Source organism: Salmo salar, chromosome ssa26 (assembly GCF_905237065.1).
Source record: "Salmo salar chromosome ssa26, Ssal_v3.1, whole genome shotgun sequence".
Classification (NCBI taxonomy): Eukaryota; Metazoa; Chordata; class Actinopteri; order Salmoniformes; family Salmonidae; genus Salmo; species Salmo salar.
In genome coordinates this window covers 9,026,911-9,171,089 of record NC_059467.1, presented here as the reverse complement: position 1 = coordinate 9,171,089, position 144,179 = coordinate 9,026,911, and the positions used below count along the sequence as shown (strand labels likewise).

The following is a 144,179-nucleotide window of genomic DNA, read 5'->3' as shown; positions in this document are numbered from 1 at the left end:
ATACACAAACACACAGAATGATCTACCGAAGGGACACAAAGGGTTTTCCCTAAGATGCAAATTTTATTATGTTAGTGATATAATTGACCAGCTGCTTTGTTGACACAAACCTCGATCCATTTAAAGTTAACTGTATGCAAAGTAACATGGAAGTGTGTTATATATTTTTTTAAACCTAGCCTTGACTATTACTTAACCAAAGTTTAAACCCTGATTTTATTGTACGTGGTGGACACTTCCTCTGGAGATGTTGTGAAAATAGATACACATTGAATAGAACATATGCCGATGTTTATATTTCTGTGTCCAACAATGTGTCGCAAAATCATGACGTTTGAGACAATTCTACTTAGTTTGACTGTTAACAATGTTCATATCTTCAGAAGTCATGTTCCATTTTTATTTACATGAACATTGAACAAGTTGTGGATGCTGCTCTGACAAGATCCATGATTTTGCCCTTCAATTTAGATTTTAGATTTTTCAATTGAGAATTGAGTTTCTTATTGTGCTGTTCTCATATAACTGCTCCTAGAAAATCCGCCCGCTCTCTTTTGGTCTGCTTTCCAAGACACATAGTTGTATGCACTTCCTGCTTGTTGCAGCTTTGTCAGACAAATCAAGTGTTTGCTTTTAAAAAAAACATAAATACCATCTTATGTTTAAGCCCATCCTTCTTACGTTCAGTCAACAGCCAAGAACTTAGTAATTCTCGCTCCTGGGCGTGCTGTCTATTATTGTGATGTCGGCCCATGATGACTGTGCTTCAGTGCATCAACAACACAGAGTTCTTTATTCTTATTCTGTTATTGAAAGGGGTGGAACCTAATATTATGTACAGTATTATTTACATGGACAATGGACTGCGTTTCTATTCTCTTCCATGAAAAGAAAACATACATATTTCCTTGTACTGTCTGAAAAGACATAGAACACTTGAATCTGGAGATGAAAAGTGCTCTCATATCAGTGTCTGTTCTTCATCTGCTTACATAGAAAATCCTAATTGTAACCCCCCCCCCACCACCACCACCACCACCACCACCACCACCACCATCACTCCACATATACGCGTCTATTCTTATTGGTTACGCTATATCCCTCTATTATAAAAAAGTTGAAGGTCTGTAGTCAAGATTTTCCTCAATGTTCAGAAAACCCTATCAAACATACCATGCTAGCCTCTGCTAAAATGTACTTTGTTATCAAATTCTTTTAGCATCACTGGTTACTTACCAATGATTTCAGAAAAAGTATTTATTCCCTGATCCCATAGTCCCATAGTTTTACATTTTGAAGCAAACACAAAGCCCATGCACATTCTGATCATTGATGTCTGTCAAAGTGTAATAGTTTAAAGCAAAATCCCTCAGCAGTTAATGGTATCATTTCGTGTGCCTAGCAAGAAGTTGTTGTGTCTTGCCATAGTTAAGCTAAAATACTCTGGATTCCCAAATTGTAGTTGAATAAGCAGTAACTTAAGGGAAAACAAAGAGAAAGATGTATCTTTCAATATCAAGTTTTTCTAGTATATTACGATGTTACTATACTGTTAGATACTGTTAGCAAAGCTGACCTACTCCCTAGTTATCTACCCAATCCGTAGTATAACTCCGAAGGGATGTCTTCTTTTGAAAATATCAATCAGTGTTATGTCCCGGCCTAAAGCACAACGCATAATGATGAGAATGAAAAAAAAAAAACACAAAAAAAAAACATTCTAAGTCATTGGTATAGCCTGTGTAGCCTCAAGACCACAACAATGATATTTGACTACATTATGGTAACATATTATGGTAATAGTTTAACTGTGATTGGACTGAACTGAAAAGACAAAGTCAAAGAAAAGGCTTTTAACAATACCCTAATATCAAAGATGGGGCTTAGCCCTGCCTACAGTATCTAGACGTAGCCTTAGTATAGATATGAGGCCTGCTTCAAGGTGTGACTAGTTACAGTGAAAAGGTCCAGAAAATTGACAACTATAGCTGGTCTGTCTTTGAACACTAACCTGGGACCGTATTTCCACGAAGTGTCTCAGAGTGCTGATCTAGGATCAGTTCCCCTGTCCAGTTTATCTTATTTATTGTGATCTAAAAGGCAAAACTGATCCTTTATCAGCACTCCTACTCTGACACGCTTGATACATACGGCCCCAAATATAACAAACATATACAAATCAAATGAAGTTCATAACTTGAAAATCATTATAATGACATGTTTAACTATTGTATACATTTTAAAGTCGTGCCTTCTTAGGTATAGATTGGGTAGCTACTAAGGGTCCATTGTATATATACATTTAACGAACATATACAAATCAAATCAAGTTTTATTTGTCACACGCTTCGTATACAACAGGTGTCGACTAACAGTGAAATGCTTACTTACGGGTTCATTTCCAACAATGCAGTTAAAGATTTAAAAAAATGTAATACAACATTTAAATAGTGACACAAGGAATAAATACACAGTGAATAACAAATAAAAATAACATGGCTATATACAGGGAGTACCTGTACCGAGTCGATGTGCAGAGGTACAAGGTAATTGAGGTAGCTATGTGCTGTACATATAGGTAGGGGTCAAGTGATTAGGCAACAGGATAGATAATACACAGTAGCAGCAGCGTATGTGGTGAGTGTGAAAGTGTGTGTGTGTGTTGTGTCAAAATACATGTGTGTGCATGTTATGTGTTTGTGGGCGTATGTAGGGAGTGTGTGTGTATGTTTTGGTTACAGTAATGTGTTTCAGCCATGGAATCATTGTACCATCACTAAGTACGTTTACCGTGAACATTCACATGGAAATTACATGGGTTCTTTTTCTGTTCAAATGTAACTAAATGTTAATGCTGTCCGAGTACGTGTCTGTATTTGAACCATTCATTTTCATGAACACTGGAGGGTCATTGAGGGAGCAAAATCAAATTACAACTGTCTCTTAAAGTTGATATTAAAACAACTCCGTAGAAGTGTATTTCAGGATGTTGTAATATTTCTACAGTCCAAATGTGATGAAGTACCGATGTTTTGGTCAGCCTTGCTTTTTTTCTGCATGATTCTTTGTTTTTGAAAAGTGCATCCTAATCTGAGATGTTTGTATTCTTTTCTTGCGGTTACTTCTTCTCTCTGTACTATCTTTGGAGCTTGTTCATTTCCTACCCTTATTTTTTTTTATTTAATTTTTAATTTTTATTTAGGTAAATCTTCAGACTTTTGGATTTTCTACATCAATATCATTTTTGTAGGCAGCAATATGAGATGTCATCGAACGGAGTATGTGCAATGTTGAATAAAGAAAAATATAATATATGAAATAAAAACAAATGCGAGAGTGATTTGAAGGGATTGCAACAACATGATCTATGAGTGGTATTCATATGTCACCTCATCATTTACTGGTTATGTCCTTATGCATACCTGTTAGGAATGTTTTGCCTTATTTTCTCCCCCATAGCTATTGATATATAGTGATATATAGTGTTTGGCAGGGTTCAAGATTTAGAATTTTACAGTAATAGGACCCATGTTGGCACCAAAAGTTGTAAAACAATGACATAGGATTCCAATGTTTACAACATTGAGGAACACTTGAATCATCAAGAGCATTGCTTGACCAGTACAGCAATATTCAAAATCCAAAGACGCATATGGCAGTTACAATAAATAAGAACTTTGTGAATTTAATTCGGAATAAGATGTTCCCATAATTTTTTTTTATTGTTGCCGTAGGCATTCTGTGACTCATCCCAGTTTTTCCAAATTTGGAAACAGAGTGTCACCCAGGGTATTTTAGAATGTTCCAAACTTACATCTGTCACCTAGTTGCCTCGAAGGCTTCCCAATAACCAGACATATTCTGTATAAACTTCTCTTGACAATTTTCTTTAACTCTTAACTCATCATTTGAAAGACCTTGTACACCATTGCTAAAATGTGTTAGTCCACAACAAATGTCCTCAAAGAAATCTTACAGCTGCATGGATTTCTCGAGACTATAACCAGCGTAGCCTCGTCGCGAAACAGGCTTCCCGGAGAAGTTCCATGGCAGAAATGAGCTAAAGATGTCTACTAAACAAGCAATGGTGACAAAACACTTTAGAATGTTTGCAGCACGCTGGTTTTCACGGCATTTGTCTTTTATTTTAAGATGAGCTAAAGCTGCAGCAAGAGGGGAGAAATGATCTACAATGCTGGCCATATCAATATATATCAATATACATAAATTATGTTTCTGGAGTTATATTTGGCTGTGCAGGCTAGCATGAGGGACAGGAAGTAGATAGCCACAATGAGGTTCATTTTGAGAAAAGTCAGCTAACCTTGTAAGCTACCTAGGTATAACTAGCTACTGTTAGCTACTAGCTAGTTCAATTTCTCTCACGTGTAGAAAGCCATTACATTTTTTTTAAAACAGCATGTTACTGACCTAAAAGGTTATCTGTGAACCCAGTATCTAGCTTATCCAGGGTCAGTGATAGGCCTACATAGAGCAACCATGTACTGTCTATCTCCCTCAAAACTCAACTCTGCAGCCTGGAAGCCAGTTCCACTGCTTTTTTTCTTTGTTCCCCTGTAATCAGGGACTGATTTAGACCTGGGACACCAGGTGGATGCAATTAATTATCAGGTGGAACAGTAAACCAGGAGACTCTGGACCTTGTAGGGTAAGAGTTGAATACCCCTGGTCTATCTACTATGGGAACAACTGCAACCTTTTTGCAACCAACATTGTTAAAATGAATAAAATTAAATTAAACCTCATAATATGTTACCTGTAATGATAATCTGCTGTAGCCAAATTGTCATCTCCTTATTTTCATACGGTACCTGTACAAGGGTTGGATTTGTACTAAACAAATTTATATGTCAGCACTTACAAGGCATGTGCAAAATCTGGTATATGGTTTACCTCATATACAGTGTCTGCTGGTATCATTTTAAATTGAGAACGTATAGCTCAACATGTAAAGTTGAGCTATTCTCTGTTTCAGATGACATGTCCCCATGAGGCCAGTAATGCCACCATACTGTAGGCCTATGGCTGCATTGGTGATGCATGCCATATGATAAGCTGTTAAATGGAATCACATCAAAATCAAATTTTATTTGTCACATGCACCGAATACAACAAGTGTAGACCTGACAGTGAAAGCGCTTACTTTTAAGAAAAATAAGTGTTAAGTAAAAAATAGATAAGTAATAAAATATAAAAAATAAATAAAAGTAACAAATAATTAAACAGCAGCAGTAAAACAACAATAGCGAGGGGGTACCGGTACAGAGTCAATGTGCGGGGACAACGGTTAGTCAAGATAATTGAGGTAATATGTACATGTAGGTAGAGTTAAAGTGACTATGCATAGATAATAAACGGAGAGTAGCAGCAGCGTAAAAGAGGGGTCTGGGTAGCTCTTTGATTAACTGTTCAGGAGTCTTATGGCTTGGGGGTAGAAGCTCTTAAGAAGCCTTTTGGACCTAGAATTGGTGCTCCGGTACCGCTTGCCGTGCGGTAGCAGAGAGAACAGTCTATGACTACGGTGGCTGGAGTCTTTGACAATTTTTAGGGCCTTCCTCTGACACCGCCTGGTATAGAGGTCCTGGATGGCAGGAAGCTTGGCCTCAGTGATGTTCTGTGATGTGATGCTACCGCACGGCAAGTGTTACCGGAGGGCCAAGTCTAGGTCCAAGAGGCTCCTAAAATAGCTTCTGCCCCCAAGCCATAACCCTCCTGAACATCTAATCAAATGGCTACCCAGACTATATGCATTGCCCCCCCCCCTCTTCTACACTGCTGCTACTCTCTGTTATTATCTCTACATAGTCACTTTAATAAATCTACCTACATGTTCATATTACCTCGACACCGGTGCCCCAGCACATTGACTCTGTCACGGTACCCCCTGTATATAGCCCTGCTGTTGTTATTTACTGCTGCTCTTTAATTGTTTGTTCTTATTTCTTACTTTTTTGGGGGTATTTTCTTAAAACTGCATTGTTGGTTAAGGGCTTGTAAGTAAGCATTTCACTTTAAGGTCTACACCTGTTGTATGTGACAAATACAATTTTCTTTTCTTTTATTTGAAACCTACAAAATTCTCTCCACCAACAAGAGGGGTGTGAACAGTTTATGTCATGAACAGTGCTTGTGCCCATTGAAACAGACGTGGCGTGGGATGTTCCCCAACGCTGGAAGGGGGTGCCCCGAGATAAAAAGTTTTGGAACCCCTGGTATAAACAACAATAGATCATTGAGTAGTAACAAGTAGGCTAATATTACTAAAGCATCATTTCAGGTGAACAAAAAAACCTCCTTACCAACCTTGCTCCACTGATCCCTGATCTACTGGGTGTTCTGACCCAGCAATAGCACACTTGATTATCAACTCATTAGGTTTGATAAGTTTAATCAGGTGTGTTATTGCTGGGCTGAAACATAATCCTGCACGCCCAGCAGACCTCCAGCAGGATTGGCCTGCTCCAATTGTAATAGGTTTATACCTTGTGTATGATGTTTAACTGTATTTTTTTTATACAACATGTGCTTACATAGGTAGGCATACACACATATAACCCATGGCATATACACGCAGTGGCCAGTTTATTAGTTACACCCATCTAGTTCCGGGTCGGACCTCCCTTCCCCTCCAGAACAGCCTGAATTCTTCAGGGCATGGAAACGTTGATCAATTGGTATCAAAGGACCTTACGTGTGCCAGGAAAACATTCCCCACACCTTTACACCACCACCACCAGCTTGTACTGTCGACACCAGGCAGGATGGGGCCATGGACTCATGCTGCTTACGCCAAATCCTGACTCTGCCATAGACATGACGCAACAGTAAACGGGATTTGTGATGTTCTCAATTGTCCAGTGTTGGTGATTGTGTACCCACTGGAGCCACTTCTTATTTTTAGCTGATTGGAGTGGAACCCGTTGTGGTCGTCTGCTGCAATAGTCCATCCGTGACAAGGACCGACGAGTTGTGCCTTCCGAGATGCAGTTCTGCACACCAATGTTGTACTGCACCGTTATTTTCCTGTTTGTGGCCCGCCTGTTAGCTTTCACGATTCTTGCCATTCTTCTTCGACCTCTCTCATCAACGAGCAGTTTTCGCCGTCAGGACTGCCACTGACTGGATGTTTCTTGTTTGTCACACTATTCTCGGTAAACCCTAGACACTGTCGTGCTTGAAAATACCAGGAGGCTGGCCATTTCTGAGATACTGCGACTGGTGCGCCTTACACCTGTCACGTCCTGACCAGTGAAAGAGGTCATTTGCCATGGTAGAATGGTCAGGGCGTGGCAGGGGGGGTTGTTTTGTATGTATTTTGGGTTTTCTGTTTCTATGCGGGTTTGTTCTAGTTATCTATTTCTATGTGTTGGTTTTCATGTTCGGCCGGGTATGGTTTCCAATCAGAGGCAGGTGTCTTTCGTTGTCTCTGATTAGAAGCCATACTTAGGCAGCCTGTTTTTCCTTTGGGGTTGTGGGTAGTTGTTTTCCGTTTAGTCTTAGTACCTGATGGGACTGTTGTTGGTTGTTTTCTTGTTTTGCTGTTGTAGTGTTTTCATTAAAGAATTAAGAATGAGCACTATCCACGCTGCGTCTTGGTCTCCATTCCATGACCCCTGTGACAGCACCGACGATCATATCACGCTCAAAGTTGCTTAGGTCACTCATTTTGCCCATTATAACATTCAATCAAACAGTAACTGAATGCCTCAATGCCTGTCTGCCTGCTCTATATAGCAAATAAACTGGCCTCAGTGTAGGTAGGCCTACCTATGTTAGCGAATGTTGTATACAGAAATACCGCTGCTATGCACAGTTTCTTTGTGAGAAGGTGTTAAAGTTCACAGTTAGCCATTGTTATGTACTTAATTCCATTATCTACATTTACATTTACATTTAAGTCATTTAGCAGACGCTCTTATTCAGAGCGACTTACAAATTGGTGCATTCACCTTATAATATCCAGTGGAACAACCACTTTACAATAGTGCATCTAAATATTTTAAGGGGGGGTTAGAAGGATTACTTTATCCTATCCCAGGTATTCCTTAAAGAGGTGGGGTTTCAGGTGTCTCCGGAAGGTGGTGATTGACTCCGCTGTCCTGGCGTCGTGAGGGAGCTTGTTCCACCATTGGGGTGCCAGAGCAGCGAACAGTTTTGACTGGGCTGAGCGGGAACTGTGCTTCCTCAGAGGTAGGGAGGCGAGCAGGCCAGAGGTGGATGAACGCAGTGCCCTTGTTTGGGTGTAGGGCCTGATCAGAGCCTGAAGGTACGGAGGTGCCGTTCCCCTCACAGCTCCATAGGCAAGCACCATGGTCTTGTAGCGGATGCGAGCTTCGACTGGAAGCCAGTGGAGAGAGCGGAGGAGCGGGGTGACGTGAGAGAACTTGGGAAGGTTGAACACCAGACGGGCTGCGGCGTTCTGGATGAGTTGTAGGGGTTTAATGGCACAAGCAGGGAGCCCAGCCAACAACGAGTTGCAGTAATCCAGACGGGAGATGACAAGTGCCTGGATTAGGACCTGCGCCGCTTCCTGTGTGAGGCAGGGTCGTACTCTGCGAATGTTGTAGAGCATGAACCTACAGGATCGGGTCACCGCCTTGATGTTAGTGGAGAACGACAGGGTGTTGTCCAGGGTCACGCCGAGGCTCTTAGCACTCTGGGAGGAGGACACAAGGGAGTTGTCAACCGTGATGGCGAGATCATGGAACGGGCAGTCCTTCCCCGGGAGGAAGAGCAGCTCTGTCTTGCCGAGGTTCAGCTTGAGGTGGTGATCCGTCATCCACACTGATATGTCTGCCAGACATGCAGAGATGCGATTCGCCACCTGGTTGTCAGAAGGGGGAAAGGAGAAGATTAATTGTGTGTCATCTGCATAGCAATGATATGAGAGACCATGTGAGGATATGACAGAGCCAAGTGACTTGGTGTATAGCGAGAATAGGAGAGGGCCTAGAACAGAGCCCTGGGGGACACCAGTGGTGAGAGCACGTGGTGCGGAGACAGATTCTCGCCACGCCACCTGGTAGGAGCGACCTGTCAGGTAGGACGCAATCCAAGCGTGGGCCGTGCCGGAGATGCCCAGGTCGGAGAGGGTGGAGAGGAGGATCTAAACATTGTGTAAGGTTAGTTAGCTAGCTAGCAGCTCAGTTGAGTTAGCCTACAAAGTGGCCTACTACTGGTATTGTAATACATCATTTTTCAACGTTTTCAAAATGAATTTACTTACTTGAATAGGTTCTCCCACTGACTTTTGGATCCTTACAAAAACGAAATAATAATCTTCAAGATTTTTCCAGTGAAGCGAAGCGCAACCATGTGAAGCAAAGCGCAACCATGTGGACAAATGGAATTGTCACCAGAGCGGTTTAGAACGTGTTGTGACGTTTGACTTTACCAGCATGATCCACTTTCAGTTTTAAGAAATATAAATTGCAGACTGTCGGCCACACGTGATAACTTGAAAACGAGCACTTGAAACTAGCAACAACTTTCTACAAAATGTGTCCTACCCGGATGGAAAACAGTGATACACATAACACGCAGCACCCCTTCTATTGGCATGTGGGTGGAGGGTTCTTGAAATGTAACATCCAATCAAAATCTTGTTGATGGGAGCCAGCGGACAATTCAAGCCGTTTTTGTGATACAAAATTCTCCAGACCTCCAAGGGAGGCGTGACAACGATGTGCTTTTGGAAGTACGGCAACACGAGACTATAACCAGTGTAATCTCTGAAACTCACATCTAAATATGAATCATGTTTTTCAAAATCGTCAACTACTTCAGCAAGTAAGCTATCAACTGTTGCTGGTTGGAATGAATGTGAACTGTGCCTTTGGTTACATCATTATTTATTTATTATAAAAGCAGAATGTTAATGTCATGGAACATTTGACGCCAACATGGAGGCAGTAGTTCGCTGGCTCTGAGTCTCTCCCTCAGTTACTGTTCAGTTAGATAAAATGATCCAGCATGTTTTTTTTTTGACTGGCACCTTATGTCTCTCACTCAGTGTCAGCTCACCTCCGTCACTAGAGACTGAGGATCACGATAACGTTTTCTTCCAAAGGCGTCTCTAGGTTGTTGTTTTTGAAACCTGATGCTCGAGTCCTTCATGTTTGGCGCTGTTTAAATATTTTAAATGGGTCCGTAGTGCTGCAATTACTTGACTCTTGGACAAGCGCCAGCCGCATCAGTCAAGCCCTCGACAAAGGCATTGCGCTGTACCTGCTCTCTGTGCTTGTCACAATTAGCTCCACAGGGACACGTCCACAGCAGCAGCCACTGTTCGCAGCAGCCAAACCACAAGCTTGACCACAGGGACATTTTACCCAGCTGTTTTTAGACAAATACCACTGAAGCCATAAATCTTACAAATAGCAAGTATTGGAAAATGTTGAAGGAAACATGAAATAAGTGATAAGTGCATATTGCTTCGTAACGTTTTTTAAAGGGGACACAACATTTGAAATACACCTAAAGCAAGGGTAACAAAACAATTGTCTCCTTGATGATTCTGGATTCTTATCATAATGATCATCAAGGAGACACAATTATTTTGTTACCCTTGCTTCAGGTGTATTTGAAATGTCCTCTCCCCTTTAAGAAAAGGAATGAGGTAATAATGCACTTGTCATTGTGTGTGATAGTGTTCTCTCTCAAAGGTCAATGTGTGACACTGGGGCCAGACCACGGGGGTGTAAATTAGACCTGTGTGGAGTTATATATAGCCGGGCGCCCATCACAGCTGTCCTCTGAAACTGGGTGAACCTGCAGCGGGCGATACAAAAGGTTCTGGCTACATACACTTGCTGCGCACACAAACACATGTCGGGACACACAATTACTTACACACACACACACGCACACAATTACTTACACACACACACACACACACACACACACACACACACACACACACACACACACACACACACACACACACACACACACACACACACACACACACACACACACAGAAACACCCCAAGACCGCATATAGAGTAATGTTTGTTGTTGGTTCCATAGCTTTTGTTCGCGCCTGCCACCGTCTTCCAGGAATAGGCTCCATCACTCAAAGGCGTAACACAAGACTTGACAGGGAACAATATCCCTGCACATGGTAGGCCCAGCACTACGTTCCCATGCCAGCAAATGTGGTGTTCATCTTTTCTGCCGCCTTCCACTCGGAGCACTGGAAACATAATGCCTCTGTACAGTACCGGCCCCTGAAATGGGACACCCCAAATCCCCAATGGTACCTATCTACTACTCTACACACCACTGTTCCTTCCTTTCCCTCCCTCCTACGAGCTATCTTACCATTTGCAATAGTGGTGTTTACAATAGGACTGCAGGTTGTCAAATATGTGGAGATAACTTCCGTATATGTCCTACAAAATCACCACTAATGTCAACAGGTGACAAAAAACATGTAATGTTGATGGATAAGGCTGATGGATAAGATGTTCTTGTACTTTTTGAAAACGATAATAGTCAAAGACAACCGTGCTATGACTCAAGCACCAACCTTCCCTAAGGGTGTGTTTACAAAGCATTGCAGACAGTGTGACCGGCCCTGACCTTGGATGTGGAGCAATAACATTTTTCTTGCTCACTCAACGCATCAAATATTGCTCTCATAGTAAATGTAAAACTGCTAAGGTGAGGACATTAAAGGCCTTCATCGGAATAATGTAAACAAGAGGTTTTGAGATACAGTAGTGTTTGCTGAGGTGTTTTTTTCTGAAAAGACTAAATAGACGTTTGTTTACCTAACCTAAGGGTGAATTTAATCACACCTGCTTTAGCAATGTTCGTGCACTATCTTCGTTGACACGACTGCTAACCCTGCACGTGTCTAATTCTGAGAACGGGAAGCATTTCCCCATGTTTACATACTGTACTGTGAATACTGAAATGCAAACTTGAGTGTGATCAAAATATTTCACAAAATGTAATAGAAGACTTGAATCTGAGAGGGAAAAAAATCTATGAAAATACAAATAGGCTCTTTCAGTGCCTACACTCATTGTTCAGTTGTCAACTGGCCGTCATCTCACAAAACAAATAAAATCTAAATGTAAGCAGGAATTGCTATATGCTGGGACTGCCTAACTTGGAAGAGGTGGTACCCAAGGTAACAGAAAATAATGTGCTCCCACCTTGAGGCACTAAAATCATGCATTTACAGGGAAGTTAAATAAACAAGTACATTGTAATTACATTGTACGTATACATTGTTAACTGCTTACAAATTGTGATCATTCATATAAAGTTGGAACAATCTGGTACTATGTGATGAACAGGCAGACAGTTAAGCCCATTAATGTACAATATATAATTGTCTGTGGTTGAACCCCTGACACTGAATTCATAACATCTGTAATCAACTCACAACAGTACATTCATCATGGCACTTCTGTGTGATTGGGATTAGGTGGTAACAGGTCAACTGCCAAAGGTAGGTCAAGGCCCAGTGAGGAGGTCTTGGACTATTGCATTGATATGCCAGCCAGAGCTTTGGAGCATGTTGTTATGTCTTTACTGTTCTATAATCCCACCAGATCCAAGATAACCACAAGGTTGGGGAGAAGTCTATTCTTGGATGGATTAAAAACATGTTTTGTAAGGTCATGTGAGGAGTGCTTATGATGAGGTGGCTTTACTCCTTTAACTCCCTGTCTACCGTGGCAAAAGAAAAGAGGGAGAGAAAAAAAACGATGATGGGCAAAATCATTTTCTTCAAAAATTGCGGCTTGAATAAGGCAACTAAATTTACATTTTAGTAATTTAGCAGACGCTCTTATCCAGAGCGACTTACAGTAGTGAATGCATACATTTCAATTAATTTCATACATTATTTATTTTTTTCCGTACTGGCCCCCGTGGGAATCGAACCCACAACCCTGGCGTTGCAAACACCATTGCAAACACCATGCTCTACCAACTGAGCCACAGGGAGGCTATGAACTTTGCTTAACTATATACCAGTCTTTTTTAAAAAAGCGAATCGTTAAAGATCTATGTTAAAGACAATAACATTCAATACACACATCATGATACATTACACTGCAATGGCAATTCAACTAGGTCATCTGTGGTCACCTTGTCGTTCTAACGTGCTGAGCTAGAAATATGTTTAGCAGTTACCTACAGAATGAGTCTGTGTATGATCAAGTGCAGTCGATCCAAATGTTTAGCCGTTCATGTGTGCACTTTCAGATGACTATGTAATATTCTGGGCTCATCACAGCCTATCAATGAAATGGCTGCAAATAAGACATCAGTTTGATAGTAGGCGTTATGTAACACGTGATGTTTTGCTCCAATTGTCTGCAGGAGCTCTGTCTGAGCTTATTCCCTTGTCTCTAGAGGACGCTGCCAAGAGTGAAACGGTTTGTACGTAGAGAGAGGGCGCTGTGTTGCTCTGGCAGCGAAATGCATTTGGGTGACGTGTGAAGGGAAAATTATGTTTGTTGTCATGGTAACTGCCAGTATGGTTTGTCTGGAGCAAAAAACATACACTGGCAAGGGGCTAGTCTGATTCCAGGACTGATTCAGAGGAGAGCTCTCCTCCATATCTCCTCCATTTTGAAAGAGACATTTATCTTATTGAAAAGGCTAAACTTCAATCAAAACCTGCCACTGGATTTCCAGGTAAAGTGCATACCCAGCAAACAGGGGATGTCCTGAGGACATGCGGTGACGTTCCCATTAGGTCCCTTAAAGGTTTCGGCTTGACGTTATCCCACTAACGTTCTAAGAACGTTGCGTGATGGTCCCATGGGACTGTTTTCTGGGGGACCTTTGTCTAGTTCCCTGTAAGTTCCCAGGACATCACTAAGGACCATGTCAGGACCTTTTTAGTTCATTTTTAATAGTCCTTTAATAGTCCTTAGGACATCGCGTGATGCTCCTAAGGGAACGTTGTCTGGAGGACCTTGTCTAGTTCACTGTACGATCCGTCATCCTAAGGACTAGCAAAATGAACGTCCTGAGAACGTCCTGATTCCAGCACTCTGGGGGATGTTCTCTGGGGGACTTTTGTCTAGTTCCCTGTAAGTTCCCTGGACGTTACTGAGGACAATGTCAGGCCCTTTTTAGGACGTTCGTTTTACTAGTCCTTAGGACGTCGCGTGATGGTCCCAAGGGAACCTTCGCTGGGGGACCTTTGTCGAGCTCTCTGTAAGTTCCTGGGGATGTCACTGAGGACCATGTCAGGACCTTCTTAGAATGTTCTCAGGAGGTTAATTTGACTAGTCCTTAGGGCATTGTGTGATGGTCATAAAGGAACGTTCTCTGGGGGACTTTTTTCTTGTTCCCGGTTTGTTCTCAGGACGTCCCCCCGGGACAAACCGGGAACTAGACAAAACCTCCAGGGGACGATGACACGATGTCCCTAGAACTCCGTAAAAACATCCTCGGGGACGTCCCCGAGACCAACCGGGAACTAGACAAAACCAACCGGGAACTAGACAAAACCAACCGGGAACTAGACAAAACCAACCGGGAACTAGACAAAACCAACCGGGAACTAGACAAAACCAACCGGGAACTAGACAAAACCGGGAACTAACTACTCATTATTGTTAGCAGGGCAAGAATAAAAATCCTTCTGTGTAGGAAGTTGTCACTCTCTATGGCAGGGTTCCCCAACTGACGGCCCACATGTGATTTTGTTTGGCCCCCCAAGTTTTCTGACATAAAAGACTATAAAAACACCAGCAAATCAGCACCAAGTGATTTTCATTTTGGAAATTTGCTCCAAAGTATTTCCATGCGTAATAGAGAGATGCTGTATATGTGATTGTATTCAAATGTAACCAAGGTTTGAAATGATTAGGTTTTAGTCAAATGTTATCTGTTTGGGCTTCTTGCGATCAATTTGTAGTCTACAAATTATTTGTAATTATGTTCTGGCCCCGTGACCATCCGCCCAAGAAAAAAAATCAGCCTGCGGCTGAATCTAGTTGGGGATCCCTGGTCTACGGTGACAAATTATGCTTTTAAACTGCCATAAATGGTAAAGAACTACATGTTTTGAATGATGGGAATACAGTATGTGCCCTTGCATTTATGTCAGAGCATATCAACTCACCATGTCAACACACCATTTTAGTGGTATGCTCTTTGGTTTGCACAATGTACTAAGCCTTTTGAAGGTGTCTCTCAGTCCATGGCACGAGCCCGACAAAAGAGAAGGTTCTGGATATTGATCACCTGCTAATGCCCTTTACAGGGGAACAGGACAGTAAAAATAATCACCAGGTAAGTCATTCTAAATAGATACAGTATCTGTGGAAAATGAACAAGAAAAGCAACATATGGTACAACATTATTCACAAAAATATATCAATAAATATATGTCCTTATTGTGGATAACTTGGGAATTGTAATTGGCAATCTGTCAAAAAGAGAGAGTTGAATGGCCGTTGAGTGGCACACTGACTGAACACCTGAAAGAGTGATAGCAGCCTTCGCTAGTCTTGGCTAAGCTGAGGTAGTTGTGTGCTGTCACTGCTTGTTTGAGATACATGACCTTAACACATTTCAGTCTGACATCTGCCAGACTTCACTGGCGAGGAGAAGAGGAGAGGAGGAAAGAAAGAGAGGAGAGGGATGCTAACAGCTTCCTGCAGAAACAGAGCACTTCTCCAGCCACACAAACTAGAGAAATATAAATGCATGCAACAATGACCTCACACACACACACACACACACACACACACACACACACACACACACACACACACACACACACACACACACACACACACAGAGGCATGCAGCATGTGCAGATGTAACGTTCACCTCATTCACTCATACTCGACTGTAATCCGCTGCACAGCTGTAACATGATTGAGGTCTGCTTTGATTGTTTGCACGAGTGTGAACCGAAAGCCATACATATTCCTCCTCCAAGAACCCGCACTAAAATTAGCATGACCTTTTTAAATCTTGTTTTTCCTCACAGACCAAAATAGAAACGAAATGGCTCGAAGGGAAACAAAAGGCATCCTCCGGTTCTGAGCAAGTATCACACATACAGGCTGCGCCGGGAGCTCAGGCTTTACATAAAATGAGCGTTGATAAATTTAGTTTGGGCTTACGTAACCACGCTCAGATTGAAACATACTGAGGAAGCAGAAAAACACTTGAAACGTATTTAATTTCTCAGAGTTGCTCGGCTAATGAATTTGCAGTAAAGCTGCAGACGTGACACACGGCGATGACAGCGACGCGCTTGACAGGGATCTGGCATTTGGGAGCAGCTAAGCTGATAGACTCATGCAGTTATGGTAATGTTGCCTTCAACGTTGTTGGCCTCCTCAGCGTCTGTTCTGAAAGCTCCCAAATCTGGGGAGAAGGTGCCTAGCTAAACAGGTACGTACGCACGTAGCACTGTGATAGGATCTGCGTTTGCGCACCTGGGCCTAACTTTTACCACAGTAAGTTACTAGACAAAAATCTGATCCAGCGCCAGTTTCAGAGGACAGATTTTTTTTCTCCATCTTTACATCCAGAGGCTATATAGGCTCCAAATCACTGGTGCATGATGGGAAAAAGACATGCATCCAAGACAAAATTAACCCGGGGGTCCCAGAAACTGTCTTCAGCAACTCGGTCAGTTATTCATCCCAAATACGATGTCCAAACTTTGTTTTAACCTTTAACAGAGGTTTGATGATTAATACAGACATAGACATTCTATTTGTGTAGACCCGTCTTTCAGGGCAGGTAGGGCAGAGCCACCTGATTAAAATAAATAAAAGTTAGCCTGCTTTGCATGTAATTCTGGCATTAATTCGTGTCACATTTTAGCAAACAATGTATTGAAAGAAATCTTTGAGTTAACAAAGCAGCGTACAAACTTGGTCTCTTTAGCCCCCTGCACCTCTCTGATTCAGAGAGGTTGGGTTAAATGCGGAAGACACATTTTAGTTGAATGTATTAAGTTGTGCAACTGACTAGTTATGACCTTTTCCTTTCCCTTTCTTTCTTGAGTAAGGCAGCTCCAAAATGCAGCTGTTTCAAACTATCTCAGTGCTTTCTGTGGTGGAGGGGCAGCCACCGAAAGCACAGAGGGTAGGCGTTGTTAATCATCTCTGGTTGCGCTGTGATTGGCTCATGGTTCTGTCACTCATGTGGACACTACTGTACATCACAGCAGAATCTACAGGAGAGCTAGGCACTTCAAGATCCCCTATGGTGCTGCCATAGATTTACAGTAGAAGTGCCCGTCCAAGAAAGGTCAAGGTCATTGGCCACAGATAAAATGACGTCAAATCACGTTAGATCTCCTTGTAGCTTTGATTGGACTGATCATGTCAACATCATACTTCTAAATTTTAGCGAGCAAACTAGCTAGCTAGATAAGCAGTCATCATCATGAATTATGTCAACAATCTACTAGAAAATCCTTTTCAATCCCTGTAATATGAAGAGAAATTAAAGATAAAATGTCTCGATGCCCATCGACCATTGGACATAAACATTACACAACAAGTTGTACATTTCAAATTCAACAATGAGTGGTTTGGAAGGAAGCAAAGCAATCACAATTTTGCTTCCACTGCCTGCTATTCGGTGGAGAGGTTGAGTGGTCCAAGTGGGTTTAAGGATTTAAAACGTGTCAGAAAGGGTCTCAAAACATGAGAATTGTGCATCACATGTAGACAACGCTGTTAAACTGGGATTACTGGGGAAATCAAACGTTGTAGCTCAGCTAGACATATAGACGAGCCATGACTTTCACAACCAAACGAATGGATGAGAATAGGTACGTGCTTGCCAGAATTATAGTATGCATTAAATTGTGTGCCAATTGTGAGACAGCACTGCGGGGCAATGACGAGTCAGCAGACTCCTGCCCAGGCATTTTCAGGTGTATTTTTTAGACCATGCGTGAAGGTGATTACAGGCTACAAAGGCATTATGACGACCAACCCCCTTTTAAGGGTACATCAAACACGATCCAAAACAAACACCCTTAAAAGGACGCAACACAATAGGCCAGAAAAGGTTGAAAGTATTGGCCATGCTGTCAAACCAGCATGACTTCACCCAGAGAATGCCAGACTTTGATGACAAAGTAATTGAGAAGTTTGCCCAGAAGAAGGACTGCCGCGCCACCTTCCTGTTCAAGTGGGCACAGCACAACAACGGTGAGTCCAGAAATATGTCTTGTATGTTGCTGCAGAAGTGATGTAATATGCCAGGGAGATACATATGTATAGTGTAGCTAAGAAAGTAACACTAAGTGTACAGTAAATTAAGAAAGTATTCAGACCGCTTGACTTTTTCCACATTTTGTTATGTTACAGCCTTACTTTAAAATGGATGAAATAGTTTTTTTCCCTCATAAATCCACACACAATACCCCATAATGACAAAGTAAAAGCAGTTTTTATGTTATTGTTGCAAATTAATAAAAAAAAAATGAAATATAACATTTACATAAGTATTCAGACCCTTTACACGGTACTTTGTTGAAGCACCTTTGGCAGCGATTACAGCCTCTGTAATCATTGGAACACAGGAGTGATGGTTGCTGATAATGGGCCTCTGTACGCCTACGTAGATATTCCATTAAATAAAATCAGCCGTTTCCAGCTACAATAGTCATTTACAACATTAACAATGTCTACACTGTATTTCTGATCAATTTGATGTTATTTTAATGGACCAAAAATTTGCTTTTATTTCAAAAACAAGGACAGTTCTAAGTGACCCCAAACTTTTGAACAGTAGTGTAAATGTTAAATATATAAGAACAAACATTATGAATTTACTGAACATAAATGTAATAATGTTTGTGTATGGTTAAGCAAGTCAGCCATTTCAGCTATGATTTTAAAAAAGGCAGTAAATCAGGCTGAACGAACTTCTTCGCTGCCAGACGAGTCTCCGCTGATTGCCAGGTGTAGCTGTGGTAAGGATTCACTCCACGGTGCTGAAAGGAAAGCACCGCTGTCGGGACAGCTTTATGTAGGCCCTAACAGTTTGTGGACACCGTTTGTCACCGTTATAGTGCATTTAATATATTGTTCGTGTTGTGTTGTGTAGTGGCTTCGCTGGCATGCATCTACAAAACAATTGGTTGAGTTTGCCCCTCCACTACATACATGCTAAAATCGCCACTGCATATTTTATCAAAGGAAGAATGGAGACAATGTCAATAGAAGACAGGACAGTTGCTTTGTGTCTGGGTTTGCTGGAAAAAGACCAGAAGGGGAAAAACAGGATGGCCACCAAGTAAATGTCAGCCTTCCTCATTATCACACAGGATCCAATAAACATATTCAAATGACCGCTGGCTCCCATGTCACCTTGCTGTTCTACTAATCCTCCCTACCATCACCAACTTGAGTAAGAAACATGCTGTAAGTTCTTCCAATGTTCCCCTGGCAAAATGAACCACCCATCCTTATCAAATCTGGACCGAGGAAGGGGGAGGAGGAACGCGTACAGCAGAAGTCAAATGAGTTGTGGATTTTACAGAGCTACACATGAAGCAGGAACTTAACGGAAATAGAAACAAAGATTGCTTGCATTCGTATAAGTCTCTTGATAGATATTTCTATTACAAATGGAAAGTGATCTGAGTGTCTGTGTGTGTGTGTGGATATTAGGTTGTGAACCCCACTATATTGAGTACTGAGTGGTGATACCGAGAGGCTGTGGCTTGAAGTCTTGGCAAGACTTAACGAGACTCATGTGAGGTTTGGCGTTATGCAGCAGATGGCGAGTCGTCTCATACCCAGTGGCCCAGCCCCGGGCCTCTGCCAGGAAACGGGGGAGCAGAGGCTTCCTTAACGATTCTCTCAGAGATGCCAACTGTTCCACTGTGGCCGCAGCAACTTGGGATTCATCAGACACTTAAAGCTACGAACCAATGTCTGACCAGTCAGCCAGCGTTAAAGAATGGGAGTTGTAACTGGGGCAATGCATAGGCATTTGAACATATGGGACTTCCGTAGCCAAGGCCCTTATCACAGCCTATGGTTCAGTAATTCTATAGCCCTGTAAGAAAACAGTAGAGAATGGAGATAAGATTCAAGCGAGGGTGAATCAACCAAGCATGATGTCTTATTTTGCAGTCACTGGTACGTGGGTCGACATATGCCATATGTTATCATACCTTCCTGCACATTTGAATTACTTCATTTCTTAGAATTTCCCCAAGTTTGAAGCTTGTAGAATGCTACTGTGAGCCATTGAAGCGCATCTAAAACACTTCTCTTTGCATGTCATATCTCAAAACAAAAACAGCTTGAAGTGGTATTCCAGGCTTTCCCACATGCAAGAACATGCTAAAATGTTGGGTTAAAGTAAGCAAAAAAAAAGATATAAACCCGAAACATTCAAAAGATTCCACTGATCATTCACATTCCTGTCATTAAAATCACTTCCATCCTGTCGGCCAAGACAAGTTTAATAGTAGGAGGATGGAGGATGAAAGAAAACCTTTTGGCAACAACAAAGTCAAAATGGTGTCAAAAAACAATGTCGCTTTAGAATGTCCACTGCTTCAATGAATGTCCGCCAAATCAAATGACACTCAGACCAAAAATGATGACACCACTACGAGATGAACTCGACTCAAACATTAGTACAGTACAGCACTGAAGCCCGTGTCTTTGCCACCTCAAGTGGTCTGATGCCTTTTCAAGGACACGGTATGTCAAATTTATTCAGACAGATGGAAAGTTTTCCCAAAAGCCACACTTTCATAATGAGTTTCTAATGACATGTGATGGGAAAATGTTTTTCCTTGGGAAAATGTCTTTCCTTTCTGTTTGTCACCACGTTTGGTACATAAGCCTCATCACCTCTGGCTTCAGCAGATGCTGCTTCTAAATGCCATTAAATGGGCCTGTCGCATACTGTTTATGATTCATGTTGAAATAGTCAAATGCAAGGTAACACTTTATATTAACTGCCATGTGTGTAATGCAATATTAATTCACTATGTAAGGTATAATCAACAAGGGGCTATGCATTCTATCAAAAATTATGAACGACGTGAAAAGTGTGTTCCACAAGGCGCTAGCGGAGTGGAACCCTACCTTCCACGAAGTTGTATTATTTTCCAGAGATCGTATAGAGCCCCAAGTTGATTGTCCCTTTTATACCATGGCTATAATTTAACACATTTGTCACCATTTTTTAAAATTCATTTCCATGTAGAAATGTGTTCAACATCCACTGAAGTAGGTAGCAAGTTTACTATATAGCGACAGTACTTGCCTTGGTAACCAAACAAACAGACTTGTTAATTTAGCTAACCATCAGTCCTAACTTGCTTTTATGAAAAAGAAATTCAACAATTCATTTTGACTTCTGCTTTCAAAAGCAGCTTAAGTAAGAATGAACTATAGTATTGAATTCCACCGTGCTGCTATACTTTGAGTTATAGGGAATTATGCAACAGGTGGGTCTAATCCTGGATGTTGATGGGTTAAAACCGCCTTCCAGCCAGTTTCTATTCCACATGTTCCCACCAGCTAAAGCTATGACGTTGAAATGCCTATTTACTTCCATTTTACTGCGCAATCCACCGTCTCATCAACCCAGCCCGACAATTTAAAAACTTGATCTCCCCTGTAAAAAGCATCTAGACATTATCTCCCATTTCTTTCAGACTAGCAATTGGTTTTCAATAGCGGAGATTTGCATAAACCTTGCCATCTGTCTCTCTGATATAAAATATTTTTTTTGTGATTTGCGACATAAGCCTAGTTTCCTGAATCTGGTCACATTTGCAACATTGTTTCAGCATTGAAATTCGATCTACAGCTGTCCCGTAGTAATGAACGTGTAGGGGTTGGGATGAGACAGACAAGGTAGGCAGCTTTTCAGCATTATTTTTATGGATATATACAAATAAATGTTAATTGAAAAAAGGTCAAACGAAACGAAGTGCAGCTAGTTTGTAGTCTTTCCAGCTTCAGTTCGAAGTGATTGTGTTAGCTGTGTCGTTGACTAGCTCCTCTGAACAACAGTGTCCTGACGAGAGAACACATTTTCGATGACAGGTGAAATCGCGCATCATTAGCTTATTGTTATGGGTGTATCCAAATAAATGTCACTAGAAAACAGCTTAAGCAAATTAAGATAGCTTGTTGTTATTCTGGCTGCACTGGTTGACGTGACTGTAAATTAGCCATAGTTGGTTAGCTAGCAAGCAAGGGATAAGAACGTTCCCAACCAGAATGGCAATAGGACGTTTAGACGAACGACTGGGTCTTGTTTATGTGATAATGCCCGAGAAGTCGGTGTTTGGAGGATATATTGGCACAGGTGTTGTTAGGCCCGAGACTAAGTCGAAGGCTGTCAAACCGTGCCAATATATCCTCCAAACACCGACTTCAAGGGCATTATCACTTTTATACAACTGGTTACCAACTTCTTCAAATAATGATTGACATATTTTCATTAAAAACATTTTTGATTAATTTATTCATACTAACACAAGAGAGTCCCGACACAAATCTAGGGTTGCTACCCAAGCCGGCTGGTAGTTCGTTCTGGTCTGTTCGGTTGCCAGAGACACGACCCAGTCGTTCTTTCTAAATGTTCCATTGCCATACTGGCAGGCAGCGTTCTTATTCCTTGCTTGCTAACTAGCCAACTAAGGCTAACTTACAGTACGTCAGAAAGTGCAGCCAGAATAACAGCAAAGTATTTGCATTTGTTTAAGCTGTTTTCTAGTGATATTTATTTGGATACATCCATAACAATGAGCTAGCGATGAACGATTTTGCCTGGCATAGAAAATGTGCTCACTCGGAGGAGCTAGCCAACAACACAGCTAACACAATTATTTCAAATTGAAGCTGGAAAGACTGCAAACCAACTGCACTTCGTTTCGTTTTACCTTTTCACAATTGACATTTTTGTATATACCATAAAAATGATACCAGCTGAGAAACACTGCCTGCCTGCCTGCCTGTCTGTCTGTCTGTCTTGTCCTGACTCCAGACACGTTCATTACTGTGGAACAGCTGGAGATCGAATTTGAATATTGAAACAATGTTGCAAATGTCAGAGACAGACAGCAACGTTTATACACATCCCCGCTGTTGAAAACTAAATGGCCGTCTAAAAGAAATGTGAGATAATGTCTAGATGATTTTTATAGCGGAGATTAAGTTTATAAATTGCTTGGCTACGCTGATGAGACAGTGGATTGCGCAATCAGATGGAACAGAGTAAATAGGCATTTTAACTTCATAGATTTAGCCGGTGGTAACTTGTGGAATAGACACCAACTGGAATGTGGTTTTAACCAAATCAGCATACAGGATTAGACCCACCCGTAGTATAAGCACAGATAGAACAATGAGACAGATATTACACCGGATGTATAATGTGAAGCATCCGCTTGGCGTTTTTACTCGCAACTTAATATGGTGGTGAGAGGAAGCCCAGTGGCCGGAAGTGGAAGAAGATGGAACGAGACGATTTTGGCCAACATTCTGCAAATGTTCTAATCGCTGAAACATTTGATCTCAATAAAGTTTTCAGTTCCCCAAACTACAATCTGTTACGAACAGAGTGGACTAAGTTTTGTATAATTTACCCTTGCCAAAGTTTCCCAAAATTACATTGTTTAGGAGTACAAGGGCAAAGTGTGTTACTGCACACTCGCACTTCACAGAGTAGGTGTTCCCTAATGGAAAAATGCAAATACATGCTAGAATGCGCCAATTGGATCTTACTAGCTCGTGCTTGGCTCTGCCCCTATCCTTTCTTGTTCTGCCCACTATGACTAATTTGTTCCTATTGGAAACGACAGGGTGTGGTCTATCTTGGGTTAGTTAGAAACATCTTTGGTACAAGTAAAGAATAAACAACATTCTTTGGAAAATAATGAACAACGTGGAAGCTGTGTGTTCTTTTGTATGGAAGTGTTAGGCCTATGTAAAAACAAAGCAAGGAGAAGCTTTTAGTGCTCTCATTTCTTTTTTATGTGAAGTCAGTCATACTCTTTCTTGTCAAGATATTGAAAGCCAAAGCCATTTGTGCTTTTATGCACCCCTACAGTTATTCCATATTTCTTTCAACATATGCTACCTTCTCTCAATGCAAATGCATGTAAATATTCATGAAGTCATACAGGCAATGAGGAAGCCGAAGTTCTGAGAGTTTCATGTTTATAAATGATCTGCGGCAAACTGAATAACTAATTCAAAAGGAATAGAAGAGACTTGGTAGACAATGTGATGTGATGTGGAGAATAATGTACGCCTAAGTGTGAACATAACACTCATCAAATGACAAGTAACCTTACCTAAAAACCTGGGCTCAATAGCCAGTCAGTCACACATATAAAACACACTTGAAACCTCCATGGGGATTAAAAAATGTGATCTGTGAGACTTCTGATGAACTCTCAGTCACTAGATGTGATCTAAAAATGTTATCTGGGGGGGGGGGTCCAAGAAAGTTATCTGGTCATTCCCCCTAGTGGTCCAAAAAAACATATGCTGAGTTCAGGTAAGGGATCTGGGTACTCTGTTCCCTCAACAAATAATTGCTATTGGACACTGTAACATACTACATTAACTTCTGTGTTGATTCTATCACCAAAATGAAGGATGTTAGAATTTTCCACAACGACAAAACATGGGTTAACAAAAAACTTAAACACTGTCCTAATATCAAGAGAATAGCCTTTGCCCAGGGAGGCACAGGGAAAGTGAAATAAATTAACAAGGACATCCGATGCAAGATAAGATCTGCTTAAATTTACTTCAAAAACAAGGTTGAGGAGAAATTCAGTGCTGGCAATTATATATATATATAATTATATATATATTTTTATCCTTTATTTAACTATGCAAGTCAGTTAAGAACAAATTCTTATGCAAGATAGGCTTGGAGAGGACTGAATTTGATGATGGGCAGGCCACAGAAAACAAGCATTCATTGTAAAGACCACCTTAATTTAGCAAATGAACAGAACATTTTATTTCAGATTTGACAAGCATGATTACAGTGAGGAGTGCCACAGTATCTTTGAAGGAATGGTCCCAGGCAATGTGACAATAGAGTAGAGACATTTTACCTCTGCATTCCGACGGGTCAACCCACTCAAAGCTCCAGGACCAGACGACCTAAAGGGGAAGCTCCTGAAGGAATGTGATTCACAAGTGGGACATTGTTTTACCCAAATGTTCCAGATTCAACCACAAAGACCAGGGAGGTTTTCCAATGCCTCGAAAATAAGGGCACCTATTGGTATATGGGTAAAAAAAAGTAGACATTGAATATCTCTTCGAGCATGGTGAAGTTATTCATTAATACACCCAGTCATTCCAAAGATACAGGCGTCCTTCCTAACTCTGTTGCCGGAGAGGAAGGAAACCGCACAGGGATTTCACCATGGGGCGAATGGTGACATTTAAACAGTTTCAAAATCCTTAAGGAAACCTGGTTCAGTCTGCTTTCCAATTGACAATGGTAGACAAATTCACCTTTCAGCAGGACAATAGTCTAAAACACAAGGCCAAATTTACAATGGAGTTGCTTACCAAGACAACATAGAATGTTCCTGAGTGGCCTAGTTACAGTTTTGACTTAAATCGGCTTGAAAATCTAGGGCAAGACTTGAAAATGGCTGTCTTGTGATGATCAACAACCAACTTGACAGAGCTTGAAGAATAAATAAAAAAATTATGCAAATATTGTACAATCCAGGTATGCAAAGCTTTAAGAGACCAGAAAGACCAGAAAGACTCACAGTTTTACCACAATGAAATAGGGTGCAGGCCAGGCACCAGGCTGTTAGCCAGCCTGCCAGCTTAGTGGAGTCTGCCACTAGCACAGTCAGTGTAGTCAGCTCAGCTATCCCCATTGAGACCGTGTCTGTGCCTCGACCTAGGTTGGGCAAAATTAAAGATGGCGGTGTTCGCCTTAGCAATCTCACTAGTATAAAGACCTCCTCCATCCCTGCCATTATTGAAAGAGATTGTGATCCCTCACATCTCAAAATAGGACTACTTAATGTTAGATCCCTCACTTCAAAGGCAGTTATAGTCAATGAACTAATCATTGATCATAATCTTGATGTGATTGGCCTGACTGAAACATGGCTTAAGCCTGATGTTGCTAACATTTACGATAGCAAATTGAAATTTACCAAAAAAAAAAAAAAAACGACGTTTTCGTCTTTTGAGCTTCTAGTCATGAAATCTATGCAGCCTACTCAATCACTTTTTATAGCTACTGTTTACAGGCCTCCTGGGCCATATGCAGCGTTCCTCACTGAGTTCCCTGAATTCCTATCGGACCTTGTAGTCATCGCAGATAATATTCAAATTTTTGGTGACTTTAATATTCACATGGAAAAGTCCACAGACCCACTCCAAAAGGCTTTCGGAGCCATCATCGACTCAGTGGGTTTGTCCAACATGTCTCTGGACCTACTCACTGCCACAGTCATACTCTGGACCTAGTTTTGTCCCATGGAATAAATGTTGTGGATCTTAATGTTTTTCCTCATAATCCTGGACTATCGGACCACCATTTTATTACGTTCGCAATCGCAACAACTAAAAAACAGCATTCCCCAAGAGAGGATGGCTCTCACTTCAGCAGTAATAAATTCATGAACTTCTTTGAGGAAAAGATCATGATCATTAGAAAGCAAATTACGGACTCCTCTTTAAATCTGCGTATTCCTCCAAAGCTCCGTTGTCCTGAGTCTGCACAACCCTGCCAGGACCTAGGATCAAGGGAGACACTAAAGTGTTTTAGTACTATATCTCTTGACACAATGATGAAAATAATCATGGCCTCTAAACCTTCAAGCTGCATACTGGACCCTATTCCAACTAAACTACTGAAAGAGCTGCTTTCTGTGCTTGGCCCTCCTATGTTGAACATAATAAACGGCTCTCTATCCACCGGACGTGTACCAAACTCACTAAAAGTGGCAGTAATAAAGCCTCTCTTGAAAAAGCCAAATCTTGACCCAGAAATTATAAAAAACTATCGGCCTATATCGAATCTTCCATTCCTCTCAAAAATTTTAGAAGAAGTTGTTGTGCAGCAACTCACTGCCTTCCAGAAGACAAACAATGTATACGAAACGCTTCAGTCTGGTTTTAGACCCCATCATAGCACTGAGACTGCACTTGTGAAGGTGGTAAATGACCTTTTAATGACGTCAGACTGAGGCTCTGCGTCTGTCCTCGTGCTCCTAGATCTTAGTGCTGCTTTTGATACCATCGATCACCACATTCTTTTGGAGAGATTGGAAACCCAAATTGGTCTACATGGACAAGTTCTGGCCTGGTGTAGGTCTTATCTGTCAGAAAGATATCAGTTTGTCTCTGTGAATGGTTTGTCCTCTGACAAATCAACTGTAAATTTTGGTGTTCCTCAAGGTTCCGTTTTAGGACCACTATTGTTTTCACTATATATTTTACCTCTTGGGGATGTCATTCGAAAACATAATGTTAAATTTCACTGCTATGCGGATGACACACAGCTGTACATTTCAATGAAACATGGTGAAGCCCCAAAATTGCCCTCGCTAGAAGCCTGTGTCTTAGACATAAGGAAGTGGATGGCTGCAAACTTTCTACTCTTAAACTCGGACAAAACAGAGATGCTTGTTCTAGGTCCCAAGAAACAAAGAGATCTTCTGTTGAATCTGACAATTAATCTGGATGGTTGTACAGTTGTCTCAAATAAAACTGTGAAGGACCTCGGCGTTACTCTGGACCTGATCTTTCTTTTGAAGAACATATCAAGACTGTTTCAAGGACAGCTTTTTTCCATCTACGTAACATTGCAAAAATCAGAAACTTTCTGTCCAAAAATGACGGAAAGGCAGGGCTTTCTCCTATAGAGCTAAATTTTTATGGAATAGTCTGCCTACCCATGTGAGAGACACAGACTCAGTCTCAACCTTTAAGTCTTTACTGAAGACATATCTCTTCAGTAGGTCCTATGATTGAGTGTAGTCTGGCCCAGGGGTGTGAAGGTGAACGGAAAGGCTGGAGCAACGAACCGCCCTTGCTGTCTCTGCCTGGCCGGTTTCCCCTCTTTCCACTGGGATTCTCTGCCTCTAACCCTATTACGGGGGCTGAGTCACTGGCTTGCTGGTGTTCTTCCATGCCATCCCTGGGAGGGGTGCATCACTTGAGTGGGTTGAGTCACTGACGTGGTCTTCCTGTCTGGGTTGGCGCCCCCCCTTGGGCTGTGCCGTGGCGGAGATATTTGTGGGCTATACTCGGCCTTGTCCCGGGATGGTATGTTGGTAGTTGGAGATATCCCTCCAGTGGTGTGGAGGCTGTGCTTTGGCAAAGTGGGTGGGGTTATATCCTACCTGTTTGGCCCTGTCCGGGGCTTTCATCGGATGGGGCCACAGTGTCTCCTGACCCCTCCTGTCTCAGCCTCCAGTATTTATGCTGCAGTAGTTTATGTGTCGGGGGGCTAGGGTCAGTCTGTCACATCTGGAGTATTTATCTTGTCTTTCCCGGTGTCCTGTGTGAATTTAGATATGCTCTCTCTAATTCTCTCTTTCTCTCTTTCTTTCTTTCTCTCTCTCGGAGGAACTGAGCCCTAGGACCATGCCTCAGGACTACCTGGCTTGATGACTCCTTGCTGTCCCCAGATCACCTGGCCGTGCTGCTGCTCCAGTTCCAACTGTTCTGACTGCAGCTATGGAACCCTGACCTGTTCACCGGACGTGCTACCTGTCCCAGACCTGCTGTCCCAGACCTGCTGGAACCCTGACCTATTCACCGGACGTGCGACCTGTCCCAGACCTGCTGTTTTCAACTCTCTAGAGACCGCAGGAGCGGTAGAGATACTCTCAAAGATCGGCTATGAAAAAGCCAACTGACACTTACTCTTGTGTTACTGACTTGTTGCACCCTCGACAACTACTATGATTATTATTATTTGACCATGCTGGTCATTTATGAACATTTGAACATCTTGGCCATGTGCTGTTATAATCTCCACCCCGCACAGCCAGAAGAGGACTGGCCACCCCTCATAGCCTGGTTCCTCTCTAGGTTTCTTCCTAGGTTTTGGCCTTTCTAGGGAGTTTTTCCTAGCCACCGTGCTTCCACACCGGCATTGCTTGCTGTTTGGTGTTTTAGGCTGGGTTTCTGTACAGCACTTTGAGATATCAGCTGATGTAAGAAGGGCTATATAAATACATTTGATTTGATTTGTAATCGCTGACATAGGTGATTTGAACATGTATTGACTCAGGGGTGTAAATTAGATATTTCTGTATTTTTCTATAAATTTGCACAAATAAATGCCATCCATTTTGAAATCAGGCTGTAACACAACAAAATGTGGAATAAGTCAAAGGATACGAATACTTTAAATGTCAACTCGGGCCTGGTGCTGTGGATCTGGGAGCTCCTGATGGAGCAACCCCAGAAATTCTATGTTAAAGGCACAGTATCTGACCACCTTATCCTAAACACAGGATATACTGTATACACAAATGAAATTGCATACAACAGTGACCTCACCCTCATCAAATATGTGGATGACATGGCTCATGTCACATCTCCTGCTCTCCATATACACAAATGAAATAGCAAGCAACAAAAGTGACCTCACCCTTATCAAATATGCAAACAACATGGCTCTGGTTGCTTGCCTGGTGGTAAATCCAGCTTAAGCTAGTCCCAGTTCATTGACAGCCTCATAACATGGTTTGACAATAGCTTCCTTGACCTCAATGTCACCCAGACTAAAGAACTATGCCTTGTTGGTGTTAGGGTTGCGTCAATTCGAATCTGGTATCAGAACAAAATAGTCAGCACGGAGTAACTTCTGATTTCTTTGTAGTTTAATTAATGCAAACACTTGAATGGTAAATATGATGTTCGTATATACGGGCTCACTGAAACACCACGCAGGGCAGACAGAGAACTGAGTGTCACATCCTTTGTTCTTCCTTAAATACTCTGAGAGATAGTTCCCGCTCACTGCGGGCCTGTCAGAGGGAGGATGAGCATGGTTTAAACTTACTCATCCTATCGTTGGCTGGTCCCAGCCTCGTGACGCACTTCCTGTACACTCTGAGCCCGTTATTGTATTTCAGTATCAAGTGGTTTCTTATGTGACTCTAGTTTGAGAAACAGCCTTCTGCATGCCTCAACAGTTTTACCCCCTATTTAGCCACACAAGCATGTAGCTTAACAAAACAATAGAACATATTGATACATGTGCTGATGTAAAAAGATAATTATTCCTCACATTGGTAAGCAGGGAAATAACGGAAGGAAGTCTCAGTCTCTCAACACGTAACAATGTACATATTGCCAAAGCTTCCTTTGGATATTTACAATATGAAAATAAAAAGAATCAAAATTGTCAACGGGACAACAGTAACAACAATAACCAAGGGTCAAAATAACCATACATTGAACAATAACAATAAGCATACAGTAGAGGACATGTGCAGGTTGATTGGTCTGTCAGACACTGTCCCTCAATTTACGGCAGGCAGCAATGTAGTGCGCTGCCAACCCACAGCTCTCTGCGTCCTCCCCCAACAGGACGGGTAACCTACTCTCATCAGAGAGGTCTTTGAAACCTTGAATAAGGGTTTCAAATTTGGGGAAATGACACTCTAATTGTTTTATATTTTTTACATTTTGTCAGGAAATGCAGCTCTGTCTCAGGTTCTGCTGTTGTGCAGTGGTTGCACAGCCTTTCCTCTACAGGGAGCCAGGTTTTCCTGTGTCTACCCTTCTCAATGGCACAGCTGTGCTCACTGAGCCTGTACTTTGTCAAGGTTTTGATCAGTAACCATGGTAAAATAGTTAGCCACGGTGTACTGTCGATTTAGGGCCAGATAGCACTGCATTTTGCTTTGTGCTTCCCAATAAGCAATGTAGTTTTGTTTTGACTGTGTTGTAATTTGGTTTATTCTGACTGATTGGATGTTCTGGTCCTGAGGCTTCAGTGTGTTAGTTGAACAAGTTTGTGAACTCAGCCCCAGGACCAGCTGGATGAGGGGACTCTTTTCTTTGCTCAGGTATTGGCATTGCAGGGCTTGGTAACTGTATTTTAGATGTTACCAAAACTTAATAGCTCTTCTTTGAGTTTTTATTATTAGTGGATATTGGCCTAATTTTGCCCTGCATGCATTGTTTGTAGTTTTCCTCTGGAAATGTATGAGAATCTTACAGAACTTTGCATGCAGGGTTTCAATGGGGTGTTTGTCCCATTTTATGAAATTTTGTTTTGCAAGTGGACCCCACACCTCGCTGCCATAAAGTGCAATTGGTTCATTGACACATTCAATTAGTTTTAGCCAAATTTAAATAGGTATTCCAATTTGAATTTGTTTTTTTAATGGCGTAGAATGCCCTGCGTGCTTTCTCTCTGTGCATTCACTGCCTCATTGAGGTGTCCAGTTGAGCTTATTTTTAAACCTAAGTAATTGTATTTTTGCAGTACAATATACACTGCTCAAAAAAATAAAGGGAACACTTAAACAACACAATGTAACTCCAAGTCAATCACACTTCTGTGAAATAAAACTGTCCACTTAGGAAGCAACACTGATTGACAATACATTTCACATGCTGTTGTGCAAATGGAATAGACAACAGGTGGAAATTATAGGCAATTAGCAAGACACCCCCAATAAAGGAGTGGTTCTGCAGGTGGGGACCACAGACCACTTCTCAGTTCCTATGCTTCCTGGCTGATGTTTTGGTCACTTTTGAATGCTGGCGGTGCTTTCACTCTAGTGGTAGCATGAGACGGAGTCTACAACCCACACAAGTGGCTCAGGTAGTGCAACTCATCCAGGATGGCACATCAATGCGAGTTGTGGCAAGAAGGTTTGTTGTGTCTATCAGCGTACTGTCCAGAGCATGGAGGCGCTACCAGGAGACAGGCCAGAACACCAGGAGACATGGAGGAGGCCGTAGGAGGGCAACAACCCAGCAGCAGGACCGCTACCTCCGCCTTTGTGCAAGGAGGAGCAGGAGAAGCACTGCCAGAGCCCTGCAAAATGACCTCCAGCAGGCCACAAATGTGCATGTGTCTGCTCAAATGGTCAGAAACAGACTCCATGAGGGTGGTATGAGGGCCCGACGTCCACAGGTGGGGGTTGTGCTTACAGCCCAACACTGTGCAGGACATTTGGCATTTGCCAGAGAACACCAAGATTGGCAAATTCGCCACTGGCGCCCTGTGCTCTTCACAGATGAAAGCAGGTTCACACTGAGCACGTGACAAACGTGACAGTCTGGAGACGCCGTGGAGAACGTTCTGCTGCCTGCAACATCCTCCAGCATGACCGGTTTGGCGGTGGGTCAGTCATGGTGTGGGGTGGCATTTCTTTGGGGGGCCGCACAGCCCTCCATGTGCTCGCCAGAGGTAGCCTGACTGCCATTAGGTACCGAGATGAGATCCTCAGACCCCTTGTGAGACCATATGCTGGTGCGGTTGGCCCTGGGTTCCTCCTAATGCAAGACAATGCTAGACCTCATGTGGCTGGAGTGTGTCAGCAGTTCCTGCAAGAGGAAGGCATTGATGCTATGGACTGGCCCGCCCGTTCCCCAGACCTGAATCCAATTGAGCACATCTGGGACATCATGTCTCGCTCCATCCACCAACGCCACGTTGCACCACAGACTGTCCAGGAGTTGGCGGATGCTTTAGTCCAGGTCTGGGAGGAGATCCCTCAGGAGACCATCCGCCACCTCATCAGGAGCATGCCCAGGCATTGTAGGGAGGTCATACAGGCACGTGGAGGCCACATACACTACTGAGCCTCATTTTGACTTGTTTTAAGGACATTACATCAAAGTTGGATCAGCCTGTAGTGTGGTTTTCCACTTTAATTTTGAGTGTGACTCCAAATCCAGACCTCCATGGGTTGATAAATTGGATTTCCATTGATTATTTTTGTGTGATTTTGTTGTCAGCACATTCAACTATGTAAAGAAAAAGTATTTAATAAGATGATTTCTTTCATTCAGATCTAGGATGTGTTGTTTAAGTGTTCCCTTTATTTTTTTGAGCAGTATATATTCTGTACCAATTGAGAACTTTGGTCTAATTCCCTGAGATCTTCTCTGAAAAATCATCTCTCTCTCTCTCATATGAAAGGGCAATTTTAGACCACAAGCCTAACTTCTAGGAAAACACTGACCGCTTCGAAGTTTTAATGCAAGCAAACACACACTGACCATGGTGTACAGATCCCTATCGAGAGTGTTCTCACTTTCAACATCTCCTCCTGGTATGGGAACCTCTCGATCAGGAACAGGAGTAAACTGGCACAAGTTGTCAATCAGGCCAGCAAAATAGTTGTCAATAAACAGCATTACCTCCAGGAACTGTGCACACAGAACATAACAAGGATAGCACTCCAGGTCTTCAACGACAACACCCACCCACTGTACACATCCTTCCAAATACTGCCGTCCATTCCTCGCACGGAGGAACGAAAGAAATACTTCATCCCCAGCTCAGTGAAAATCCTAAATAAGACTCTGATGAACTAACATGTAAATGCTCAATGTGTGTAATTAGTATGTTTTTATGTCTGTTTGTGCCAGATAGCAAAATAAAATGTTCCATTCTGTGTATAAAGTGATCCAGTTCAATTTCTATTTCAAGACCTAAAATTAAGTTGCTTATGGGAATTTTCCAAATTATTCCAAACCAATTAGGTGGTCAATTGGAATTGGAAAATCCCCAAATCTGACCACAACATTTAACAACAGAACTCTCCCTCTCTTGGAACACACTGTTGCAGAGTTTGGATCGATTGCACTTGAACCAAAGTCAGTTTACAAAATGAATTAAAATTAAATTGACAAATTGGAAAGCTGTCCATTTTCAGCCCTGCTGCCAATAAAGGGGAATGTATTCACATAGGACGACAAGTGTTAGTTTGTAGTGACAATTCCATTTCGCATCCTTTTAATCAATCAACTCTTCAAAGCTGGGCCAGGACATCCATCCATCCTGCAGTTGGATTTGTGTCTCTTCCCACAAAGTGGCTATCGAACGAGAACACAAAACAAAGCTAAAAGCCAAAACAAATAATACAAAAAATGTGTCTTGTCTTTTGTTGTTCAGCCCTGCAATCCGAGTATAAATGTTGCTTGTTTTCATTGCTGATGAATAGTGTTAACGCAAAGGGCCAGGCAGATAAGCCAGCAATAAAAAAAATACCCAACGAAATGAGTTGGCACCCTATCAAAGTGGGTGAGTGCACACATCTTGCCATATGCTCACAGCTATTTATTACAAGGCAGGACAGGTTACTGGCAGCAGCGCCTCGCCGTGTCCAAGTCCAGCTCAATTCCCTCCTGGCTGGTCTTGCATGAGGATTAATACGCCTGCTGTTTATGTGCTTAGCCTGGTTAAACCAGACTGAATGCTGTGCTCACAGTGGTAAGTTTAGTCGAGTTTAACCAGGATTAATATGCATAGCCCATCTAACTAAATCTGCTCATATGTTCTTCTTCAGGTTTATTATGCTTTCTTGGCTGAGTGCTTCTCTTCTGACGTTTCTCAACCTGGTATGCACACTGTGTTCTCACAAGGGGCACTTTCTGTGGTAATAATTTCTGTGAATCAAGCCATCAGTGTAATCATGTATTATGAATGCATTAATAACATCTTCTGACACACCGCCATGCATTATTAGGCTTGCTATAAGCAGTCGTAATTGCTTGTGGCTGTTTAAACTGCATTTATAAACACATGGCAATATGTGCACTCAGTGCCTGGCCCCTAGGTGGTGAAGACCATTATAAGCCTTGCTATAAGCATTCATAAATGTGTTGATAATGCAACAATGTTGTGTTATGTGATTAAGAGTGACTTGAACTACATTTGTATTTTATTTAATTTATATTTAACTAGGAACAAATTCTTATTTACAATGACAGCCTACCCCGGCCAAACCGGGACGACGCTGGGCCAATTGTGCTGCCCAATGGGACTCCCAATCACGTCCGGATGTGATACAGCCTGGATTCGAACCAGGGACTGTAGTGACGCCTCTTGCACAGAGATGCAGTGCCTTAGACCGCTGCACCACTCGGGAGCCCCTAGATGTAACATGGAAAAAAATCTTCATTATGCAACATTGTTGGACGAAAGAGAGAGGGCTGCATGGACGGACGTTTGCTAGGCGCCGTTAGCTGCAAATGTGTCCTCCTACGAAGCACTCTCATCCAGCGCTCTCCACTCCTACTCCGTGGACCCTGGCAGTACTTGAGCAGGCTGGTAAAGCAGGAGAGAGGTAAACACCACTTGTCAATGACTACTGTGTGTGGAGGAGACTAGAGACAAAGTCAGGTACTGACTCTCAAATTAACGTCAACGGTAGAAACTACCTACAGTATGTGATGCGCTAAACACTAAACATTACTAGGGAAAACAAGCATATTCCTTTGAATAGATCAAATTGAATAGGTGTTTTCCTAAATGTAATGTGAGACATGCTAGACTAGATTGATGGGTTGGTGCTTTGGCCTAAAGACATTTAAAGTCCTGCAAAGTCACGGTGGGAGGAGGAGAGGAAGTAGATTTACCTGCTGAGGGAGTCCTTTCTAGACCATAGCTTTGACCCATGACAAACTTTGCCCATTGTAAAATGTACAACAACTTAGAGCAATGTGAAATATGTTAGGATAATGGTTTTAAGTCCACATACAAAGATAATGAGTGATGTCGAATAGGAGGGGTGGAGGTGAGCTATTGTCTGCTGGGCTGTAAAATTCCTGCCAAAGTCCGCCCATATGTTCTTAGGGTTTTCACATAACAAATGTTTTTTAACCGTCTGTTAGGAAACAGGTTCAGTGAATCCTCAAGCATCCATTAATAAAACACCACATGCCACAGATTGACGTGCATTATATCTCAAATAAATGTTTGTTATGTTTGTTTACAGATGTTGGGTTTAGGATTAATAGAACACATATTGTTCGTTGATTTCAAAAGGGGTGTTGGCTCAAGGGCGATTAGACCAGCATGATGTTCTCCCTGGTTACATCTACTTAGTCTAAGCCTTAGACCTTACCTGTCCTCGAGTTGTATTTCTACAAGTACACACATACATTCAAGTGGCATGAATCAGAATCGGTCTAAAAAGAAAATCTGTGTGTTTCTCCACAGTGTACTTTGTCCGGTATTTGGGGGGGGATTTGTGTCTTTGTTTTCGTCAATAGTTTTGGAAAGAGTCAGTAGTCGTGCTGTTGAAATGAGGGATAATCTGTGGGCTTTGTTTAGTGCCTTTATGTACTTAGTGTCTTGTTACCCCAGACACAAAAGACGTACTAGTTTCATTTCACAAAAGCCGTACTTCATTTCACAAAAGCCGTACTGGGGAAAACGTCACAAACTTACTAATAGGCTTTTAAACACGGGGGTTTGGCTAGTTTTGCAGCTGCTTGGCTTTCCCACAATTCCCAGGCATGTTTACCATCATTTAATAGGACAGGCCTGAAATATTCAAATGAAACTTTACAATGAGGTTAATGTTAAAAAATGTCTATTTCATTTTATTATGGCCTCAATTAACACGTCCAACTACATTCCCTATCGACTGTCCATTGAGGCACACTCCCAAAATCTGCCTTCTGTCAAGGGATGTAGTGCATGAGCTAACCCTATGTACACAATGTGCTACTTGGAAGTTACAGATAGGCAAGCTGTAACGTCGACGCAGGGAGTCAGGACGCATGTGCAGTTAGTGAGTTTAATAATAATGAACGTAGCACGACACAAAACAAGAGAAACGCCTGACAAGGAAACATAATCAATACTGCCTGAAGAGTGATGCTAGGGAGAGCTAGATAAAGGGGGAGTAACCAGGGAAGTGATGGAGTCCAGGTGTGCCTCATGATGGGGCGCAGGTGTACGTAATGAGGGTTGTCAGGTCTGCGTAACGATGGGTTGCCAGGACCGACGCCGGAGAGGGGGAATCGGGAGTAGACGTTCCTCCGTTCCTCTGCTCCCGTGGATTCCGGGTTGGGACGTACCGGACACTGTTGAAGCTGGTGCCCCTCCTGGCCACAATAGGGACAGAGCCCCAACTGACTCCGACGGTGTCGCTCAGCCGCGGGGAGGCGTGTGGCGCCTACCTCCATGGGTTCAGGCTCTGACTCGGAATGATCAACGATCTTCTGAATAGGGCACAGAGCACCGGCTCATTCCATCCGCTGGATGCTGCTGCTGTCCGAAGGTGGAGTAGGCACTCACCCACCTCTCTGCCCTCTGGGGGATGGTTGAAGACCCCCCTGAACAGGGCCATGAACCCCTCATAGGAACCCAGCTCCTCCTCTTCTCTCTCTCGCAGACGGCCGTAGCCCACTCCAACGCCCGTCCGGTCAGCAGGGACCTCTCGGTGGTGGGGGCTCCCATCTGAATGAAATGGAGTAGGAAGCCACTGCATTTGGATGGAGACCAGTCATATTTGTCTCCGGGAGGTACAAACGGGCATCGCTGACCTTGGCGGACTGTTGGATGGGCTGGGGTGCTGGCTCTCTGGGTCGACTTGTGGTGGAGAATCCTCTACTTGTTGGAGGTGACGCCCCTCTGGGAATGTTGAGACATTGAAGAATGCAGAGGACCTAATCCACAGCCGTCCTCAGTTGTGCCAGCTGGTCGTGGGGTTGGCGAAATAGGTGTCCTGTTCACTGACCATCTGGGAGATGTCCTGATTAACTGCCGTTTCCATTGTAGTAGACCGGCGACGTTAAGCGCCGGAGGAAGGGAGCGTGGGTAGACATGACAAGCATTATTCCTCAATGCAGACTGTGTATTGCCATGTGTGGTTCGCTCTTACTCAGCTCTGAGTGTAGGGCTCGGTATCATGCTCTTAAATTAGGAATAAACTTGGTCACTTTACTGTGTACTTTTTAATTTGTAATTATTGTTGTACAATACAGTGTAAAAAGTATTGTAATCACTTGTTACACTGTACTTGCCTTACACTAGGTAGGGTAAGGGTTAGAGCTCAGGTTATGGTTACGGCTGTATGTGAAAATTACAGTAGTTGTTACACAGTACTTACGAGAGTAATTACACAGTAATAAAAACACTGAATTGTTACCCTAAATGTGTTATTGTAATTAAGTGTGGCCACGGTGTACATTATGACAGTACGACCAATACGAACGTTTTTTACCACACGAGAACAGGTAAAGAATACAAAATCCAAAGCTTCATTAAGTGTAGCACCACAATTGTCATATCTTGTACATGCTCAAATGCCTCTGTGGGGCTGCTTATATTGGTAAAACTAAACGGACATTGAAACTTCGTAGACTCATCAACAGAGATGTTAGCATGTTCCAGAGATTTCTATAAGTCTTTAGCTAACACTCTAGGATTCTTCTTAACCTCATTGAGCATTCTGCGCTGTGCTCTTTCAGTCATCTTTGCAAGACGGCCACTCCTAGGAAGAGTAGCAACAGTGCTGAACTTTCTTCCTTTATAGACAATTTGTCTTACCGTGGACTGATGAACATCAAGGCTTTTAGAGATAATTTTGTAACCCTTTCCAGCTTTATGCAAGTCAACAATTTGGTCTTCTGAGATCTCTTTTGTTCGAGGCATGGTTCACATCAGGCAATGCCTCTTGTGAATAGCAAGCTCAAATTTTATGAGTGTTTTTTATAGGGCAAGGCAGCTCTAACCAACATCTCCAATTTCGTCTCATTGATTGGACTCCAGGTTAGCTGACTCCTGACTCCAATTAGCTTTTGGAGAAGTCATTAGCCTAGGGGTTCACATACTTTTTCCAACCTACACTGTGAATGTTTAAATGATGTATTCAATATACACAATAAAAATTCTACAATTTGTGTCTTTAGTTTAAGCACACTATGTTGGTCTATTGTTGTGACTTAGATGAAGATCAGATCAAATTTGATGACCAGTTTATGCAGAAATCAGGTAAAGGGTTCACATACTTTTTCTTGCCACTGTACCAGTTACTGTCTGAGCTAACAGCAGCAGAAGGTGATGGCCCTACTATCCTTCCTCCCCATTCTTACAGATTCCAGCCCTTCTTTAGCCAAAGTGCCTGACAGGTGTTTTTTAATAACACAAGACGTCTTTTAAGGTATACAATATGTTGACTGTAGCATGTACTGGCAGAGATAGGACTGTGTTACATAGGCTTTTTCGATGTGACAGATTTTTACAGCTGTCATTAGGCTCAGTGGTCTCTCTCACAAAGTATAGAGTATAAACTAAATAAAACATTTCTTAAGATTACTTTTCAAAGCATGTTCAGAGACATTTATACAGTAAGCCAGTTATAAAGTAAGCTCATCAACTTTGACTGCCTTCTCATCCTCATCATCTCTTAAGTCTCTGGGCTGCTTGTTGGATGAGATCAGTTTTATTCTCTGTAAGCAGCTTTGTACGGTGTGACCAAAATCCGTTTGTGTCATCCACAGCACCACAATAACAGCATTAGGAGACGACTTAGTGTTGTGTTTCGTGAGGCCAAAGGACACAGAGACACACACGCACACATGACAACGTTGCTATTTGGTTACAGTGGGATGATCCCGGGATCACCTGGAGGGGAGCAAGGCTTGTGTAACAGTTTTTGGCTCGGGGCCCTCACGGTGAGTGACATGACAGGGCCAAACCCTTAAAATAACAAATGTCACAAAGCATGTCCTTCAAACATCCCAGTACACAAAGGGACAGGGGTCACTCTGGATAGGAGAGCGATAGGTGTTAGACATCACAGGCTGAGAGGGATATGGAGTAGCGCAGGTCAGCTCAGTGTCAGAGGGGATGCTTAAAATGGACCAGGTTAAGGGTCACAGAGATGCGTATACAGTACGTGTGTGCGTGTCTGAAAAGTAAGTAAAGCCCCCCTACTCCTTTACTTTAAAAAACTAGGCCCTTCACCTAGATTTACAATGTTCAAAATAGGTTCGATTAGCACTGAATGAGTCGCATCCATTCCAAATAACCATATTTTACATGATATGCCCTAGAATGACTGACAAATACACCACATGCCCTAGAATCAACATGACCAGCTATTAATCACAGCCCGTCATTTTTCTGGGATACTTCACCTTAGTTTCAGGAAAAAATGTGCACTCCCACAACACATTCAAAGTCAAAAATATACTAACCTCTACCTCTGGCTGTCTATTCCCTAAAAGCAAATGTACAAACATCAGGTTATCCACAAAGCAAAGGCGTTCAGAGTCATCCCTTGTACTTTGCATGACGATGATGTAATTTCTGTATTTTGGGGACTAAACAATGCCTACAAGTAAAACCTGTAGGTTTTACTGACCCTGACAGGGGTGTTCATGGAATAGTCTGCTGCCCTGCTTAAAAGTTAAACTGCCAACTGGGCAAGGGCCCCTAAAAACGGAAATGACGCATAAAAAAACGCAGCCAATTCAATGTTTTTCAGTGAGAGGAATGCATTGGTTGAACCACACCCCCTTGAAAAACTCTGCGGACAACCATGCATGAGCACATGGGATACATGTGGTTTCCGGGGCCAATAAATAAAAAACGTACCGAGCTAAGTGGGCTAACACAGTATTGTGACAAGCAGGAGACCCAAGTTCGAATCCCGATCAGTCACATGAACAACAACATTGCAGTATTGCACCGGCATAGCACAATGCTAATGCATCTAAATATCTCCCACTGAATTAGCCATAAAACCGTTATGACGTGAGTCATGTGTCCGGCTAGGCAGTTATACTGTCAGTGCAGATAGGATGCACAACACTAAGCGATGGATGGAGATAGAGTTCACTGAGCTGAGGACGGACGAAAGGAGGGCAGTCAGGCTGCTCCATCAGAGTCAGCCCTCACATGTCTGGCGTTTCCATATTATCGGCCAGAGAGATTTTGTTTTGCAAGGCTGACTCCTGTATGAAATCAGCCTGACCTACATTTGAAAGCCCAGGCTAGGAAAAAAATAACAGCTGAATAGATATCATTAGTGCCTGCTCTCTTCCAATTCTTCAAAATTACAGCCATCTAATTTGGCTTCTCCAGGGAGACGCCAGGGGCTGATTCCATGAGACTGTTCTGGAACAAACCAACACAGCAGGCCAACAGATCCTTCATCACCAGGGTAGTATTCATTGTAAAAGCACATGCAATGGAAACGTGCTTTGACACGTAATTCCTCTCTGTTTCAGTCCGTTCACTTCCGTTTGGTACCAAATTAATATTACCAATGCTTGTTAAAAATCACATTTATTGTCTGAATATGAAGAAAAAAAATACAAAAGACTAATAAACTCAAAATGTCAGATTGCCTCTATTAATATCAAAGCCTTCTCACAGGCTGTCTCAACAATATCATTGGGGGTCAAAATCAAACTTGAGATCAGCTCATTCCCTCCCAACTTGAATATGGTAATACATCAAATGTCAACTGGTGCATATTTCAAGTAAGGATTTGATTCCTCTATGAAATACTGTACCTTAAATGCCCAAGAGTTAGAAAATATCCTAATCATCTAAAAAAAATAATAAGATCATTCCCCTTCTGCATATGCACAGCAATTGACACAATGTTACATTTAATTTATCAATTACATAGACGCAAATTAACAGAGAGGGTGTGCCCCTCAGGACCCTGAAGGGCACACTCAAAGAATGCCTGATGAATTCTCATAATGAGCCAGACGTGTGGATCGATGTATGCCAAGGACAAACATGTTGTATGCTGCCCCCGGGCACAGCCAGTGTATGCTGTGTGTCTTTCTTTGCGTTCTTTTCTTTGAGTGTGTTTCATCATTGATTGATTGATATCACAGTACTCTCACTACTAGAGTAATTGTCTTATTCAAGAATAAAAATAGGCATTCACAACAGGCATTCCCTCCCTCCCCCCATTTTGAAATAGGTCTCCAAAACTACAGAAGGGTATGACTGTTTTGGAAACAGAGCGGTTGTTTAAAAGAGTGATGGAGGCCACATGACCGAGTGAAATGAAATCTGGGGGAACTGTGGTCGTGTTTCCATAGTGCATCTGGTCTAAAAATCACATTACAAACGTGGAACACTAAACTAACTCAGACCCCCTCATACACCACATGCACGCCCACCTGCCCGGGCGCACACACACTCCTCCTCTCCGTCTATGCTGATAGCAGTCAGAGCAGTGGCAGCTTCCAGCCCCCCAGCTAGGAAAGCGACAGAGGGAGCAAACAACAACACATCTGCACAAGTCAACATGGGCCTTGCATTCACTGCAGACAGACTCCCTACCACAGCAACCAAGCTGGGGACATAAGCACGCGATAAATGGTTTGTGGTCTATAACATATCTCGTCATCACTATTGAGTTGATGTTATCCAATGAATATCATATATTGCAAAAGTATTCATCACCCTTGGTGTTTTTCCTATTTTGTGGCATTACAACCTGTAATTTAAATAGATTTTTATTTGGATTTCAAGTAATGGACATACACAAAATAGTCCAAATTGGTGAAGTGAAATGAAAAAAATAACTTGTTTAAAAAAGTTCAAAACTGAAAAGTGGTGCGTGCATATGTATTCACCCTCTTTGCTATGAAGCCCCTAAATAAGATCTGGTGCAACCAATTACCTTCAGAAGTCACATAAGTCCCATAATTAGTTAGATTGCACACAGGTGGACTTTATTTAAGTGTCACATGATCTCAGTATATATACACCTGTTCTGAAAGGCCCCAGAGTCTGCAACACCACTAAGCAAGGGGCACCACCAAGCAAGCGGCACCATGAAGACCAAGGAGCTCTCCAAACAGGTCAGGGACAAAGTTGTGGAGAAGAACAGATCAGGGTTGAGTTATAAAAAAAATATCAGAAACTTTGTACATCCCACGGAGCACCATTAGATCCATTATTAAAAAATGGAAAGAATATGGCACCACAACAAACCTGCCAAGAGAGGGCCGCCCACCAAAACTCACTGACCAGGCAAAGGAGAGCATTAATCAGAGAAGCAACAAAGAGACCAAAGATGACCCTGAAGGAGCTGCAAAGCTCTACAGCGGAGATTGGAGTATCTGTCCATAGGACCACTTTAAGCCGAAGACTCCACAGAGCTGGGCTTTACAGAAGAGTGGCCAGAAAAAAGCCATAGCTTAAAGAAAAAAATAAGCAAACACGTTTGGTGTTCACAAAAAGGCATGTGGGAGACTCCCAAAACATATGGAAGAAGGTACTCTGGTCAGATGAGACTAAAATGTAGCTTTTTGGCCATCAAGGAAAATGCTGTCTGACGCAAACCCACACCTCTCATCACCCCGAGAATACCATTCCCACAGTGAAGCATGGTGGTGGCAGCATCATGCTGTGGGGATGTTTTTCCATCGGCAGGGACTGGGAAACTGGTCAGAATTGAAGGAATGATGGATGGCGCTAAATACAGGGAAATTCTTGAGGGAAACCTGTTTCAGTCTTCCAGAGATTTGAGACTGAGACAGAGGTTCACCTTCCAGCAGGACAATGACCCTAAGCATACTGCTAAAGCAACACTCGAGTGGTTTAAGAGGAAACATTTAAATGTCTTGGAATGGCCTAGTCAAAGCCCAGACCTCAATCCAATTGAGAATCTGTGGTATGACTTAAAGATTGCTCTACACCAGTGGAACCCATCCAACTTGAAGGAGCTGGAGCAGTTTTGCCTTGCAGAGCGGGCAAAAATCCCAGTGGCTAGATGTGCCAAGCTTGTAGAGACGTACCCCAAGAGACTTGCAGCTGTAATTGCTGCAAAAGGTGGCTCTACAAAGTATTGACTTTTGGTGGGGTGTTAGTTAATAGTTATGCACGCTCAAGTTTGTTTCACAATAAAGAAATATTCAAAGTGGTAGGCATGTTGTGTAAATCAAATGATACAAACCGCCCCCAAAAAATCTATTTTAATTCCAGGTTGTAAGGCAACAAAATAGGAAAAATGGCAAGGGGGGTGAACACTTTCAAAAGCCACTGTATTTATATGAAATTGACACTAACTGTACTGCTCCGTTGTGTAATCTGTTGTTTGGAGTATGTCTAGATGGACACAAAATACCAGCATTTCTCTAGTTTGCCATTCCTTCCAGTTACACTAGGATGAAATCAGACCATGGAACAGTTTAGGGGTTTAATTGTAGCGAAATCCTTTTAAATCTAATGAGTTTCCAATGTTTCTTTTTTTTTACAGAAAATTGCCCTCTCATCTTTCTAATGCAGTCTGCGGCGCCACTCAAATGATGATCTGTTTACATTAAATAATATCACACATTTAATATACACACTACTATCTTGAAAAAAATCAAACTTCAAAAAATGACTTCTTGAATGAAACAATTAAATTATCAACACTAATATCCCATTTAAGTTGCTTCCTGCCTCCTCCGAGCTTGTTCTTTGAAACCCTCCAACGGGCATGCCAATATCGGGGCGTATCCATAAACCAAGAGAAATCGAGCTAGTCTATATGCCTACCCTACGCCTCCTACACACAGCCCGGTCGCCCTCTATCTCCCACTGCCTCAATTATATAACCTTAATGTAAGAGACAGCTTGACTAAGACATCACAGGCCCATCTTGTGATTGCAGTTTAATTCAGCATGCTTTGGAATTCATTCATTACAATGTTGAAGGAGCCAATGACCTGTGTGTTGGGGAGTGACTCATGTGGAAGGGGAGGAACTGGCCTAAGGGGGAGGGAGGCAGGCAGGCGGGCTCCCCCTCCCTCCCGCCAGCCGGCCATCCCTCCTTTGCCAGCCTGCCCTGCTTGACTACATTAACTTCCAACCCCCTCCTTTCCTCATTTACCCTCACCACCCTCTTTGTGCCCATGTACCATGCCCATGTGGGTTGTGGGCATATATGTGTGAAAAGGGGGGAGGGGGTTAGGGTTGGGGGTTCATGGTGCCGATTGCTGAGCCTTACCCTCCCAGGGTGGCGAATGGGCAACAGGCGGCCCGACCCGTGTTCTGTGTGGCAGATGCACAATGGTGGAGGTTCGGGTTCCCAGAAGCCCTTGGTATTGTGTCCGTTCGGGCAGAGCAGCGGGCAGAGCGGGCGGACGCAAGGCGTCTGTGACAGCCGGCTATGGGTGTCGGCTGTGACAAATAGAAGCGGACATGTTCTGCCCCAGCAGCTTTCCCGCTCTCCCCTCCACTTTCTCCCTCAATGACACAGGGAAGGGAGGCACTGTCGTCAGCTCTCAGCTACCCAGGGCAAAAAAACACATCTGAAATATTACACAGTGACAGATGAAGTTCTTAAAATAAATGGTCTGTAAATTCGAATAAAGTGAGTCGCATCTTTAAGTACATCTTATGAAGGCTTCATTAAAAATACTATACAGAACTATTATTGCCTCTGAGGGTGCTCTTGCAAAACTCTGAAATGGACACAAATATTGTCCAGAAATTACCTCATTGGACAGAAAGGACCACACCACACTCATGAGCAAAATATAAAATCATAAAATGTTACAATATAATTAAATATCATATACATAGGTGAAATATGGGTTATGCCACATTCAGCAAGGGCACAGCAGACAAAAATACCTCTTATGTCATCTTATCCTCTTTGTAGCAGTTTTTTGGCATTAATCTGCAGGGAGCTTGAGCCCTGCCATCATGGCTCAAACTCTCCAATTGGTAACATGTAAATGAGTTACATAATCAGCGGAAAAATGTGAAGTCAGCACTTCACAACACCCTTAATAACAGTGCAAAAATAGCCAAAATATAATAAGTAGGCCTAATGTTGAGGCAGTCAATTGAAGTTGGGCCAAACGGAGTGGAAGGAAACTGATAATTGATTTATCTTCTTTAAGGGATAATGAAGCTTATCCTATCCACGGTCTCATGTTCATCATCCACTTGGTGCAGTGGACCCCTTAATGGCATTGTTTTAGTGTTTATGTGTTAGTGATTTAAGTTCGTTTACAAATGTGTGTGAATGCATTTGGTATGTTTTTAAGTATCGGACATTGAGAGTATGTTAGTGTGTGTCTGTGTTTACGTGTTAGTGATTTCAGTTAGTGAGTGTGAATGCATTTGGTATGTTTTTAAGTATAGGACATTGAGTGTATGTGAGTGTGTGTTCTGAATAACATGTATAGTCATTTCTACTTTTTTATGATAATAGTGTGTCTCTGTATAATAAACACATTTGTATGTAGGCCTGTGTGTGTCTATTAATAGCAATGGCAATGTCTCTTTGGGTGAATGTATGTGTACAATGCTAATGTAGTTTATGAGGCTAGACAGGCTGAGCCTTGCAGATATGTAGATTTATTTCACGACTAAGGTTGAAATTGATTTTCTTCACGCTAGATATTTCAATTAATTTCAATTTCAAGTATGTAGCTTTTGACAGCCAAAGCAAAATCATCCTTTTCCCCCCCCCATTTTATACACTGAAGGCTGCCATCTACAGGGCATAAGATTACCATATACAAGTACTCACTGAATTATGCAAACATACTGTATCTTAAACAGTAGGCTTTAACTCCATGAATCCTAAACAAATTAACACATGGCCAGATTTTTCATAATGGACTTTTCGTGTTGATATATATTTTTTTAAATACAAAAATGCAACGCTTTCAGTAATTTGGAATAAGATGGAAGATGTGCTTAGGTGACACACACTTCTGAGTCGACCCTCTTGCACACCAGAACCCAAGAACCCCCACCACCTTCCTGGTGACTGATCCTGAGGGGGAATGCCTGTGGGGACACAGAGTCTCCGCCCCCCTGTTACCAACCCCCAGGACAAATTATACGAGCATGTTATCGACCACTGTTTGTTTCACTCGCCTGTCGCCACAGAAACAAAAACACCTTCCTCAAAGGTGAGGAGTATAGAAAGGGAGCCCCACCAAAAATGACTTCCAAGCACAATGGACCTATAGGCCAAGATACGCTGTATGGTGTGGTGGGTGCAAATTACTGGACAACTGCTCAGTGAGGTACTGTATTCTTCTGTGTAGAGGAAATATTTGCGAATTGTCATGCATGGCGTTGCTAGCATGCGGATGGTGCTTGATTTAGGGTTTCAAAGTATTGGACAAGAAACCAGCATTCTACTGGCAGTGGGGCTTAGTAGGCCTAAGCCAGAAAAAGGGAGATATTTTATTAGTATGGCTTTCATCCAGAGAAAATGCAGTATGGCAATATAATCATAGATAGAATCGAATGGACAATTGTCTTCTTCCTTTCCCCCCAACACCCCCAGACAGACAGACAACCAGAGACACAGTGAGAGACACAGGATCAGTTGCAGTGCAGCTCCCCTGGATGGAGAGCATTTTGGGTTTAAGTGCCTTGCTCATAGGCATAACAAAAGTGGTTCATACCTGGGATCAGGGACCAGCATCTCTCCAAATGGCAGTTTAGTTTCCATACTGTAGAATTGTGTTTGTCACCAATTTATGCATTTAGTCATAATGTCTAAACCAAACATTGTGCTATCAGGCAAGAGGAGGAAAGAAAGCAGATGACTCACAGTCTCAGGGCAATTGGTACGATTTGGTGTGTTAATCTGTTCCCTCCATTATTTTCTTAACTCTTCTTGAACTGCACTGTTGGTTAAGGGCTTGTAAGTAAGCATTTCATGGTAAAGTCTACACTTGTTGTATTCGGCACATGTGACGAATAGTTTGATTTGAAGTACAGTGTAATACAAACTTTTTTAGCAGGGACCAAATTTCTTCCACCAGAATTTATGGGGAACCCATTTTTTCCTAAAGAATTACTTGCGACCTCACCCCAAATCTAATGACAGAACCTTAAAATGTGTAAATATTGATTTTTACATCAACAAATAACCAGATTTGAATCTCTTATCAAAATTAAAATAAACCAATAAATACATTTACTCAATAAATGTATTTCTTCAAATTATCTTTCTTAATAAAAACGTTTGTATCTTGTCCCATACAGTAATCTGTACTGTTCATTTTTTGTTCCAAAAAACAATTTACAGATTTGTTTACTTTGTGGGGGAGGTGACCCCACTGCAATTCCCGCCCTGACCCAACTAGGGGTCGCAACTCCACCTTTGAATACCACTGATTTAGTATGACTATTTGCATTGCCTACCCCCTCTTCTATGCTGCTGCTACTCTCTGTTATTATCTATGCATAGTCACTTTAATAACTCTACGTACATAATTACCTCAACACCGGTGCCCCCGCACATTGACTCTTCTACCGGCACCCCCTGTATATAGCCCCACTATTGTTATTTACCACTGCTCTTTAATTATTTGTTATTCTTATCTCTTACTTTTTTATTTTAGGTATTTTCTTAAAACTGCATTGTTGGTTAAGGGCTTGTAAGTAAGCATTTCACTGTTGTATTCGGCGCATGTGACAAATACAATTTGATAGGTCACACTATGAATTGAAGAGGGGTCTTACAATATCATACGTATTAGAGGAGGTATAGTATCATACATCTTAGCTGGCTGTGAATTGAATTGGTGACGTATAGTATTATTTATGTAGCAGGTTAGGTGAATTGGGTTAAGGTTAGAATAAGGCTTAGGGGAAGGGTTAGCTAAAATGTTACAGTCGTCCCCGATGCGAATCGAAATACACAACCTTTGGATTGCTAGTCGTTTGCTGTACTGGATGGATGTTGTTCTTTTTCTGGATATTAGCGCAGGAGATGTAATTTGACCTTTAAGGCTTTGTCATATTACCCAGGTGGTAGGTTATTTGGCATGTTACGCAGGGGGTAGGTTCAACAGGGGAACTCCTTGTTCACCTACAGGATTCTTATTTAAGATTTAGAGGCCTCTTTCCAGTTGTTTTCATCAGATTTTGCGTCACAAGGGACAAAGCAAGAGAATAAAACTGTGAGTACCAGGATAATTATCTGGCAAGTGCTGCCTCCTGGTGTTTGGAAAGAGTGAATGCTTTTTGGGCTGCTGCTGAGTTCATTACAGAGACCCACAGGCTGTGTTTAAAAGTCAACAACTTGTAATACAGCCGTCATCTCAACGTACGTTTTCATGTCAGTTCTCCTCTTGTCAGAGGTGACAAGAGGGACATGGCCTAATTGCCAAATAATACACAAACACAATGCAGTTACAGTACATGAGCTTATTGATATTAGGGCAGGTGGTTCAACTAAAAGAAGGCTGCTATGCCTAAGGGGATCTGGGGGTATGCTCCCCCAATATTGTTTTTATAAAAAAAGACTAATAAATATATTTTCAGTCAACTTATCATTGTAACATCGCATACTAGGCTTAGGCGGTATACCGTATACAGGGGTATTTGGAAATCGCCACAGGATGGTTATTCAATACCGTCCAAACATTTAAAAAAATATATATAATAATTATACATGTAATATTTGTAGCTACTTTTTAAGTAAATACATGCAGTCAACTTGTGCAATACGTTAGAAGATAAAGCAGATTGCGTCCTTCAATTCAGTGGTCACATTATGAAGTTTACCATAGTTCCCCGGACCAGTTGAGTCAGTCACGACTGTTTGTAAGTATCACAACTGGAGAAAGCGGGAGCAGGTGAGTCCAGCTGTGTATTGACAGGGGTCCCGTTTTATATTTACAGTCTAGTGTTTTTTTGCTTCAATAAAGTGATCAGGGACGTGCAACTATAGCTTTCCTTAACAGAAAATACATTAGTGCAACACATTTGGCAGAAAATAGCTTAATTTTCATCAGATTACAACAGAAGTGCAACGCTATTTGGCTGGCAGCCACACAAGTAGGCTAAATGAGCTTACAATAAAAAAGCAAGGTATTTTTTGCATATTTTTGTTTATCATATAAATAATGTAGCCAGCTACTTTCCCTAATGTTTTTCTTAAAGTTAATCTTGCATTTTAACAGAGAAAAGTAGGCTGGCTAGACTGAGAGCGCAGCCGAAGCGCTGTCTGCTGATAGAATGCCCCTTCGTCAATTCTCATCCAAGTGTAGAACTGCAACTGAAGCACAAAATTAGTCTGATGCTGAGCAGAAATTACAAGGAGTATTTTAGATCTGCGTTTACAAAATGAAGCAAGATAATTCTTATGAGTTGTATCTTTTTTCTGCATAAAAAAAATGAAGAATTCTGCCACTTAGAAAACGTGACCCCTAAGTTTAACTGAATTAATAAGGTGATGGGGCATCATAGTGTTGGCTTTCTGCTGTGTTTGAGAAGTCAAAGCCCTTTGGATGGGTTATCTGTACAGCTGCCATTGCTCCAGAGTCAGTACTGTTTATTTGCACAATGTCTCTCGTTCACATTTGCTTGTCAATGTCCAAACTCACCTAAAATGACATTCGGTAGCTCATATATATATATATAAATAACTTTATGACTTTTTGACAGTTCATATGACATACCATAGCTACCTACACCTTGTGAATTTACCAGAAAACATAGTAAAACAGGTTTAATTGTGTTTATTTCAGCTAAATACCTCCATGTATAGTAGAACACTGATACAGCAATACAGCAGTTTGAGTAGTTTTTTTGCGGCACGTTTTACATATAATCAAGTCATCCTACTGGTCTGTTAAATACACAATAAAATAACATTTATCGTTTGAATAAAAGCAAAACCTTTTTTTTTATATAGAAAAAAGGCACACAATCAGAATATATACTAAACAAAAATATAAACGCAACATGTAAAGTGTTGGTCCCGTGTTTCATGAACTGAAAAAAAAAATCCCAGAAATTTTCCATATGCACAAAAAGTTTATTTTTCTCAAATGTTGTGCACAAATTTGTTTACATCCCTGTTTGTGAGCATTTCTCCTTTGCCAAGATAATCCTTCCACCTGACAGGTGTGGCATATCAAGAAGCTGATTAAACAGCATGATCATTACACAGGTGCACCTTGTGCTGGGGACAATAAAAAGCTAAAGTGTGCCGTTTTGTCACACAACACAATGCCACAGTTGTCTCAAGTTTTGAGGGAGCGTGCAATTGGCATGCTGACTGCAGGAATGTCCACAAGAGCTGTTGCCAGATAATTTAATGTTAATTTCTCTACCATAAGCCACCTCCAACATTGTTTTAGAGAATTTGGCAGTACGTCATACAGGCATCACAACCACAGACCACGTGTAACCACAACAGCTGAGGACCTCCGCATCTGGCTTCTTCACCTGTGGGATTGTCCGAGGGGGAGGGGTGTTGAGGAATATTTATGTCTATAATAAAGCCTTTTGTGGGGAAAAACTCATTCTGATTGGCTGGGTCTGGCTCCCCAGTGCGTGGGCCTGGCTCACAAGTTGGTGGGCCTATGCCTTCCCAGGGCCACCCATGGCTGCACACCTGCCCAGTCATGTGAAATCCATAGAATAGGGCCTGATGAATGTATTTAAATTCACTGATTTCCTTTTATGAACTGTAACTCAGAAAAATCTTTGAAATGATTGCATTTATATTTTTGTTCAGTATACATGAAAAAGGCTTGCAGGAGTAGTCAGTTTGATACGATTTCACACAAAGTCAGTGTTGACGACAACTTTGGCATAAGTGGAGAAATCCCTTGTATTAAAAGATAAATATATATTTTTTAAATAAACTAACAATTAAAAAGTTGAGAGAAACAGTGTAAAAGACGTGTGTAAATATATAAACAGCTACTTGATGTATAAAGAAAATGTGTTGCCGTGGTAATTGGCCCCAGAGGTCAGATCTCGCTCATTAAGCCACAGTCATGATTATTGCAATGTTAAGACAAGCTGTTCTCATGCACGGGCCATTTTGGTCCACTGATCTTTACATCACACTAGTATATACCAACTGCTCTGTTGTTGCAGATTATCAAAATATAGAGCATTGTAGATCAGATAGCATGTAATATCTTGAAAATGATCTGATTATCCATTCCAAGTTGGGACCCACTAGGAATTCTAGCCCAATACAACCCCTGTTGAATCAGGGTAGTTAGTGCTAGGCTAGAACCAAAATGGTCCCCCCAGGGAATGGATTGAGAAACACTATCATAAGTGCATCCTAGACCTTTACACATATCGTCCTCTTCTGTTTGAATGGCACAGTGGTAGACCCCATGACTAAACGGGGTCAATGGGATATGATGACACTGGGTGGCAGAGACTAGACCCCTCCCCTTTCCTTCGTGTTCTACTCTCAGTACGGCTCTGCCTTCAAACTCCGATATAGACAGCAAGTAAACACCATCCCCACAATCTGAGAGAGAGAGAGGGAGAGAGAGAGAAAGAGACTTCTACCATTACACTTCTACCATTACCCCTGAATTTCGAGAGACCAGGGCAAGGATGTTTATGGTGGCCATCTTGGGTTATCTCTGTGCTGTAAACAGTGAAATGGCTTATTTTTGCTCACCTGTACACAGGCGATGCCCACGCCCACCGCTCCAATGATCTTCAGGTGGTCCAAAATGAAGTTCTCCAGTTTAGTGATACAACCCCCCTGGAAAGAGAGGAAAGGTAGGACCACATTGTGTGTGTGTGTGTGTGAGAGAGAGACTTTCAAGATGACTTTCAATCTTGATCATAGCTGTGGGAAGTAGGGGAGCTGAGGGGGATGGAGCACCCCCTGAAAAATCTGAATTAAAAAAAATATATTCATAATACAAAAAAAAAATATATATATATATTTTATTTTTTACTAAAGTACTGTACTGGGCCTTTATTAGTATTAGTGGACCGATATTAACATCTGAATCGTGGGCAAAAACATATTTTCAGCATCTCCGCTTTGTCAAAAAAGGTAGTTGTATAATTAAGAACAGTATCTTGCAGGATTCAATAGTTGGAATTGTAATAATTGTTGCCCTGTCCCTTTCCATGCTATTGTTATTCTAATGGAATCCAGAAAGAACAAAACCCTGTCCTCAAACATTTACATCAAAAGGTGCAAAGTTATGGCCAAAGACATCAAACAAAATATTTTTCTTTCTTGATCAAATAACATGGAAAACAACCAGGTTTTGTGCAGCATTAATTTACCATCCATACAAACCACTTAATGTAAATGTCCATTACTGTATTGTACATAGTCAGGTCATCTAGGTTTGTACCTGTAGACTTTCCATCATCATGAAGAAAAACAATGAACAATACAGTAAATGAGCACATTGTGACATCAAGTGGTTTATGATGATGTGGCTCAGTTGGTAGAGCATTGCGCTTGCAACACTAGGATTGTGGGTTCGATTCCCACGGGTGACCAGTACGAAAAAGTATGAAAATGTATGCACTCACTCTGGATGAGAGCATCTACTAAAATGTAAAAGGAATGAATAGACCATTTCAGTTTACAAATACAAATAAGTTGCATTTGCAAAGTATTTCAAGAAACTGGAAAACATATCAGGCAAGTATTTTTATATTCCACATGTATTATCAGATTACAGTGCTGTAAAGTACTTAAGTAAAAATACTTTAAAGTACTACTTAAGTAGTTTTTTGGGGTATCTGTACTTTACTATTTATATTTTGACAACTAAAGAAAATAATGTACTTTTTAGCCATACATTTCCCCTGACACCCAAAAGTACTCGTTACATTTCGAATGCTTAGCGAGACAGGAAAATGGTCCAATTCCCGCACTTATCAAGAGAACATCCCTGGTCATGTGTACTGCCTCTGATCTGGCGGACTCACTAAACACAAATGCTTGATTAGTAAATGATTGTCTAAGTGTTGAAGTGTGCCCATGTCTATCCGTAAATAATTTTAAAAAACTAGGAAATCGTGCTGTCTGGTTTGCTTAATATAAGGAATAAGAAAAAAATTGCAGCACACCCACCCCCAAACTACTTCCCACAGCTATGATCTTGATTCACAAACCTGAACTCAAGCAGAATTTGCACTAAGCATTGCAAGCACACTAACACTCAACAACACTGGCTGCTCTCTGTATCTGACACTCACCTCCACCTTGTAGATGTTTGATGGGTGGTCCCTGCGGCCGCAGTTCAGAGTCTGGGTCTTACAGCAGCTATCCGGCACCAGCCTGCCACCTGCCTCACTGGTGCGGATCCACACGCTCTCGCCCCAGTCCGATGAGCTGTTGCTGCCACAGCACTTAAACTGGCGGAAAAGAGAGAGGAGGAGATGGCATTTCACAACAGGGTGGTGGATGTTTTTCCAATTGCCTTGCAGTTGTTTCAGAAGACGAGCTGAATGATATTCAGTTCATGAACCAAATCCTTATACAAAACAATGGGCCATCTTTCAAATAACAACTTGCATAATGACGAGTTACATGTATGGCTATAACATACTGTAACCATGCATAATGAAAACACATAACTGTGCCAGTGTAAATAACAGTAGATACAATGAACGTAAACATAAACAAGTTGATTATTAATTCACATTGGAGAAAAATCAACAAATTCCCACATTAATATTTCCAAAAACGCCTAACCAAACTCCTCAAGTCTGCTTATGTTGTCTTGTCTTACCTCGTGCTGCAGCTTGTCCACTGCTTTGGTGATGTGCTCCTGCTCCGGCTGCCTGTACTTCTGCACCATGGTCTCCTGCAGGTTCTGTTTCAGCTCCTCATTGAGCTGCAGAGGAAGACACGACACAGGGGTTATGAGAGAACGGACACAGTAAACATGACGTTGGTTAGACTACAACACAGCTACCCATCAGACTATAGAAAAAGAAGACAATCTTCTGGTCAGTAGAATAACACTTGAAGGAATGTAATGCATCCCATTGTTGATTTAATAGAAAGATACACTGTATCAAAGGTCTAGAATAGCTAAAACTGTAATTACAGAAAGAACTCCTCTTGAGGAAAGAGGAAATGATATACATAAAGGTAAGAGGAAGTACATTTTCATTGATTTATAACCATAGCACAAAACTTAGGCACTCGGGTAAGAGCATAGGCCTACATCTAGCTGGTTAACAGTTTCTATGACAACCACAGATTGTAGAGCCAAGTCAGAACGTTAAGGAGAGATAAAGGGAATAAATGGACGGGAGAGGGAGGGGGGAGAGAAATAGAATAGGTTTTTATTTGACCTGTTGACAGTGTGGGAAACACTGCAGCAGTGAGATGAAAACAGGGTGAAAGGCCAAAGGAATATGAGCAGACAATTACACAGAGAGAGTTCAAATGACACACACCAAGCTGGTATGATAACATTCCTGCAGGTCGTACATCTACACAGCAGGGGTATATAGTAATAACAAGGATAGTAGTGGGAATCACATCTTAGTGATATCATCACACTACAGAAATGCTACAACAAGAGGTGGCATGCATGGGAAATCAGAGCGAGAGAGAGATAGAGAGAAAAGCAACAGATGGAGAAAGAGAGAGACTGGGACATTATCAGTGAACCTTCCCTTGTTGTGGTTTCAGTTTTTACAAACATACACTCTCCTGTTTCTGGGCAGGCTCTGGGTATAGATAGTGTTACTGGCGATGGAATCAGGTGGTGAATCAAGTCATTCATTACCTGCTGGTAATAGATGTAAGCCAGGACACCGGCGAGGATCTCCAGCAGGAAGATACACAGCAGCAAGACAAAGTACTGTGGGGAGACAATGAAAGGTAGGGGATTAGGTTGAAATGGATATCCCCTGGCCCTCTGTCTTTGGACTTCACAGTTAAAACAGGCAAATCCAATTTAGATGAGCTGGAGTTAAATGTATCAGAGCAGTCGATTGGTGGTTGTGGGGTCACTGTTGTTGTTTTGTTATTTTGAGAAAAATGGACTAAGAATGTTTGCCAATCATAGTTTTAATTTGTGGCGTATTGATTATGTGGTGAGATGTTCATAGTTTTAATTTGTGGCATATTGATTATGTGGTGAGATGTCAATGGAGCTGTACAAACAGTATGCTGCCCTTTAAGGGATCCTTCAGGATTTTGGCAATGAAGAGCCAAAGCCAATTTTTATGTCTCTGTGTGCAGTTTGAAGTTACTAACTAGCATTAGCGTAACTGCTAACTAGCGTTAGCACAATGACTGGAAGTCAATGGTAACATTTATAGCGCAATAACTGGAAATCAATGGTTAGCATTGGCTCCCGAAACTAACTAGCTTCCTTCATACTGGATGCAAAGACATACTGTAAAAATTGTATCCAGGAGTTCATCTTCACTGCCAAAATCCCAAAGTATCCCTTTAACAACTGGCCCAGAAAAAGTTCCCTCTTTGATGATAAGGGTTAGCTAAGTTTAAGAAGTTGGTAAGGAGAATATCCAAAATCAGTTATGAAAAGGCATAAAGTTATTACAACCCCTCTGGGTCCAAGCTATGGTTAGAATCATAGGAAACATCTGTTATTGGGTTGGAAGTGCACAGAGTTACTACGTAAAGGAGTGTGTGAGTGTGTGTGTGAACAGTCCTTTGCCTGTATGGGCGTGTATTTGTTCCCAAGACATCCCCTTTAAAAAAGGTACAATATTTAAGTATTGTTCATTCAAATAGCTCTAAATGACCATAATAAAGTGGCAAGGATTAGAGAATAAAATGCTTTCAAGATTACATGATATCTTTAGACCCCAGGTCAAGGCCAACAAGCATGGACAACATTAGCTACGGAGTGGATGGAAAAAAAGTTTAACCAAGGACAGAAGATTTAAGTGCCTCTGAACAGGGTATGGTAGTAGGTGCCAGGCGCACCAGTTTGTGTCAAGAACTGCAACGCTGCTGAGTTTTTCACAATCAACAATTTCCTGTGTGTATCAAAAATCTAAATCAACAATTTCCTGTGTGTATCAAAAATGTGTGTGCGTGCGTGCGGGGGGGGGCTGCAACTCAATATTAGGAAGGTGTTCCTAATGATATAGATATTGAGCTAGTCATCTAACATTAATTGTACTATGTTCCAACAAAGTGTTTGAGTATATATCTTTTACACGTTGAGTGCTAGGTTATAGATTTTTGACACGTTTTGACACATTGTAGAAAGCTAGCCGAGCTAGCTAGCCTACTGTGCTAGCCTACTTTTGCCACATGAATTCGCAATGCAGTCTGTGGTGTAATTATTTTGACAAATTATATCTTCATAGATCAATTTCGGCCCATGCAATGTATTTAGCTAGCTTCTGCATTTATATTTAGCCTCAGCCATAGTGGTGCCTGAAAGTCAAGTGGGGCTAATTACACTAGTTAGCTATAGTGGCCTGAAAATATGATGACATTGCTAAAGTAGGTAAATAATTAATAGGAAACAACTTTGCCATCATTATGATATGGTCAAATGTTCTTTAGAGAGATGGCAAAGTTTGTCAAAAATAGCTAGCAATGGTAACGTTAGCTAGTTAAAGTTATACTACTTAAAGTCCCCAGGACATTCACAGTATTATGCAAGACTGCCTTCTCTTCTTGTGCACCAGACGCATGGAATAATCTACAATCCATGCTTCAACTAGATATGTTATGAATGAATTTAAAATATTGATGGGCGACTCTGTTACGGAGGAGTGTAAATGCTTTTTTTAGGCTGGATCATGTTGTTGTATGTTTTAATTCTGTAATATATTGATTGTTGCTGCCTTCTTGGCCAGGTCTCCCTTGAAAAAGAGACTGGGTCTCAACGGTCTTTTCTTGGTCAAATAAAGGTTAAATAAAATAAAAAACTGCATATACAGACAATCTGGTGACATCACAATGATGACAAAGGGTTCTCATACTAAATTATTTTCCTCTTTTTTGAAATATCTGCATTGAATAGAACGTTCAGTCGGGCATGAATTTTTAACAGAACGTTTATTCAGACAAAACATGAATAGCAAGTGTTGATGTGTATAGAGGTGATCTCTGTAGTACTGTAGAGGGAATTCAATTTTGAATCTGTTTTTTATTTATTCCAGAATCACATTTCCATGTTGGCTATGCAACTGCTAAATGTTTGGCCTTCTATCCTCATTGCTGGCAGCGTGGAATTATAACCACCACAGATCAGCCACGCAGAACTCAAAATGTCTCCCTAACCTGGAGTTCTGAATGGAGTTCTGAATGCAACCAGAACTCTAAACAACAAAACTATTTCTCACTCAAGGCAAAAATTCCAAATGGAAACTTATTGTAAGGAAGGTATTGAGGTTCCTTGATTCAATTAATATTTCACCAAATATGTTCTCTTTCGGTCCAGAAGTCAAAGGGCATATGCATTTAAGACAAAATAACTACATCTACACCGCAGACCTCCAAAGAGCCGGCTAATATCAGACCAGGGGATGCCAAGAAGAAGCCTAGGCCTGATAACCAAACCTATGCCAAGGACAGCAGGACGACTGCCACATTGCACAACATAAATAGGACGGGAAGACTAAGGTTACTGCTAGCACAGAACATTTCCTAGTCAGAAATACTAGGATGTTGAGTTGTGGGTGGTGGAGGTTTGATGATCTATTGTTGTGCATCTGTATACTTTGAATAAAAACTAAATCATGGATTTGCTCATCTTCTTTATACAATACAGGCCGATACGGCTAATAATGAATTTGCCACTTGTAACTGGCAAAAAAAGTTATCATTGCTAAAGTATGAACATTTTTGGTATTAGCTTGGGTTCATATTAGAGGTCTTCACGGGTCCAACAGACCCAAAATTCCAAGATCCGACCCAGGAGCCGAGCGGGTCCGGGTGCTAAATTCTGACTTTTGTTTCAGACCTGGGTCGGGTCTGATATAATTGCGACGGCTCTCAGGTATGTGCAATTCAAATGTATTTACCGACTGGACCCGGTTGGACCCGTCCTCTGTTCATTTAATGTGTGAGGTGATGAGAACTGTGTGAGCTTGTTATGTCAGCCAATTGCAACTCAATAAAACGTATAGCTTATGTCCAGCTGAAACTGGTTCCGGCTGCTCACCTCACGTGTGCCTGCTGCTGAGTAGAGAGAGAGAGCGCAAGTGAAAGGATCCTTGACCACTATTGATTGTGAAGATGGATGCCTTTTTCACTGAAGTAAAACGAAAGTTAGAGGAGAAAGAGAAAAGCAGCCGACAAGTGGAGTGTCCTCTGTAAGGGACAAGTTTTAATGGAAAAAGATGAGAAGAACGTTGGCGCGGCCAAATAGACTGTGTGCAACTTGCTATTCATCTTATATGCAATTTTCTAACTTTTATTTATTTTCGTATTTATTATCATTTGTTTTATCATTATTATTCGATATCATAATTATTATTATTACTATTATTTGTATTATTATTATAGGCCTATTTGAGAATCTAAAGCAGTTCTTTAAATATGCAGAAAGTGATTTTTATTTCTCATTTCCAATGGCTAAATTAAGTTTGAACTGTCTTTCTAATTTTGTGCTCTGTATTTAGAAAAAGATGCATTAAAAACTAGTCCTGTTGTAAAATAAATATAATTAGCCTATTGTTTTAATTTGTGGGGTAGACCTATAGGCACTCGCCTTTGTTTAATTGCTGCAATATAGGCCAGTTCTTTAAATACGCAACAATTGTTTTATGTCATTCTTGAGCCATTTCCTTTGGCCAAATGAAGTTCCCACTGTAATGAAAAGGAAAAACCAAAGCTGGCGGAATTAAAAACGATTTAATGCTGAAATATAATAACCTGTTCTTATTTTCCCTATAAACAACAATTTGCCTTAATTAGGGTAATATCAAAAGTAAGAAACTTTTGTGAAGGTTTGATGTGGTATGGCTATTATTAGGCTTAACTACTGCAGGCCTATGAAGGCAGTATGAACCGGCGCTCCAACAGTTGAACTTGAGAAAGAATGTTTTATGCCTACCAGAGTTACTCTAATCTAACAATATAATGCTCATCTTTATAAAATATTCTGATAGAAAATTGAAGAAATAGCCACCCTCTGTATGCATATACAGTGGATTCAAAAAGTATTCAGACCCGTTTTTCCCACATTTTGTTATGTTACACTATGAAAGAGCTCCAGGGTTCTTCTGTGGAGATGGGAGAACCTTCCAGGAGAACAACCATCTCTGCAGCACTCCACCAATCAGGCCTTTATAGTAGTGGCCAAATGGAAGCCACTCAGTAAAAAGGCACATAACAGCCCGCTTGGAGTTTGCCAAAAGGCACCTAAAGGACTCTCAGACCATGAGAAACAAGATCTGATGAAACCAAGATTGAAATCTTTGGCCTGAATGCCAAGCGTCACCTCTGGAGGGAACCTTCCACCATCCCTACGGTGAAGCATGTTGGTGGCAGCATGGGATGTTTTTCAGCGGTAGGGACTGGGTGACAGTCAGGATCGACGAGTCAAGATCAAGGGAAAGATGAATGAAGCAAAGTAGAGAGATCCTTGATGAAAACCTGCTCCAGAGCGCTCAGGACCTCAGACTGGGGCGAAGGTTCACCTTCCAACAGGACAATGACCCTAAGCACACGGCCAACACAACGTAGGAGTGGCTTCGGGACAAGTCTCTGAATGTCCTTGAGTGGCCCAGCCAGAGCTCGGACGTGAACCCGATCTAACATCTCTGGAGAGACCTGAAAATAGCTGTGCAGCGACGCTCCCCATCTAACCTGACAGAGCTGGAGAGGATCTGCAGAGAACAATGGGAGAAACTCCCCAAATACAGGTGTGCCAAGCTTGTAGTGTCATACACAAGAAGACTCAAGGGTATAATCTAAGCCAAAGGTGCTTCAACAAAGCACTGATTAAAGGGTTTGAATACTTCTGTAAATGTGATCTTATTTTAGTACATTTGCACACACAAAAAAAGGATCTTGCTTTGTCATTATGTGGTATTGTTAAGGCTGTAATGTAATTTTTTTTGGGAAAAGGTCAAGGGGTCTGAATACTTTCCGAATGCACTGTATATCTGTATAGCAGAAGTAGCTTATTTGACAAGGACAAAAAAAATCCATGTCGTTGTCAGGAACATGACTCCGGCATATCTCCACCTTTCTCTCGGTCTCTAGGGCTATAGGCCTAAAATTCTCTTCCTTTATATTTATATTTGTAATATTAATATCATATAGTGGATGCCTAGACATATAATCTAACAATATAATGCTCATCTTTATAAAAATATTCTGACCGAAAATTCACAAATTAGCCTCCTTCTGTATGCATATACACGGAGTATACCAAACAGCAGCGTAGCCTAGTGGTTAGAGAGTTGGACTAGTAACCAAAAGGTCGCAAGATCGAATCCCCGAGCTGACAAGGTACAAATCTGTCGTTCTTATTGAAAATAAGAATTTGATCTTAACTGACTTGCCTAGTTAAATAAAGGTAAAAGAATTAGGAACACCTCCCCCTCTGCCCTCAGAACGGCTTCAATTCGTTAGTACATGGACTCTACAAGCTGTCGAAAGCTGGCCCATGTTGACTCTAATGCTTCCTACAGTTGTGCCAAGTTGGCTGAACGTCCTTTGGGTGGTGGACCATTCTTGATACACACTAAGAACTGTTAAGCGTGATAAACCCAGCAGCTTTGCAGTTCTTGACACCAACTGGTGCATCTGGCACCTAATACCATACTCCATCCAAAAGGCACTTCAATTTTTCATCTTGCCCATTCACCCTCATACACAATCCATGTCTCAATTGTCTTAAGGCTTAAAAATCTTTCTTTAACCTGCCTCCTCCCCTTTGTCATGACGTGGCCCTCTTCGGATATAGCAAGCACCAACTCTCTCTCTCTCTCACCACCTCTCTCTTCCCACTACACCCAGGCTCTGTTATCTCAGGATGTAAATTCCTGGAGGAGACTCTCTCCCTCATGCAGTATAGAGAGAGAGGGTTCACAGTAGAACAAAGGAACCTATTCTACATCACAGAACTTGAGAACTGAACAATGTCCATGTTTTGGAGAAGGCGTAAACGGTCGGTGGAGAATCCAGCTATGAACGGTCCATTTTGTTTTATGACAATACAGCCACATTACCATAACTCTGTTTATAAAGGAGCCTCCGTTCTGAGGCTTGCATCTAATTATTGTATAAAATGAATGAGTAAAGATGAAACTATTTGTGAAATTGTGTAATGTGATTTTAAACCGTTAATGTGAGAGAATTGTATTTCTGTTTAAAGTTTCACTAAGTCATTGGGCCACCCCCATGAGCACAGACATCAATCTGGCGTCATGGGACAGCCTTTTCTGCTGTTCTGAATAAAAAACCCACCTAGAGAATTCCACTTGAGACCATGCGTACCTTGATTACCGAGAGGGCTAAGGTTTGAGTAGAGACCATGCATACCTTCAGTATAAGCTAAGGTTGTAATGGTTGTTAAACTCAGACTATTGATACCGACAGAATAAGAGCAAATCTTCGATACTAATTATTAGTCTGCAGCAGTATCGCTGTAATTAGCGATACTAATTACTAGTCTGCATTTTTGTCGACTGAATGCGAAGACCGACAACCGCCGAAACATCTATTCTATAAGAACATTTCTGAATGTTACTCTGAAGTATCCATTCTAACCATAGATTCCAGGGACGCAGAGAGAATCTCGGATGAACTTTCCAATAGAAAAGGACGATTCCAACAGAGATCACGACGACACACTGAGCGTAAATATATATATTGATGGCAATTATTCCCGCCATTATTAGCATTTCAATTATTATAATTATCAACTGTGTAGTGTCTTTTGTCTTTCGCGCCCTTCTCAGTCCCTTTGTCTACCAAGCCGCCATACCGGTTTAGCCCACTAGGGCACATCCCCTATCATTTCCTTGTAACCATACCTACTGTTGGTTTGTTTGTTATGCATTTCTGTGATTATTTAGTTAGTTAGTAAATAAATTATTAAGACAATTGATGTATGGATGATTCATAGCAAAGACTGGGTTCGTGCAGATAACCAACAATTGACGTTTGGAATGAGACTAAGGTGAGGTAAAGAATAATTCATTAATTAGAAGACTAATTGATCAGATATTAAAATATCTGAAAAGTTATATTAGGAAAATTATAACTTTGTAATCTGAAGATTTTCCTTGGTTCCCCGACTTCCTAGTTAATTACATTTACATGATTAGTTTAATCACGTAATAATAATTACAGATAATTGATTTGATAGAATAACAGTCTTCACCTTAATGATGACAAAGACACGACACCTTCATCTACACTCATTGAATTGGATTTAAAAAGTGACACCAATAAGGGATCATAGCTTTCATCTGGATTCACCTGGTCAGTCCATGTCATGGAAAAAGCAGGTGTCCTTAATGTTTTGTACACTCAGTGTAACGGCAGGATAAAGAAATCCATGTCGTTGTCAGGAACATGCCGCAGGCATATCTCCATCTTTCTCTTGGCCCCTAGGGCTATAGGCCTAAGCTTCTCTTCCTTTATATTTACTTTTCTAATATAAATATCATACAGTGGACGACTAGGCCAGTGGACACCATGCATACAATGCCCTGATGCATTCAGTGCTCAAATCCCAGCTGAACCGTGAGGTGGATAATTATTGTTTTAGGAAAGTAAAAACCAATAAAACAGGCTATAAAGTTTTGAATATGCTACATATCAAAACACAACAAATAGTTTTGGGGGAATTTGGTACAGGCAGTTTTTAAGGACACGTAACTGTGGATAATTTGCCCAATACCCTATCACTCGTTTCTTGATTCTGCTGGCAGCGCCCAGTTGGAGGTTTCTTTCTTGCTCTCTTTCGGATCTGAACGGGTCTCTCAGATCCAAACCAGCACGGGCCTGTTTGTCCACAGGCTTTATTCGGGAACGGGTCTGAGTGACCGCCTCACTGTCCTCGGGTCTCCGCCTTCTTCACCACACTGTCTGTGTGGGTGGACCATTTTAGTTTGTCCGTGATGTGTACACCTTCTCCACTGCTGTCCCGTCGATGTGGATAGGGGGGTGCTCCCTCTGCTGTTTCCTGAAGTCCACGATCATCTCCTTTGTTTTGTTGACGTTGAGTGAGAGGTTGTTTTCCTGACACCACACTCCGAGGGCCCTCACCTCCACCCTGTAGGCTGTCTCGTCGTTGTTAGTAATCAAGCCAATCACTGTTATGTCGTCTGCAAACTTGATGATTGAGTTGGAGGTGTGCATGGCCACGCAGTCATGGGTGAACAGGGAGTACCGGAGGGGGCTGAGCACAGGAAGCCAGAGTTAGATTAGAGTTAAATCTCCTATCTGATTTGAGCAGACACATCAGAGGTAGGGCAGGTCTGCATTCACCGCCAAGTTCCTTTAGCATTAGACAGACAGGGAGATAAAAATCGGGGAAGCCTTGACCCAATTCTCCTGGCTCACCACTGATCTTTGGTGTTAAGTGGAGTTGGTCTTTGTCTTTTCTCAAAGTGGCTCTGATCTTGAATGCTGAGTAAGGAGACTGATCAATGCTTGTTGATGTGGCCACAATGGTGTTGAAGAAACACACAGGTTGGGCGATATTACGATCGCATAGGCTAATGAATAGGCTGTCAATCATCATTGATGGTGACGACATCGTGATATGACAGATGATGGTTTGGCCTATTTGAACTTGACTGGCGCCCTGCAGTAAATAACGGAGTATCGTAGTGCGCAGCAGGGCAGCACACAAGTGTCATTCCGAGTAATCTGCCTATTCCTACTTGCTATTGCCTATTTCAATAAATATGTGATACAAAAAGCAAGAGGGGAATGTAGGCCAGACAGAGCAAAGAATTCCACCAAAGAAGCGCAAAATGTCCAGTCAGAAAATATTGTTTCTCTCTCCTTCTGTTGGCTGCATGGATTTTAGACTATAGCCTAAACCTATTCATTTTAATTGTTTTAATTATAACAGACACTCCTTAACTATGTTGCATTTAGCTGTTAAAAAAATAAATAAACTTTGGTACCACGTTCATCTGTACAAACAATAGTACACAAGTATAAACGCCATGGGACCACGCAGCCGTCATACTGCTCAGGAAGGAGACGCGTTCTGTTTCCTAGAGATGAACGTACTTTGGTGGGAAAAGTGCAAATCAATCCCAGAACAACAGCAAAGGACCTTGTGAAGATGCTGGAGGAAACAGGTACAAAAGTATCTATATCCACAGTAAAAACAAGTCTTACAATGACATAACCTGAAAAGCCGCTCAGCAAAGAAGAAGCCACTGCTCCAAAACCGCCATAAAAAAAAGCCAGACTACGGTTTGCAACTGCACATGGCGACAAAGATCGTACTTTTTGGAGAAATGTCCTCTGGTCTAATGAAACAAAAATAGATCTGTTAAGTTTGGAAGAAAAAGGGGGAGACTTGCAAGCCGAAGAACACCATCCCAACCGTGAAGCACGGGGGTGGCAGCATCATGTTGTGGGGGTGCTTTGCTGCAGGAGGGACTGGTGCACGTCACAAAATAGATAGCATCATGAGGTAGGAAAATGATGTGGATATATTGAAGCAACATCTCAAAGACATCAGTCAGGAAGTTAACGCTTGGTCGCAAATGGGTCTTCCAAATGGACAATGACCCCAAGCATACTTCCAAAGTTGTGGCAAAATGGCTTAAGGACAACAAAGTCAAGGTATTGGAGTGGCCATCACAAAGCCCTGACCTCAATCCCATAGACAATTTGTGGGCAGAACTGAAAAAGTGTGTGCGAGCAAGGAGGCCTACAAACCTGACTCAGTTACACCAGCTCTGTCAGGAGGAATGGGCCAAAATTCACCCAACTTATTGTGGGAAGCTTGTGGAAGGCTACCCAATACGTTTGACCCAAGTTAAACAATTTAAAGGCAATGCTACGAAATACTAATTGAGTGTATGTAAAACTTCTGACCCACTGGGAATGTGATGAAAGAAATAAAAGCTGAAATAAATAATTCTCTCTACTATTATTCTGACATTTCACATTCTTAAAATAAAGTGGTGATCCTAACTGACCTAAGACAGGGAATTGTTACTAGGATTAAATGTCAGGAATTGGGAAAAATTGAGTTTAAATGTATTTGGCTATGGTGTATGTAAACTTCCCACTTCAACTGTATACTGTAGATATGGCTCTGTGGTAGATTGATTCAATCCAGCCCACATAACTAGGGTAAGATAGTCCATTCCTCATCAGTCAATACTCCATCACAGCCCGCCACACATACACGCGCTCCATGCGGACACTCCTCCATCAGAAAGCAAAATTAGAAAAGATATGCCTGCACTTAACCTATGCCCAGGCTTTCAACAACATTATATTTCATCAAGATTCGTCCAGTTGCATTCGATTTCCTCACTGTAGCCCAACTGAAACTTTAGCCGTTTTTTTTTAACTTAAAAATAGAAATAAATAATTTTGGGGGGGTTGGCCAATAGGGGGCGATAGCATCGTATATCACAATGTTTTATTGGTACATAATCACGATAGGACAAAGATTGACATCTCCCAACCCTAACACGCACACACAGAGAGAGAGAGAGAGAGAGACACACAGACACACACCGCTGTGACATAGCTGCTGAGGCAAGACATTGGAGGTAGTTCACACAGATTTGACAGCAGTTGTCTCGCCCTTATGGACAGGGTTAAGTTACTCACACGCACACAGACTCACACACAGACTCACACACAGACTCACACACAGACTCACACACAGACTCACACACAGACTCACACACAGACTCACACCCCTCTTCTCTCTTTTCCTTCCTAACCACCGCTCCCCTCCCTCCCTCCCAGTTCATTCCTTCAGCATGATTCATCGGCCTAATCTTAACTCCTTGGGATGCACTCTGCATTCCAACACTCAAACACACAAAAGCCACAGCATATGTTTGGGATCAAACGTGGACATTTAGTAGAGGCCCATCTAGAACAGGAGCTGTTAGCAAAATAGTTTGAGAAACCTTACCCAATGTGAATGAATAATACTGGATTAGGCCGTTTCAACTACTCCTCCCTTGTACCTTCACTAAGGAATATAACGCTCAAAAGGTCAGGGTAAGGACTGGATAGAGATCCTATTATTACTAAATAACTAAAGTCATTGAGGTGTTAGTATTGGTTTCCTCAAAATTCCATGTTCAATTTGATATGGAAAACAATTGTCCTACGTGAGTACCTAGATATCATTTGAATTCAAATGTTGGCATTCAGGTCATTGCATGCCAAAACCAGACGGACCACACAGGCTCTGTTGACCTAGTTCTGTTCCTCACCGACCTAAAATTATTTGGCAACATGTTGTCCGCAGGCATTGGTCTAGACATCATTTGCACCATGTCTAAAAGAAGAAAAAAAGTCTACAGGGTATTCTTGTCTTTCTGAGACAAGGGCACCTTACCACCTATTGCTTTAGAGTAATCAATGTGAATGTTTTCTATGGCCACACAGGATAGTAATGAAAGTCTTATTGTAAATGACAGTCATTCATGACCCATTCACATTTCTTCTAAGGTGAGGAAAACAACAAATTATCTCATTTGGGTGCACTACCCCTTTAAGTTTGCCTCTGCTTCCAGCACAGTTCTGCTCTGTCTATGACAGCCTTGTAGGGCTCTGGCCAGTCAGAGTATGAGGTCAGTTTCTCCGTTCATTGCCTCTGGGGTTTTCTGACTCAGCCAGTGGTATAAATTTTGTCTGTTTGGAAGGAAAACAGTTTCCCTCCACTCTCTGTGCCACCTCCCTGTCAATTCTGCCCAAAAGAATGGACTGTGCTCATACCAGACCCCTCCTTATGTGAGCGCTCGCTCTCCTTCTGTGAGCGCTCACTCTCTCCTTCTGTGCTCCGCTTCTGTGAGCCCTCTCTCTCCCCTTCTGTGCTCACCTTCTGTGAGCCCTCTCTCTCCCCTTCTGTGCTCACCTTCTGTGAGCCCTCTCTCTCCCCTTCTGTGCTCACCTTCTGTGAGCCCTCTCTCTCCCCTTCTGTGCTCACCTTCTGTGAGCGCTCTCCCCTTCTGTGATCACCTTCTGTGAGCACTCTCTCTCCCCTTCTGTGCTCACCTTCTGTGAACTCTTTCTCTCCCCTTCTATGCTCTCCTTCTGTGAGCCCTCTCTCTCTCCTGCTGTGCTCTCCTTCTATGAGCTATCTCCTTCTGTGCTCTCCTTCTATGAGCCCTCTCTCCTTCTGTGCTCTCCTTCTATGAGCTCTCTCTCTCCTTCTGTACTCTCCTATGAGCGCTCTCTCTCTCCTTATGTGCTCTCCTATGAGCTCTCTACTGTGCTCTCCTTCTGCGAGCTCGCTTTCCTTCTGTGGCACACATCAACTCCATCATCCCAGATAACCCACTCCAATTTGCATACTGCTCGTCTACAGAAGATGTAGTCTCAATTACACTCCACACTGCCCTTTCCCACCTGGACAAAAGGAATACCTATGTGAGAATGCTGTTTATCGACTACAGCTCAATCAATGTTCAACACCATAGTGCCCTCCAAGCTCGTCACCAAGTTCGGGACCCTGGGACTGAATACCTACCTTCCTGACGAGCCAACCACATGTGGTGAGAGAAGGTAACAACACCTCTGCCATGCTGACCCTCAACATGGGGCTGCCCTGGGCTGTGTGCTTTGCCCCATCCTGCACTCCCTGTTTACCCACGACTGTGTGGCCACACACACAACTCCAACTCCATCATCAAGTTTGCTGACGATACGATGATGGTAGGCCTGATCACCATCGGCGATGAGACAGCCTACAAGGAGATCGGATACCTCTCTCTATCAACGTCAGCAAGACCAAGGGGCTGATCATGGAATACAGAAAACCGTGGGGGTGTACACCTCCCACCCACAGGGCCGCAGCGGAGAGGGTCAAGAGCTTCAAGTTCCTCTGTGTCCACATCACTGAGGACTTAACACGGTCCTCTCACACCAACACAGTCATGGAGATGGCAAGGCAGTGCCAGAGGGTGGTGCGGACAGTCCAGCGCATCGCTGGGGGTGATTACCTTTGATGTTCTTCGTCAGAATGCACTCCCAGGACTTCTACTTCAATAAGAAATGTTGGTTTGGTCCCAAATAATCCATCGTTATATCCAAACAGAGGCGTTTTGTTTGTGCGTTCTAGACACTATCCGAAATGGTAAATCAGGGTTACGAGCATGGCGCATTTCGTGACAAAAAAATTCTAAATATTCCATTACCGTACTTCGAAGCATGTCAACCGCTGTTTAAAATCAATTTTTATGCAATTTATCTCGTAAAAAAGCGATAATATTCCGACCGGGAATCTGCGTTTCGGTAAATAGAGGGAAAAAAAGAAAGACGGGGGCAACCAGTGCACGCGCCTAAGCCCACTGTCCCTTGATCGGCCACTTGACAAAGGCGATAATGTGTTTCAGCCTGGGGCTGGAATGACGACATTCAGCTTTTTCCCGGGCTCTGAGAGCCTATGGGAGCCGTGGGAAGTGTCACGTTACCACAGAGATCCTTTGTTTTGGAAAGAGATGTCAAAGAAAGCCAATAAATGGTCAGACAGGCCACTTCCTGTAAAGGAATCTCTCAGGTTTTTGCCTGCCATATGAGTTCTGTTATACTCACAGACACCATTCAAACAGTTTTAGAAACTTTAGGGTGTTTTCTATCCATATCTAATAAGTATATGCATATTCTAGTTACTGGGTAGGAGTAGTAACCAGATTAAATCGGGTACGTTTTTTATCCGGCGGTGTAAATACTGCCCCCTAGCCCTAAGAGGCTAGCTAGACTGTAAACTCTCCTTCCAGACTCATATTAAACATCTCCAATACAAAATTAAATCTAGAATCGGCTTCCTATTTCGAAACAAAGCCTCCTCCACTCACGTCGCCAAACATACCCTCGTAAAACTGACTATCCTACCAATCCTCGACTTCGGCGATGTCATTTACAAAACAGCCTCCAACACTCTACTCAGCAAATTGGATGCAGTCTATCACAGTGCCATCCGTTTTGTCACCAAATCCCCATACACCACCCACCACTGCAACCTGTATGCTCTCGTCGGCTGGCCCTCGCTAGACATTCGTCACCAGACCTACTGGCTCCAGGTCATCTATACGTCTTCGCTAGGTAAAGCTCCGCCTTATCTCAGCTCACTGGTCACGATAACAACACCCACCTGTAGCACGTGCTCCAGCAGGAATATCTCACTGGTCATCCAGTCATTGGCAAAAATCGCTGAAGTTGGAGACTTCTCCCCCTCACTAACTTTAAACATCAGCTATCTGAGCAGCTAACCAATCGCTGCAGCTGTAAATAGCCCATTCAATCTACCTACCTCATCCCCATATTGTTCTTATTTACTTTTTGCTCTTTTGCACACCAATATTTCTACTTGCACATCTATCACTCCAGTGTTAAATTGCTAAATTGTAATTACTTCGCAACTATGGCCTATTTATTGCCTTACCTCCTCACGCCATTTGCACACACTGTATATAGACTTTTTCCCCCTTGCTATTGTGTTATTGGCTATACGTTTGTTTATTCCATGTGTAACTCTGTGTTGTTGTTTGTGTCGCACTGCTTTGCTTTATCTTGGCCAGGTTGCAGTTGTAAATGAGAACTTGTTCTCAACTGGCCTACCTGGTTAAATAAAGGTGAAATGAAAATAATATGATCTATATTATTATCACTCCATTGTTGGGAAAGAGCGCTCAAGGTAAAAATGAATTTGACTAATATTTTACACCTGTTGTATCCTGTGCACGTGGCGAATAAAGTTTGATGTGTTACGGTGTGGAGGATTGGGAGTTTGTGTCCTGGTTGGGACAGAGTTTCCACTTGTGTCACCCGTGTGTGTGTGCGTGAATGTGTGAACGTCTGTGCATAATTAAGGGTCAACACTTACCACTCTCAGCAGCCTCCTCTGCTCCTTGAAGGTGGCGCAGCAGCCCAGCACTCCCGTCACCATGACGATGGCCCCGGCAAGGATTAGGATATAGGCGGAGGCGGCGTAGGTCGCGGAGGAGAGCAGGCTGATGTAGTCGCTCTTCTCCACCAGCGTCCAGATGCCCACCGCCATCACCACGCCCCCTGCCAGCTGGGAGGACAAAGTACAGAGGAAGAATTAGACAGAATTAGACACACAGGCTAGTAGATAGTGGGCTGACACCGAAAACAGTGAAGTTGATCGATCTACGTCGAGGGAGGAGCTGATTGTTTTGTATACGACAATGAAATCTTCTTATGATTACTGTAAAATTTGTCGTCACCTTCAATTCTTGCAAAAAAGTACATTTGAAAAGGTATATCTCAAAAGTCTTCAGGTAAATTTGCAAACTGCTAAACTTGGAACCAATTAGAACTCCTGCACATACCCTTCTTGATGAAGGCAGACAATGGCCTGCTCCTAAGATGTAAACACAGCCTCTGATCTGCTTTCAGTGTGTTAAGAGGATCTAACGTTAGCTCCCAAAGACTGAAATAAGATCAATATCGGTTTTCAAGTGCACTTGAAACATGCAGCATGCAATATGAATGGTCTTGATCATATGGAGAGGTAACTATTGAAAGCTCGCCAATGTTACAGTTGACTAGCCTAGCCAGCTAATACTGTAAATGTCAATGTGCCTGCTCAGGAAGCTAGTGTTTCATTAGCTATCTCTGTCAGTGAATTCAATAAAGAACCATGTTTTGGCATGATTGTCTGATTTCAAGGAACTAGCTGCAGGCTTAAATAAACGTTCAATCAAATAATTAGCATAGAAACCCAAATAAATGCATGTAGATAGAAAGATATACAGAGCATTATTCAGACCCCTTAACTTTTCCACATTTTGTTACGTTACAGCCTTATTCTAAAATGGATCAAAATAAATGTTTTCCTCAATCTACACACTAGAACCCATAATGACAACGCGAAAACAGGTTTCTCAAAATGTACCTTATTTACATAAGTATTCAGACCCTTTGATATTAGACTCAAAATTGAGCTCAGGTGCATCCTGTTTCCATTGATCATCCTTGAGATGTTTCTACAACTTGATTGGAGTCCACCTGGGGTAAATTCAATTGATTGGACATGATTGTGAAAGGCACACACCTGTTGATATAAGGTCCAACAGTTGACAGCGCATGTCAGAGCAAAAACCAAGCTATGAAATCAAAGGAATTGTCCGTAGAGCTCAGAGACAGGATTGTGTCGAGGCACAGAACTGGGGAAGGGTACCAAAACATTTCTGCAGCATTGAAGGTCCCTAAGAACACAGTGGCCTCCATTGCTAAATGGAAGAAGTTTGGAACCACCAAGAATCGTCCCAGAACTGGACGTCCGGCCAAACTGAGCAATCGGGGGAGAAGGGCCTTGGTCAAGGAAATGGGAGAACCATCTCTGCAACACTCCACCGATCAAGCCTTTATGGTAGAGTGGCCAGACGGAAGCCCCTCCTCAGTAAAAGGCATATGAGATCAGATCATGAGAAACAAGATTCTCTGGTCTGATGAAACCAAGATTGAACTATTTGGCCTGAATGCCAAGCATGGTGGTGGCAGCATCATGCTGTGGGGATGTTTTTCAGCGGCACGGACTGGGAGACAGTCAGGATCAAGGGAAAGATGAACGGAGCAAAGTAGAGAGATCCTTGATGAAAAACTGCTCCAGAGTGCTCAGGACCTCAGACTGGGACGAAGGATCACCTTCAAACAGAACAACGACCCTAAGCACACAGCCAAGACAACACAGGAGTGGCTTCGGGACAAGTTTCTGAATGTCCTTGAGCGGCCCAGCCTGAGCCCAGACTTGAACACGATCGAACATCGCTGGAGACCTGAAAATAGCTGTGCAGCGACGCTTCCCATCCAACCTGACCGAGCTTGAGAGGATCTGCAGAGAAGAATGTGAGAAACTCCCCAAATATAGGTGTGCCAAGCTTGTAGCGTCATACCAAAGGCGCTGTAATCGCTGCCAAAGGTGCTTCAACAAAGTACTGAGTAAAGGGTCTGAATACTTACGTAAATGTGATGAGTATTTTATTTTTAATACATTTGCAAAAAGATCTAAAAACCTGTTTTTGCTTTGTCATTATGGGGTATTGTATGTAGATTGATGGGCAAAATGTTATTTAATCCATTTTAGAGTAAGGCTGTAATATAACAAAATGTGGAAAAAGTGAAGCGGTCGGAAAATACTTCCCGAATGCACTGCATGCTAGAATCAGTGTTGGAAAAAGTACTCAATTGTTATATTTAAGTAAAAGTAAAGATACCTTAATAGAAATGACTTAAGTATGACTTGAGTAAAAGTCTAAGTGTTTGGTTTTATGTATACTTAAGTATCAAAAGTAAAAATAATTTCAAATTCCTTATATTAAGCAAACCAGACAGCACCATTTTCTTGTTTTTATTATTTACGGATAGCCAGGGGCACACTCCAACACTCAGACATCATTTACAAACGAAGCATGTGTGTTAAGGGAGTCCACCAGATCAGAGGCCGTAGGGATGTTTTCTTGATAAGTACATGGATTTTACAATTGTTCTGTCTTGCTAAGCATTCAAAATGTAATGAGTACTTTTCAATGTCAGGGAAAATGTATGGATTAACGTTCTTTAGGAATGTAGTGAAGTAAAAGTTGTCAAAAATATAAAAAGTCAAGTACAGACACCCCAAAAAATGACTTAAGTAGTACTTTAAAGTATCTTTACACCACTGGCTAGAATGGAGGTTTAAAAAAATGACAACTGCATAAGCATATTAGCCAATACATATAGCATACTTTGCAATAAAATATTTTCAAAAAATTGTTGTACAATGGGCTCTGCAATAACCAGAGTTTGATTTCTAAACCAAATGAGTCCTCAAATAGCAGCTACCCAATACCATGGTGGGCATGCATAATGTTGGACGCATTGGAATATAAGGAATAGAGAATGATAAAGAGCCTGTAGGATTATAGAAAAAGCAGTTAGAAAACGACTGTTTAATTTTCAAATACTAAATGTTCATTGAATGACTACGTTTACACGCACACAAATCATTTGATATTAAACTGATTATGGCAGTAGGCTGGTTATGGCATTAGTCATGTAAACAACGCACTCTGCTTATCTTAAAAATCGGCTTAAGGTCATAATCGGAGTAAGCATGTGCTGATTAAAATGTGTTTTTCTGAGCAATCTTTCAAATTATTAAGACTTGTAAACGCCTTAATCAGAGTTACAGCGGTGTATTTGATCTGCGCATGTTCTAGCACAAGAAATGTGAGCTTCTTTTAGCACAAGTGAAGGCGAGTTTGGAAAAACTGAAAGTATGCATCTTAGAAATAGTTTTCACATACAAACTTTATATGTGTCTGAACTCAAGAATCAAATATTCCTCACAAAAATAACATGGTCGCATTGGTAGAACGTTTATAATTTCAGACGTGTCCATGTAAACCGGATTAATAGGGAAATCGTTCTGCTGGCAAAGCATGTAAATGTTTAAATGTAATTATTATAATAAAGCTGACTATTCACAGTATTATTGTGTTCATGTAACCATACTCAATGTGAGTATATTAAGGTGTTTTAAATTAATAACTTTCCGACTAAGCTTCTAAAAGTTGACGGTGCCAAAAACTTGCCAACCCATTCCTTATTCTACTAACTATGACTGAGTGCGAGACATGTTTTCCACAACATACAGTACCAGTCAAAAGTTTGGACACACCTACTCATTCCAGGGTTTTTCTTTTACTATGTTCTACATTGCAGAATAATAGTGAAGACATCAAAACTATGAAATAACACATATGGAATCATGTAGTAACCAAAAAAGTGTTAAACAAATCCAAAAATATTTAATATTTTAGATTCTTCAAAGTAACCACCCTTTCCCTTGATGACAGCTTTGCACACTCTTGGCAAAAACCTGGGCACCTGATGGGAACAATAGAATTCTCACCACAGCATGTTACAATAGTAAAATTATCTATTTGTCATCTGTTAAACTGAATTCAGTCAGATTTTTATTTTATTTTACTAGGCAGGTCAGTTAAGAACAAATTCTTATTTTCAATGGCGGCCTAGGTGGGTTAACTTCCTTGTTCAGGGGCAGAATGAGAGATTTTTACCTTGCCCAGCTCGGGGATTCGATCTTGCAACCTTTTGGTTACAAGTCCAACGCTCTAACCACTAGGCTACCTGCATGATGCTCAAACAAGCACGTACGTGTATCTGGTGTTCTTCAAATCTAAAATGCACTAGACTAAGACAAAACCCACAAAATAGACAACAGGCAAATGCATATGTCATCCCAATGTCTAAATAGGGACGGCAGGCCTAGTTCAAACTGCAGTAAGATGGTTCTCCTCACAGGTGAGTGAATCAGCTCATGCTCAGTGAATAGCACTTGGTTGATCTCTGGGAGCAGGACACAGGAGAGCTGAATAGATTATGTCCTACAGATTTCTTTAGTCTTAAATTATTACTTGGAATAAACTGATAGCTGAAACGGTCCTTGTCCCTGAATGACATGCTAGCTAGTGATAAAGCCCCAGTACCTTCAGAAAGTATTCATACCCCTTGATTTATTCCACATTTTGTGTTACAGCCTGAATTCAAAATTGATTAAATAATGACAAAGTGAAAACATGATTTTAGAAATCTTAGCAAATTTATTGAAAATGAAATACGGAAATCTCATTTACATAAGTATTCACACTCCTGAATAAAGACATGTTAGAATCACCTCAAGCTGTGAGCCTTTCTGGGTATGTCTCAAAGAGCTTTGCACACCTGGATTGTGCAATAGTTGCCCATTATTCTTTTGAAAATTCTTCAAGATCTGTCAAATTGGTTGTTGATCATTGCTAGACAACCATTTTTAAGTCTAGCCATAGATTTTCAAATCTGATTCAAGTCAAAACTGTAACTCGGCCACTCAGGAACATTCACCATCTTCTTGGTAAGCAACTCCAGCGTAGATTTGGCCTTGTATTTTAGGTTATTGTCCTGCTGAAGGGTGAATTAATCTCCCAGTGTCTGGCGGAAAGCAGACAACCAGGTTTTCCTCTAGGATTTTTCCTGTGCTTAGCTCGATTCCGTTTATTTTTTATACTGAAAAATTTCCCAGTCCTTAATTAATGATTACAGCCATAACATGATGCAGCCACCACTATGCTTGAAAATATGGAAAGTGATACTCTAATGTGTTGTATTCTATTTGCCCCAAACATTACTCTTTGTATTCAGGACAAAAAGTTCATTGCTTTGCCACATTTTTTGCAGTATTACGTTAGTGCCTTGTTGCAAACAAGATGCATGTTTCAGAATATTTTTATTCTATAGAGGCTTCCTTCTTTCCACTCTGTCAATTAGGTTAGTATTGTGGAGTAACTACAAATGTGTTAATCCATCCAGTTCTCCTATCACAGCCATTAAAACACTAACTGATTTAAAGTCACCGTTGGCCTCATGGTGAAATCCCTGAATGGTTTCCTTCCTCACCGGCAACTGAGCATAAAGTGTAATTAATAACTTTACCATGCTAGTTGTTGTAGTTCTTGAGTGGCTTCACTGCAAGTATATTGTATATTTTGGATTTAATAAAATGTAAAAAAAAAACTTTACCATGCTCAAAGGGATATTCAATGTCAGATTTTTTTAACCCATCTACCAATAGGTGCCCTTCTTTGGAAGGAATTGGAAAACCTCCCTGGTCTTTGTGGTTGAATCTGTGTTTGAAATTCACTGATCGACTGAGGGACCTTACAGATAATTGTATGTGTGGGGTACAGAGATGAGATAGTCATTCCAAATCATGTTAAACACTATTAATGCACACAAGAGTGAGTCCATGCAATGTATTATGTGACTTGTTAGGCAAATGTTTATTCCTGAACTTATTTAGGCATGCCAAAACAAAGCGGTTGAATACTTGACTAAAAGACATTTCAGCTTTTCATTTTTAATACATTTGTTACATTTTCTAAAAACATAATTCCACTGACATGATAGGGTATTGTGTGTAGGCCAGTGACACAAAATCTTAATTTAATTTTTTTTAAAGTCAAGGGGTGTGAATACTTTCTGAAGGCACTGTATCTGCTCCTGCTAGCTAGCAACATATCTACTTGTTGTAACTAGCTATCTAACGAGCAAGATAGCTACATTACTAAAGGTTGTTGCATTCTAAGTTGGGAGTAATTTTACAGCTTGCATTGATAGTATCCTCTTTCTATAACTAAATAGTTAGATTACAAATAAATAAAAAATACTTTACCTGAGAAGTTTGTCGGCGGGAGATATCTCTGGAGCACGGATAACGTGATTGGCAGACATTACCAGCAGAGATAGTACCATGGATAGTACACAATGTTTGATTGGTTTACAGTTCAGTACTCGTCTGCCAATCGATTAGACATTTTTAAACGTGTATTTTTCCATATATTGACACCTCCTACGTGTTTTAATCAAATCAACTATATTCACTGAGCTTGTCTGATGCTTTAAAGCACACTCTTTAACTAATTAATTAAGACACACAAATGACTAGAGGGAGTCCAACCAGCAATTGATTTGATTGTTTTTAGGCCATGGATGAGAAAGTTTACTTATCATTTCCAAACGTTTAGAACAGTTGTATGCTGCTTAACGATCTATTAAAACAGCAAGGGTTGCATTAAATAGGCTCAATATTTTTTACTTATGCATTTGCTAATATTCAATTCACACGCACAAAAAACAAACAAAAGCATTCACTTTGAGAATTGATAGGCTACATATAGGCCATTCATATATAGCTTACGCACAGCACAGTTCAATTTATCGAATCAGTTGTTTTCTTACGCAAACCGTGAGCAACACCTGTCAAACATAGACATTTCTCTGAAAACACAGGGATGTTGATTCGTACGGGACTAGAATAACTGTAGCTTATTCTGACTGGAATTGTTACTCTCCGGCCATGTAAAAATTACTGACATGGCAGATTCGGATGGGACTAAAATTACAGATGTGGTGTTTTGTGCTCGCGCACATAATTACATTACCCGACCTCCCCCAGTAAAACTAATCATCCGAATAGGGCCTCATGTATAGCATATCATAATAACATAAATAAATTGGTTATAAGAAACTCTGAACACCATAACACATGACAAAAAATTGGATGCAGAGGACGTGACAAACTCGAAACGAGGGAATGTTTACTGGTTGCTCAGGAGGTAAAGGGAATGTCAGATGGGTGGAATAAATTTGACTAGTTGTGGAAAATACTGGAGATCAAGAAAAAGAAGTTAAGGAGCAACCGCTCTGACCGTTTGGAACAATGTAAACTCAAAATAAATTAAGCGTACCAGAGAGTCTGTTGTAAAAATGTTTTGTTAAGCCTTTATTACAGCAAAGCCTAAAAACAGTCACATTCATTTGTGAATGCAATTCACCAAGTGGAATGGTTTATTTATTGTTTAAGCTAATTATTCAAGGCTTGCTTTATTTTAAAACTAAGCATTTCAAATCAAGAATGACTCGTATGCTGTGTGATGACATGAACGAATGAATGATTGATACAGTAGTGTATATAAGTATTGAAATATACTGTAGGCCTAAGTAAATTACGGTATTATGACTGAACAGCATGCACTCATAGGCCTACAGCTCAATGGTGGTTATACACAGATGCTATATTAAGCCTACTAATGATAAAGATGTGACTTATGATCATAATAATAACAACAACAAGATCAAGAAAAAGGGGCGTTAGTATAAATATGATTTTTCTGACAATTTGGAACATTGTAAACAAATCAAAAAAGTGTAAATCCTTTAATACAGTAAAACAAAGAAGAAAAACAGCCAAATTTGTGAAATTCTTTACTTAACATCATTCCATGAGGCTTGGTGGTCACGGAATCAGTAGGCTATTAAACAAACACTCAAACAGGCAACAGAAGCAGGATCTGTCTTATTTATGTAGATATATTGATGATTTATAAAGCCCAGCCACATTTAACAGTTAGGCTATTGACTATAGACCTAATAAAGTTGGGATTTACTCTCTCCTCACTTTTCTTAGACAATAAGACAAGGGCTGTTTTCTCATCTCCTCATTCTGCTGCTGCCTCCGCCGCATTGTTCTCAACACCAATATGCTGGTTAACAGTCTATTATGCACAACACGGTCTAGGAAAAGACGCCAATTCAACAGCGGACTGATGTGTTCCTGAATCGCGCACAGCGACCACTATCCAACATGGGAGAAAGTGCATTTGTTATAAAAACATAGTATTTTTATTAGTGTTGCAGCATTGTTCTTATGTAATATAACCATATACAGCTGAAGGCGGAGGTTTACACCTTAGCCAAATACATTTAAACTCAGTTTTTCACAATTCCTGACATTTAATACTCGTAAAAATTACCTGTCTTAGGTCAGTTAGGATCACCACTTCATTTTAAGAATGTGAAATGTCAGAATAATAGTAGAGAGAATGATTTATTTCAGCTTTTATTTCTTTCATCACATTCCCAGTGGGTCAGAAGTTTACATACAATCATTTAGTATTTGGTAGCATTGCCTTTAAATTGTTTAACTTGGGTCAAACGTTTTTGGGTAGCCTTCCACAAGCTTCCCACAATAAATTGGGTGAATTTTGGCCCATTCCTCCTGACAGAGCTGGTGTAACTGAGTCAGGTTTGTAGGCCTCCTTGCTCGCACACACTTTTTCAGTTCTGCCCACAAATTTCTATAGGATTGAGGTCAGGGCTTTGTGATGGCCACACCAATAACTTGACTTTGTTCTCCTTAGGCCATTTTGCCACAACTTTGGAAGTATGCTTGGTTTCATTGTCCATTTGGAAGACCCATTTGCGACCAAGCTTTAACTTCCTGACTGATGTCTTGAGATGTTGTTATAGTATATCCACATAATTTTCCTACCTCATGATGCCATCTATTTTGTGAAGTGCACCAGTCCCTCCTGCAGCAAAGCACCCCCACAACATGATGATGCCACCCCCGTGCTTCACGGTTGGGATGGTGTTCTTTGGCTTGTAAGCCTCCCCCTTTTTCCTCCAAACATAACAATGGTCATTATGGCCAAACAGTTCTATTTTTGTTTCATCAGACCAGAGGACATTTCTCCAAAAAGTACAATCTTCGTCCCCGTGTGCAGTTGCATACCGGAGTCTGGCTTTTTTATGGCGGTTTTGGAGCAGCGGCTTCTTCCTTGCTGAGTGGCCTTTCAGGTTATGTCGATATAGGACTCGTTTTACTGTGGATATAGATACTTTTGTACCCGCTTCCTCCAGCATCTTCACAAGGTCCTTTGCTGTTGTTCTGGGATTGATTTGCACTTTTCGCACCAAAGTACGTTCATCTCTAGGAGACAGATGGGCTTCTCCTTCCTGAGCGGTATGACGGCTGCGTGGTCCCATGGTGTTTATACTTGCGTACTATTGTTTGTACAGAGGAACTTGGTACCTTCAGGCATTTGGAAATTGCTCCCAAGGATGAACCAGACTTGTGGAGGTCTACAATTGTTTTTCTTAGGTCTTGGCTGATTTATTTTGATTTTCCCATGATGTCAAGCCAAGAGGCACTGAGTTTGAAGGTAGGTCTTGAAATACATCCACAGGTACACCTCCAATTGACTCAAATGATATCAATTAGCCTATCAGAAGCTTCTAAAGCCTGGAATTGTGATACAGTGAATTATTAGTGAAATAATCTGTCTGTAAACAATTGTTGGAAAAATTACTTGTGTCATGCACAAAGTAGATGTCCTAACCGACTTGCCACTAATTTCTTGTTCACAAACTATAGTTTTGGCATGGTTGAAAAACAAATTTTAATGACTCCAACCTAAGTGTATGTAAACTTCCGACTTCAACTGTACAATTTCAGTAGCACGTCTCAGACTGATGGACTATGCCATCCCCACGGCCTCCACAATGGATCAGTCCACTACTGCCAACAGCCTATCGACCAAACAAATGACCAGCCGACTAAATGGGGTGAGCCCTACAAATATGTAAAAACCACTTCCTCCCTTGACATAGATCGATCATCTCGAAAACTAACGCAGATAACTTGCTACAGCCCAACACCTACAGTGGCAAACAAATGAACCACTGCCACCTTCAATTCTTATAGGCATTCATCCTTATGCAGTATTAAATACTGTGGAATAGTTCTCATGATGTTAATGAAGATGGCAGTATTTATTCCTTATTTAAACACAACATTACAGGCCTATATCAACTTAGAAAATACATCACCATCCACAGTTTGAATATGATGAAAAGCGGTTAAATCGACCGTATACTACATTTACACTTGTACATCAACAGATGTTGCAGCACCGCACCAAAATGTTTTTGTCCCCGTGCCAACTCAATCACTTACACAGCTACTGATCTCCTTGTAATGCAGGGCCATTCATTCACTAAGAAGGGAGCAGAGGAGATGGGTGGCTATACACTCGATGTGAATGACATTCAGTCTGTGAAATATACACAAACAGTCAGTCAGTCATGCTGATGTTTATATACTGTAAGGCTGTTCCCGACCCTCCTCCTCCTGCTGCTGCTGGTTTTTGTAGATTCTGCCATTAAGCTCCTGAAGTTGTCGGTAACAGGCTACACCAGCGGTCGGCAACCTTTTCATTTTGGAGTGCCAAGCTATCGTACAATTTCTACTGATCTGCGTGCAAGTTATGATTTTCATATGCACATTTTAGTAGAACACTGATTTATTTTATAATAAAGTCTTCTTATCTCAAAATCAATGATGTGTTAATCAAAATCCTATCTAAATGAAAACGATTAAAATCTTAAAGTAATTTCTAATGCCATTTCCAATATATAAAAATAGCCTACATAAAGCCAACAAATAAAAACATTGCAGCCTGCAGGTAGAAAATATCCTGATAAAAATAAATATCCTATAAGTCACATTGGCTACTACGCATGGCCGGTCTTCAAGAAACTTGCAACATTGTTTTATTCTGGGCTCTCAGAGTTTCCTGCACCAGTGAGCTCCGGAAAGACAGACACAGCTGTAGAATATTTGCGCAAGGGATAAGAATAAGTAATCAGTCACAATTCTTTAGGGGAAAACATGTATTTGAGCATATGTAGCAGCCTAGCAGGGCTAGATTATTAGGTTTGCATTAGCGGACACATCTTTCCTGAGATCTGTATTAAGACAGCTGCCATCTCCCACAGTGTGGCTGACTAGCCATTCAGTCTAGCGGGCTGGGAAGCACAATTGTGTGATAGGGAATGTGAGATGGAATGCATGGTGGTGTTGTGTTGGTCTGTGGACACCAGAAAGATACAAAAACCCATATTTCTCAGAGGGGTTGTCCTCCCAGCATGAAAGTCACATGCAGGCAGACAGACTCACCCAGAAGAGGAAGTTGAATGTGAATAGGAGATACTTCAGACAGACGGTCCCGCATGTTTCCTTCTTCTCATCGTACGCTGTCGCTGGTGCCCCCATGCTGCAGGAGAAAGAGAGAGGTGGGTTTGAAAGGTTCAAATAGTTAACCTTATATCTGTTGTTGTTTCTTTTAGAGACAGTTTCCCAGACACAGAATAAGCCTATTTTTGCTATCACAGATTGTTCTGGCAATTCTCAAATAAAAACTTTATTGGAGGAAGGATGTTTAACATGCTTTTTACTAGTGGTGCAACGAATCACAAAACTCACGGTTCAGATCGTATCACAGTTTTGAGTCACATATCGGATCATTTTTTGGATCAGCAAAAACAAAAGTGAGACAAATATAACTTTGCTTTCCATTTATTACTTAAAGAACACTTAAAGCAAGGAACTTTTCAATGTTTAAAAAAAATTCTTAAAATAGTCAATACTCAATTGTTAAATTAAAGTGCAATGAGGCATGATACCTTCTTCCTTTGAACAATAGTGAATAAAAAAATTGCCTGTGTCCACATCAAAAAAAAGAAAGCAAAGCAGACTTGAGCTTATAACTTAAAATTATTTTTCATAGAACTATAATTGTGGCAATAACATTTAATAAAAAACATTATTATTATTCCAAATAAAAAATGGATGATTCTAATAGTAATAGCATAGACTAAGATTAGACTGCAGTATATTTATTATTTAAGTAATTCACTCCAAAAAAAGTTCTCTCTTCAGTGGCCACAATCTCAGTGGTAAGATCACTTGTATGTCCTCCGGTGTAGGGCAGGGTCTAGGTGAGACAGGGACTTGAACCTTGAATCCAGTGCAGTAGATCTATGATGGTAGTCCTGTATATTAGGGGGGTACCTGGGGTTCAGGTCCTCTCTAATGGTAGCCTTGACATCTTTAGTGATGGTGCCGTCTTCCTCACTTGGGGCCATGGATAGTAGAATCCTTGTTTTCAGAGGTAGGATCATGGACACAGACGGTGCAGTTTCAGTGCTCAATAGGGTTGTAACCATTTTCAGGGGTTTGAGCACCTTGGGAGGGCCTCCTCTGCCACTTTCACGTCATCGTCAGACAAGGTGACGATGTCTTTATTATTTTATTCAGGGTCTCGTCTGTCAGTGCAGAGTATACAGCTGCCTGCTGCTCAAGATAGCGCTCCAACATGTCATAAGTGGAGTTCCATCTCGTTGTGACATCGTGTATGAGCTTGTGGGTCGGTAGCTGTAGCATTTCTTGCTTGGCCTTAAGCACATGAGCAGCTGTTGTGCGTCGGTGGAAAAAGGAAATCACCTTCCTGATTCTCCCAAGGAGGCGGGTCCATCTGGTTCACAGAGATTCCCCTTTGGGATGCTAAATTGATCACATGTGCAAAGCAAGCTATCTGTGGCCCCAGTCCAGCTTCTATCACTGCATTTACTTGGTTCTTGGCATCATCTGTGGTGATTGGGATATTGCTATTGGGCCTCTCTAGCTTCCACTCTGCTACTGCTCCGAGAAGTACCTGCGACAGATTTGTCACTGTGTGACTCTCATAGAAGGGCCGTGTCTGTAGCACCGGACTTCGAATGTCCCACTCATCTGTGGTGTAGTGAGCAGTCACAGTCACATAGCTTTCCGTTGCCCTGGAGGTCCACCTGTCTGCGGTGAGGGCAACAGAGGATGCCTTGGATAATTTGTCGACAATTTATCTTTTCCTGTTCATAAAGATCTGGCATGATCTTCATACTGAAGCAGGTGCGCGAGGGGATTTCGTATCGTGGCTCAAGCACTTTCACCATATTTTTAAGCCCTTCACTTTCCACAACAAAGTATGGCCTCATGTCTGCAGCGATAAACATCACAATAGAGTTGGTGATGGCTTTAGCCCATTCTGATTTTGCTGCAAAGGGCTGCTTAAACGCCGCGGGGACAAGATGTTGTGTCTTGGCTGACTTGGCTCCCGTCACTGACACACCAGGGTGATGACGCTTTAAATGTGTGGCCATGCTCAATGTATTTCCATGATCATACGGCTTTCTTGTGGCACAATGCCTACACACCGTAATGGTGTTGTCCACCACCCTTCTTCCGTCATCATATTTGACAGTGAAGCCAAAATGCTCCCATACATGACTTAAACGAAGAGGGAAGCTTTTCCAGTTCTTCAGCTCCTCCGCTAGCCTTAGCTGCTCTTTTTTTTTCTTCTTTGCTTTCTACAACGCGAGCATCCAGGATTGAGCCGTTGGGATTCAACATGCCCCGTCCACGTGAACAGTACACGCAACTGCTTTTTAAAAATAATGAAATCAACCTTCAGGCTTCAGAGCAAAACACAACATGCATCTCTTGTCTTTATCTTTTCACTGCAACTCTGCATCGAGATTTAGAGAATTATTACTTTAAAAAGTAACAGCGGCAGTAAAACTGTATTTCACACGATGATGGTTAAACTTTGCAATTGATTTGCGGTTCACATGCATGCCAAACCGTGGGGGGTGATCTGTACGGATCACGGATCAACTACAGTCCGTACACCACCACTTTTTACAGCGCCTTGCAAAAGTATTCATCCCCCTTGGTGTTTCTCCTCTTTTGTTGCATTAGAACCTGTAATGTAAATCGATTTTTATTTGGATTTCATGTAACGGACATACACAAAATAGTCCAAATTGGTGAAGTGAAATGAAAAAAATAACTTGAAAGTTAAAAAAACTGAAAAGTGGTGCGTGCATATGTATTCACCCCCTTTACTATGAAGCCCCTAAATAAGATCTGGTGCAACCAATTACCTTCAGAAGTCACATAATTAGTTAAATAAAGTCCGCCTGTGTGCAATCTAAGTGTCACATGATCTCAGTATATACACAGCTGTTCTGAAAGGCCCCAGAGTCTGCAACACCACTAAGCAAGGGGCACCACCAAGCAAGCGGCACCATGAAGACCAAGGAGCTCTCCAAACAGGTCAGGGACAAAGTTGTGGAGAAGAACAGGTCAGGGTTGAGTTATAAAAAAATCTCAGAAACTTTGAACATCCCACGGAGCACCATTAAATCCATTATGAAAAAATTGAAAGAATATGGCACCACAACAAACCTGCCAAGAGAGGGCCGCCCACCAAAACTCACTGACCAGGCAAGGAGTGCATTAATCAGAGAGGCAACAAAGAGACTAAAGATAACCCTGAAGGAGCTGCAAAGCTCCACAGCGGAGATTGGAGTATCTGTCCATAGGACCACTTTAAGCCTTACACTCCACAGAGCTGGGCTTTACGGAAGAGTGGCCAGAAAAAAGACATTGCTTAAAGAAATAAATAAGAAAACACGTTTGGTGTTCGCCTAAAGGCATGTGGGAGTCTCCCCAAGCATATGGAAGAAGGTACTCTGGTCAGATGAGACTAAAATTGAGCTTTTTGGCCGTTAAGGAAAACACTATGTCTGACGCAAACCCAACACCTCTCATCAACCCGAGAACACCAACCCCCAGTGAAGCATGGTGGTGGGGACTGGCAGGGACTGGGAAATTGGTCAGAATTTAAGAAATGATGGATGGCGCTAAATACAGGGAAATTCTTGAGGGAAACCTGTTTCAGTCTTCCAGATATTTGAGACTGCGACAGAGGTTCACCTTCCAGCAGGACAATGACTCTAAGCATACTGCTAAAGCAACACGAGTGGTTTAAGAGGAAACATTTAAATGTCTTGGAATGGCCTAGTCAAAGCCCAGACCTCAATCCAATTGAGAATCTGTGGTATGACTTAAGGACTGCTGTACACCAGCGGAACCCATCCAACTTGAAGGAGCTGGAGCAGTTTTGCAAAAATCCCAGTAGCTAGATGTGCCAAGCTTTAGGCCCTACCCCAAGAGACTTGCAGCTGTAATTGCTGCAAAAGGTGAATAGTTATGCATGCTCAAGTTCTGTTTTTTGTATTATTTCTTGTTTGTTTCACAAGAAAAAATATTTTTCATCTTCAAAGTGGTAGGTAGGTATGTTGTGTAAATGAAATGATACAAACCCCCCCAAAAAATATATTTTAATTCCAGGTTGTAAGGCAACAAAATAGGAAAAATGCCAAGGGAGTGAACACTTTCACAAGCCACTGTACATTCGTATCACAAACCATTATTGAGAAAATTATCTTTTTGACCTATACAGGCCTCCTTTAAGGCCATATGATCCGTGAACCATACATGGTTAAGAAAACATATTGGTGTCATTATACTCCTTATAGGGTGCTCTAAAATATGGAGTATGTCTATATTCTGAAAAAAATTCACATTGATTTATTCAACATAAAAATTATTATTATTAATATCTCAAAAGTAACCATTTAGATTTTTTTTACATATTGTTTGGAACAATATACTGTAGGGTATAAGTGCACCTATTAAGCCAACCAAAAACACATTTGAAATATTTCTAACATATACTGCTCTAATTTTGATGAAAGATTAATTTCTCATGTGAAGTTGTGACTTTACGAAAAACCTTATTTAATAAGACAAAAATATTTTATTAAAATATGTGAAAAGTCCATAATGGGCATAATGGGTACCCCATGTACCCTTTAAACCCATGGGTGTTCCACATAAGCCCAAGTCTTAAATAATCCATTTGAATTAATTTCCAAATGTTCAAAACTTACAAACTGACATTTCTTATGTAAAATGTGATTATATTCTAAAGTTATTCAAATAAACTGATCATTACTATTCATCATGAAAGCAGCCCTCATAACAGGGTCCAATCGTATCCACAGATCAATGTGGACTTAGGCTTTTGTTCTTGCCAACCAGTAAAACAGCTGATTCAACTAATCAAAAAATCTTAGATTTAAATCAAAACATGATAAACAAAGAACATAACACACACAACGTTAAATTAATTAACTGAAAGCTCATTCACATTTGCTGTACTGCTATTCTTGTTAATTAGTTCAACTTGTCTATCTTAAGAGTTTCAAATCTCCCTCGCTACTGTTGTATTACAAAGGTAAAAACAGAATCACCTGGATGAATGAAGGATAACAATATGAAAATTCCCCCACCCAAAAGTGCATAAGCAGTCGTCCAATAGTTATCTTCTTGTCCCTCATTTGTTTGCATTTTTGTCCACCACTTGTAGACAATGTAGGTTACTTCATCAAGCATTCATGGTTTTACAGTGTGTGTAGGCCTATATTTGTGTGGGGGTCTGTCGACTGAACGTCCCCGGTGTCTGTTCACCATCTGTTAGGGTGGGCCCCTTTAGTGTGACCCTGTCAATTAAATTCAAACAAACCTTTGACAGCAACTCATCATTGTATTATGTACATAAATGGAGCCGCTGAGTAAAGACAACTATGTGCACAGGAGGAGCACAACGCACTAAAGAGGTCAAACTTAAAATCCCAAATCTGAGATACAAAATCATAAAGACTCTTTCAATACACAGGGTTCAACTCTTTGAAAACATACAGTACCGGTCAAAAGTTTGGACACACCTACTCATTCAAGAGTTTCAGTGGCGGTTCTAGACCATTTCAACTGGGGGGGCCAAGCTGGGGCCAGTTGTACTGTTAGAGGAGCCAGTTACATTAGACGTTATTGTTGTCATATCGTTTTCTTCACTGCATTGCAGGCATTAGCAGGCAAAAGACCATGTTCATAATCATTAGTGTTCTGCGTTGCCACTGTCTAATAACGGATGTAAAAAAAGAACAATAGCAAAAATGTGTTATGTAAAAAGTATTTCATACACCACATTTAGGGGAGCCACAAGGGGGTCCAAAATTGTTGTCACAGGGGCACTTCAGGGGCACTGCCCCCCCCCCCCGAACCGCCCCTGAAGGGTTTCTTTATTTTTACTATTTTCTACATTGTAGAATAATAGTGAAGACATCAAAACTATAAAATAACACATATGGAATCATATTGTAACCAAAAAAAGTGTTAAACTAATCAAAATACATTTTTTATTTGAGATTCTTCAAAGTAGCCCCCCCCTTTTTTTACCTTTATTTATGCCTTTGCCTTGATGACAGCTTTGCAAATGTTCACATTTTGAACACTGAAATTACCTTTTTCCTTAAACCTTAATGGAATCAGCTAGCGCTCAATACAAGACCGCTGACAACCAGACATACTCCAGACATACCACACCTGTCTGAAATAGGCTCATAACCAATGAGTAGTCACTGACTTGTCTCCTGTGCATGACAGATCATTAAAGTATTTGAATGCTTTGAACCATTTTAGTTAAGGGCCTGTTTAGGACTTGAAGGAACATGGTTTCTTTTGTCATTTGTATACTTTTATATTGGCTATAGGCCTGTGTTTAGTCAAACTATTATTAATTAGATTAATGATAAATAAAAACAATAATGCATGAGTTTGGGGGTATTTTGCAAATGACTGGCACCATATTTATTGTAGCGTGCAATAGATTGTCAACAATTCCAAACAAATGTATTTTGATGGGGTTGTAGGGAATTCAATTGAAATACCTCATTGGAACTAGGCTACATGACATAAAGAACTAACAAAAATAAGTTGGAATATAAACAATGTTCTAAAGCAGGGTTCCCCAACTGGTGGACCAGCAGGTGATTTTAATTGGCCCCCCAAGTTCTCATACAGCAAATCAGTTCCAATGGATTTTAATTTTGGAAATCTGTTCCAAAGTATTACCCACGCATAATAGAGATATACTGTGCCTTGCAAAAGTATTCATTTTTATTTAACTAGGCAAAGTCAACTAGGAACAAATTATTATTTACAATGACGGCCTACCCCGGCGAAACCCTAACCCGGACGATGCTGGGCCAATTGTTCGCCCCGCCCTGTGGGACTCCCAATCACGGCCAGTTGTGACACAGCCTGGAATCTAACCAAGGTCTGTCGTGACGCCTCTAGCACCGAGATGCAGTGCCTTAGACCGCTGCGCCACTCGCGAGCCCCAAATATTCAGACCCCTTGGATTTCTTCATATTTCATTGTGTTACAAAGTGGGATTAAAATGCATTTCATTGTTATTTTTTATTAATAGAAATTCAAAAAATAAAATATAGTGGTTGCATAAGTATTCAGCTCCCTGAGTCACTACATGTTAGAAACACCTTTGGCATCGATTACAGTTGTGAGTCTTCTTGGGTAAGTCTAGAAGAGCATTGCACACCTGGATTGTGCAATATTTGCCCATTATTCTTTTCAAAATACTTCAATCTCTGTCAAGATGTTAGGGATCATGGCTAGACAGCAATATTTTTAAGTCTTGCTATATTTTACTGTTCGGTTTATGTGTTACCCCTTGGCAGCAGAAAGCACGGCATTGACTTTCACTGCTACAGAGACGATACACAACTTTACATTTCTGTGTCACCAGAGGATTTTAGCTCCACAGATACATTTGACTATATTAGTGATTTAAATACTTAGATGGCTCACAACTTCCCTCAGCTAAATCAAGACAAGACCAAAGTGCTTAATATTGGAGCCAAAGCACAGAGAGAGAAACTGGCCGCATTTTACTTCACAGGCAATAAAGATAAAACACCAGGTAAAAAACCTAGGTGTCATTTTAGATTCTGAACTCAATTTTGAATCACACATTGGGAATGTAACCAAAATAGCTTTTTACCACATGAGGAACATTGTCAAGGTGACTCCATTTCTATCTCAGGCTGATACAGAGAAACTCATCATTGCTTTTATTACAAACAGGCTTGACTACTGTAATGCTCTCACGTCTGGTATAACCAAGAAATAAATTGGTCAACTGAAAAACATACAGAATGCTGCAGCATGGGCAGTGAACAAGACCCGAGTGAGAGCACACATTACACCGGTTTTCAAGTCTTTGCACTGGCTTCCTGTGAGTTTTTGAATTAATTTTAAGATTCTTCTAATGGTTTTTAAATCAATCCATGATTGTGCACCCCATTACATATCAGACATGCTTTGAAGTTATGTACTCAGTAGGTCCCTCAGGTCCTCTGGCACTGGCCTTTTAACTATCCCAAAGCCTAGGCACAAGACGCATGGTGAGGCAGCCTTTAGATGCTATGGACCCTGCCTCTGAAATAGTCTGCCAGAGAACCTGAGGAGGGCTGAAACTTTGGACATTTTTAAAAGAGATCTTAAAACATATTTTTAGCTTCATCTTTTTTAGTGTTTCAATTTTTATTGTTATTCTTTTCTTTTTTATCCTCTGTTATTTCTGTATGTTTTTTTATAGTTTTTTCCTGTCAAGCGCATTGCATTGTAATCATGTCTGAAATGTGCTATATACATAAAGCTTGATATGATTGATTTTCAAGCAGATTTAAGTCAAAACTAACTTGTCCACTCAGGAACATTCACTGTCTTCTTGGCAAGCAACTCCTGTGTAGATTTGGCTTTGTGTTGTAGGCTATTGTCCTGATGAAAAGTGAATTCCTCTCCCCCAGTATTTGCCAATGTCAAGCATACCCATACCAGTTTCATTCCTGATTGCAGCTCAGTTCAGAAGGACGACTGTATCTTTGATGTGCCTGGGTGGTTTAATATATAATCCACAGCATAATTAAAAACTGAACCATGCTTAAAGAGATATTTCATGTCTGATTTGTTATTATTATCGATCTACCAATCACTGCCCTTCTTTATGAGGCTTTCAAAAAGCTCCCTGGTCTTTGTAGTTTAATGTGTGCTTGAAATTCAATAATTGATTGAGGGACCTTACAGATGTTGTATGTATGGGGGACAGAGCAAGAGGTTGTCATTAAAAAAAATTATGTCAACCCCTATTATTTCACACAGAGTCCATGTACCTTGTGATTTGTTCAACCACATTTAACTCCAGAACTAATTTAAGATTGCCTAAACAAAGGGATTGAATACTTATGCGATGACTATATTTTAGTTGTGAATTGTGTATTTACTCCCCCCCCCAAAGAAAAAACTATTATATATTTGAATCCCACTTTGTAACACAATTAAATGTAAAGAATTGCAAAGGGTCTGAATACTTTTGCAAGGCACTGTATGTGACCGTATACACATTTCATAAAAATTTGAAATGTTTGTTTTAGTCAAATATTATATCTGTTAGGGCTTCTTGCGGTCAATTTGCAGTCTACGAATTATTTGTAATTATGTTCCGGCCCCCTGACCATCTGCTCAATAAAAAAATCGTCCCGCGGCTAAATCTAGTTCAGTATCCCTATTCGAAAGAATATTTGGCATACCTAATCTCAGCAGCTGGCTGCATATCTCCGATTCACAAAGAAAATAGAATTGCTGTGTTCCTGTGAGCTAACATAGCCTACATGCTAACTAGACAACAATCATTTCCCCGCAGTAAAACGTTCAAATTGACATGTTAACCCTACTTGGTATCACTAAAACAATAAATCATGAAATATGTTGCCTTAGAATCCAAAACGTTTCTGTGAATTGTAACGTTTGCTGTCGAACACGCTAATGTGTTAGCTACAAAGTAACAAGCTACCTACCTGCGGCTGTGTTGTTACAAGTAGCAAGGCGTTGATGTATCCAAAATAATAGATATAGATGTGTAAAACTAGTTTTTGGTCGTTTTCATCCCGAACTCTATTTTTCAGGGATTCCTTCAATAGTCCAAACCAGAGAGGGGGAAGCGCAAAATGCTAAACTAATGAGTAGTTAGTCCACTGGGGTCTATGACTGTACAGTATGTAGGTCGTGTCGACTCCACCCAATCACTTTGATTTTTTTTCTACCCTCTGGCGCAATAGAACAGTTCTGTTCCTGGTTGCTGCTGTTCAATTCCATGGACACGGATTTGCGCTGAGTCAGATTTTTCACTTGAAGGTATGTCAAACTAAAACTGTATGTTTCAAAGTTTAACAAAGTTTAACAAACCATAGGCTACAACCCTATGCACAAGGACTACTTTTAATAATTTACACTGGAATTGTTTCGTAACACATTTACTGAAAGAACTGTGTAGATGCAAGGTTTGTTTACAGAGTTAAAATAAAATCTCCCTGCATTTTCTGTGTCCACGTTTTCTGAAAATGTTGTTTATTATCTGCTCTGAATTAAGATTCAAGGATGTCTGCAGAAATAATGGGGTGTCAGCTGGCCATGACATGACACATTGACTCAATTTTGCTTATTTAACTACAGTTAGTAAAGTGGATTTACACCAGGTAACAGAATTGCGGAAACTGAATTTCATCATGGGTCCCTGATTTGTACCCAGAAATGCATCATTATGAATACCATTCTCTTAATGGAGGTGTATCCTAAATAGCTAAACAAAAGTATAAATATGCAATATCCTGCTTTGCATACTTGGGTATTATTCTACACACTGGCTATTATTTTAATGAGCTCTGCCCCCAAATATGACCACATTTTGGTTGGTCTGGTTCGGACCAAATCTGAACCAATTATAGATATCTATGTTTCACAAGTTTGCACATCAAAGTCACATACGGCCGTGATTGGGAGTCCCATAGGGCGGCACACAATTGCCCCAGCGTCACCCGGGTTTGGCAGAGGTAGGCCGTAATTGTAAATAAGAATTTGTTCATAACTGACTTTCCTAGTTAAATCAAAACATCCCTCCACAAGCCAACACCACTTTGACACTCAACAAACTATGTGGGGCCATGAACAACCAAGAAATGGCTCACCCAGAAGCAGCGTTTCTGGTGGGCTGAGACTTTAATGCGGGGAGTCTTAAAACTGTTCTACCTCACTTTTAACAATGTCTCCTGCTCCACTAGGGGCGCTAAAACTCAAGACCACTTTTATTCTACCAACAGAATCCATATAAGGCCCTACCTCCTCCTCCCTTCACATCAATATCCACGCTGAGTTAAACGCTAGAGCTACTGTTTACAAGAAATGGGACACAGACATGGACGCATACAACAAGGCCCACTATGACCGCCAACATCAAACATGCAAAAGGACAATATAGGAGGAAGGTGGAATCCTACTACACCGGCTCCGACGGTCGTCGTATGTAGCAGAGCTTGCAGACAATAACGGATTACAAAGGGAAACCCGGCCGTGAGATGACCAGTGATGCAAATCAAATCAAATGTCATTTGTCACATGCACTGAATACAACAGGTGTAGACCTTACAGTGAAATGCTTACTTACAAGCCCTTAACCAATGATGCAGTTTTAATAAAATACCTACAAAAACAATGTTTAAAAAAGTAAGAGATAAGCAGTAAATAACAATAGCGGGGCTATATACAGGGGGTACTGGTACAGAGTCAATGAGTCAATGTGCGGGGGCACCGGTGTCGAGGTATTTGAGATAATTATGTACATGCAGATAGGGTTGTCAAAGTGGCTATGCAGAGATAATAACAGAGAGTAGCAGCAGTGTAGTGGGAGGTTGCGGTGGGGGGGTGGGGTGGGGTGCAAATAGTCTGGGTCGCCATTTGATTAGCTGTTCAGGAATCTTATGGCTTGGGGGTAGAAGCTGTTTAGAAGCCTTTTGGACCTAGACTTGGCACTCCGGTACCGCTTGCTATGCGGTAGCAGAGAGAACCAGCTATGACTAGGGTGGATGGAGTCTTTGACGATTTTTAGGGCCTTCCTCTGACACCGCCTGGTATAGAGGTCCTGAATGGCAGGAAGCTTGGCCCCGGTGATGTACTGGGCCGTATGCACTACCCTCTGTAGTGCCTTTCGGTTGGAGGCCGAGCAGTTGCCATACCAGGCAGTGATGCAACCAGTCAAGATGGACTCGATGGTGCAGCTGTATAACTTTTTGAGGATCTGAGGACCCAAGACAAATTATTTTCACTCTCCTGAGGGGGAATAGGCTTTGTCGTGCCCTCTTCACGACTGTCTTGGTGTGTTTGGACCTTGATAGTTTGTTGGTGATGTAGACGCCAAGGAACTTGAAGCTCTCAACCTGCTCCACAACAGCCCCGTTGATGAGAATGGGGGCGAGCTCAGTCCTCTTTTTCCTGTAGTCCACAATCATCTCCTTTGTCTTGATCACATTGATGGAGAGGTTGTTGTCCTTGCACCGCATGGTCAGGTCTCTGACCTCCCTATAAGCTGTGTCATCGTTGTCGGTGATCATTATGGGTATGCTTGCAATTGTTAAGGACTGGGGAGTTTTTCAGGATATAAAATTAACGTAATGGATCTAATCACAGGCAAAATCCTAGAGGAAAACCTGGTTCAGTTGGCTTTCCATCAGACACTGAGAGATGAATTCACCTTTCAGCAGGACAATAACCTAAAACACAAGGTCAAATCTACACGAGTTGCTTACCAAGAAGATAGTGAATGTTCCTGAGTCACCTAGTTACAGTTTTGAACTTTTATTATCCTCCTTCATCATGAGGGAGAGAAATTTAAACATATCCTAAAGACATGGGTTTTTGGTAACGGAATTCCAAGGCACAAGGCAATGTTTCTTAAACTTATAGTAGGCAGAAAAATGTATCCAACACTAAATATAAGTGTTGATATTAGTTGGTAGGGGTCTTTACTTGTTGGATGTGTACACTTTTTCTGGTACATGTTTTCTAAGACCTGTTTTCCATCTGTTTGACCAGAAATCAAAGCCTTAGCTTATTCCAGATGTTTAGGATGGAAAATGGTTGACAAATGTATATGCCTTAATTTATTAATTATATAGACTCTTAGCTTTCATTTGACACACACATTTGACATGCTCCTATGAACTTCACATGTTGGTGCTCATGGGTCATTTTACATGGAAATTAATTGCTACTGATTCATGATCTTTCAAAGAAAAGGTAACAGAGTATGATATACTAAAAGTAAGCAGGCAAACACAAAATATGTTTGTCAATCATAAAAGCATATGCACCTAACCATACAAAGAAAAGGATACAAGGGGTTAACGGTAGCCAACATTTGAGTATCATGGCATCTTCATAATTATTGGGATTGACATAATTATTTTCATTAGGCTGACATCCCATATCATACTATTATGCTTTATGTTCATTTAATTTCAAAAGAGATATATTGACTGTTGTATTGTAAAATTAGACTGACTTGAAATGGGATAACATATTTCCTATGTGCATCAATGTTTTTTAAGCACAATTGAGTATCCTTATTAAATGCTAAATGTACTGAGCGAAGCCTAATCATAGTCAAGTCTAAACGTTGTATTGCCACTAGATGGCAATGGTTCACCTTTGGGTTGGTTTCATGTAAGACATTACCGTAATCTTGTATATAGCCGGCTAAAGGCAAAGTTACAGTCAGCATCATTTAAAATGTAAGGATATGAAGTTTTAGATATTTGCAAACAGCTTGAAATACCAGATCACATTTAAAACCCCCATGAAGATACCCTTTTGTTGATCTTACTTTAATTTTGATCTATTAAATGATAATAGCCAAGTTGTTCATATTGCAGTGCAGAAGGATCGTTGAAGTAGGGTCTTCTCCGGTGTTTGCCTATTACATTTGGAGCGCAATTTGTTTGCAATAGAAAAGACTGCGGAGGCCTGTTCCATTGTACAAAATTACGCCCTTCTATTAGGGATGTAGCGCGGAAAAACCCTGTCACCATGGGAGACGGGCAGGTTGGGTATGTGCCAATGGTCTGTGTACTGCTGTGTTGTGGATGGTCAAGAGAGCGTGCATGATTTGGAGAGAAGTACGCGCGGGTAGACGCCAGATAGAAAAATCATCTCAAAAAGGGACATTTCAGGTACTAGCTATATTTTAATTTCAATATTGTGGTTTTCAGGATATCCTCAATTTTACTTGACGCTACAGCTCACCACTTTGTGTAGACAACAAGCTGTCATGTTGCTTCTTAAAGAGATTATCGCCATAACAATCGAAGGCTTTGAAAACACGGGAGTAGCGGGTACAATGTCAATATAAGGTTGTAGGCCTAACTAACTAAAATATACTACACTGAACAAAAATATAAACGCAACATGTAAAGTGTTTGTCCCATGAGCTGAAATAAAAAAATCCAAGACATTTTCAATATTCACAAGAAGCTTATTTCTCAGAAATGTTGGCACAAATTTGATTACATCCCTGTTAGTGAGCATTTCTCCTTTGCCAAGATAATCCATCCACTTGACAGGTGTGGCATATCAAGAAGCTGATTAAACAGCAATATCATTACACAGGTGCACCTTGTGCTGGGGCAATAAAAGGCCACTTTTAAAATGTGCCGCTTTGTCACTCAGCACAATGCCCCAAATGTCTCAAGTTTTGAGGGAGCGTGCAATTGGCATGCTGAATGCAGGAATGTCCATCAGAGCTGTTGCCAGATAATTGAATGTTAATTTCACCACCATAAACTGCCTCTGACATCATTTTAGAGAATCTGGCAGTACGTCCAACCTGCCTCACAACTACAGACCACGTGTTACCATGCCAGCCCAGGACCTACATATCCGGCTTCTTCACCTGCGGGATTGTCTCGGGGGGGAAAACTAATTCTGATTGGCTGGGCCTGGTTCCCCAGTCGGTGGGCCTATGCCCACCCATGGCTGCACCCCTACCTCGTCATGTGAAATCCATAGATTAGGGCTTAATACATTTTTCTGGTGATTTATTTGCTTATATGAAATGTAACTCATTAAATCTTTGAAATTGTTGCATTTATATTTTTGTTCAGTATACATATACATAATTTAACAGCACAATGACAATAGTAAACCTTACATGGCTTGTAACCAGCAGCTTTTGGCTCCCTGCTTACAGTCAAGTGTTTGAATGCTATGTGACATTCTAATCATTCATTTTCCAATCAGCTGGGAAAATACATTTAAAACAATACATAGAAAATGTAATTACAATCTTTGTCTTATGACAAATTTTCTGTGTATCAAATTCTAATGATGATACAAAGTGTAGCCTATTATTGTTATTATTGGGCACAGTTTATTGGAATTTAGGCTATGTCACTGTTCAAGTGCTTCTGTGAGTAAGTTTACTAGGATACAACTATAGCGACAGTTTGTGCATCTGCCCAGCAAGGCTTGGCCTAGAGTCTTCAGTGTGTGAAACTAGTCCTAATCCACCTCACACCTGCCGCAGTGTGAGGCTATAAATATGTCACTTGCTTCTCAGGTCATTAGAGTCCATGTGGAGTCACAAGGAAGCTTGTTGGGACAGTGAGCCAGCCTCACAGAATGCCATCACAACAAGTGTAATGACTATAGTAGTCTACCTGGCTTTGTCACAAGCTGCAATAGCTACAACACTCCATAATTGGTTTATTGTATCAGTCAATGAGACAGTGGACACTGTGCCTGTCTACTCAACAAACAGACATTTCTGCGTTTATACAAGCAGCCCAATTCTGATATTTTATTCACTACTCTTTTGAAGAATCCGATCATCTCTGGAAAAGATCTGTGTTTGGTAAAAAGACCAGTTAGCCTGTGTTTACACAGGCAGCCTAATTGTGATCTTTTGCTACTTAATTGGTCTTTTGACCCATCAGATTAGATATTTTGGCACTAATTGGGAAAAATATCAGAATTGGGCTGCTTGTGTAAACACAGCCTTTGACTGGTCAATGATAATATGACTAGGGCCCTGTGTTTTGCGCAATCATGTGACATAGCAACATTTTATCCTGAATTTTAAGCCTTATCCAGAAATGAGAATTACACCACAAAATGAAAGAAATTGTCTGAAAAGAATAGAGGACAGTTTGATGAAAATCTATAAATAAAGGTTAAATTCCAGGCATGTTACTTCACTGCGCAAAACACGGGCAGGGCCGATGTTGACTAATTGACAGACAAACAGATACGCCTTGATCAGACCGACAGCGTCATTGCGTTTTGGTACAGCAGAAGTACATTTATTTCCAATGGAACGCTGTGTTTGCTCTTGCAGCATTGCATTGCAGAGGTCTGTGTTCTGTGTGGTGCATACGCTGGATATTTCCAACATACGCATCAAATTATATGCATAGACTTGACAGAAATAGTTGCAAAGGTGAATGTCGAACTTTTGTTGCATACATATCCAGTAAAAATGTTGGATTACAAAAAAAAGACTTATTTCACGCAGCATTGATGCAATGACGCTGTCACCTGATCGAAGCGATAGGGTTAGTGGTCATGAAGCCTTCGTGACAATTGTAGAGTGAAGTCATAGACATGGTATACCATGCTGAAATGGCTTATTCTACTGAACAAAAAATATAAACGCTACATGCAACAATTTCAAAGATTTTACTGAGTTACAGTTCATATAAGGAAATCAGTCAATTGAAATAAATAAATTAGGCCTCAATCTATGAATGTCACATGACTGGGAATACAGATATACATCTTTTGGTCACAGATACCTTAGGGGGCATGGATTACAAAACCAGTCAGTATCTGGTGTGACCACCATTTGCCTCATGCAGCGCGACACATCCCTTTCGCATACAGTTGATCAGGCTGTTGATTGTGGCCTGTGGAATGTTCCCCCACTCCTCTTCAATGGCTGTGCAAAGTTGCTGGAAATTGGCGGGAACTAGAACTGTCATACATGTCGATCGAGAGCATCCCAAATACAGTGCATTCAGAAAGTATTCAGACCCCTTCCCTTTTTTCTAAAACAGGTTTTTAGAATTTTTGCGAATGTATAAAAAAAACATCTTATTTACATAAGCATTCAGACCCTTTGCTATGAGACTTGAAATTGAGTTCCGGTGCATTCTGTTTCCATTGATTATCCTTGAGATGTTCTAGAACTTGATTGGAGTCTCAATTGATTGCACATGATTTGGAAAGGCACACACCTGTCTATATAAGGTCCCACAGTTGACAGTGTATGTCAGAGTAAAAACCAAGCCATGAGGTCGAAGGAATTGTCCGTAGTGATCCGAGACAGGATTGTGTCGAGGCACAGATCTGGGGAAGGGTACCAAAAAATGTCTGCAGCATTGTAGGTCCCCAAGAACACAGTAGCCTCCATCATTTTTAAATGGAAGAAGTTTGGAATCACCAAGACTCTTCCTAGAGCTGGCCGGCTGGCCAAACTGAGCAATCAGGGAAGAAGGGCCTTGGTCAGGGAGGTGATCAAGAACCCAATGGTCACTCTGACAGAGCTCTAGAGTTCCTCTGTGGAGATGGGAGAACCTTCCAGAAGGACAACCATCTCTGCAGCACTCCACCAATCAGGCCTTTATGATAGAGTTGCCAGACGGAAGCCACTCCTCAGTAAAAGCCACATGACAGCCCGCTTGGAGTTTGCCAAAAGGCACCTAAAGGACTCTCAGACCATGAGAAACAAGATTCTCTGGTCTGATGAAACCAAGATTGAACTCTTTGGCCTGAATGCCAAGCGTCACGTCTGGAGGAAACCTAGCACCATCCCTTCGGTGAAGCATGGGGGTGGCAGCATCATGCTGTGGGGATGTTTTTCAGCAGCAGGGGCTGGGAGACTAGTCAGGATCGAGGGAAAGATGAACGGAGCAAAGTACAGAGATCCTTGATGAAAACCTGCCCCAGAGCGCTCAGGACCTCAGACTGGGGCGAAGGTTCACCTTCCAATAGGACAATGACCCTAAGCACACAACCAAGACAACGCAGGAGTGACTTCAGGACAAGTCTCTGAATGTCCTTGAGTGGCCCAGCCAGAACCCTAACTTGAACCCGATCTAACATCTCTGGAGAGACCTGAAAATAGCTGTGGAAAAAGTCAAGGGGTCTGAATACTTTCCGAATGCACTGTATGCTCAATGGGTGACATGTCTGGTGAGTATGTAGGCCATGGAAGAACTGGGACATTTCAGCTTCCAGGAATTGGGTACAGGTCCTTGCAACATGGGGTGTGCTTTATCATGCTGAAAGATGAGGTGATGGCTGTGGATTCTCTGTGCATTCAAATTGCTGTCGATAAAATACAATTGTGTTCATTGTCCGTACCTTATGCCTGCCCATACCATAACCCCACCGCCTCCATGGAGGACAATCTGTTCACAACGTTGACATCAGCAAATCACTCGACCACACGATGCCATACACGTGGTCTGCGACTGTGAGGCAGGTTGGGCGTACTGCCAGATTCTCTAATCTGGCAGTTCTCTAACGACATTGGAGGCAGCTTATGATGGAGAAATTAACATACAATTATCTGGCAACAGCTCTGGTGGACATTCCTGCAGTCAGCATGCCAATTGCACGCTCCCTCAAAACGTGAGACATCTGTGACATTGGGTTGTATGACAAAACTGCACATTCTAAAGTGGCCTTTTATTTTCCCCAGCACAAGGTGCACCTGTGTAATGATATTGCTGTTTAATCAGCTTCTTGATATGCCACACCTCAGGTGGATGGATTATCTTGGCAAAGGAGAAATGCTCACTCACAGGGATGTAAACAAATTTGTGCACAACATCTGAGAGAAATACGTTTTTTGTGCGTATGGAAAATGTCTATGATCTTTAATTTCAGATCATGCAACATGGGACCAACACTTTACATGTTGTATTTATATTTTTGTTAAGTATGGTTTGTGAATATGCTGGTACTTTTTAGCTCCAAAAATCCACCGCACTACTTGATCCCACCGCTGCCACCAACATACCAATTTTAAATCACAACTCATGCCAAGCTGTCAATCTGTGATGGATAGGACTCAGACCACATAATAGCCTGGTTTGGTCATTATTTTTACACTTGGAGGCCACAACACTTGAAGCCTTGATTCCCAGGCAGAGTGAATGTAAGACTACAGCATAAATCCTAGTTGAATACCAGTACTGTAGGTATCATTGTACTGAATGTCATGACTATGTAAAGTAAGAGGTCATAAGTCAACATCAACATCATTGTTATGTTGCTCCTTCTAACAGAAGGGGTTGATGTTAAAGGGTAAACACATGTATAGGTTAATGGGGTCATGGTTATGTATAGGCTTCTCTGCTCTTGCAGCTAGAGTGGCCTAGGCTACAGTAGGTCAATGGTCTTAATCCAGTAGGCCATGCTATAGTATAAAGCAGACCATCTCTGAGTCCCAATGATCTTCAGCACTTGATCACTTCCGTTAATGGATTTGAAAGGAAACTAGTGTAAGAAATATAGTGGGGAAAACCAATCTAGCTACAACAATCCAATTATTTTGAATGTGTGGGGAAGAGTGCAGGAGTGCACACTTCAGGAGAAAGGTATAAGAATTGCCTAATTGTCTATCTTAAAGAAAGATCCCACTTCTGAACTACTTCTCCCCTTCATTGGGGCATCCAATTTAGGCATTAAACACTCTTTAAGTCAAAGTCAACACTCAAGGCCATAACTCCAGTTCCTATGGTGGAAATACGCTAGACTGCATGGCGATGACTGGCTATGGCAAAGACTGGCTATGGCCATGACTGGTTACAGAAATTACCGGTTACAACATGACTGAGCGAGTGAATAGTTTAATCCCTCAAGTCTATGTCCCAAGTGTCCGTATTGGACAGGGCCTTATTTCTGTGAGCATGGCATAGGGCAGCATAACACACAGGGTTATCCAGTCACAATCCTGTCCCCTTTATGAAACACTCCCAGCGGGTGACAGTGGCGGTGAGGTTACCATTGTGCCACTCAGACCAGACAAGTGACTTTTACAAGGTGCAAAGGTCAGGTCTTGTTAATTGTGTCGAGGTGGGACAGTTTACTTTTAACTAATTAAGTTACAGTATACAGTGCCTAAACCAACCCTGTTCAGAAGTGATCTTGGTTTGGACACAGACAGTGCCAGTCAGACCTGGGTCAATTGTTTTTTTTTTTTTTCAGTTACTTTAGTTGCGCTTGGTTTAGCTCACCTGGTGTCATTGGCGTGTCGGCTGGGGAGGGTTTGCGTTTTTAGAACTATCCCATGGGTACTATTGTGCCGGGCAAGCCAAATCAGGCACACCTAAAGTATTGTACACACCTACGGAAAGACAACATCATTTAGACCCAAATATGATGCCAGTTCTTGTTATTTGTATCTTGTCAGCCATGGAATATTTTGAGCATAGGGCCAAATCATTTGTAGAATGCATACTGGCATTTGAATATAGGAATCCAGACACACTGTGGACACGGTAGACACATTTTAAATGTAGGTGTAGATGCGTGACCCGTTCGGGAATTACGCGATCAGAACGCTATGATCAGAATACTAAAGCTGCATGAATTGTCAAGTCTAGACATGGCCTTATAGTTCTACATCCACACATGTCATGTCACATTTAGACAAGTTTAGGGTATTCATATTTTGGGAAATTAAAAAACAGACTGATTAAGATGCGTATTGGACCACTCAGTGATACTGTACTGGATGTTCATGCAACAGAGTCATATCAAGTATTTTGAGTAACCCTTTGTGTGCGTGCGTGTGTACAGTACATGTATTTATGTTTGGGAAACAGACGTACGCACCAGGTAGTGTCACTAAGAAGGGGAATAGTTCAGACAGTGAAGATTTCTCCACTCAGTGAAATTCAACTTTTCATCCAGGTCCTGACCTGTCATTTGCCTGCTTGCCCTCCTGCCTGCCTGCCTGTCTACGTAACAGTCTTTCCCCTCCAGTGATCTTGTGTAACACTACAATATGTAAAAACAAAGTTGGGTCAACCAAGACTATTAATCCCTCTCATATGTCTCCCTCTCACACCATTTCCACAAAAAAAACATCTGGGAAGGAGGATCAATTTCCATTCTCCTTATAAAAAGAAACTCCGCCTGGATCATTTGATTCTGCTTTAAGTTATTACAGATGTATTTTTACCACTGTATGTTGTTTACTCTCTGCTCACTCTGTTTTTCTCTACTTCAGAGTCTCTGTTGAATATAGCTGTGGAATGGATTTACAGCCAGTAGAAAGGTGATGCGGGTAGAACACCCTATTGGAAAGCGACTGTCACCTTTGCCTGTAGATGTTCAAAGCTAACACCATGCCATAAGGAACTGTGTGCTACTACGATTTTACTGTGGGCTGGAACTATTCTCTTGGGCTGGAAAGAGGACCCTCTCCACTTTCAACATGCTGATAGCTAACAATAGCATTTTCAGAGAGCTCTTCCAATGTCTCTGGCCGATAGCAGGCCACAGAGCTCCTCAGTCAGTGGAATAGTCCTTAATTAGGAACAACAAACGCACTGCACCTGCATCTGCCCTACGTGAACACATATATTGGACACATCAAGCTGCCGTGCAGAAGCTCAAGCCGGCAGCTGGCACCTCTGCATGTGTGCACCTGTGTCTGTATAGTTAGTGTGTATGTTTCTCTGTCTGCGTGTGTGTGAGTGTGCGCCACCTTGGATCCTCCTTGGAGCCGCACACAGCCCGGGCGCCCAGCCTTCGGCCCGGAGATGCTGCAGACCAACAACTACTCCCTGGTGCTGCTGATCCAGCTGAGCCTGTTGACCTTTGACCTGTTCGTCAACTCCTTCAGCGAGCTGCTGAGGGCGGCGCCCGTCGTCCAGCTGGTGCTCTTCATGTAAGACGCGGGGAAGGATGGGAGAGCCAGGGGGTAGACTCTGATGTAAATTAATTATTTAAGGGTGGGAGAAAAAGGGGATTGACACAATGTAAAAAGCAGTGTTTCTCAACTCTGGTCCCTCAGCACAGTGTGTGCGTGTGTCCAGCTGGTGCTCTTCATGTAAGACGCGGGGAAGGATGGGAGAGCCAGGGGGTAGACCTGATGTAAATTAATTATTTAAGGGTGGGAGAAAAAGGGGATTGACACAATGTAAAAAGCAGTGTTTCTCAACTCTGGTCCCTCAGCACAGTGTGTGCGTGTGTCCAATTGTGTGTCTTCATTCGTTTAACGTAACTAACTAAATGGAAGCTTCTCTCTCTCTCTCTCTCTCTCTCTATCAGTATCCAGGACATAGCCATCCTGTTTAACCTGATCATCATTCTGCTGATGCTGTTCAACACCTACGTGTTCCAGGTGGGCCTGGTGTCCTTGCTGCTGGAGCGCTTCAGGGCCCTGCTGCTGCTCTCTGCCCTCTACCTGACTCTCAGCATCTCCCTACACTCCTGGATCATGGTACGCTGTGTGTGTATGTATGTGTGTCAATTAAAATCTACATTTATTCGTCACATGCACAGTTTACAGCAGGTATGAAAGGTGCAGCGAAATGCTTATGCGCTAGCTCCCTCAACAATGCAGTACATTCATTAGTCAATATTAACAACAAAAAGAGTCAAGTCAAAATAACAAGAGAGGTAGTATGCATAGCGTAACACCCCGTATTATCGGCATATTCAACAGCGTTTAAGAAATATATTACCTTCAACAGTGTTATCTTGTGGTCAAGCCATCAATGTTTTGTGATTATTGGTGTTGTAAAAATGTTAGCTAACAGGTTAGCAATTAGCATGTTTGACATTTCAGTGGAAATACTGCTACTGTCAGCTTTTTGATAAGCGCTTTAGCAACAAACAAAAAATATCCCGTATTATCAGCATATGGTCCCCAGTAATTGTCCACCTTACTATTTTGTTCAATTACAAGATATATCCGTTTTAATTTTGATCAAAAAGAGACAGCAACCTCATATCCGAGGTGTTTACTAGATAGTTGGCTAGCCTTCCAGTAAAAAAAATGACTTGCCTGTCAACTTATCATTCCGTAGCCCGGTGCGCCCTCCTGTAGACTCTTAAAAATGGTTCTTCATCAACATCTTCTTCAGTATTGTAACCAAATAATGTCTCATTATTTATTTTACAGATAATCTTATGTTTAATAATAACATATAAATTAGTATGAATAACTTTGGTAAAAAGTTGGATATTAAATGATGTGTGGTGTGTCGTGCAGTAGAATTTTACAATATACAGAGTGTCCCACAAAGTGTGTGTGTGTATGTGTGTGTATATATATATATACACAAAACTTAACTTACCTAAACTGCAATGAAAATCAGTGGTCAGCTAGCTAGAAGGGTGTCTTTAGTCACAAAATATACTGTTATTTTCCAGTCCATTTAAATGTTGAGCTCAAGGTGATTTAATCCTCCAACCGCTAGAGAGTCTGAAGTTAAGGGATGTCTGATGTTGGGGGGAAATTAGATTGTAAAAACAGTCCATTATTACTCTGCATTTACAAATATAAAGTGGGCAGTGAGGGACTTGGTCTAGCAGTGGAATAAATAGTATTTAATAGAACAGCAGCATTGACTGTGGGTGTAACACTCGTACTTGACCCCCCCCCCCACTAGTACCGACTTTGATTAGCTACTTTATTGAGGACAAATGTATTTACTATGACTGAGATATGTGATTGTCCCACCATATGTGGTTGTCCCAACATCACTAACTGTAAGTTACTCTGGATAAGAGCATCTGCTAAGTGACTCAAATGTAATAAAAATGTGACATTTGTGTGTGTGTGTGTTTTATAAATGTGTTTGTATGTTTTTGTGCAATGGTTGGATGTGTGGGTAGTCAGTGCAAATAATCTCTAAAGTGCAGATCATCTCTGAGGTGAAAATAGTCTCTAAGGTGCAGGTAGACAGCTAGGTTTAGCTGTTGGTAGTAGCTGTCTCAGAGCCTGTTGTTCTGTGACCCGATGCTCCAATACTGCTTGCCAGGTGGTAACAGAGTGAACAGTCTGTGGCTCAGTTGACTAGAGTCCTTGACGATCTTAATGGTCTTCCTTTGTGTGTGTGTGTGAGTGAGAGAGATAATGTAGCTTACACGCTTTCTGACACGTGCACGTCCATGTATATACTGCATGTGCGCATATATGTGTGGAGCCTGCGTGTGTGTGTCTTGTGTATTTTCATGGGGATAGTTGTGATTTCTCGTTATTATAGAAATGTGCACGTGTGTGAAGGTATAGGATCTGTTCATAGCCTGGCGATCAACATTCAGTGAATTTGAGGTTTGAGAGAAGAGGAACTGATCTTTCTAACAGGCAATTGGGGGATTTAGCCTGAGCTGTGACGTTCAGGAAACTCCCTGACAACCAACTATGACTGAGCTTTTGTCATAAGTGGATTCACTCCTAGCCACAAATAAGATGAGAGTATACTTTATTAATCCACAGGGGGAAATTACATTTGCCACTAACCTGATATGTGTGTGTGTTATTTTACTTTGTGGATATGGAATTTCAAGTTTTCCGTAGGCATCAGAATTGTTTATTACATGTGTATTATCATTTACTATCAATTTATGGTTTATATGTTTTAGTGAAAGAATGCTATCCCTTAAACTGAATGATGCATTGGGTTGTGTCTATCTCTGCAGAATCTACGCTGGCAAAAATCAAACCGCTATGTGTGGACTGATGGTCTCCAAGTGATTTTTGTCTTCCAAAGAATAGGTGAGGTTGTCTTTGGTCACACACATTTTAGGAAACATTTTAGGCCTGAAACGCAATCCATCTTGAGTGCCTTTTATTAAATCAAATAAGGTGGAGATCAGTGCTACATGGTAAATACTTTTTGAAGGTGTGTAGTACTACATCAGTCATACACACATGCACCAACACACACACAGCTCTCACACGCTTTATTTGTATAGCGTAGTAGGTAGGTACCAAGTTGACCCTTGAGGGGCCGTATGGATCTGATTTTCATTCCCTTTATCTACTAATTGGTTAAGAGGATTTATAGTTGTTGTCTTTTCTGTTTCAAAACCAAATTACTTCAGTATTTCATTGGTGATGTGTGTTTGTGTGCAGCGTCCGTGTTGTACTACTACTTCTACAAGCGCACCACAGAGTACCTGGGTGACCCTCGGCTCTATGAAGACTCGCCTTGGCTCAGAGACGCCTTTGCCAATGCCAGGGCCCGCCAGTGAGCAAAGAGCAGTGTGTGGAGATTAAACTGGAATGGACAGATCCAAAATTGGCCCCTCCATTTCCCCCGGACACAGAGAGACACTGCTACGTGCAGAGCTGAAATAGACGCTACAGTGCACAGGCATGGGCTGATATGGAGGGAAGACATGGGTCAACTTTAACAATGGTGAAAAATGAGATTCTGCTTGGATACAGCAAGCCACTTTGCAGGGCAAGCCAGATGTACTGTAAGAGGCAAACTGGTTTAGGGCCTTGATTAATGGACAGAATGTTATACCAAGATGACTGTGATGCTAAAATTTGAGAACTCATAGTTTAATGTGACATTGACAACAAGTTATATATATTTTTTTCACACTTTGTAACCTTGTGACTGCATTTGTCTGTCATTTAGCTATCAATTTAATTATTATCTTTGTTGTTTCGTAGGATGATTTCAGAGTTTGTGTGCCAGATTTCTTTTGTGAAGATGACTGGAAAGAAAAACAATAATGTTTCATGTGTTTAAAATGCTTACTTTTTTCTTGTTTTTTGTACAAATGTATTAAACAAAACCCAGACAGTGCATACACTGATACACACTGTCTGTGCTCAGTATCCCTTTCAGTAAATACTTCCAATGTTAATCCTATATCACATGCACTCAGCATAAGCACACATTTATGTGACACATCAATTTACGTCACAAGCTCTCGGCATTGTGAATGAGATTACCTCTTTGTTATGACCCTATGCAGTCAATGCATTGACCTAAACCCACTGGATTTACACATGGAAAAAGACAAACCGATAGACAGTCACATGCAAAATCTCCAAAAACTATTTGGGTGAACAGAATGTATGCTGTGCAGATACAGTATTTCTCCGAATATGGGACTAAAGACCTACATCAGAGTCTATATATTACTGAAGGTAAAACTGGATGTCAGTCAATTTATCACCACATCTCTCCTAACCCACCCCATAAATAGTGCTCGACAGTAAATATACACCATACACATGCTTGCTTTCATGGAGCCACAGACAGGGATCTATTCTTATACCTGGGATTAGTCAGGGATTGAGTCTTTAGCCTACAGCCCACAGGCCAGTGTTTTTGACAGCAGTGATGTCACTGCAAGCCCTCTGTTTATGAAGGTGTCAGCAATGATGGTTGATAAACCAAGATGTCTTACTCAGGCAGTTTACAATTGGAAAAAATAGTCAAGGTTCCTGTCTGTGTAAGTGGGCGTTCCCTCTCTCGTGTCAGCATGCTTTCCCGCGTGAGGCCAATGGCTCTGGTCTACTTCTGGTCCCCTCCCCGCTCTCCCCATACGCCCTTACTAGAAATAGATTGTTTCTGTGGCACCCTATCCGCGGGGTAGGGGCAATAAGTAGACCAGAGAGGCCCCGTCCCGAAAAAAAGGAAGGAGGGGAGTTGTCTCACTTTCTCTACCGTCTCTGGTGTCAGTCCTATGCTAACCTAACGCATGCGTGTGCACACACACACAGTACTAGAATACCTGCCATTTTGACCATTATCGATTTTGATTGATACAGTAAGTAGATTAAGTGTCTCTTACAAGGGCATTTTGCTTGATCAACCGTGAGCAACAATGCCATGGCTCTGAAAGATCTCTAGTCCTCTTCATCAGTCACTTGGCTCTCTGCTGCTGAGGTTGTCAATTTAAAACACTGATGAGCAAAGCATTGCAACACACAGTATTTCATGTGAAAAAACGTCCTATTACAGAGGGGTAAGCCAAATAATATAAGTTATGACACTCTCCTCTTCTGTCCAATGCAGATGGACAATGCACCATATTATAAAATTACATGCACCAACAACGACAAATCGACTTCCTAGCCACATGGGGCGCTGTGAAAGTAAATATATCTAGAGTTTTTAGCAATCCACTTCCGCTTGTTTGTTTTTTTATTATTTATATCCATGGTTTCAACACTTGAGAAGAACTGATACGATTTCGCTGGTGTTCTTATTCTGTCTTTGAACGCCATGTCTTATAATTACGTGGTAACAGCGCAGAAACCGACGGCAGTCAATGCCTGCATCACCGGTAATTATGTTATTCTTGTTAGCTCGCGCACCAACATGTCGTAGCGACCTCATCCACTAGCATGCTAAGCTCCCGCGCGAGAAGCCAAGCTACAGGCACCTGCAGGCCCCTTGATATTGTTTCGCCAGCAAGTTGATCAAGTCCATTGATAAAGGCTTTGTTCAATTTTGATTAGCCATGCACAGTATGGGACGTGTGGTTCCGCTCGACAGATATCATATAGCTAGCTATCAATTGTCAATCAAGTGAACACAAAATGGCACGAGCCAGTGTGTGCTCCTGCGCAGCCAGGATATTTTGAAGCTAATGCTAGCTATCTTCAGCTGTCTGATGGCAATTTGTTTGCTAGTTAATGTCAGTCAAGTGGATTACTATTACCTTCCTGGTTATCAGTTGGCCAAGAATCTCAGACAGGTTTGAAGCTTCAGTGTTGCTAAATTACGCAGGTAGCAGGCAGGCCACTGCAGTGCCAGTCAATATGTCCACCTAAATAATAAATTGGCAAATGTATAACGTTAGTCATGGACAGTCTGCATAGTTACGAATGTAGGGACATTTACTTAGCCTTTATCTGCCTGCATTTCTTTGATTGCCAATATGATGGCGATAGCTAGCAAACTATTCAATGTATTTTTTTAGGTTAAAATAACTTAATTTAAGGCATTCTGACACTGACTAACAAATACCATATTATTAATTTTAAAATCACACTGTCTATGCAGTGTTGTCACCTTAGTGCATATTTTGTGAGTAAAAATGATCTGCTTAGCTAGAGAAGTATGCCAGTTGTATTGATAGTAGATAGAAAAACAAATACTTGAACTCCAGAAATTAGCATTTTCAATATACAGGAAGGAGATTGGGAAAGAAAGAAAATCTTGCATAGTTAAATAAAAAAAATCTAAGCTGCTTGTCATACAGAAAGCTGGAAGGCACTCCAATAACTACTAATTTAGCTATTAGAAAAAGTTAGTCCGACTGACTAGCCCATCCTCTCTTCCCCAGGCCACTTTACTTCTGCCGAGGACCTGAATCTGCTTATAGCAAAAAACACACGCCTGGAGATCTATGTGGTCACAGCGGAAGGGCTCCGGCCCGTCAAAGAGGTGGGCATGTACGGCAAGATTGCTGTCATGGAGCTCTTCAGGCCAAAGGTGAGTCTACGACTACCTGTATGTTTGTGTGTGCATGTTAGTCATTTCAAAGCTGGGTCACTTTCAGTAGAGAGAACATTTTGAAACAAGGAGGTACTGCCTGAACTTTTATTCCTTTATTTTATTTAACCTTTAACTAGGCAAGTCAGTTAAGAACAAATTCTTATTTGCAATGACAGTCTACACCGGCCAAACCCAGACGACGCTGGGCCAATTGTGCGCCACCCTATGGGACTCCCAATCACGGCCGGTTGTGATACAGCCTGGATTTTAACCAGTGACGCCTCAAGCACCGAGATGCAGTGTCTTAGACCGCTGCACCACTCGGGATCCCAATAAGAACACAGAACTATGTTTCATGTTGCAAAAGGTTACGATGTGCCCCTCTTAACAAGATCCAGGTTTCTTTCTGTAACTGCCATACAAGTTGTAAACATCTGCCGATGCTGAACGTGGACGTATGTTTTCAATGGAGGGGAACCTTTTGCCTGTTTTGACTGCAGGGCGAAAGCAAGGATCTGCTGTTCATTCTCACGGCCAAATACAATGCTTGCATCCTGGAGTACAAACAGAACGGGGAGAGCATCGACATCATCACCCGCGCCCACGGCAACGTGCAGGTAGGATAAAAATAAATATGCACTTAGCCAGTGTCTTTGAGCTATTGATGGAGATCAAGGTATATGTTCTGCAAAACTACAACAGGAATACTCTGCACACTGAAACAATAGGATGCCGTGAAACTCCTCTTACTTGACCAACTTATTTATTTTTGCATAGGACCGCATCGGGCGTCCCTCGGAGACGGGCATCATCGGCATTGTAGACCCTGAGTGCCGCATGATCGGCCTGCGGCTGTACGACGGCCTATTCAAGGTGATCCCGTTGGACCGGGAGAACCGAGAACTCAAGGCCTTCAACATCCGCCTGGAGGAGCTGCAGGTCATCGACGTCCACTTCCTTTACGGCTGTCAGGCGCCCACAGTCTGCTTCATCTATCAGGTAGGGAGGGGAGGAGATAGAATAGGGTGGGGGAGTGACCGGCAGGAAGTGGTGGATGAAAGGGGTACGATGTTGGAGTGGTTGTGTCTATGCATTTATATGGGTTTGTTTTGAGGGAGTGGTTGGGGAGAAATTGAGAAAATGCAAGAGTAGGAATATGATGCTGTTTGAAAGAATATTGGGGATACAGAGGGGATGTGTATTTGAGACAGTAGTGCATGTCCGGTGAAAAGGGGGAAATGTGTGCTTTAGTTAACAGAAATGTTGCGTGAATATCTGCGAGTGTGTCAGTCTGATTTGTTTCTCTGTGTTTATGTGCTGTAGGACCCTCAGGGACGACATGTGAAGACCTACGAGGTGTCGCTGAGGGAGAAGGAGTTCAACAAGGGGCCGTGGAAACAGGAGAATGTGGAGGCTGAGGCTTCTATGGTCATCCCAGGTGAGGAGAGAGAATGTCCAGGCAGGGTTAGACAATGATCGTCGGGGCCCTGGTCCAATCCTCATGAGATTTACTTTATTCTGATGTTCAAAACTCTAACTTAGATTAGTGTTTAAAGATAATTTCCACTGGAACTGCAGCACCCAAGGGTCCTCTTCTACTTTTTCTTCTTATAGCGTATTTGAAGGTGATTCCCTTGTTGGTTGATTTACGTGGTGGTTTATGTATTTGTCTATTTCAGTCCCAGAACCATTTGGAGGCGCTATAATCATTGGACAAGAATCCATCACCTACCACAACGGGGATAAATACTTGGCCATTGCGCCTCCCACCATCAAGGTAAGATCAACCTAAATCAACACAATGCAGAGGCTTTCAACTCTTTTCCAGCATCATGCAGCTTGATAGCAGTGATGAATTGGATATAGAGTGCTGCACTTCTCCAGATGCTCAAAGCACTCTTTACATAGAACAGAGACACACTCCCCTCATACACCACCTCTGCCCCCCCCCCCCCCAAACAGCAAAGCACCATCGTATGTCACAACCGCGTGGACCCCAACGGCTCACGCTACCTGCTGGGGGACATGGAGGGCCGCCTGTTTATGCTGCTGCTAGAGAAGGAGGAGCTGATGGACGGGGCCGTGGTGCTCAAGGACCTCCGCGTCGAGCTGCTCGGAGAGGTATGTGTTGTAGGCCTACTGTCTCCCTCTTTTCTTGTGATCTGTCTCCCTCTCACTGTGTTTCTGGTTTTCTCTTTTGTGTGGTCTCATTTCATTCAACTTCTGTCTTTTGTTCTTCTCTCCATAGAAAGCCTTCTCTCTCGCTCTCTCTGATGCCTCTCTTGCTTTTTCTGTCTCCCTATGATCTCTTTATCTGGCTCAGTCTCATATCTTGCTTTCAATTATTCCTCTTTTGAACTCTCTCTTTCCCTTTTCTCTGCTTCTTTCCTATTTGACATTCACATTACACAACTACGTTTCAATGGCAGAATTATCCTTCAGTGTGTATTGTAAAAAAAAAAAAAATATGTGAGTGTACACCAGGCCCTTTTTGTAAGTTGATAATATGAGATGGGCTGAAGAGTACGGTTGCACATTTTGGGGAATATTCAGAGGTGGAAACTTTCCATGGGAATATATGTGAATTAACAGAAATATAAACAAATGATTACCATTTAAGTGTAGTTGTTTTTTGCTTTGGATATATTTACCATATCATATGGAGACATAAACCTTTTACCTTATCATAAGTAGACATAATTGCAAATGATTAAATCCTTCCAATATAAACAAAACCATTTAGTTACGAATTTAACTTTTAGTTAAATGAGTTGACTTTTCACATGGGATGATTTCACTGAACAACAAAAGAAAGGGAATATTGAATGATCCCCAATGACCCATCGCATCTCCCAAAAACGTTTTCAACATGCATCTGTAAAATGATAGTCTAGAAACTAAATCTTTGGTTGTCTTCCTCTCAGGCTTCCATGTCTTCTCCCTGGACTGCCTCAATGTCCTCCTCTTAAACAGACCCTGAGGCCTCAAGATGGCTCGTTGTCAGGCTCCAAAAGCCTCAAATTTGCCCGACTGGCTACCAATTTTTCAACACTTGTATTTTATCAGCGTGTTGCGTGCTTTGGTGTGTGTGTGTTCCCAAACAAGGACAAGTTGCGCTCTGATGCGGCTGATGTTGGTGGGATTTGGAGGATGATGGAGGCAACAGGGGAAAGAGCCTCAGATCCACAAAGTCCCTTCCACCAGGTGGCTGATGAGATATGTTGGCACGACTGCCATATTGCATCTCCATCCCAAAGCCCTTGCTTGGAAGTGTACTTTGCCAGACTGCCAAGAACCTTGCCCTCATCCAGGCCAAGGTGGCGAGATACGGTAGTGATGACAACATAGGCCTTGTTGATCTCTGCACCAGACAGGATGCTCTTGCCAGCATATTTGGAATCCAACATGTCCACTGTGGCATGTATGGCCTTCAGACCGAAGTCTTCACGCTTTTTGATGTATTTCAGAACTGCAGTTTCCTCTGCTTGGAGCAACAGTGAAGTGGGCAGGGCAGTACAGATTTCTTCTCTTACATCTGCAAGCAGAGTCTTGTCATCAGACAGGATGGCATTGTCTCCCTCAATCCGTGCAATGGCTACTGCTATAGGTTTCAGGAGTTTCGGGCTGCTTACCACTCTCTCCCAAAATACACCATCCAGGAGGATCCTCTTGATGGGGCTGTCCATATCGGCAGACTGTGATATGGCAATTTCTTGGAGCGACTCCTTCCCTTCCAGGAGACTGTCAAACATGACACCACCACCCCAACAGGTGTTGCTGGGCAGCTTCAATGTGCTGCTCTTATTCTTCTCACTTTGCTTGGTGACGTAGATTGCTGCTATAACTTGATGACCCTTCACATACCTAACCATTTCCTTGGCTCTCTTGTAGAGTGTATCCATTGTTTTCAGTGCCATGATGTCCTTGAGGAGCAGATTCAATGCATGAGTAGCAGAGCCAATGGGTGTGATGTGAGGATAAGACTCCTCCACTTTAGACCAAGCAGCCTTCATGTTCGCAGTTTTGTCTGTCACCAGTGCAAATACCTTCTGTGGTCCAAGGTCATTGATGACTGCCGTCAGCTTACCTGCAATGTAGAGACCGGTGTATCTGTTGTCCCTTGTCTGCTCTTGAAGAATACTGGTTGAGGGGTGGAGATGATGTAGTTAATTATTCCTTGCCCACGAACATTTGACCACCCATCAGAGATGATGATTTGCTTGACCTTCACTTGAACTCTGTTGAACTCTGCATCCAGCAAATGAGTACATAAAGCATGTCTGGTTGGAGGGGTGTATGCTGGGCGAAGAACATTCAGAAATCTCTTCCAATACACATTGCCTGCGAGCATCAGAGGTGAACCAGTTGCATACACAGCACGAGCAACACATTCATCAGCATTTCTCTGACTACGTTCCTCCATTGAGTAAAAAAAACTTCTGATTCCAGGAGGACCGTGAGCTGTTGCTATCGATAAGGTGTCTGGTTCATCATTTTTAACTCGAATAGAAGTGGAAGGACTTTTGTCAGAGGTTGCTTGTTGTGAGCACTGAGGGAACTTTACGCACTTGGCCAGATGATTCTGCATATTTGTTGCGTTCTTCACATATGATTTGGCACAGTATTTGCAAATGTACACAGCTTTTCCTTCTACATTAGCTGCAGTGAAATGTCTCCACACATCAGATAGTGCCCGTGGCATTTTCCTGTAAAGGTTTGAAAAAAATGAGTTTAAAAAAGCAACAAATACAATTCCATGTAAAGATGAATAAACTCAGCAAAAAAAGAAACGTCCCTTTTTCAGGACCCTGTCTTTCGAAGATAATTCGAAAAAATCCAAACAACTAAAGAGCTTCATTGTAAAGGGTTTAAACACTGTTTCCCATGCTTGTTCAATGAACCATAAACAATTAATGGACAGGCACCTTTGGAATGGTCGTTAAGACACTAACAGCTTACAGACGGCAGGCAATTAAGGTCAGTCATTAAAACTTAGTACACTAAAGAGGCCTTCCTGCTGACTCTGGAAAAACACCAAAAGAAAGATGCCCAGGGTCCCTGCACATCTGCGTGAACGTGCCTTAGGCATGCTGCAAGGAGGCATGAGGACTGCAGATGTGTCCAGGGAAAAAAATTGCAATGTCTGTACTGTGAGACGCCTAAGACGGCGCTACAGGGAGACAGGACGGACAGCTGATGGTCCTTGCAGTGGCAGACCACGTGTAACAACACCTGCACAGGATCGGTACATCCGAACATCACACCTGCGGGACAGGTACAGGATGGCAACAACAACTGACCGAGTTACACCAGGAACGCACAATCCCTCCATCAGTACTCAGACTGTCCGCAATAGGCTGAGAGAGGCTGGACTGAGGGCTTGTAGGCCTGTTAAGTTTGTTGAAAATAAAAGCAGTTGACAGTGAGAGGACGTTTCTTTTTTTGCTGAGTTTAGTTAAGCAGTTAGATGAAACAACTCCTTTGTAAGATAAATGTTTTAAAATGAAACGTGTGGAAATAGGTGAATTAACACTCCTCAGTTAGCAGGCTCAAGCAAGCTAAAACCCATATGGTAGCAAAAACTAACTAGCAGAAATGAAGTTAGAAATGATTTAAACACACTTTGCTGTAGGCTACTATTTACTAGTTAACAAAACATCCCTTTACAACTCTACTGAAGAGTAATGTCTGTGTGTGACCCTCCCTCCCTTGCAGACGTCCATTGCAGAGTGCTTGACCTACCTAGACAACGGTGTGGTGTTTGTTGGTTCCAGACTGGGCGACTCCCAGTTGGTCAAGGTAAGGTTGGACCGGTCACATAGAAAACACCTCGATGAATGTAACCCCTGGAAAAGTGTTGATTTTTAACAAAGACAAATGAGAAGAAAACAATTCTAGAAAACTGGTTTTACAAGGTGCTTTTTGAGTATGGTAGAGTTTTATAGCACTTGTAGACAACCAAGGGGATGATGGCCATCACTCAGTAATTGAAATGTACAGATCAAACCAGCTTTGAAATTGAACAGTTTAAGAAAGGATAAGCATGCCCCACAATTTTTTCTGTGCTGGGCGGTGGACATCAATAGTCCACTTGTTGTTTATCTAGAGTTGTCCCCCCCCTTTCCAGCTCAATGTGGACAGTAACGACTCGGGGTCGTACGTGGCGGTGATGGAGACCTTCACCAACCTGGGGCCCATCGTGGACATGTGTGTAGTGGACCTGGAGAGACAGGGACAGGGCCAGCTGGTCACCTGTTCTGGAGCATTTAAGGAGGGCTCCCTCAGGATAATCCGGAATGGCATTGGGATCCACGAGCACGCCAGCATCGACCTGCCAGGGATCAAAGGTCAGTAGGATGGCTTCTGGGCCCTCGGAAAAGAGGAGGATGCTGCTCTCTCTGGACCAATACCCAATCGACCCCTAGCCCTTATCCCCCTAGACAGATCTGAAGGAGTTGGATTGGTATAAGCAATATATGGTAGTCTCTCTACCTCTGCTACACTAGAGCTAAATTCAAGCTGGCTTGAATGAAATTCTCAAATTCGAGCTGGGTGGAGGGAAACCCAGGCCAGCGCAGCCCAGTTTTACAACTGGTGCCAGCTCAATTAGAATCCAGGATGGTGACACCATTACTATACAATCACCAAGCTGATCACTGCTGGATGCTGACACATTTAGCTAGCTTGTCTGGGCTTGTTGCTGTTAGCTTGCCCATGGACAAGCAGTACTGCAGTAGTCAGACATGACACGAGTTACCACAATAGCTGGATCCTTCATACATTTTTGTACTACACAAACTTTTATAAGAACACTCAGCCCTAGAATGCTAGCTAGCTAACCCATTTGCTTGCAAATCAGTTGAAACTAACTAGCTAACGTGAGCTAGCAGGAATTTTTGCTGACCAGGTCATATTGAATGCTCGTTAGCTACATCATATCAAACCTGTCTGGTTTGCTTGGTTAGCTAGCTAATAGCCAATGCCATGGCAAGCAAGGTAGGAATTAAGCTAGCTAGCTAGCCTCTTAAAAGTAACGTCCCCATATTATATATTTTTATTCAATTCAGTCTGGTATGAGAACGGTAGCCCCTATCTGCAAAGGCAGGGTGTCTGCGGAAAGCTGAGTATCTTGGCTATTGATCTGTTTCGTAAAATATTTGGTGTGATTTACTACCATATATGGGCATACGAATGTATAAGGGCAGACCGAGCCGATGACCTGATTTCAAGATGGCTGCTACCTACGTTCCGGTTAGCGTTGTGAAGCATAAACAAAATTAACACGGAATGCGTTGATTCACACCGAAAGCTGTGACTCCACAGATCATGAGGATGTATTATTTGTCTGCACGTGACCGTCTGTTATTGATCACCAGCCCCGAGAGTCACACTTTTTATTTTTTAACAACGTTTTCACCAAACCGCAATCATCTTACAATGTAAGCTTCAATTTGGTCTGTGTTTGCGCTATAGCTACGTTAATCCCTAGGTTGGTAGGAACAAATCTAGCCTATTGCCAATGTTATCTGATGTTCAAAAAAACGATATCGTCACATTGAATAATTATAATATAGTCAGGAGTAGGTGTGTTAAACTGAGCCATGTTGGTTTAAAAAGCTGACTCTTCCAAATGAAAAACTGACAGCATTGAATGTCCCCCGAGTGACTGTCTTTGCGCTTAAAAATATGATAAACCCTTGGATATTCCCTGTATGTCCCCCCCCTTCACCACCACAATGTTTGAGAGAGGATGGTGTTGTGGAAAGTTTGTTTTTATAGTGAACAATAACTTTTAGGCACATCCAGTGTGCAAAAACAGTGCAATTACCACATTCGGACACTTTGGAGAGATTGAAAGGACTCTTGAATGTACCCTGGATACCCCATAACACCACCACACTGTTTGGGTGAGGTTGATATGGTAAAAAAAAAAAATATATATATATATATATATTTTTTTATATATATATATTGAACAAATACCATTTTAGGAATTGCAAATATGTAATAGCACTGGAATTATCTAATTTACAGATGTATGCCACTTGGAGAGGTTTAGGGACACTTGGAAACCGTCTCGTGACCACACCAGACACCACTTACTAAAACATCTGCCCATTTCTAGTTGTTAGGTCTATCAATCCCATTTTTTTCCTGATTTTTGTTCACATGTTATGGAAGCCATCTGTGTTTCCAGCTCTGCATCAATAATTCTCTTACAGCTTGTCAATGAAATATTACTTTCAAACAAAAACATGTGTTTTGTGTGTGCTTGTAACTCCTTCTGATAATTTCCTCATGCTATCCCAGATGTCCTCTGTCCAAATATACCATGTTTTGGCTTGTCAGAATCCTGTAATTACACATGAATAACAGTTACTTTTGGGTATGTCTATTAGGTGGAAATCTACATTCTAAGAGGCTAGCCTGTTTAGCTACCTAGCTAACTTCAGCAAGCTAAATACATGGCTCTGGCTGGCACTGGCAGGTGTATGAGATCGTGTTAGTTACAAGATGGTGAGGGTGAATTAAATTCTTCAACATCTTGCTAGCTAGCAATATTAGCGATGCCAACTGCAGTCACATATTGGCTGCCTAGCAACATGACATCATTTCTGAAGGCAGTGGAAATGCAATTTGAGCTAACCCACCAAGGCCAGCCCAACCTGGGTTGACTTCAAAGTGCCAATGGAAATGGGGCTTCAGTGGGATTTTCTCCATATTATTTGCATCTGTCTAATTATTTCTGTTTTCTAGTTTTTGATTGTCGTTTTTTTTTTTATCGTTTATTGTCCCAGGCATCGTCCACATACTCATGAACACGCTGATGAGAAGCAAATTGTTTACTTGGCCAATCAATGAGGCCCAGATGGAGAACGAAAACCTTGAGAAACTGCCGTGGCCCACCAGGACTGTGGGCACGGATCAATCAAGTTACAGCGTTGACTCCTTTCTAGTTCAGGGTCCTGTTCAGTAGGCACCGAAATGGAAGAAAACATACTAAAACCGGGAGGGACTACCTGGACTTAATCCAATAGTAGTCCAAATAAGCTCATTCTTGTTTTCTGTTGCGAAACAATTTGAAACATTTTCTGTTGTTTGTCCTAATGAAACACCACCTAGCTAATAATGCTGCTTGTTTTCTAGTTCTGTTGAACACTGTTTATTTTCCTCCATATTTTTTGTTCTCCTCCCAGGTTTGTGGCCCCTTCGCTCAGAGGCTGGGAGGGAGACAGACGATATGCTGGTCCTGTCTTTCGTGGGCCAGACAAGGTGAGACAACCAGTGGTGGCCTTATAGAAAGGTTCTGCACGTGTTGACCACAATGCAATCACTCCCTGTTCAGTCCAGGGAAGCCTTGCCTAATGCCACAGTATCTCGTTTGTTTGACGAGTTATTGATTTGACACCTATTATAACAAAAGGGAGAATAGACAGATGAAACAAAACATTTTATTTAATTTTAGAGTCAGATATTGTTGACATGGATAGATTTTTACACCAATTGTAACGAGACAAGTTCACAAAGGTTGAAATGATCAAATGCATGAAAAAACTGTTGGTCACTAAATCCAGCGAAAACTAAGACCATGAAAAAATGGCCAGCTGGATCTCCCTCACCTGCTATTACACTTAAACTGATTCACTAAGCTCTGCCCAATATAGTGCTGTCTGGTCAGAACATGTTGAGGCCCATACGCAACACTTGGTCACCACAACACGCAAACATAGGCATAGATGATTCCATTTTAAAGTTGTTTATATTTTTTGTGTGGTTCTAAAAGGGGAAACAATACAATCAATATAATATACTAAGATAAATGTACATATGTAATATAACAATAAGCAGATGAGCAAACTGTGGCATAATATAAACACATGAATGATTCCAATAGTATAGCATCTAGACATCATTAAAGAACATACATGGCCAGAGAAAAGGGGAAACAATACAATCATTATAATATACTAAGATAAATGTACATATGTAATATAACAATAAGCAGATGAGCAAACTGTGGCATAATATAAACATATGAATGATTCCAATAGTATAGCATCTAGACATCATTAAAGAACATACATGGCCAGAGAGATAGATGTACAAGGCCTAAGGCCATGGAGCTTTATAGCTGGCCTGGCTGAGATATTAATTTAGGGCTACTGTGCCTGTGCTGGTGCACAGAAAGAGCTGTAACATTCTGGGAACTTCTAGAATCTGTAGAATGGTACTAGCTACTACACAATTAACACAAGGCTATACATATTGCAAATATAAACATGTATGCATGCTATAGCTGCAATAATATAAACAATGCTAATACAATATTGAGTATGCTAGACGCACTCAAACACACTTGTGGCAATAACAATGATACTACACTTATTGCAATGGGTTCACACAACACTTAGTTAGGAAACGGCATGTGAACAGTTGCTCAGCACTTCCTTCTTCTTGCAACAGAATGTAAACACTTGCTAACTTGAGGTGTCGAGGGCAGTGCCCTGCATTGCGTCCAAGCATCCTTATTGGTTGGGAAAGTCAATCTGATTGGCTTTTAGGCATGTCAAACATTCGGGAGGGCCAGCCTTTTTTACCATGTAAGTTGCCTATTTTCACTGAACAAAAATGCAACATGCAACAAGTTCTAAGATTGTACTGGGTTACAGTTCATGTAAGTTAATCAGTCAATCGAAATGAATTCATTAGGCCCTAATCTATGGATTTCACATGACTGGGAATACAGATATGCATCTGTTGGTCACAGATGCCTTTTAAAAAAAGAGTAGCAACGTGGATCAAAACATTTCTCAGTATCTGGTGTGACCACCATTTGCCTCATGCAGTGCAACACATCTCATTTGCATAGAGTTGATCAGGCTGTTGATAGTGGCCTGTGGAATGTTATCCCACTCAATGGCTGTGCGAAGTTGCTGGATATTGGCGGGAACTGGAACATGCTGTCATACACGTCAATACAGATCATCCCAAACAAGTTCAATGGGTGACATGTCTGGTAAGTGTGCAGGCCATTTTCAGCTTCCTGGAATTGTGTACAGATCCTTGCGACATGGGGCCGTACATTACCATGCTGTAACATGAGATGATGGCGGTGGTTGAATGCAGGGCTCGACATTAAGTTTTGTCTGCTTGTCCGGGGTAAGTAAAATAGTCTGACAACCAGAATGTAGATTTCCAAATGGACAAGTTGAAAAACCACAACATCAAACAATTACTCCGATCAGAATTGGATCAGGCAGATTGGTTGACATTCTGAGTAAATTACCTATATTCCTATTTGCTATATCCCATTTCAATTGTTATATTTACACAAAGCAAGAGAATAATATATATTTGACTTGGCCTATTAAGCCAATCTTTCAGTTTAATGGATGCTCAATTTCATGATCAAACAAGGAAAGCCTAGGACTCTGTTAGATTCAATCTCAAAGTTAAGTTGTTTTTGAATAACCCAAAAACATGGGAGGCCTAAGGTAATAATGAGAGAAGAAACAAAAGCAAGATATAAAAATCAAATGAAATTTGACCAAACCTTACAGTTGATGCATCCTTCCTTGCCATTGCGAACCAAACGACCAAAAGCCTTATCTTACTAACTGAAAAAACATAACTTTAATTTGTCTTAATGCTTTTATGAGTATTTTCTAAGCTTTTCTAATGAAGTGTTTAATGTCCTAAAGTTTGCAGCTTTTAAAATGGGAATAATTATCAAAGTTGGAGTCTATGCTATTATCATTCACAGATTTATTTTGAATGACATATTTTAGGCCACAAGAAGTGACATTGAGCAAACAATACCAAGATGGAGAAATCAAATGAGGAATCAAAAGAACTTAGGCTACAGCTGAGGAATGCTAATGAAGGAAATGGGTAGTTGGCCGATGGCCGTTTCTGTATTATTCTAGCAATGTGCAACCTACTACAACACGTATAGTAGCTTAGGCCTAATAAGAGAAGGATAAGGGGGAAAATGGGAATACGTTTATAATTATCAAGTCGAGGACAGCAGAGTTGCTCTGCAGCCCACGATGATTTGCAACTCGGCACAAGACCGCACAGCCAGCGATGCACTTTGACTGTCACTCGCGCCATCTGTGAGCTTCGGCACAGACAGGCCTAAGCTAATACACATCTCTTTCGTGCCACAGCTCCCCCAGAGTGGAATAAGCTATTCGAAAAGATTTGAGTCCACTAAATATATTTGATCAATGTCATGATTCCTCTCATCCCTCCTGTAGCATGCCAGCCAAATGCGTAGCAGTCACTTTTTTTGTTGTACCTTTTTTGTATGTTATTTTGGATTACTGCTAGGGAAGGATAACATTGTCTATGGGCCAGCGCATAAAATTATTTCAGATCCCTCCTATGTACGTCACTTATTTCAGTCACCCTTTTGGCCGATGGTGTTCCGGACCTTTTTTTGTTGTTGGGATAAGTGACTTCAGCTTTTCAACAAGTAAAAAAATATGTCCTACTTGTCCAAAGGACAAGTGACGACACATTTTTATGTCAAGCCCTGGAATGGCATGACAATGGGCTTCGGGATCTTGTCAAGGTATCTCTGCATTCAAATTGCCAACGATAAAATGCAATTGTGTTCATTGTCCGTAGCTTATGCATGTCCATATCATAACCCCACCGCCACCATGGGGCACTCTGTTCACAAAGTTGACATCAGCAAACCGCTTGCCCACATGTCGCCATACACGCTATCTGCCCGGTACACTTGAAACCGGGATTCATCCGTGAAGAGCACACGTCCACAGCAAGCCAGTGGCCATCGAAGGTGAGCATTGCCCACTGAAGTCTGTTACGACACCGAACTGCGGTCAGGTCAAGATCCTGATGAGGACGACAAACACGCACATCAGCTTCCCTAAGACGGTTTCTGACAGTTTGTGCAGAAATTGTTCGGTTGCGCAAACCCACAGTTTCATTAGCTGTCCGGGTGGCTCGTCTCAGACTATCCCGCAGGTGAAGAAGCCAGATGTGCAGGTCCTGCGCTGGTGTCGTTACACGTAGTCTGCCGTTGTGAGGCCGGTTGGACCTTCTCTTAAAATTGCGGAGGCGGCTTACGGTAGAGAAATGATCTGGTTATAGCTCTGGTGAACGTTATAAATTTGTGCACATTTGGGAGAAATAAGCTTTTTGTGCATATTAAACATTTCTGGGATCTTTTATTTCACCTCATGAAACATGGTACCAACACTTTTTACATGTTGAGTTTATATTGTTGTTCAGTATACAAGTCGTTCCGTGTTTGTGTATGTCCTCAGGGTGCTGATGCTAAGCGGGGAGGAGGTGGAGGAGACTGAGCTGCCTGGCTTTGTGGACAACCTGCAGACCTTCTACTGTGGCAACGTTGCCCACCAGCAGCTCATCCAGGTATGCACAAACGCGCGCACACACTAGTGATGAGGGAAAAAAATCTGTAGTTACATATTGGGATATTATTTTTGACGATATATGGTGTAGTTTTGACTATCGCAATATTTTTGCACTAATTGGCTGCACCTGCACCAAAACTAATTTATTTCCATGACATTAAAATGTTTCTCATGGCTCTCTTATCCCTCTGCGGCAGACATATGGTGAGCAATATGTTTGGAACATCGAATCGCAGTACAATCGCAGTATTGAATCCCAATACATACACAGTGCCTTCAGAAAATATGTATACCCCTTGACTTATTCCACATTTTGTTCTTACAGCCTGAATCAAAAATTGTTTTTTTCAACCAGCCACAGACAATACCCTATAACGACAGTGAAAACATATCTTACATTTTTGGGGCAAATTTATTGAAAATTAAATATGTAAATTAGATATTTCTGTAAGTATTCAGCCTCCTGAGTCATAACTTCGTAGAAGCACCTTTGGCGGCGATTTAAAGCTTTAAGTCATCTTGGGTATGTCTATCAGCTTTGCACATCTGGATTTGGGGATCCATGCTGGCTGTAAAAATGGTGTTGTCCTAAAGTTAGGGGCTTTCAAAAATGACAAGAATGAAAATCTACAGCCTCTACTATTCTCAATCACAGCTTTATGAGAGATGTGACAAAAAAGTTATTGATCTATTATTTTGAGGCAAATAAAGCGATTGTAATCCAGTTCTGAAGACTGTAGACTGCTTCTGTCCAGGCCGTGATGTAGGACAATAAACTAGCTCACTACGGTAAGACAGCCTGTTCCTCATCAGACAGTCACTGCTCCATCATGTGCGTCTGCCACACACACGCACACACACACCTGTGCCACACACATACATGCACACGCATACAAGGGTGCCAATGCACTTTTTCAATGGAGCAGAATATGTTTTCCTTCTCTGCAAAACTGATTTTAATGGCTGTTTTTACCCGGTGGGCACCTGACACTTACCACAGGTGAGATAAATTGCACGTAAACAAGAATCACTTGCCTTAAACCAAATTCATTTTTATTTTTATGTGCAGTTGTAAATCAAACAAATACACATGCGAACACAAAGTTTTCAAATAGTGAATCGTGCCAATATGTGGTGTGAATATGTGTGTGTGTGTGTGTGTGTGTGATTCAGATCACGTCGGGCGGTGTGCGTCTGGTAATGCAGGACAGCAAGGCCCTGGTGTCTGAGTGGAAGGAGCCGCAGGGCCGGAACATCAGCGTGGCCGCATGTAACTCCTCACAGGTGGTGCTGGCCGTGGGCCGAGCCCTCTACTATCTCCAGATCCTCTCTGGAGAACTCAAACAGATCAGGTACACACAACTCAAATCCAGTTCAACTTTATTTACAGTGTTGTTAAACACCACCTGAGACTTGATGAGCCCCAGGCCAACTGAATTGTAGCTTTAAGTATGAATAAAAATTCAATCAACAGAAGAAATGACGAACACAGTTCCTTCAGAAAGTATTCATACCACTTGACTTATTCCACATGTTGTTACAGCCTGAATTTAAAATGGATACAATTTATGGGATAATTGTGTGTAAATTGATCTACACACAATACCCCATAATGACAGTGAAAACATTTTCGTATAATTTTTTTGAAAATGAGCTATAAGTAAGTAAAAGTAATTCACACCCCAGAGTTGATAGTTTGTAGAAGCACCTTTGGCAATGATTACAGCTGTGAGTTTGTCTGGGTAAGTCTCTAAGAGCTTTGCATGCCTGGATTGAGCAACATCTACCCATTTTAATATTGTCTAAATTATTCAAGCTCTGTCAGATTGGTTGTTGATCGTTGCTAGACAAAAATGTTCAGGTCTTGCCATAGATTTTCAAGTGGATTTAAGTCAACTGTAACTTGGCCACTCAGGAACATTCACACATGGCAGCATCATGCTGTGGGGATGTTTTTCAGCAGCAGGGACTGGGAGACTAGTCATGATCGAGGGGAAAGATGAACGGAGCAAAGTACAGAGATCCTTGGTTAAAACCTGCTCTAGAGTGCTCAGGACCTCAGACTGGGGCGAAGGTTCACCTTCCAACAGGACAACGATCCTAAGTACACAGACAAGACAACGCAGGAGGTGCTTCGGGACAAGTCTCAATGTCCTTGAGTGGCCTTGCCAAAGCCCAGACTTGAACCAGATTGAACATCTCTGGGGAAACCTGGAAATAGCTGTGCAGCGACACTCCTCACCCAACTTGACAGGGCTTGAGAGGATCTGCAGAGAAGAATGGGAGAAACTCCCCAAATACAGGTGTGCCAAGCTTGTGGCGTCATACCCAAGAAGACTCGAGACTGTAATCCCTGCCAAAGGTGCTTCAACAAAGTACTGAGTAAAGGGTCTGAATACTTATCTAAATGTGATATTTCAGTTTTTTTTTTATTATAAATTTGCCAACATTTCTAAAAACCTGTTTTTGCTTTGTCATTATAGGGTATTATTTGTAGATTGAGGGGAAACAAACCATTTGATGCATTTTAGAATAAGGTTGTAATGTAGCATAATGTGGAAAAAGTGAAGGGGTCTGAATACTTTCCGAATGCACTGTATGTACACAAACGCACCACTTAGAACCCAGTTGGAGTCAGCTCTACAGGCCATCACCATGCCTGAGCTTGTCTTACACTGCTCTCTAAGGAACGCTCTACTAATGTGGTCTGGTTCAGTAAACACTGTTTAAGTGACTGATGCTGAGCTGTAGCAAAAGCTTTGCCTTTTTGAGAGTGGGCTGTACCAACACACACACACCCACTGGGGCAAAACGAATATCAATTAAGTAAATCTTGGCTGCACAACGTTAAGTGCTTTGAGCACCTTTTAAATGCACTTCATAAATCCAATCCCATATGGGGGTGTTGTGACATACCCAATGGGTTGGAGGATTCTCTTCATCACTCATCTTGAAAAAAAACCTATACTAAAAACGTGTAAGTCAATCAATCCGTCATCATTAACACATTGGGAAAGTCCAATGATTTCTTATTGAAATGCCATGGGGCGACCGAGGAAAAACAAATTGGGACAATTTAAGGCGCTGTGGCAAACAATAACGCAGACACTAGGGATGTGGGTGTGAGCATGCCCGTCGAGGTGTAGTCATTGTTTGTGTGCGTCTGTTAAGGTGTTCATATTAGGACAATAAAATAAATACATATGTATCAAATGTGTTCTATAGTTTTTAGTGTTTAAAAGAAAAAATGTTTTATATTTAAAACATTTATCCAATCTCATGCCGTTCTGTCTGTCCCCCCTCAGCACGGTGGAGATGGAGCATGAGGTGGCCTGCCTAGACATCACGCCCCTGGGGGAGGGCGGAGAGTCACCCCTCTGCGCCGTGGGCCTGTGGACGGACATATCGGCACGGGTCCTCAAGCTGCCCTGCTTCACCGCCCTGCACAAGGAGATGCTCGGAGGAGGTGAGAGGGGGATGGAGATTCAAGTGTACTAAAGGGATAGTGCAGGTGGGATGGATAGACGGAGCAACTGATTTGTGCCTTTGTGTAGCCAGGTAAGTCTGTGTAACTTTGAGAAAAAGCTAATTTCTGCTGGGGATTGGCACGAGTACTCGGTTCAAGGTTTTGTATATGGTGACTATTAATCGACAACATTTTTATAAATGCAACTATTTAGCAGGTAAATTGTATATAAGCACTGACGGTGTTTGTTTGGAGTCTGTCAGTGAAAATATTAGTTTAGTTTTTAGTTGAGTATTAAAACAAATAGTAATTGGAGCAACTGTTATCGCAGCCCCCATTTCACGCTAACATGCAAGTACCCGAGTATGCTAAATTATTTTCCAGTGTACTCGAACATAGACATACTTTCAAATGCCCATCCCTAATGTCCGCCCACTGTTTTGTTGCTCCCAACGTGTTCTTTTAATAAAGCTTCTGTAAAATCAACATTTTATTAAAAATATCATGATTGGGAGCTGCAAAAAAGAATCGGCACACATTCCCTTTTTTCTCTGTATTGGACATTCTCTTTGTGTCCTCCTGTTATCATTTTTGGATGTGTTTATAAACCCCTCCTATTCAAAGCCTGTGTAACTTGTCCATGAAAGGGGAGGGAATCCTAAGGGACAGAAGCACTCTATTGCTGGTTCCACACATCCTAGATCCATTTGCGATGTTGCACAACCATGTGGAAGATGTTGTGACCTAGCTGTCAATACTTTTCTTAATTGCCCCTCGGGAGATGAATCATAGAGTTGTTTTGACAGTGGGATTCTGCTCCTGTTCCAAAGCTTTTCACACATTTGACGTGTTTGTGTGTGTGTGTGTACAGAAATTATCCCTCGCTCCATCCTGATGACGACGTTCGAGGGCGGCTACTACCTGCTGTGTGCCCTGGGAGACGGCGCGCTCTTCTACTTCGGCCTGGATCTGACTACAGGTCAGGCTGCTGGAGCAACACATACTGCCTGTTGCCTTTTTGATTGAGTCACATTTGAATAAACATTCCAGACAGTTAACTGCGCCATCATGCCAGTTATTGATGGAACAAATTAGGTTAGGATATGTCAAATAGGCCTGTTCATTGTCTCAACGGCTGCAGTTCGATTCTGTTTCAGGATTCTCAAAATGTATTGAAAATGTCTAACTCGTCATTGGAAATACAATGAGTGTACAAAACATGAGGAACATCTTCCTAATATTGAGTTGCAGCCCTTTATGCCCTTAGAACAGCCTCAGTTGGTCGGGACTACAAGGTATGGAAAGCTTTCCACAGGGATGCTGGCCCATGTTGACTCCAATGCTTCCCACAGTTGTGTCAAGTTGGCTGAATGTCCATTCTTGATACACACGGGAAACTGTTTAGTGTGAAAAACCCGGTAGTGTTTCTGTTCTTGACTCACTCAAACCAGTGTGGTTGGCACCTACTACCATACCCCATTCAAAGGCACTGTAATATTCTGTCGGTCCCATTCACCGTCTGAATGGCACTAATACACAATCCCCTTCGTGTACGCTGATTGAAGTGGATTTAACAGTTGACATCAGTAAGGGATTCACCTGGTCAGTGTGTCATGGAAAGAGCAGGTGTTCCTAATGTTATTGACACTCAGGGTATATTGAAAATGGAAAAAGATTTGGATTGGAATTGCCGCTTATCTCCTGAATAGACTGAATTGAAAGTGCACTTAATCCTGGCAGGTTGGCAAACTTATTGTTAAACTGTTGGCATTGACCCTGTTGTGTTGCCAACAGGCGTGCTGAGCGAGCGTAAGAAGGTGACTTTGGGCACCCAGCCCACGGTGCTGAGGACCTTCCGCTCCCTGTCCACCTCCAACGTGTTTGCCTGCTCCGACCGGCCCACCGTCATCTACTCCTCCAACCACAAGCTGGTCTTCTCCAATGTCAACCTCAAGGAGGTCAACTACATGTGTCCGCTCAACTCCGAGGGCTACCCCGACAGGTTAGTCAGTCACGCGCGTCTCAATAGTCCAAAGTGGCATCCTTAGCACGTCTTCTCCATTTGGACTGATGTGAGACGAATTCAACAGGTTTAAGCGGAAACCTTTTTTTCCCCCTGTCACCTGTCCTTTGTTTTCAGACCAGTGCAAGTGGTGGAGAGGAGACTAAGAATTCCGTTGTGGTTATTTTTCTCGTTCAAGGACTCTAAAGAAAGAACATGAATGATTCCAAAGCTAGAAATAATATGCAACTTATGTGTTGTTGGGGTGTGGTTGTAACCTGTGTTTCTGTGTCTTTGACAGTCTGGCTCTGGCCAACAACAGCACTCTCACCATCGGGACCATCGACGAGATCCAGAAGCTCCACATTCGCACGGTTCCCCTCTACGAGTCTCCCAGGTAAGAGGGAACAACCCCAGTCGAAATAGTTCAACAGATTAGAAGTATATCTATCCAATGGATTTACCCTCAGGTAAATCAAGAGCAACACATTTCTTTATTTACATTTCTTTGTTTTCTTTTTACTCTTTCCTCTCTCTCACTCCCCCCTTCAATCTCTCCACTTTATTCTCCCTTCTCGCTCCCTCCCTCTCTCAGGAGAATCTGTTACCAGGAAGTGTCTCAGTGTTTCGGGGTGCTGTCCAGCCGCGTGGAGATGCAGGACGCCAGCGGGACGACTGCAGCGGTGCGCCCCAGCGCTAGCACTCAGGTAGCTGCACACCATCTGGTATTTCACTGTACCACTGCCAAGATCTCCTATTCTGTGCGCGTATTCATAAATATTCTCAGAATAGGAGTGCTGATCAAGACCTTTTGAATATGGGCCCTGAGCCTTGTTTCCCGTATTCAACGGTTTTCATGATGCATCGTGACTTAAGTGCAACTGCGTGTTTTGTGGAAGAACAGTCCAGAAATATCTGTGAACTTCGCTCTATATGAGCTAAAGCATCAGCATCCAGAGTTACTGTATTTTATTTAGCAGTTTTTAGTGCAATTATGTTTTTTTGGGGGGGGAATGCCTTGATTGCTAGTAATGCACATCGCTTGGCTGACAATGTGTCCAGATGACTTAGTTTAATCTAGGTTTATTGCACATAATGACTAAAAATAAGAAGGGCGAAAAAAATATTATTTACAACACTTTTCCCCTAGCCTTGTGGTGGTTCATAGTCTGGGTTTTCATATCTCCTCTCCCTACCTCTCCCCAGGCTCTGTCTAGCAGTGTGAGCTCCAGTAAGCTGTTCCCCAGCAGCACCTCCCCACACGAGACCTCCTTCGGGGAGGAGGTGGAGGTGCACAGCCTCCTGGTGGTCGACCAACACACCTTCGAAGGTCAGTTCCCCCTTAAAACCGTCTTGATTAAAGAGAATATTCAAAGTGAATTATGTGATCTGTTACTGGTGATTCTACTGGTGATTGGTAAGCTGGTGATTGTACTCTTGAGGAGTACACAGAATTCTCACCTTTTTGTGGTGATTTGTCCTCAATACCGTGATTTTCACGTGTTCATCCTCACAGTGCTCCACGCCCACCAGTTCCTCCAGAGTGAGTACGCCCTCAGCATGGTGTCCTGCCGCCTGGGCAGGGACCCCGCGGTCTACTTTATCGTTGGCACAGCGATGGTCTACCCAGAGGAGGCGGAGCCCAAGCAAGGCCGCATCATCGTCTTCCACTACACTGACGGTTAGGACAAACGTTTTCTTCCATTCTCATTGTTCTCGCTCACTCTTTCCCATCATTCTTCTCCTGTTGTTTTTTCACCCCCCCCCCCTCTTTCGTATCTTCCTGTTTTTTTCTCACACTTTCTTCTACAGTCTCTCTTTCTTCCCCTCATCTTTTTCTCTCTTTCTCACTCACCTTTCCATGCCTCTTCCTCCCTTGACAGTGCCTGATGGCACCTTCCTATCGATAATCATCTCCGTCGTGAAGACTGATGACTCCGAGTGAACAGATGCTGTGAATACTGTATCAGAGAGCGATAACACTAGCCTGAAAACCAAACTGGTGTGCTGCAATTCACCATTTGTTTAAAAGAATTGCCTGGAATCCAAACCGTTTAAGCTCAGTTTCACCATTCTTTCACAGTGAAACAAATGGTTAAACAAAACATATCCGTTTGGATTTAAGGCTACTGTAACATCAGACTGTGTTATTTCTCTTCTTCTGTGCAGGTAAGCTGCAGACGGTTGCAGAGAAGGAGGTGAAGGGAGCCGTCTACTCCATGGTGGAGTTCAATGGTAAACTACTGGCCAGCATCAACAGCACAGTGAGTACTTTTGATGGTTTGAAAATATTTTAATTTTTTTTTAAAGCCAGCTCCTATTTTACAAGCTATAGTTGTAGATACTCACATGGAGGGACATTTTTACATCCACTTAAATTAAAACTTTCACTTTGTCTCTCATTGCCGTTAATGCATCACTACGGGAATATTTGATTTAAGTGAGTCGGGTACTTTCGCCCCATGGTACTTGGCATAAAAAAAAAGTAAGAAAATTAAAGGAGACATTCCGCAGGTTAAGTTTATTTCTCAATCCTGACTTTAAAATTGGTTTAAAAAAAAAAAACTTTGTTGCTGCCTTGTCAAATTCAGTGCTTCCTCTACAATGGACCGTACTGGCCATAACAGCTGCCACAGTGAAACTGTAGTTATCGGACTCTCAACCATACGGAATGAGTGTTGGGAGTAAACTTGAACTACAGAGAATTTAGTTGATTTATGTTTATCCAGTAGTATTCTTTCAAATGGAACGTTGGAATCGGAAGGAACGTTGACTGGGTTATTTCTTGTAATTGCGTGATTGGTGCTTTCGAGTCCTTGTTACTCCAAAGCTCCTCAACAATTGTGAATGTCAATATCAACGCATCATCAATGTGCGCCCGCCCCAGGTGCGTCTGTACGAGTGGACCGCTGAGAAGGAGCTGAGGACAGAGTGTAACCACTACAACAACATCATGGCTCTCTACCTAAAGACCAAAGGAGACTTCATCTTGGTGGGAGACCTGATGAGGTCTGTACTGCTGCTGGCCTATAAACCCATGGAGGGCAACTTTGAGGAGGTAAGGAATGATGCTAAGAGAGGCCCTGCCAGTGTTCCAATTCTCCACCCTTTTTCCCTAAGAGGATGGGGGATGTGCTCAGTGCCACACTTCGAGGAGGGTGTAGAATTGGAACACAGACTGGGTACAGACTTTATAAGGTCTAAATGACTATTTGTTTTGGTTTTGTTCCTATACAGGTTTCCCACTTGAAATACAGCATTCTCCAAAATATAGATTTGAATGCTTTTATTTTGTCGCACTCATTTCTCATGGGCTATATCGAGGAGGATTCAACACCATACACTTGCAATGAATAAAAACTTGAGTGATGAGTTGGAACCATTGTTTGATCAAAAATTGCACCTCTCGGCTTAATAAAGTTTATTGAATGGAATTGAGCCGCTGGTGATACGCCTGCTTTCCCCCTGTCACTCTTCTCAGATCGCCCGTGACTTCAATCCCAACTGGATGAGTGCTGTGGAGATCCTGGACGATGACAACTTCCTGGGGGCGGAGAATGCCTTCAACCTCTTTGTTTGTCAAAAAGACAGGTGAGGTGGAATCTGACCTCTTTCTAGAATCATCTCACCTCGGAAGGAAGGAGGAGGCAAATAAATAGTATGCATAGAATCGCCGAAGGACTAAATGAGATGGAGCCCGGCCTAGATATGTCCTCCATAAGCCGTGTACTTAATCATCCATGATCACTGAATTCCATTGACCTTAATCTTTCTCTCAGATGTTTGTTGATGCCACCGTTTCTCTCTTTTGTTTTCAGTCATCAAATTTGCGTTCTATCACTGTACCTTTCTTATTTCTTACTAACTCTTCCCTCACGCGCTTGTTTTTTTCTTACTCATTACCTGTCATCTACATCTATTGCTTTTCCCATTTGTCTTTTTCTGCCTGCCTCTGTATCGTTCGCTTTATCCCTGCCACTTTCTCTCAATTATAATAAATTCAATGATACTTTATTGGTATGCAGCAAATGGGTACACATTGCCAAAGCAGAAATGTATAAATAAATGAGTACAATGATTAGAATCAAAAATAAACATTTTGTGCCATCTCTGAAATGTAGCTTTTTTAGAACGAAATAAATGGGTACACATTGCCAAAACATGAAATAATTTGGACCAAACATAGAAGTTGAGCTCTCTCCCTCCCTCTCTCCCTTGGCAGCGCGGCCACTACAGACGAGGAGCGACAACACCTTCAGGAGGTGGGCGTGTTCCACCTGGGGGAGTTTGTCAATGTCTTCTCCCATGGGTCACTGGTGCTGCAGAACCTGGGCGAGAGCTCCACCCCCACGCAGGGCTCCGTGCTCTTTGGCACCGTCAACGGCATGATCGGTAATGGCCCCCACTGCCACACTCCATGGGTGTATTCACTAGAAACCAAATGAGACGAAACAGGGAGGGCCTAACCTGAATTTGTCATATAAGAAACGCTTGTTTTTTTTCTGTTGCAAAATGTTTTTCTATGGTTTGTTTGCGGTAATGAATACACACCAGGGTCGTAGAGCATGCAGTAGCACAAAACATTTTGTGACCGCAAGAGAGAGATCTGTGTTCTTGTTGGACATGTTTCTGTAGCAGCATTTGGGTTTCAAAATGTTGTTTTTCTGGTGCCTAGTGAACCAGTACTGATGCTGGTTTCAAGGTCCTGAATGCCCTCGTGTCTTTTTTTTTTTAGGCTATGTAATGTTAGTGTAGCAGTCTGCTCTACAGATTTTCCTCAACTACATAAGCACCCATTTTAAGGATGAGGTGGGGAGCAGTGGAGAGGGGATGAAAGTCATTTCCAAGTGACTGTCCAAAATCCAAGTCACGTTCCTTTCTCCATTTCTTTCATAGCTGTGTTAATAAAGAATGGGGAATGATGCTTTGAGTGTTCAGTGAATTCTGCAATGACTATCATTTCACTGAGGCACCTTCACAATTCTGCTGAAAGCTTTTCCTGGTTACGAAAGCCCTTTCTCTGAGTAAGCACCTCTGGTCATTTCCGGTTGACTTCTAATGAGAAATGAAGCAAAAATATATACAGGCTCTTCTAAAGAAGTGAAAATGTATTAGTCCCCTGCAAAAAGCTGCACAACATTTGTGTTTGTGGACATCATGTTCGGTAGGCACAAATTGGAGAGAGAAAATTGTTTCACTTTCCCTCAGTCAGACAACCCACACTCAAATTCCCTCTCAGCTTTCATCTTTTCTCCTTCACTAGGTATGAGTGGCGAGCATATGGCTCTGCATACCTCATCCATTTCGGTTCTCCTTTTTATTTTCTCCCATAAATGACAAGCCATCTGTCTTATGTCTCCAGGTCTTGTGACCTCTCTATCCGAGGGCTGGTACAGCCTGCTGCTGGACCTGCAGAACCGACTCAACAAGGTCATCAAGAGCGTGGGCAAGATCGAGCACAGCTTATATCCTTTCCTTTTGGTTTGGGGGGGGGATCACATTGAAAGTGCCTTTTTCAGAACTGGTGAGCATCACTGGTGGCAAAACTTTGATGTGGCTGTAAGAATGGTAATGATTGTCATAACATGCCTAGCCCGGATATGAATGAATGACAAGGCGCCGTGTTTTACCATGTCGTGTGAATGAAGCGACGACCTGAAGTTGACATGTAGTCGTGTGTATGTGACACGACTGCCTGTCACCCATATAAGATGGGACGGTGGTTGATTACAGGGGGAGTCACAGGGAATAATCAATATGGTTGTGACGGTCATGGGATTTTGGATAGCGGTAATTGGCCAGCCAAATGACCGCAGTCACTGTAATAACCTCCTCCACTCCTGACTGCATGTGCTGCCATAAAAATAGAACGGGTCTCCCAATACAAGTCAATGATGGCATAATGGGTGGATTTGGGTCCATTGCGAGGCGCAAAGCAGGAAGTGTACCCATCAGTATGTGCTGTGATTTGCTGATTCAACTGACATTACAAAAAATGCGTTCCAATTGCATGAACCACATCAGTTAACATAAAAAGAATCTACATTACCATGGAAATTATTGCATCACAATACCAGGCAGTCCTGAGTGGCGCAGTGGTCAAAAGGTTCGATCCCAGGATGTGTCACAGCCGGGAGACATTGGCGCAATTGGGTCAGAGATGTCCGTGGTAGGGGGGGTGTTTGGCCGGGGGGCTTTCCATGGCTCGTCGCGCTCCAGTGCCTCCTTGTGGCAGGGCCGGCACATGCAAGCGGACTTCGGTCATCAGTCGAACGGTGTTTCTTCCAACCCATTGGTGCAGCTGACTTACGGTTTAAGCGAGCAGTGTGATAAGTGGCGCAGGTCATGTTTTGGAGGACGCATGACTCAACATTCTCCTCTTCCGAGCCCATTGGGGAGTTGCAGCGACGAGCCAAAGATAGTAATTCGGGGAGAGAAAATGGGGTAAAAAAAAAAGAAGCTTGTGGCCATACCACCCTGGACTCATCTGATCTCAATAGCAGTGCATGTGCTCATATTTTATTCCTCAAAAGGACAGAGTTCCCTGTAAGAGGAGTGGCTTTGCTGTAGGGGTATGTGTGTGTGTGTGTGTGTGTGTGTGTGTGTGTGTGTGTGTTATTTGTCTTCCTTGACTTGGTGGCACCTGGAGGTCCTTCCATACAGAGCGTAAGACTGAGCAGGCCACGGGCTTCATCGACGGGGACCTCATCGAGAGCTTCCTGGACCTGGGCCGCGCCAAGATGCAGGAAGTGGTCAGCACGCTACAGGTACCAACGCACATGCACGCTCTCTGAAGCACACGCATTCATGCTCTCAACACACACACACACACACACACACACACACACACACACACACACACACACACACACACACACACACACACACTCATTCACTCGCTCTCTCATACACCCACTAGCTCGCTCGCTCGCACTTTTTGGACTGCAGTGACACTTAATAAAGGTACCACTCAGCTACATGTGTCCCATAGCTGTGCGGGCCAATCCAAACTGCTGGAACAGTGAGCTGACGTAACACCCCCTTCTGCGTTTCAGATTGACGACGGCAGCGGCATGAAGCGCGAGGCCACCGTGGACGAGGTCATAAAGATTGTGGAGGAGCTGACAAGGATCCACTAGAGGGGGAACCGGGGGGGGCTAGGGCTCTGTAAATACTTATAAATAAATTAAAAGGTGTTTGCATGACCGTCCTCCAGACTTCAAATGAGTTGACACAGTTTTTTTTTTAAATCTGATCCCAGACGGGCCACATCAATACTTCACAGGTGCTTGGATAAACAAAATGGCCTGTCAACCATAACGAAGATGACGAACAAAGGGACTGGTCAGAAAGCCATAAGTTATGGAAGAGGGGGAGGAGGGGGGGGGGTGGCCAGATCACTGCAGTGCAAGGACGGGGAGAGATGACTTGTGGATTTGACAGGGATCCACTAAAGTAGGAATGATTGAAGTCTGGAGAGAACATGAGTAAAAGAGAAGGAAGGAATGGGTGGAAAATGATACATTAGCTGTTTTGTCTGCCATTTCTCCAAATAAAGGTTGCTTTAGTACTGTGTACCTCTGCGTTCGGGTCTTTGTGTTTCATGAATGGTGCACCATTCATCTTTCCACTGAGTGATGATATTCAGTTGGTTTTGGGGTTTCAAAGCATGTCAAGTCTTACACCACAGTGTAATTTCAAAATAAATCTATATTTCAACAATGACATTCTATTAAATGTATGCACTCACTCTGGATAAGAGCATCTGCTAAATGACTAATGTAAAAATGAATCCCTTTCAGTGACTTAATGTACTACATTAACTTTTGCATTGTCTCCTAGAGTTGAATTCTTCTCTTAACTCAGTTTTGACTATGGGGACATGTTTGGTTCAAGGCATAAGAAAGGGGTGAAAGATTTATTAGCGAAGTCGGAGTATTTGTAGTTAAGGTGCATATTTTGATGGTGTGCGGAGCCCTCAGGCTTCCAACGGAACCATAATAAGCTGTGCTCGGGCTATGAGATAAGTACTTAGCTATAATTATTATTATGACAGTTATCTGCAGACAGAGTTCCTGGGCTACCAGGTGGGGGAACTGGTCAATCAATTATTAACTGCCAGGGAAAAGGATGGAATTGAATAGCCCTGTGCCTGTATTTAATATAGCATCTTCAGCACTCCACTCCTACTCTGAGATGCTTGATCCATATGGTCCCTGATGTAGGCTAGACCCTTGCTGGAATGACATCTGCAAAGACGGTGGTGCCAAGCTGCCAGCAGCCAACTGAACTTGCTTCAACCAACTGATGCCATAGAACAGAGAAGCACTACTACCGAAACAAGAGGGAACTGGACCACATGTCCACTGTAGCTGAAGAGGCACTTAAGTGTATATGTAGTTACACAGGCTCTTAGGACACCCCAGAGGGGCATTATCTGCCGATGTCAGCTGTACACCAGAACGCCCATAACATCCTCCGCCAGGACCAGACCTCTTTGTTAGATCAAACAGCATGCCTCATTTATTGTCTCCCTTGGCAGGTTCTCCCTTGTCTGGCACTGCTTTGTTTTTGATGACGAACATGTGAACGTGGAGCCAACATGCTGCGTTACAGCAGCTGAAGGGGTGATCCTGGCCTTGTGTCTGTCATCTAAGGAAAGCAAAGGGAACTGATCCATTTTGATTGAGGTATTGCAGCACTTTGGATTTGAAATTATACATGGGGTTAAAATGACATTCATTTATGTGTATTAATATAGTATGAAGTTGGTTTGGTCCCATATCCCTAGCACGCAATGACTACATCAAGCTTGAGTCTACAAGCTTGTTGGATGGATTTCCAGTTTGTTTAGGTTGTTTCAGATTATTTTGTGCCCAAAAGAAATGAATGGTAAATAAAGTATTGTGTCATTTTGTTGTCACTTTAATTGTAAATAAGAATATATGTTTATAAACACTTCTACATTAATGTGGATGCTACCATGATTATGGATAATCATGAATTAATCGTGAATAATGATGAGTGAGAAAGTTAGAGGCACTACATGTTGGAACATTGCTGCAGGTACTTTCTTCCATTTAGCCTCGAGCATTAGTGAGGTTCGGGCACTGATGTTTGTCGATTAAGCCTGGCTCACAATCGGCGTTCCAATTCATCCCAAAGGTGTTCGATGGGGTTGAGGTCAGGGCTCTGTGCAGGCCAGTGAAGTTCTTCCACACCAATCTCGGCAAACCATTTCGGTATGGTCCCGGCTTTGTGCACGGGAGGATTGTCATGCTGAAACAGGAAAGGGCCTTACCCAAACTGTTGCTACCAAGTTGGAAGCACAGAATCGTCTAGAATGTTAGTGTATGATGTAGCATTAAGATTTCCCTTCACTGGAACTAAGGGGCCTAGCATGAATCATGAAAAACAGCCCCAGACCATTATTCTTCCTTCACCAAACTTTACAGTTGGCACTATGCATTGGGGCAGGTAGCATTCTGCTGGCATCCGCCAAACCGTTTCCACTGCTCCAATGACGGTGAGCTTTACACCACATCAGCTGACGCTTGGCATTGCGCTTGGTGATCTTAGGCTTGTGTGCGGCTGCTCAGCATGGACACCCATTTTATGAAGCTCCCGACTAACAGTTATTGTGCTGACATTACCTCCAGAGGCAGTTTGGAACCGAGGACAGACGATTTTTACGCGCTACGCGCTTCAGCAATTGGCTGTCCCGTTCGTATGCTATCCATTCGTTTTTTTGTATGGTGTTCTTTGTATGTCATTTTTATATTTGAGAATTAACCAGTGATATTAGGCCACACTTGGCCATGATTACAGACACCTGTGTGTCTTTTGACACTATATAAACGAGTCATCTCGCAGTGTTTGTGATCATACCCTGATGAAGACAGCTTGGCTGTCGAAACGTTGGATATTACATTTTTGCATCTGAGCTCCTAGAGTGTGCGGCTCTCCCTTATTTTCAAGTTTTCTACTCCGCTAGCCAGCACCTCGCCTTAATAGGTGGGCGTTTCTTTTTCTTCTAGATAGTCCCGTTATGTGAGCTTGAGTGGCCTACAACTTCTGGTTCAGGTTATCAGTCAACCTACCAGGGAAGTTACAAACAGCACAGGAATGAAATAATCAACATGTATTGATCACATCTTTACTAATGCTGCAGGAATTTGCTTTAAAGCAGTATTCAAATCCATCGGATGTAGTCACAATCTAGTCTCCATATCTAGGAAAACCAATGTTCTGTGGTGTGTAATGAGGAGCAACCAGATGCTGCTCTTTACACATTTATGAAATTGCTTATTGCAGTCACTAATATGCATGCACCCATTAAGAAAATGACTGTAAAGATCAGTGGATTGATGAGGAATTGAAAAATGGTATGGTTGAGAGGGATAAAGCAAAATAAATGGCAAATAAGTCTGGCTGCACAACTGATTGGCAAACTTACTACAAATTGAGAAATCATGTGACTAAATCGAATAAAAAGAAGAAGAAACTACACTATGAAACAAAGATGAATGATCGTAAAAACCTTTGGAGCACCTTAAATGAAATTTTGGGCAAAAAGGCAAACTCAGCTCTATCATTCATTGAATCAGATGGCTCATTAATCACAAAACCCACTGATATTGCCAATTACTTTAATGATTTTTTTCATTGACAAGATTAGCAAACTTAGGCATGACATGCCAGCAATAAACACTGACAGTACACATCCTAGTATAACTGATCAAATTATGAAAGACAAGCACTGTAATTTTGAATTCCGTAAAGTGAGTGTGGAAGAGGTGAAAATATTGTATCATCAACAATGACAAGCCACCGGGGTCCGTCATCTTGGAAGGAAAATTACTGAGCATAATAACGGATGATATTGCCACTACTATTTGCCACATCATTCAATCTAAGCCTACTATAAAGTGTGTGCTGTGTTGTATTGTTCAGCTGCCAGTAGATGTTAGACTAAGTGTTGATGTTTGCGAATACTACACGCACTGTTCTGAGAGTTGAGTTGCACACCGCAAATATCAAATTTGACTACAAGTCATTGTCATAATTAGCTTGGATGTTTTGAGAATACCCACATAAAATATTCAGTGACAGTGACCTGCTTTGTCATTTGCTGTAAATATTACATTTGGTGGCATGAGTGAGAACTACTGATGGAATAAGCTTGTCCTAATAGTCAGGTTAAGTTATATGGTCTGACAGTTATTACACATAATCATATAACAAAAAGTGGATGGAAATGTAATGTAACCTTGATAACATTGAAGCATAATTATGATAATGCTGCATAATACACGCTAATGCACTTGCTAATTACTGTTCTATGTAATACACAGATAGAAATGCACACCAGCCCAGGTGGCTCTGCAGGTGTGACCACAGCTGGGTTACAGCAGCTAAGTGTTAAAATAACAGCATACTGTGGGCTATTTTAATCCTGACAAGCTGTCACATCAACTGTAAGTAGATTTATATTCAACCCAACAATGTTCTCCTAGGTTAAATATATATTTTTTGTGAACAGCTTTTTATTATAAAAAATAATAATTCTGGGAGGGGTTCAGATCACAGACGGGCAATAATATTTAAAAAGTACACAGATCCACCCTCCTGCACCCCATCTCGGAGACCAGAGAAAACCCTCCCCATACCACCCCTTCCCTGTGGGCCTGAAAGCAAAGAAAGTAAAACATATGAAAATAGGTCTATACATTGCCTTCAGAAAGAATTCATAGCCCTTGGCTTATTAGTAAAAGGGGTGTAAATACTTTCTGAAGGCACTATATGTCCTATATATATTCACGGTGGGAACCACACACGCGGAGATCATCCCTTCAGTTACTCTGCGTCTCACAAAGACACGGCAGTTGGAACCAAAAATCTCACATTTGGGACTCATCAGGCCAAAGGACAGATTTCCACCGGTCTAATGTCCATTGCGCGTGTTTCTTGACCCAAGCAAGTCTCTTCTTATTAATGGTGTCCTTCAGTAGTGGTTTCTTTGCAGCAATTTGACCATGAAGACCTGATTCAGGCAATCTCCTCTGAACAGTTGATTTTGAGATGTGTCTTTTACTTGAACTCTGTGAAGCATTTATTTGGGCTGCAATTTCTGAGGCTGGAACTTATCCTCTGCAGCAGATAACTCTGGGTATTCCTTTCCTGTGGCGGTCCTCATGAGAACCAGTTTCATCATAGCGCTTGATGGTTTTTGTGACTGCACCTGAAGAAACTGTAATGGGAATTTTAATGTTTGTGCTTTTCTTATAATTAATTTCTGTCTTCTATTCATGTGCTGTTCTAATAACCAATTTCTATGTTCATGCACAAATCCTCACTATCAGTAGCTGCAATTTGGCAGTACGCCCAGACCGCGTTTTGAGAATTCACCGCCCTTTCTATGAAGCCCCAAAATAATATCTGGTGCAACCAATTACCTTCAGAAGTCACATAATTAGTTAAAAAAGTTAACCTGTATGCAATCTAAGTGTCACATGATCTCAGTAATCTATACACCTGTTCTGAAAGGCCCCAGAGTTCGCAACACGACTAAGCAAGGGGCACTACCAAGCAAGCGGCACTATGAAGACCAAGGAGCTCTCCAAACAGGTCAGGGACAAAGTTGTGGAGAAGTACAGATCAGGGTTGGGTTATAAAAACATATCTGAAACTTTGAACATCCCACAGAGCACCATTAAATCCATTATTAAAAAAAGGAAAGAATATGGCACCACAACAAACCTGCCAAGACAGGGCCGCCCACCAAAACTCACGGACCAGGCAAGGAGAGCATTAATCAGAGAGGCAACAAAGAGACCAAAGATAACCCTGAAGGAGCTGCAAAGCTCCACAGCGGAGAGTGGAGTATCTGTCCATAGGAACACTTTAAGCCGAAGACTCCACAGAGCTGGGCTTTACGGAAGAGTGGCCAGAAAAAAGACATTGCTTAAAGAAAATAATAAGCGAACACATTTGGTGTTCGCCCAAAGGCATGTGGGAGACTCCCCAAACATATGGAAGAAGGTACTCTGGTCAGATGAGACTTAAATTGAGATTTTTGGCCATCAAGGAAAATGCTATGTCTGGCGCAAACCCAACACCTTTCATCCCCACGAGAACACCATCCCCCCAGTGAGCATGGTGGTGGCAGCATCATGCTGAGGGGATGTTTTTCATCGGCAGGGACTGTGAAACTGGTCAGAATTGAAGGAATGATGGATGGCGCTAAATCCTGGAAAATCCTTGCAGGAAACCTGTTTCAGTCTTCCAGAGATTTGAGACTGGGACGGGGGTTCACCTTACAGCAGGACAATGACCCTAAGCATACTGCTAAAGCAATCGAACCTAAGTAATCGAACCAACAAATGCTGATGCTCCAGCTACTCAACTAGTCTAAAGAAGGACAGTTTTGTTGCTTCTTTAATCAGGACAACAGTTTTCACCTGTGCTAACATAATTGCAAAAGGGTTTTCTAATGATCAATTAGCCTTTTAAAATTATAAACTTGGATTAGCTAACACAACGTGCCATTTGAACATAGGAGTGATGGTTGCTGATAATGGGCCTCTGTACACCTATGTAGATATTCCATTAAAAACATCTGCCGTTACCAGCTACAATAGTCATTTACAACATTAACAATGTCTACACTGTATTTCTGATCAATTTAATGTTATTTTAATGGACCAAAAAAATGCTTTTCATTCAAAAACAAGAACATTTCTAAGTGACACTAAACTTTTGAACGGTAGTGTATATACAGTTGAAGTCAGTAGTTTACATACACCTTAGCCAAATACATTTAAACTCAGTTTTTCACAATTCCTGACATTTAATCCTAGTAAAAAAATCCCTGTTTTAGGTCAGTTAGGATCACCACTTTCTTTTAAGAATGTGAAATGGCAGAATAATAGTAGAGAGAATTATTTGTTTCAGCTTTTATTTCTTTCATCACATTCCCAGTGGGTCAGAAGTTTACATACACTCAATTAGTATTTGGTAGGATTGCCTTTAAATTGTTTAACTTAGGTCAAACGTTTCGGGTAGCCTTCCACAAGCTTCCCACAATAAGTTGGGTGAATTTTGGCCCATTCCTCCTGACAGAGCTGGTGTAACTGAGTCAGGTTTGTAGGCCTTCTTGCTCGCACACGCTTTTTCAGTTCTGCCCACAAATTTTCTATGGGATTGAGGTCAGGGCTTTGTGATGGCCACTCCAATACCTTGACTTTGTTGTCCTTAAGCCATTTTGTCACAAATTCGGAAGTATGCTTGGGGTCATTGTCCATTTGGAAGACTCATTTACAACCAAGCTTTAACTTCCTGACTGATGTCTTGAAATGTTGCTTCAATATATCCACATAATTTTCCTCCTCATGATGCCATATATTTTGTGAAGTGCACCAGTCCCTCCTGCAGCAAAGCACCCCCACACCATGATGCTGCCACCCCCGTGCTTCACAGTTGGGATGGTGTCCTTCGGCTTGCAAGCCTCCCCCTTTTTCCTCCAAACATAACAATGGTCATTATCGCCAAACAGTTCTATTTTTTTGCATCAGACCAGAGGACATTTCTTCAAAAAGTACGATCTTTGATCCCATGTGCAGTTGCAAACCGTAGTCTGTCTTTTTTATGGAGGTTTTGGAGCAGTGGCTTCTTCCTTGCTGAGCGGCTTTTCAGGTTATGTCGATATAGGACTCATTTTACAAATGATGTCAATTAGCCTATCAGATGCTTCTAAAGCCATGACATAATTTTCTGGAATTTTCCAAGCTGTTTAAAAGCTCAGTAATCTTAGTGTATGTAAACTTCTGACCCACTGGAATTGTGATACAGTGAATTATAAGTGGAATAATCTGACTGTAAACAATTGTTGGAAAAATTACTTGTGTCATTTACAAAGTAGATGTCCTAACCGACTTGCCAAAACTATAGTTTGTTAACAAGAAAATTGTGGAGTGGTTGAAAAATGAGTTTTAATGACTCCAGCCTAAGTGTATGTAAACTTCCGACTTCAATTGTATACAGTACCAGTCAAAAGTTTGGACACACCTACTCATTCAAGGGTTTTTCTTTATTTTTTACTATTTTCTACATTGTAGAATAATAGTGAATCAATCAAAACTATGAAATAACACATATGGAATCATGTAGTAACCAAAAAAGTGTTAAAAAAAATCTAAATATATTTTA

General features: G+C 41.8%; 3 protein-coding genes, 1 long non-coding RNA gene and 1 other non-coding gene across 5 annotated transcripts; 4 read left to right on the top strand and 1 right to left on the bottom strand.

The window, feature by feature from the left end:
• Positions 1-50,414: 50,414 nt before the first annotated feature.
• LOC106587086 (CD151 antigen) lies at positions 50,415-91,905 on the bottom strand. Its single transcript, XM_014175028.2, has 8 exons — positions 91,631-91,905; positions 82,146-82,242; positions 70,665-70,856; positions 55,449-55,523; positions 54,438-54,542; positions 53,902-54,060; positions 52,349-52,435; positions 50,415-52,192 (listed from the first exon to the last, which is right to left on the bottom strand). Exons 2-8 carry the CDS (start codon positions 82,239-82,241, stop codon positions 52,133-52,135), a joined length of 774 nt encoding a protein of 257 aa, XP_014030503.1. The 5' UTR covers position 82,242; positions 91,631-91,905; the 3' UTR covers positions 50,415-52,132.
• LOC123730755 (uncharacterized) lies at positions 91,877-93,108 on the top strand. The gene is made up of 2 exons (XR_006762181.1): positions 91,877-91,967; positions 92,930-93,108. It is a non-coding gene; the product is annotated as an uncharacterized lncRNA (long non-coding RNA).
• Positions 93,109-94,151: 1,043 nt separating this feature from the next.
• On the top strand, positions 94,152-107,458 carry LOC106587085 (transmembrane protein 138). Its single transcript, XM_014175026.2, has 5 exons — positions 94,152-95,833; positions 102,901-103,563; positions 103,947-104,118; positions 106,326-106,401; positions 106,762-107,458. The coding sequence occupies exons 2-5, from the start codon at positions 103,436-103,438 to the stop codon at positions 106,878-106,880; spliced, it is 495 nt and encodes a 164-aa protein (XP_014030501.1). The 5' UTR covers positions 94,152-95,833; positions 102,901-103,435; the 3' UTR covers positions 106,881-107,458.
• A 1,357-nt stretch (positions 107,459-108,815) lies between these two features.
• On the top strand, positions 108,816-136,547 carry ddb1 (DNA damage-binding protein 1). Its single transcript, NM_001165380.1, is given in 26 exon segments — positions 108,816-108,938; positions 109,944-110,092; positions 110,596-110,712; positions 110,873-111,094; positions 111,419-111,533; positions 111,775-111,872; positions 112,058-112,216; positions 115,811-115,894; positions 116,223-116,442; positions 119,293-119,368; positions 123,394-123,502; positions 124,678-124,856; positions 126,810-126,970; positions 127,842-127,949; positions 128,765-128,972; positions 129,274-129,369; positions 129,568-129,679; positions 130,179-130,302; positions 130,489-130,653; positions 131,142-131,236; positions 131,860-132,030; positions 132,454-132,563; positions 133,195-133,364; positions 134,335-134,437; positions 135,616-135,739; positions 136,028-136,547. Coding segments are annotated over 26 exon segments (3,420 nt in total). The 5' UTR covers positions 108,816-108,877; the 3' UTR covers positions 136,112-136,547.
• Positions 131,544-131,679, top strand: LOC123730863 (small nucleolar RNA SNORA5). Its single transcript, XR_006762314.1, has one exon. It is a non-coding gene; the product is annotated as a small nucleolar RNA SNORA5 (small nucleolar RNA).
• Positions 136,548-144,179: the final 7,632 nt, after the last annotated feature.

Bases quoted from the DNA above. Each gene is read 5' to 3' on its own strand.
- LOC106587085 (XM_014175026.2), top strand. From the start codon at position 103,436: ATGCTGCAGACCAACAACTACTCCCTGGTGCTGCTGATCCAGCTGAGC. The intron at 103,564-103,946 runs GTAAGACGCGGG...TCTCTCTATCAG, and splicing joins GTCCAGCTGGTGCTCTTCAT to TATCCAGGACATAGCCATCC. The intron at 106,402-106,761 runs GTGAGGTTGTCT...GTTTGTGTGCAG, and splicing joins TTTTGTCTTCCAAAGAATAG to CGTCCGTGTTGTACTACTAC.
- LOC106587086 (XM_014175028.2), bottom strand. From the start codon at position 82,241: ATGGGGGCACCAGCGACAGCGTACGATGAGAAGAAGGAAACATGCGGG. The intron at 70,857-82,145 runs GTGAGTCTGTCT...TTGTCCTCCCAG, and splicing joins CATTCAACTTCCTCTTCTGG to CTGGCAGGGGGCGTGGTGAT. The intron at 54,543-55,448 runs GTAATGAATGAC...CTTCCTCTGCAG, and splicing joins CTTACATCTATTACCAGCAG to CTCAATGAGGAGCTGAAACA.